The sequence below is a fragment of the Vigna unguiculata genome, chromosome 8 (genome assembly GCF_004118075.2).
Source record: "Vigna unguiculata cultivar IT97K-499-35 chromosome 8, ASM411807v1, whole genome shotgun sequence".
NCBI classification, from domain to species: Eukaryota; Viridiplantae; Streptophyta; class Magnoliopsida; order Fabales; family Fabaceae; genus Vigna; species Vigna unguiculata.
This window is the reverse complement of record NC_040286.1, coordinates 35,759,716-35,902,720: the sequence shown is the minus strand read 5'-3', so window position 1 is coordinate 35,902,720 and position 143,005 is coordinate 35,759,716. Positions and strand designations below refer to the sequence as shown.

Genomic DNA, 143,005 nt, shown 5'->3' with positions numbered 1-143,005 from the left:
TGATTACCTACGAAGAAATTACCTGCCAATTAAAATTCTTAGAAAAAATAACAGAAAAAAGTCTTTTCTTGCAAACTTTTTTAACAAATTTACAAGAAAAATCTCATGTAATATGAGAATTTCTAGTATATATATATATATATATATATATATATATATATATATATATATATATATATATATAACACAAATTTATTACAGCTAATAAATAATATAGTATCTAATTAAGACATCTTTAATACTATATAAAAAATTGCACTCTATTTAATGCTAGCAAGTTTTTATTATATGAAAATTCAAAACAATAAATATATACATTAAATTTAACAAAAGTAATAAATGTAATTCTTAATGACAATGATAAAATTTATTATACAGATAATTAATAAATACAGTAATAATTAATAAAATGTAAAAAAACTATTTATTATATATTTATACAAACATTACATTAATAACATTAAATACTACATTAATGTCAACATGACATGTCCATGAAATCACTAACACATTTCACATTCTCATCTTAAAATAAACAATTCAGATTATTTGTTACTTTTCTTTCCTCTTGCTGAAACTTTGAGAGTGGTAACACTACGAGTCTTTGCATGGTGCTTCCACATGTTACACACACCTTTGCGATTCACCACCTTTTACATTTTGTCGCCATGTTAATCACAATATACCATTAACCCATTTAATGTCATCAATATGCATCGCATACACTGTTTTCTTCTACGCGCATCACTACGTCACCATCGCGTTGCAAATTCACTCTGCTATGTCTTTTTCTTGATGAAATCAAGAGATTCCATTGAAGACAAGAACCAGAAGAGGGAAAATGAGAGAAACATAAGCATAACAAAAAAAAAACAAACATTTTTTATGGGAGATTTCATGGCTTTGCCTGAACATAAATACATAGAATAGAGAGTTGCATACATGTTTGACATGATTAAGGAACAAAAAAACTACATCTTTTTATGCTAACACAGAAAAACCAGGTTAAAGGAGATAGAAAATGAATTACTGGACAAGAGAAGAAAAAGGAGAAAGAAAGAAAACATGGCTACCTCGTTTCTACCCCTTTTGACCAGTGAAAAACCAGGTTAAAGCACAGAAACGAAGTAATAACTGTTATTGCTTTTGTATTTACAGATACATATGAGAAATGGTCTGTAAAAGAAGACCAAATACGCATAATTAAGTTTCTAGATACAATTCTTGGATGCTTCTTGAATCAAGGCTTTGAAGCTGTCAGGATCATAAATGATTCTGAGCACACCATGCTGATGCTGATATCCGTACTCATCTGCAGATTTGTTGAGCAACTCAACAATGGTGGGATGCTGAATGAGTTTGATGGGTACCCATATCTTCTCCATCAGTTTTTCCTCTTTGCCCACAAGCACCGGAACATACCCTTTGCGAACTTCTTCCATTGTTCTCTGCTTTTCACTCTTCTGTTCACTCTCCCACATCTTGTATTTATACACGTTGATGCTGTTGATGCTGATACATGTGTTGCTGAAATTCAACTAAACAACAAATCCTTCTGGGTGCAATTGGCATCTTCTATGGCATGCTCCAGTCACAATTTAATGTTCATCAATAACAGATATAGAATGTACAAAAAGTAATAATTATCATCTGTTTTTTTTCTAGATTTTTATTATTTACAAATTAATTGCATTAAATATTTATTTACACTATTAAAAATATTTGATTCACTTTTTTAATGAAGTCTTTTTCTTCTGATCACCATTTTTCTATCTATAACCTTTGAATCGAAAACTTTTCTTTAGAGATAAGATTTGAATCTAAAATTATCTATAGAGATACTTGTCAAATTTCAACGGGTGTTTCATATCTAAAAAAACTAGCCTATGCATGTAATACTTGCATGTGCTTACAGATTAAAAATAATTTTAAATGTTATCATGTTCATCAAATGATACAATATTATTTTATTTTTATTCTTATTATAATAATATATGGTAAAGTTATATTTTTGTGATAGTGTGTGTTCATAAAAGTTTGTATTTTCTAGTCTAATTATAACTTTTCTTTCTGTTCTTATTTTCTATTTTCATTTGTCTTAAATTTTAAAATTTTTACACAAATATGAAAGGTGGTCAAACATATTTTTAAATTTAGTCTTAATATCTTTTTATTGTAGTGTTTCTGGAAATATTAAGCAATACAATTCTAATATAGTGTGAAACATACATATTGAGTTTAGAGTTTAGTGTTATATTCAAAAGTTTCTTTTTGTAATATATATATATATATATATATATATATATATATATATATATATATATATATATATATATATATATATATATATATATATATATATTAAAGTGTTTGAGTTCAATTATGTGCATAAACTTCTTAACCATCTAGTTTTTATATATATATTTGTAGTTCATACATTTTGGAATACCAAATGTTCCAACTCGTATACAAATATAAAAAATTTTCATGATTTATATCGTATACAATATAAAGATGATTAGTGTATTTATATACCAAAAAGTCCTAACCTATATTCATTCATCAAGACATGTAAATACAAACAACTCATATAGCAAAGTTAGGTTTTATTGTAGTATGACCAATGTAATGCATCATATCTTGACAGTCTATCACATATCTTTATGGATTTTCTATGTAAAGTTTCTTCACAAAATAATCGCATAATTATGTTTTACATCATGTTCTGTCAACGGGTGTCTGTGGATACATTTTAGCTCCCGTAGGTGTCTATGTATGCATTAGTCTACTAACATTCCTTGTTGGAGAATGTCCACCACAACCGATTATCAATTAATGTCTTTTAATTTGTATTTTCTTATAAGTTCATCGCACTGTGCAGCCACCAGTTTTTACCTCAAAGGAAAACACAAAATTGTAGCAATAAAGTTGTTGTGAGCAAAAGCTTTGACACTAATAGGTAGAGTGGAAATATAAAGTCATGCATGAATTATATCTAAGAATCTAATAATACTTTCATGCCATGCCTACAGTCACATTAATCTCATGTTCCCTTATAAAGTTTAGGCATGATAAAGGATTAAGACATCAATCAGAGTAAGTAAATTGTGCTTTTGCAAATTTAGTAGTTATCCATGCCCATATTTTTAGTTGTGCAATGGTGAACACTTATTTAATGTATAAGATTACTTGAAAAAATGTCAAACAAAAAAATTTTTTCGGAACATTATTTAAAGCAACATGTTGCAGATTATCCTTTATATTGAACAACAACAAACTTACAGATTATTCTCCATTCCCTCCATTTTGAAGGTATATTGACTCTAATACAAACTTATAAATATATGACCTCAAATTTATATTCATTCTTAATGAAAAACAAAAATGTGTGTATATTTATAAGGTGCAAAATAACTAGTAAATTATGTGCGCCTAAATAGGATACCAAGAAAAATTAGAACGCTTGAGAGGTATACAAATCATAACCAATTACAATAAAATTTAATGAAATTTATTTAATTATATTCTACAGAACTTAAATCCTAAATTCTAAAAATCTCATCAAAAACTTTACATACTCTTCTCTTTCAACTAGACATCACATTTTTTTGCGGCTTGCAAGTGAAAAATCAACTAATAAAATAATATAATTATAACTCACTGATAGAAATATTTTATCTTAATTAGATTTTGTTTGGTTATGGAATGGAGGATGAAAATGGAGAATAGAATTAGTTGAGAACAGAAAAAACAAAATTGAATGTTTATAGTTATTTAAGAGAAGAAATAAGGAGAAAGTAGTTTGAAAGTGTTATATACCTTAATTTTTTTATAGGAAATAAATAAAAGAAAAAAATATATATTAATAGAAATAAATAGTATAGTGGATCCTACTATTTTTAAAACATTTTTTTTTCTTTATCTCAACTAACGGAACTGATGATATAGTATCATAGTATGCATGTCAATGTCTTGATTCAAATTGAAATATGAATAGCTTCATTTACTATGTTTTAACACCACAAATGCAGTGATACAACAATACTCATAATGTGTTATTGCAAGATTTTTGAAACTTAGAAAGGAATCTAAGGCATCAAATCACTGCAAAGCTAGCAATAAAAAGCAAAAGGAGAATTGAATTTACTATCTATAGAATCTTAAAAATATGATGTGGATTGTATGGCTATTCCCACAAACAAGTCTCGTTATAAATTTATATATAAGAAATGGTAGAGTGTTACCTTGATTCTATATAAAAATTTGTAATTAGTATCTAGATTAATTAAAACGTTTTTCGGTATATATAGCAAAAACAATTTATTATCAGTTTGGTAATCTTTTTCTAATTAAATATGAATCTACCAACTTATTTAACCTTTTTGTTTCACTAATTAAATTCAACATCAACATTTAAATAACTATTTTTTAATTGGGATAGGATCTAAAATAAGATAACATATTAAGGTTGAACTTTTATAGTTTACAAATCGACCTAGATTTTAACAAGATACAGATGAAAATTGAACTTGTAAAAATGGTGGTTTGATGCTCAAGTTAGTAGAATAATTTGAAAGCATTGTGCATGAAAATAATAGTGAAATCAAATAAGGTTCAAATGTCTTCTCCTTATGTCATATAAGATTTTTTTTCAGATATAAAATATTAAATAAGATGTTTTAGTTTATCCTACAAACTGTTACCAATGAATTATATTCACAACTAATCTATTATAGATGATTTATATGTCAAGTTAGTCATATGCATACAGCCAGAGTATAATAATATAAAATAATATTTATTAACAAGTCGAGAAACATAATGGTGCTAAAATTTTACCTTTATGTGAATACTTTCATCACTCAAATCAATAAAGAAAAAAATAAAAAGAATCTAAAAAACCATAAATACATAGGGGAAGTTTAAGTACTAAAGCATGAGCAAATTATAAACAGACACAGTGATGCATAGTTGATATAATATATTATGTTGTTTCATAAAATCAAAAATTCATTGTCGTCCAGCGGTTAAGATATCTGGCTTTTACCCAGGAGACCCGGGTTCGATTCCCGGCAACAGAAATTTTTGAAAATTTCTTATTTTTTCATACTGATTCACTTTTTCATCTACTTTCACTCTTTTTTTGCTGAATAAAATTTCTTCCCGATGCTGATTCACTTTTTCATCTACTTTCACAAATTTTCCATTTCATTTGCTAATCCTCAACCTCAAACTTCTCTTAGTTAATCATCTTCAATGTATTAGCTAAGAAAGGAAATTTGGGTGAAATTGAAAATAAAAATTACTTCCTCTGTCGCAAAGTATTAATCTTGATAAATGATGAAATAAATACAGTGTATCCATTAAGAAAGTAAAGTTATTTCAATAAAATTATATCAAAAAACATATTTATGTAATTCTTAATTTATGTGTATGAATATTAAATTGTAGATAAGTGAGACAGACAATTTGCAGTCATGCGAACCCCACATTTATTTGAAACAGTTAATTTATTAGCTTTTATGAGTAAATAGTAAGAAAAAAGTGTACCACTTTGAAGAGTTTTACATGTTATTGGTAATTATGAGTATGAGTGTTTCAGAAGGAGAAGGATCAGGATTTTGTTCTAGCTTCTAACAAAGTCTTCTCATATTCTTCAATGGATTTGAAAAGCTCAGAAAAGTTGCCTTTACCAAAACCTCCACACGCGCCCTTCTGGTACACCTTCCCTTCCTCATCCTCTACCATGCATCCAACCCTTTCAATTATCTCTATAAATATAGTTGGTCTGCCATTTTAACACAACAACCCATCAACATACAAATACTCTATTTTTTATTTACTAAGTTTCATTCCATGCTTATTTTCAGATTTCATCAGAGCAAAAGAAACGGTAACTAATGGACATGTTATGGCAGCACTAGCATAAAATAGGCACAGAGAATGAAAATAGAAAAAAGGAGAAAAAGAAGAACCTGTCCCCAACGGGCTTAGTGAAAATCTGAAGCAGAGTGCCCTGATCGTCTCTGTCAACAAGAATCCCAAGCTCCTCACACTGCTTAATCTGGTCAACGGTCAAGACGTCACCGGCACGCTTGTGAAGGTTGGCATAATAGGTTGGAGGAGGAGAAGGCATGAACTCAAACCCACCAACGAAACTTCGCTTTCTCATTTCCCTCAGAGTCCTGAAAATGTCGTTAGAAACAAGCGCAAGGTGCTGCACACCAGCACCTTCGTTATGTTCCAAATACGTTTCAATCTGGCTCCTCCTTTTTGTTCCGTAAACCGGTTCGTTCAGAGGCAGTAGTACCGTCTCCGAGTTGTTCGCCAGAACCACTGAGTTCAACCCGCTCTCGCTCGTTCCCACGTCCTCCGCGGTGAACTCCGCGAACTCGTGGAAACCGGTGAAGTTTTTCAGGTAGCTCACCGCCGGCGCCAGCTCCGGCACGTTCCCGACGGCGTGGTCGAGCCGCCGGATCCCGTAGTCCAGCCCTTGGAAAGCCGCCACCGAAGCCTCAAATCCCGGCAGGAACCACCGCGAGGGATCAGTGTCGGACGTGTGCGACGCGTCCTTGTAGCTGACGTAGCGAAGCACGACGTCCCCGTAGAGCCGTACCTCGGCGAAGCCGGTGCGGCCTCCGAGGAGCGCCGGCGAAGACACCGGCTCGGCGCCGTGCGCGACGCTGGCACGGAAAGCGGCTTCCGCGTCGGCGACTTCCAACGCGATGGCGCGCACGCCGAGGCCGTGCTTGGCGGCGAAGGAGAGGCAGGCGGCAGCATCGAAGGTTGGAATGGCGGCGGTGGCGGCGCCACCGGCAGAGATGGAGGGAGAGTAAGGAGCGGAAAATAGAAAAGAGAGGTCGCCGGAGCGGAGGAGGTAGGAGGCGTGGATTTGATTTCCGGTGGACAAGTCGGATTTTGCGACGATTGGCATTCCGAGTCCCCATGAGAAGCGGGAGGCAGCGTTGGTGGCGTCGGTGCACCAGAACTCGATGTGGTGGAAACGGTTCACCTGGAAGCGGTCCGATTTCGGGTTGGTTCGAACGAAGTTTTTGAAACCAACGAGCTTGAAATCTGATTGAAGCTGAGTTTGGTTACCCATGGTGTTCGAATTTGTTTGTGGTGTGATGGCCGCCGTTGTGGTGGTGCTATGTAAAGGATAAGGAAGTTGGGAGAGAGTGACGCGTGGCGGAAAGAGATGGGAAGGGGATGTGGAGTGTGATGCAGGTGCGGGGTGTAGTAGCAGGTTGTAACGACATAATATAGACATAGAGATTGCGTATGGTGGAGATAGGTGGATGAGGACGAAGAGATGAAGATGACGATGAGATGAAGATAGATACCTAAATTGAATCAACGTGGAAGGATCGTGCTGATGTAATGTACGGTCAAGATGGACGCTTAACGCTTCTTTTAGCCTAGTATATTTGATTTTCGTTCTAAACTTTTATTTCTACAGAAATAGAGATCACAGTTTATCAAGGACCAAGATTTTGCTTTGTTTTGACTGGAGGAACATTCTGTTGTAGAGGATCCTAAATTTTTAAATTATTTAAATTTTAAAAGTATGAAAAAGATAAAATTAAGAAAATAATATATATATATAATTATAAATATATAGTTATAAATAAAATAAATTTTGTTATTAAAAAATATTATAAGTAATATTATGTAAATAAATTTTTTATTACGAGTAATTATTTAAATTTTAAAAAAAATATTTATAAAATAATAAAAGAGTAAATATATTTTATTTATTTATAATAGATAATTATTTGAATTAAAAAGAAGTAGTCATTCAGATGATAAAATTAAAAAATAACTTTTTTGTTATGAATTTTTTTTAATATAAAAGTAATTATTAGAAAGATAGAATTAGAAAAATAAAAAAGAACATTAAATACGTATATATTTGTATATATAATAATTTATTTATTATAAATAATTATTTAAATTTCAAAAATAATTATTAGAAAAAATTAAAAAAATAAATGAGTAAACTAAAGAGAACCTCTGTAGATATATAGATTACGGAAAAATAGATGAGGAATCTAAAGAGAAACTCTTTAGATATATAGATTGCACCATTGTCTTAATTCGAAAAGAAATTACTCTGAAAATTTTAAATTTTTCTTTTCAAAATATTATTTCAAAATTTAGTGAAATTAGTGCATCATAGTTGATGCAGGTGCTGTCAGGAACGTTTATTGTGTGATTAATGACTTTTCCGTTGTTAATGAGAGTTGATATTAATATTAATAATTTATTCTGACATTTTAAACTTAATTATGTATCGTGACAGATAAAAATGAATTATGCACTTAATATCTCCGTAAACCTATATTAGATTAAAAAAGTCACTTTTTATTTCAAGTTGAGTGATCTTGTTTTGATCTCTTTTATTATATGACTTAAATTTATATTACATCTAGCATTACATTGAGTCTTCCAAAATAATATATATATATATATATAAAATGTACACAATATTATAGATAATTTTATTATTACCATTTCGAACATAATTTGCTCTTAGACCGGTGCATATCATAGTAACTCAAACATCACATATCTTGAAGATTTCATCATCACATGTATACATACATGCATATCATACATATATACCACATTTGAATGGCTCCATCACACCTTCATGCATATATCGTATATTTTAACATATATAATTAATCATATAAATTACACATTATGATAACTATTTACTGACCCTTGAGCAAATTTATCTCACTCAACTTGTATAATTAAGAAAAATTATTTTAATTTAAATGAGATAATCACAAAAATTAAAATGTGTTTTATTATATTTCCTCGTTTAAGCATTAAATCTACACTCAAATATTTTAAATATTAGAGTTCACAAAGAATACAGTGACATACATTCATTGAAAAATTTTCAACTAGTTCAACCATTATATTAAGCATACTTAAATTCAAAATATATATATATATATATATATATATATATATATATATATTTATTAAAGAAATCACATTAAGTTATGTAATAAAGATAACATGTCACTTTCCAATAAATTATTTATTTTAAATCGAGAAAGATAGATTTTCCACATCCCAAGTTAACTCAAAATCATTTTCATAGCTAATTAAAAAAAAAAAACTAAAATGAATTTTTTTATAAGTCAACTTTAATTTATACATAAACTAATTTATAAAAATTGTTTAATGGTAAGAATTTAGCTTAAGATCAACAAAGCAGGTAAGGTACGAACATTAGTTCATATGTATCCTATCCGTTGGATAAACATTCGTTTCATGTCTGTATGCATAGTTGTACATATATCTGTTATGCAGGTATCCATATATTTTTGTAATATTCACAAATATTCATGTGTACCACGCGAATATTTACAAATGAAAAATTTAGTATTAAACATTATATTTTAACTAAAAATTCAAATAAAAAAACATGCATAACATCTATAAATTTCAAACAGAGTGCAATTGACTCATTTAAATTAAATAAGGTTGAATGATAGTTTATAAAAGAATTAAGATTTTTTAAAATCAATTAAGAATAAAATAACGCATTCAAATCAATGCATTAATATTTTAATCATTTTAAAAAATAATTAATTTAAATTAAAGTATAACAGACATGAACATCCACGTATACGAATATTATGATACTCATATCCATCCCGTTAATATACGAATAAAAAAATTAAAAATATATATACATACACGTTACCCACAAATATTCATTTATAATATTTGTGTATATGAATTTTTTTTACATCCATGTAAGTTAATCGTAATCTATTAAAAGTATTACAAATTTAAGACTTAACGTGTTAGTTGGCTATTGGCAAACTTCGGATACAAAATGATAAAAAAAAAATAAAAAAAAAAGTTATGTTCATCATATTTACACCTCACAATGTACGTAAAAAATAAATAATAAATTAGCAAGGACAATTTAATGTACTTAATTTAGGCGAGAAAGTTAATATTACTTCGTTACCCACTAAGGAGGTAATAAATTATTAATTGCATGTAAATATAATATTTTATGTAATGTCCTTAATTTTGGTGAGAAAGTTGATATTACCGAACCACCCTCTCTTACTCAACTTGGTATTTATTCGGGATTTTTATATAAAAATTATCATTTTTATTTTAATTATGAAGTCCATAGTTATAGTTTTTAGACTATATTTGTTAAAAAAAATACTATAGCTATTTGAATTCATTTTATAATGTGTGTTTTTATAAAATTATTTAATTTATTAGTGTTAAAATCACAAACTGATTCAAAATTTCTAAAATCGCTAGGAAACCATTTTTTTATGAAATTATATATATATATATATATATATATGTATATATGTATATATATATATATATATGTATATATGTATATATATATATATATATATATATATGTATATATATATATATATGTATATATATATATATGTATATATATATATATATATATATATTCAGAATTACTTAACTCAATCTCCAACACATTTATAATTAGGCTGAGTTGAATTAGATTGATAAACAAACAAATTAAACGTAATTCAACCCAGTTAAATTAAAAAATGAAATTAAACTCTGCCCAACACAAAACATACGTACATTAACCAATAGTATGAATCATAGTAAAACACTATTTTTATTTCTCATATTTTTTGTCAACTGAGGAAAGTTTCATCTTTATTGGGTTTCTTTTTACCTTTTGATGGATGTGAGTTTTCATTCTCTTTTCTTTCATGATATTCTGGTCTTTGCTTCATTATCTTTTTTTTCTTTTTATCTTTCTCTCTTCTTCCATATAATAAAATATTTTCTTCAGTTTTTTTTTTCTCTTTCTTCTATTTTACATTTCCACTTTAGTGTATCAATGAAATTATTCTATAGAAGCAAAGTTTTTTATGAAAACTAAAAGAATTTCTTTTTATATTTTTTTATAACCTTAGTTCATAAAGCCACAAAAATACAGTTATATTGGCACATCAACACTCTTTTGATTCCATTAGCAACATAAAAAACCTTCGATAAAGAAAAATCTTGAAGCAACACATCGTTAAAAATGTTATAACTTTGTATTCAAAAGCAATTTTGTAATCTGACATAAATAATGCAGAATGAAAAATAAGAAAAATTGAAATGAATAAAAACTTCAACATAATGTTAGAAAAGGCAAGGACAATTAATAAAAAATTAAATATATTTTTAATCTTTGATTCGCAATTGAAATTATTGGTTTCAAATTATATAATTTGATTTAAGAAAAATAAAAAATAAATAAATACAGTATTCATAGTAACCTAATTGTATCAAATCAGATGTCAAACTACATCACCATTTAACAATTTAACAAGTAAAAAATATATCGACCAAAATAACTTAACAATTTAACAAGTAAAATAATAATATTTATTTATTTTAAAAAATTCAAGACCAAAATGTAAACCGGACAAATTTCAATTTTACGAACAATCGACCAAATTATATCAAAATCAATGATTCGAGATAACTGACAACATAATCATAACAAGAAAAGGTCACTATATGTTAGTTATTTAAATAATTAACAACACAATCATAACAAAAAAATGATCACATATACATGATGAGAAATATATCATATGAGAAAAATAAAATAAACTCACCCTTAAAAAAAATCATTAGAAAAAATAATTCAAATGTGAGTTAAAATTTCACATTAAATAAAAAAGACAATTAAATACCATATAAGATAAAAGACCCATAAATCTATTATCTTAAGATTTTAAATTAAAAATTATATCAAATATCCTATATATAGAACCACAATATCTTAATTACCATCAATATATATAAACTCATAAAAAATTTAGAGCCTAAAAACACACTAAGATAACCAACCCCTTTATGAAATATATAACCTCACTAGAAGTTTCGTAATTTTATATTATTATTGTCATGACATGAATTGTTACCATCATTTAGGAAAGTCATATGCTAGCAGAAACAGCCAATAAACAAATGGGTGTTATACGGCGTTTCTTGACTGTTACAAATTCCAACTTGATTTGCTATTAGTGTTAAAGTGAGTATTAAACTCTCCATTGGTGATGCTTAATAGACTGTACTCTGAAAAAAATATATATATATCTACATTGGTGATGTTAGACCAACTAGGATTTGATCAACAGATAAGATACGACCAGTAACATCTATCCTGAATGGTTTGTATGGTGGATCGGAATTCAAACGTGGGACCTTTTCAAGTCTCTTTTCAAAAAGTTATGCATATCTTTAGCTAGAACTGGCTTTGGAATTCAACGTAAACACTTTCGATATTTCGTATAATGTCATGAATCACCTCTGTAAAGGGAAGAGGAGACAAAACATCTCCAAGGTCTTGGTTATGGTTGTTTTCACCTTTAGCATCCAAAATTCTAATAGGAAACAAACTGACGACAGCTATAAACAACATTGAATGATCATTACAGAAGATTAGTGATCACTACCATATAATTTAATTTAATTAGCTTATATATAAAATTGGTTATCAAGAATAATCAAAACGCACATGAGGATCATCCTCATCCTGAGGATTGCCGATAGCTAAAATATTTTTGCGAAATGAAGCTGTAGCTTCCTCCCTTCTAATTTCCCCAGTTTGTCATATACCATGGCCTTAAGATAGAAAGCTTCAGCTGCCAGTTCATGAAACTGCAGGGAACAAGAAAATCATATCCTAATTCAAATGCAATCGAAATAGATTTGGATGTTGAGAAGCAACTCTCCACCATGTAGTGAAGATACATTCATTTACATGACCTCTCATTTACAGACAAGATTGGAAGTTCGCTTACCTCCAAAAGTTGAAGTTCTTCAAATGCTTGTTTCAATGAATCTATCACGACCTCATAATCTTCGAAGACTGAAAAATTCAAAATTAGTAAATTTAGTTAAAGCTCCAACATGAGGATAGAAAAGGGACCAACCCCTCCAAAAAAGCACTAAACTTTCCGGTAACAGACGAAAATGTGGGAACTATGAGAACAAAAAGTTCACAAACACAAACATATCCTACTAACAGGACTTAAGATCAACAACTTTAAGTTAGGAGAGCTTGAAATAACTTAAATAAACAAATATTAATTGTATACTTTAAAAGGCATAAACTAAAGCATCAGCTATTCAATGTGCCTAGTACACATATACACCAATTTGGGAATGTTCAGTTTCATAACGTGGTTGTTTGCAACCCAAATTGCTCAAAGCTGTGTTCTGAACTTAATACATGAAGAACTAAGAGAAACTGAGAACTGAAAGCGAAGAAAGTTTTCTGTTATTGATTTTCTTAAATCTCTCAATAGAGTTTAAGTATTTCTAGTACAGAGTGTAAAGAAGTTTCTGTAATAGAAAAGACAGCTAGGATAGCTAACTACAGCTGACATAACCAACAGAAGATGAAACAAAGGTTTTACCAGCTATGATTAGTTATTCTAGCTGCCAGCTATAGTCTGTATCCTAACAATCTTTCTATTAAAGGCAGTTATAGAGACGGCTTCAAATATTTCTGCTAGAGATTCAATCAAATTAGTAACAGAAAACTCTCTTTCGTTCCAGGTCTCATCTCAATCAACACTTCATAACTCTTTCTTAGTTCAACAGTGTAACTCATGAACTTGATTATCCGTAATTTGCACAATTCTGCTATGTCTGTCCTATATTCCTATACTAAACAGATCAATATATTTGAGGTTTGAATATTTTAAGAAGCTAGAGACAATAAAATTTTACATAATACTTGGGATTCAAATTCAAAATACATGCTATATATAAGTACAGCTTCATAAAACAAATCCCGAGCAGAATAAATTATTGAAGTAGGTAGAAGATTTCATTACCGTGAGATCAAATTTGGCCATTGCCAGATGATTGGAAGCATTGGAAGCCACTAACCGCTTTAACTTTAAACTTTCTCCTCTCTTTAAAGAACCTCACTTTAAACTTTCTCCTCTCTTTAAAGAACTTCTGGAGAGAACAAACAATTGTTGTTGAACAGAGAGTGGAACACTTATACTTGTAAAAGGTGAGTATGATGATCCCAGTGTCCCAGCTGTACTTGAGATACCATTTTCAAACAAGTTTGAAATAGCTGCTAAATTATATGCAAGACGGGAATCATTACTTTGCTGTATTTGAATTTGGAGTCATGTGAACCCGGCATTTGTTTGAAACAGTTTAATTTATTAGCTTTTATGAGTAAATAGTAAGAAAAAAGTGTACCACTTTGAAGAGTTTTACATGTTATTAGTAATTATGAGTTTGAGTTTACAGAAGGAGGAGAAGGAGAAGGATCAGGATGTTGTTCTAGCTTCTAACAAAGTCTTCTCATATTCTTCAATGGATTTGAAAAGCTCAGAAAAGTTGCCTTTACCAAAACCTCCACACGCGCCCTTCTGGTACACCTTCCCTTCCTCATCCTCCACCATGCATCCAACCCTTTCAATTATCTCTATAAATATAGTTGGTCTGCCATTTTAACACAACAACCCATCAACATACAAATACTCTATTTTTTATTTACTAAATTTCATTCCATGCTTATTTTCAGATTTCATCAGAGCAAAAGAAACGGTAACTAATGGACATCTTATGGCAGCACTAGCATAAAATAGGCACAGAGAATGAAAATAGAAAAAAGGAGAAAAAGAAGAACCTGTCCCCAACGGGCTTAGTGAAAATCTGAAGCAGAGTGCCCTGATCGTCTCTGTCAACAAGAATCCCAAGCTCCTCACACTGCTTAATCTGGTCAACGGTCAAGACGTCACCGGCACGCTTGTGAAGGTTGGCATAATAGGTTGGAGGAGGAGAAGGCATGAACTCAAACCCACCAACGAAACTTCGCTTTCTCATTTCCCTCAGAGTCCTGAAAATGTCGTTAGAAACAAGCGCAAGGTGCTGCACACCAGCACCTTCGTTATGTTCCAAATACGTTTCAATCTGGCTCCTCCTTTTTGTTCCGTAAACCGGTTCGTTCAGAGGCAGTAGTACCGTTTCCGAGTTGTTCGCCAGAACCACTGAGTTCAACCCGCTCTCGCTCGTTCCCACGTCCTCTGCGGTGAACTCCGCGAACTCGTGGAATCCGGTGAAGTTTTTCAGGTAACTCACTGCCGGCGCCAGCTCCGGCACGTTCCCGACGGCGTGGTCGAGCCGCCGGATCCCGTAGTCCAGCTCTCGGAAACCCGCCGCCGAAGCCTCAAATCCCGGTAGGAACCACCGCGAGGGATTAGTGTCGGACACGTGCGACGCGTCCTTGTAGCTGACGTAACGAAGCACGACGTCCCCGTAGAGCCGCACCTCAGCGAAGCCAGTGCGGCCTTCGAGGAGAGCCGGCGAAGACACCGGCTCGGCGCCGTGCGCGACGCTGGCACTGAAAGCGGCTTCCGCGTCGGCGACTTCCAACGCGATGGCGCGCACGCCGAGGCCGTGCTTGGCGGCGAAGGAGAGGCAGGCGGCAGCATCGAAGGTTGGAATGGCGGCGGTGGCGGCGGCACCGGTGGAGATGGAGGGAGAGTAAGGAGCGGAAAATAGGAAAGAGAGGTCGCCGGAGCGGAGGAGGTAGGAGGCATGGATTAGATTTCCGGTGGACAAGTCCGATTTTGCGACGATTGGCATTCCGAGTCCCCATGAGAAACGGGAGGCGGCGTTGATGGCGTCGGTGCACCAGAACTCAATGTGGTGGAAACGGTTCACCTGGAAGCGGTCCGATTTCGGGTTGGTTCGGACAAAGTTTTTGAAACCAACGAGCTTGAAATCTGATTGAAGTTCAGTTTGGTTACCCATGGTGGTCAAATTTGTTTGAGGTGTGATGGCTTGTGGTGGTGCTGTGTAGGGGATGAGGAAGTTGGGGGAGAGTGACGCGTGGCGGAATGGGGTTGGAGGAGGATGTGGAGAGTGATGCAGGTGCAGGGTGTAGTAGCATGTTGTAACAACATAACATAGTCATAGAGATTGTGTTTATGGCTGAGATAGGTGGATGAGGACGAAGCTAGGAAGATGAAGATGACATGAAGACAGATACCTTACTTGAATCAACGTGGAAGGATCGTAGGATCGTGCTGATGAAATGTACGGTTACGATGGAGACACGCTTCTTTTAGCCTAATATATTAGATGTTCTTCCAAGCTTTTATTTCTACAGAACTCACAGTTGATCAAGGACTGATGTCTTGCATTGTTTTGACTAGACGAACATTTGTCCTGTAGAGCATCCTAATTAAATTCTTCTATTTTTTAAAAATTTAATATTTAAATTTAAAAATGATAATTAAAACAGTTAAATTAAAAGAATAAAAGAACATGTATATATATATATATATAATAAGTTTTTTAATTATTAAAATAAAAAATATTATAAGTAAATTAAATAATTCAAGTAATTATTTAAATGAAAAAATTAATAAAATCATAAAACTAAAAAATCATTTATTTATTATAAATAATTATTTAAATTTAAAAAATAATAATTAAGATTGTAAAATTAAAAAAAAAACATTAAAAATTGTATATGGTTGGTTATATGTAGTTAGAAATTACACTGTCTAATTTAAAATTAAAATAATTTGACAAATTTATTTTTTATTTTCAAAATATTATTTTAAAATTTGGTGAAATTAATGCCTAATAATAGTTGATACAGATGCTGTTAGAGGTGATTCTTAGTGGTGACTTTAGATTTTGACTTTCCCAAACTTTTTAAATTTTATGTAGTATATATGAAAATTAAGTTAAATACTTCATATTAATAAATAATAAAACATATAAAATTAAACATAGACTAAGCAAATTTTTGTATGAAAACTAAAAGGATTTCTTTTTATATTTTTTTATAATGCCACATCAACACTTGTGATTCCATTAGCAACATTAAAAACATAATGAAAATATGTAAAACTTAAAATGAATAAAAACTTCAACATAATTTAAAAAAGGCAAGGGCAATTAAAAAATTTGAAAAAATGGTTTTTTTTTTCACAATTTTATATTATTATTGTGATGACATGAAACGTTACCATCATTTAGGAAAGTCAGTTGTTAGCAGAAATAGCCAATAAACAAATGGGTGTTATACGGCTTTTCTTGACTGATGGCAAATTCCTAACTTGATTTGCCAATTGTGTGAAAGTGAGTATAAAACTCTCTCCATTAGTTATGCCTTTACTTTGAAGAAAAAATATTTGTATTACTATGATTTGATCAACAGATAAGACACGAGCGTTAACATCTATGCTAAATGGTTTCTATGGTGGATGAGAATTCAAACGTGAAACTTTTTAAGTCTCTTTTGAAAAATCAAAAGTAAATTATGCATATCCTTAGCTAGAACTGGCTTTGGTATTCGATGTAAACACTTTCGAGATTTCGTATAATGTCACGCTACTGATTGTGCCTTAAAACACGAAACTTAAAATGGGTAGAGTGATCAAGTAAAACAATTTAAGAACTGAATTTACAAGTGTTAGTTCTCTAGGTTAGTGTAAGGTAATTGAAAGTTTTAAATCAGAGGGAAAAAATAAAGAAAATATTACTTTTTTACAAGGACAAATGATTTACTTCAATATAAACTAAAGTAACAACTAATTGTAATTGGTGTGTTCATTACACGAATCACCTCTGCAAAGGGAAGAGGAGACAAAACATCTCCAAGGTCGATGCCATACGTCTTGGTTATGGTTGTTTTCACCTTTAGCATCCAAGATTCTAATTGGATACAAAATGACTACAGCTATAAACAACATTGAATGATCATTACAGAAGATTAGTGATCACTATCGTATATAATTTAATTTAATTAGCTTATATATAAAATTGGGTATCAAGAAGAATCAAAACGCACAAGAGGATCATCCTCATCCTGAGGATTGCCGATAGCCAAAATATGTTTGCGAAATGAAGCTGCAGCTTCCTCCCTTTCTTCTAATTTCCCCAGTTTGTCATACACCATGGCCTTAAGATAGAAAGCTTCAGCTGCCAGTTCATGAAACTGCAGGGAACAAGAAAATCATATCCTAATTCAAATGCAATCGAAATAGATTTGGATGTTGAGAAGCAACTCTCCACCATGTAGTGAAGATACATTCATTTACATGACCTCTCATTTACAGACAAGATTGGAAGTTCGCTTACCTCCAAAAGTTGAAGTTCTTCAGATGCTTGTCTCAATGAATCTATCACGACCTCATAATCTTCGAAGACTGAAAAATTCAAAATTAGTAAATTTAGTTAAAGCTCCAACATGAGGATAGAAAAGGGACCAACCCCTCAAAAAAAGTATTAAACATTCTGGCAACAGACGAAAATTTGGGAATTATGAGAACAAAAAAATCACAAACATAAACATATCTTACATACAAAACCTTGTAAGAAAATGAAAAACCAGAATTTTCCAAACTTATACTTCCATAATTTTATTGCAGAGTATGCAACATATTAAATAGGTATTTTGAATTCAACACAAAGCAATCTGCGAAAACAACCTGAGATGATTTCAAAATGTGATACAAACCTTACGTCTCTTGATTCCAGATTCTCAAAAACAGCCCCACTGGAGTTTACTGTTTACACTTAACAGGCCAAAACAGAGTCACACTGATTCTCTAACTATATTATAAGTTCATCCTTTCTCCCTTAAATTTTAAATTTAAATTTGTAGATATCTTAAATACACATGATATCTTCTCAACAAGCATTCGATCATCATCTCCAAATTGCCAAAACTCTTCCTTACCCAACTTCCAATGACTCAGCCAGAGAAAGAACTTCAATGTTTGTCAGAACTCTCACATAAGTTAAACATGCTCAATCCATTTGACAAACTATGTTAAAAAGTTCTTGAACAATTTTGCCCATATTTGATTGCTATCATTTACAGAATCAGAAATTCGGCTATTATTGAAATACTTGCAAAAACGGCACATGTTTTACCTATATGTAGACAGCAAACGTGACAAGCATAGTCTAACATCAACAATCTATAGTTACATACCATTGAAGTTCGAATCACATAGATAGCATTTGGCTTCAACAATATAGGCACGTGAGCGGAGCTCCAAACCACCATGACCAAGAATCATTGGGAATGCTCCATGGATAAGGTTTAGAGCCCTTGTTGCATGACTTGATCCAAGAGAGAGCCAAAGCTCAGCAAGAGTGAGAGTAGCTGAGGCTTTTAGAAGATCCAAGTTAAATGAGAGGCAAAATGACAGGCTTGCTAAAGCATATGGAAGACCGAGAACTGCATTCCCTGATTTCTGGTAAATCAGACCACATCAATTCTGATTGATTTCCATATATCAAATATCTTCATTTTAATTTATTTCCTTAATTTTCAACAATATCATATCAGTAGTGCTTGATAGTTTATCCGGACTACAGGCACTAACACATCTGTCAGAAAATATGATAACATACCTTGTGAATCTCAGCAAGTAAAAGAAGAACTGAAGCATTCTCAACTTGAAGATTGTATTTGTAGCACATGCAGAAGAGAGAGTGTGCCACAACAGCTGCCTAAATATCATTGTATGAAAATTAAAAACAGTCTGTACAGAGTTAATAAAATTAACATGAAATATAAATTCACAACAAACTGTGAATAACGTGATTAATTTTATGTATTTGGTTGATTTTAGCAAATTCAATAATAGAAAAACCTCTCTGAATTGATTTGCCGCAAGTAATGTACGAGCATGGCGAAGGCTTGCTTCTGTTTTTAACTCCATATCTACACCAGTAACTCGTGATGCCAAAACACCAAGTTCATCACACAGTTTCTGGGCTAGCTTTAATTTTCCGCTACATGATGCCCAATAAGTTATTAACTGTGCAGAAATCTCAGAAGCTAATATTTAAAGATTCTCAATACAACAAATGAACCAGGCCACTTACCGATGTAAAGCATGTTCATGAAGCAGCTGCAACTTCAGCAGTAAGATTTGAGATTTTGAGACAGACAGAAACTTCTCTTCTGCTATTTTAAGGGCGGAAAAGGCCTCTACAGACAGACAAAGAAGGATGTCGGAAACAATAAGGATGAAAGGTAAGAGAAGGAGCTAAAATGGGTGATAGTGAACATTCTACATCTGATGAAGAAAGAAAAAGACAACTCTGTACTAACAAAAGGCAATTTGCACTGCAAATAATTTCCATTGAGTTGAATTTATCACATTTGTTTTTTCAAAAAAAAGAATTACACTAGCAACTTACAAACTATTAGCAAAAGAACAAAAACAAGATAATAAGACAAATGCAAATGTGTTTAACAATTACATACAATATTTAGAAAGAAAAAAAAATTTGGCGGAATTCCACTCAATTGTTTGCAACCAATCTAACCTTTGTATCCTTTAAATACAGCCAAATGTTGAATAAGCTTTACATATGCTAATGCTGCATCTGATGAGCTGGTGAAACCAACAAGGATAATTAAACAAAAAATTAACAAAATGGAGATTATACAGTTGTTTTTCATAATAAACAAAGGTGATACAAAATAGCAACTTGGAATTTAATCTCTTTAACATGTTCAGCTCAGAAGCTACCTTGATGCATCAGCAAAGCAAGTTGCATGTACTAGCACATTAATTCGAGACAGCGGTGAGCTAAGAACAATTGAAAACAAAAATCAGATTGTAAAATACATAGAACAAGCTTTCAATCTATTACAAAAAATAGTATTATATGTATGTGAAGCTAGACTTATATCTTTAATGATCCTAAGTGATGAAAATAGATTAAAAGAAAAACATATAAAAACTGTCAACACAAAGCAAGCATTCTGCTTTATTTTATTTATAACCGTAACTGCTACAATATAATCAGGACTTAAGGAATTTTGGTCGAGATGGAAATTAGTGCACCCATTTTGATTTATCTAGCTGAGCTTGAAAACTATAGTTCACCTCATTAAATCCCAGAATAAAAAGTATTGACTGATAATTTATTTCTGCCTGTTTGGTAAGAAAGACCTTGATAGCAACTACACCTTCACTTTTACTAATGACTAGCAATAACTATTTCTTTTTTCAGAATATAACATAGTATAGAGACTATGTTTGTATGTGCCTTGTCTCCCTCTCTCTCTCTCTGAGTATTTGTCTTCAATTAAAGTGGGTAACCTTCCAGTTTTGCTCTTTAGCTTTATATAATGGAAAAATAGTCATTTCTCAAGCTTAACATGAAGGACTAAGAAGAATGGCATAGTACCATTAAATTTTTTTCGTGGGTAGCGAGAAAGTAAATCATCAGGGTCTCTGACTTAGTAGAGTCAACCAAAGATTAATAGTCGCAAGAGAAGGGAGACTGCAAGGACAATATCTATCTTATCCAAAAATCCATTTAGTCAGACCATGATTGCTGTTAATTCTTTGCATTCATTACTACACCTGTACAGTTGTACTAACCCATACATAAATGCCCCATAAAAACCAGTTATCTCCTCTTTTCAGAGAATGTGATTGCGTGACATTTTTCCAATATTTGTATTAGTTCCTTTAATGTAGAAATTTATTGTTTTGAACCTTCTATGTCAACCCATGAATACTTAAATTTTTCCATTCAACCAATGTGACCCACTAATACTTGGTTAGGAATCCCACATAGCTAAAATAAGCTAATTGATGTGATACTTAAGACCTGAGGTCCTCCCACCTAATGGACTAATATTTCGGATTGGGTTCTCCTCTTGTGCTTAACTTCTAACAATTGGTGTTTTTATAGATTGTTGACCTACAAAAATGGCTACTTATAAACTGAAACAAGGTGCAAACTGAATACTAGTAGGTGAGTGAAGTTGTCAATAGAGTGAAGCCGCCTTAGATGTAAGCTCTTACACTTCATTTGGATGGTGTGAAAGAGAATGAGGGAGTGGAAAATAAAAGAAAAATGGAAAGACAATTAGAATGGGAAGTAAGGTTGTTTTGATGAGTTAGAAGAGAGTGGAGATTAAGATGGTTTTATTTGTTATTAGTAATTTTGTTTATTATTTTTTAACATAACTATAGAAAAAACTAAAATAAACATCCATATTGATTAGGGTGGTTCATAATCGATTAAGTGCCCCATAATTGACTATTTTTACTAAAAACACTTCAAAACACCATTATTTTAACAACATTATTGATAATCTTACATCTTCACCTACAAACCATAACTCAATGTGGTTTTCTCCACATTTCTCACAACCAAACCGGAGAAACAATATGCAATCGGATCCAGAAAACTTTCATCACAAATCACTCAAAATTAGCTCAAGCGAACCACCATCATCATCTCTAATCCTCTCAGTTCCATCCACATCTATAAGACAACAATGGAAGCAAACCAAGCATTAAAGGGGATGACAATGTTAGGATGAGTCCCAAATTGAGTAGGATGAGCTACTTAATTTGGTACTTAAGCCTTGAGTTTCTCCAACCTAATGAACTAGTCTTTTGAGTTGGACTCTCCTCTCTTTTGGTTAAGTCTTAACATAATCTTTCCCACCTTTCCCAACAATTGTTATGCCTAGTATAGCCAGTAAGTCTTCACCAATAACTCTTCTTATCTATCAAATGGAAGGAATAGTCTGTGGTGCCACATATCACTGACATTGAAGGCTTCACCATAATAGATAATTGATATATGGATTAAATGGAACCTTGATCATTTATATACTGTCAGTAGTCAATTTCCCCAAAAAAGATAGAACCATAATTAGTCCAACCTTAGTTTATATAAACATATCTGAACACAAATAGCAACTTTACCTGCCATATAACTCCCAGGCAGTTGCACGGAGTATATAAGATGAACCCAAAATTTGCAGAACAGATCCAGGAATTGAGGTTGGTTGTGCAATGAATTGGGAAACATTAGAGCTGCTGCCAGATCCAATCTCTTGACACAAAACCAAAGAACCCGTCGGCTTTTGTAAATTCCTAAGCCAAGCTGTACTAAAGGCACCGTCAATTGTCATTGCTGAACTCTCATAGCTAAAATCACTAATCAGCTGAGAGCTCAACCGAATTTCCTGCCATTCATATAACAAATAAACTAAGAATTTGATTATCATGTGCTACAACTGTCACCAACAAAAGAATAGTTACAAAGATTTTAACCTTGCAAACATTAACTGGGCAAGTACTGAGCTTCATGTTAGTTTTTGGACCAAATGATAGCAAAGGCCGCTGAACATGCTGCAATCAAGAAACTACATGATGTAAAAAAGTTGCAGTATTTCAGTACCCACTAACAGGGACTTAAGATCTACTTTAAGTTAGGAGAGTTTGAAATAGCTTAAATAAACAAATATTAATTGTATACTTTAAAAGGCATAAACTAAGGCACTAGTTATTTAATGTGCATAGTAACAACATCCAATACTAAAGTAAAAAAATGATGTGTAATAATGAAAAGACTGCCCTATCACACTTGAATACCACATTTATTTGCAACCCAAATTGCTCAAAGCTGTGTTCTGAACATAATACATGGAGAACTAAGAGAAACTGAGAACTAAAAGCAAAGAAAGTTTTCTGTTATTGATTTTCTTAAATCTCTCAATAGAGCTTAAGTATTTCTAGTAAAGAGTGTAAAGTAGTTTCTGTAATAGAAAAGACAGCTAGAATAACTAAATACAGCTGGCATAACCAACAACAGAAGCTGAAACACTGGTTTTGCCGGCTGTAATTAATTGTTCTAGTTGTAGTTAGTTATGTCCGCTATAGTTAGTTATAGAGTTATGTTCTATTAAAGGCAGTTACAGAGACTGCTTCAAATATTTCTGCTAGAGATTCAATAAAATTAGTAATAGAAAACTCTCTTTCGTTCCAATTATCAGTTTCTCAATTTTTTTTTTTACAAAACACAATAGCAATAGAAACAGCAACAGTGGCATGTTCTGAGACTAGAGAAAATAAAATGGGAAGTCCATACCAAAGACATGAATCAAATGACAGATTTAGGGACTCAATTCTTTAAGGGAGAGACAAATTTTCCCATCTCAACAAATGCCTTTTTGCTGGGTAGGGTGCAAATTGATGCTATAGTTTTAAGTGTATGTATCATGACCAAATTGTAAGCGAATTTCAATCTAAATAGCCAACGAAACAGATTCCAAAGGAAAGTCCAGTACAACATACAAAGCTGTATTACAATCTAATCTGAATAACATTTATATGGACTCAAAGTAAATCCTTCCTGAAAGCCTTCCTTAAGACTTTGAGTGCCATCCTAGCCTATACTTAATCTATCTCAATGAAGACTACAAGAATCTTTAGTTTCCTTCTCATAGATACATCACACCCTGCTGTAGACATAAAGCTTTTGAAGTTGACCTCTCTGGCATAAACTCAAACACTGACTCATCTCAATCAACACTTGATAACTCTTTCTTAGTTCAACAGTGTAACTCATGAACTTTATTGTCCATAATTTGCACAATTCTGCAGTGTCTCTCCTATATTCGTATACTAAACAGATAAATATATTTAAGGTTTGAATATTTTAAGAAGCTAAAGACACAATAAAATTTTACATTATGCTTGGGATTCAAATTCGAAATACATGCTATATGTAAGTACAGCTTCATAAAACAATCCCCGAGCAGAATAAATAATTGAATAAGGTAGAAATTTTCAATACCGTGAGATCAAATTTGGCCATTGCCAGATGATTGGAAGCCACTAACCGCTTTAACTTTAAACTTTCAGCTCTCTTTAAAGAACCTCTCAAGAGAACAAACAATTGTTGTTGAACAGAGAGTGAAACACCTATACTTGTAAAAGGTGAGTATGATGATCCCAGTGTCCCAGCTGTACTTGAGATACCATTTTCAAACAACAAGTTTGAAATAGCTGCTAAAGTATATGCAAGACAGGTATCATTACTTTGCTGCATAAATGAATGTTGTCAGTCTTCACATCACATGTATGACTAATATATCAGGAATAAATATTTAAGTTCAAATGGCAATATTTATCAAAAACATTTATTTTGCCATGTCCTACATGTAGCAGCATAGCATACATAGGCAACATTTGCTGTCCGCTTCGGTTTTACTTATAATTGGTGAATACAAATTGGGATTTTTATTGGATAAATAAAAGTTATTTGTATATGATTACCTGTTGAGAAACACGAACTGCCTCCGTCAAGACCTAAACATAACAACCAATATAAGGGTCGCACTAAAGAATAATGCATAGTAGAACAATTATAATGGCTTAAAAGCTATCTGAGTACAACAGAATACAAATAATAGAAGCCTTGAGGACTAGAAAAAGGTAGAAATCCAGCATTTATAAGATCAAAATACCCAAAAAATTACCTCTAATGCCATCTTTGGATGCCCAAAGTGAAACTGCATCATCCCCAAACATAATAAACCGATTTCATATCTTCCAAAGCCATTGCCAGCAACTGAAGGAACAAAATCAAATCCTTCAGTCCCTGCACTTTTGTCCAACAAATAAAAGATAAGTTCAGTTGCAAGGGATAACACTCCTCAATCCTTTCTATTGGCTAAAAAGACACTCAATACTTGGGGATATTTCTAAGAAAGTGGACTTCAAAGCTTAACTCAACATCACAAAACTGACTTGTAAGGTGAGGTTTATGCCAACTTATGTATACTATAATTTAGTCAATGCTGATAAAAAAAGCTATAATTTAGTCATATTTCTAGTTATTGTGGGATCACACCCCTCCAAGCCAAAGTGTGAACATCTCAAGCATATAAGATTAGATATTTTTGGGTGATCTAATAGCAGTTTGATAAAAAGTGACAAGATAGCCCAATAAACCTTGTTAGTATAGGTTGTCATAGTATCTTAAAAAATGAATTTCAAACCTAACTCAACCTCACAAAACCTAGTTATAAAATAAAATTTAGATTCACTTATATACTATAATTTAACGTTATATTTAATTGATGTGGATTCTCCAATAATATGTCCGAGGGACAAATATAGGTATAAATCTATAATTCATAACAGAAGACAAAAGTATTGATGAAGGACGTGAAAATGTTTACAATTGCATATGTTGAGATTCTAAATTTTGACAATCATCTATGTCAAGAAATTCAGGATTGGAAGTATTAATAAACCAAACACGTGGAAGAGCACCATTTAATAGCAAGTCAATTTACTTCCTTGGAAACAATTTACTTTTTAAATACATTTTGTATTGCTTCTTCAGTAACACACAAGTACAGAATAAAAATAGTAACAGGATAATGGTGCAAATGATTTTTTTGGGTGAGTCAATTGTAATTATTGAGGTCGCAATGAACATCCATTGATGGTGAACAAGAACAAATCAATGATACCAACTTCCCGCTTGCTTTATATCTAATTACTCAACAAATGAACCCAAACATAGATCAATGTTATCACAGAGATGAAATAAAGAAACAACTGTTCAATTACCTGTAATCAAAATAACAATGAAGATTCTCCAAAGCAGAAAGATAATCATCATGAGAAAGACCATTCAGGTAGCTCAAAAAGTGAACCTGGATTGATGTGAAACACAAAATCATGGCAAACTTAATGAAATAAATAGATAAGAAATAGAACTAAAGAAGCTAATAAAATTAACTTACCCGATGCAGTTCAGGTGCCAATTTTTGTAGCTGCTGTAGAATAGTCTCAAGTCCATTGTAAGATACAGCATTACCATTCCTGAATGGAATGAATACGACTTGAAAGTTAATACAAATGCTATGCATTGTAACAACAAGTTCTTTTGAAACTAGAAAATCAAGAAAGTTTTAGGATTACAAGTTATTTACTTTTCAATGGTATCAGCTTGCTCCTGTAAGTACCCTTGTACCTGCCAGTTTGTCCGCAGAAATACTGCACCACTCTGATCAACATCTCGCAGAATATTACTTGAAGAGTCCCCAAAAGAACTGACTACTCTAACTTTCTCAGTCTCTTTGGATACTGAATCAGCAGGCACATCAATATCTGTTCCACCATTATCTCATTGTATCAAACATTGTTTTCAAAAGCAAAAGCATAAGTAGAGAAGCTCAAAGAAGTGAAGAATAAAACAAAAAAGTGGAATTTGGTTATTTGGTAAATTCCTGGTCTATATTTGTCAAGTGCTTCCCAAACAACAGAATGCACTAAAGTAGCAGCCCAGTGAAGTTATTATACCGTCAACTAAACTCAGAAGAGTCTTGGGTGCATGAAGATGAAATGGAACAACTCCACTAGCCTCCTTTCTTGCTTCAATTTCCTCTGAAACCTTTTCATAGACAAAGTTCTCCAGGTCCATGTTCTCATATTCTGAATATGTCTCCAGATTACTACTACAATCATCTACACTGTGTTCTTCATAGGAAGGACAATTTGAGAGTTCTTCTTTACAATAGATCCCAAGGTTTGTCAAGAGATGGGATAGACCCTAGACATTGAAATTAGAGGTTATATAAGGTGGAGAAGTTCCATTCTAAAGAAGAAATGTGAAAATTACTCACATAAACTAAGCAATAAATATTTTCACTATAGACTCCAAATTGTGTTTAAATTAAAAAAAAAACAAAAAAAAAAACTTAATCAGAGTCAAAGTAGTATATTAAACTCCTAATAGATACTTGATCATCATGAAAACAAAAGATATCAGTGACGAGTCCCATTCTTTGAAGTTTAGTAATATCAATGTAAACTCATTCAAATGCAACATTTAGAAAGCAAAACTTTGTCGGAAGCACCAAGCATTACATGAAGCTTCAGAGAAAAACAACTTCACCTCCTCCCACTTTCCATTGACATGGATAGAGATCAATTCAAACAATCATCAAAATAAACCATGTTAAGAATGCTGGAAAACGTTATACCTCAAACGATAATAAGTTAAAAGCAAGTACACAACGCCGAAGAAATATCCCCAAGTTACTGTTCATGTCCAGAATAACCTGGTCATCTTCAACAGCACCTGAATCAGAACCCCCCAGTATTCCTGAACCACATTTTAATATCAGTAAATATGTAAAATTGGTCTAATGTAATAATAAAATTTGCTGCGACTTGCATGTCAAATAAAGAAGAAAAAAAAAAAGAAGCAAAAGCAGAGCAAACATATAGAAAATATGGTTAAGGGCTAACCATATTAAAGTTGATAAACTCACCTCTTATATCACTAAAAAAATTGAACAAATCATCCGGAGACGACAGGGACGAAAGTCTACTCATCAACTGATCAATAACCCAGGAAGCCTCCCAATTTTGACTCATCATTCTCAATTGATGGACTAGTTCATCCAATTTAGGCTCCAAGATATCATCACATGACTGCATTATCAACAACATTTTCAACACAGCAGAAGCATAAATAAAATCTTTAACCAGCATGAAGAAAATGTGTGATGCAAAACTGGATTAAAACAAAAATCAAAAGAATCAATTATATTGAAAAGGCCATTTTAATTCAAGCCATCAACAAGACAACAAGGTGCAAGATTAATTCTAAACGACACAGTAAGAAGTAAGCACAATTCTGTTTGGACAGGACATGTTTAGATAAACCTCTTTATTTATAAGCATTCATATGAGAAGAAAATATATATAAAAACAAATAAGTTTCTCCATAAACTTAGCTTAGATATAAGTTGAAAATCAAATTTTGAAAAAGCTAACATTAGTGAATTTCAACAAATTAATTTATGCATAAATTAGAAGTCAAATTTTGGAGAAGCTGGCATGAGATAACTTTAACACAAGATTTAACTAATCAGACCCTCATAAAGGACAGACAAGGCACAAAGTTAAGTATCAAAATTTAACATAAATAATCATCCCAGAGTGCGATAAACTCAGATTCAAATTATACTGGAAATGACAAAATTAATAGAAAAGCAAACTGTTTCAGCGGGAAGTAAAGAAAAAGGTGGTGGTGACCTTGGTGAGGGCCAACAAGAACATGCCCAGACGATTGTGCTGAGCAACAGAAGCGAAAGGGAAGGGAATCGATATCTGTGCGGGTGGAGCATAGATCTTAAGGAGTATGCAGAGAGATACTTTGTGCGGCGTAATTGCAAATGCACCCGGCTGTTTCAATACCCCACTCATTGATTATCTTCGCCTGCTTTCTGTTTGACAAAATGCTTAGCTGATTCTGCAACTTAACAACAGTGATGATGTTGTATTCACTTTTATGCATAATCAGTAAGTCAAGTGAAGGAGGAAGAAGCTGGGCATGATTGGATAGTGATCAGTATCAGTATGAAGGAAAGTGTGCGTAGATGCTTAGTCTAGGGTTCGGATTTTGTCTTCAGTAAAATTGAAAAGCGCCAACTTCAAAAAACTACACTGTATTTAAATTCCAAAGTAATATATGACATCCACATAACACAACAAATGATGCAATCAAATTTGGTGTCAAATTTATATCTCTTATGATTTTTTTATTTTTTATTAAAAGGCTTAGTAACTCAACCCTTAACCCTATATGTAAATTGATTAGCATAATATATTTATATATATATATATATATATATATATATATATATATAAAAGCTTTACACACAAAAATTATCATTTTGAAAAAAATGCACGGTAACACACAAAATTATTAATAATTGTCCAATTTTTTTTACCGAAAAGGCCTTTGACCATATTTAAGTCTTCTTTTATTGTTTTGTAATTACTACAAATAATATTTAGACGTATAAATAACAAATGTCTTCAATAAATAATATTTCAATAATATTACAAAACTGTTTTAAGTATTATTTGTGTTAAAGTAAGCAATATCACTGATTAGCAATATTGAAATCTCTTTAACTTTTCAAATACTTCTTTAAAAATATATTTTAATACTAAGTTTTACACACAGAATGAGAACCAAAATTTACAAAATAAACCTTTATGAAAAATGTGCTTCAAATTACGAATTTTATTAGTTTTTTTGTTGTTGTTTAAACTTACATGGAAGCTGGGATACCTGGGTTAGATATCCTATAGTTATATTTTATTGAATTAAATATCTTTTTTATTTATTTCAAAATTAAAATTAGTTTCTCTTTAAATTTTTAGATCAATGTAATCATTCATTTCTATAAATATTATAAATATATGGATTTAATTTTTTTAACTTAATTTTATTAATTTATTTGACGTTTCAAACATTCAAAATAACTTATTGCCCTTTTCTGTACCGTCGTTCTTCTTAACGGGACACGCTTATCTAGAACCCTTACCTGGGACTCTTGCCATACCGCTTGTCAGGTTTTATAGATGGGGTTTCACTGGGGAGAACAACACTCTCAACCCAAAACCTTAAGGCAATGGGTTTATGGGTCTTTATTCTTATATAGTGCTTTACTTTCTCATTTCTGGTCAATGTGGGACTTAGACTCACACTTGGATTCCTAACATGCTCGCCATCGGGTCATCGCTGTCACGACACTGGCGCTGGTGATTGTCTCCATTAACACGAGTTCCTCTTTTTCTCTTTGATCTCTTTTCGCCCACACATCCTCACCACGGATGGCTTCTTCGTTCGCAACCAGAGATGTTGCCAACATCGGTGGAGCCCCTATGCCTCCAATTTAATTCAGTTTTTGTTGTTGTGGGTTATGGATGATTATGCCTCCAATTTAATTCAGTTTTTGTTGTTGTTGTGGGTTATGGATGATAATGCAGGACGAGTTTTACTAGTGATTATGAGTGAGAATGGACTATGTTGTAAGTGTAGTTGTCTTTGAGAGAGGAGGTGAGTGAATGTTGATTTTAGGATGAGTGTTTGATGGTGGTGAACCAAATGTAGGTGCTGAATGGAGGAATTAGTGAGAAGAGAGAATAAATGAGTGCTTTACCTATGTTCCCGTGGTTTGGACAAAAATCTTGTCATTTTTTTTTACGTATTTACTAACAACAAAAATTGTCAATAATAAGAATTTTAAATCAGTGGCAAATTTTATCGACAAAAAAATTTGTCGATAATTGAAATCTATGTTACCAACACACAAAGATAAATCTATCGGTAGTATACATTTCAAAATCAATTGGTAAATCTATCAGTGATTTCATTTTTTCGACAAATTTATTTCTATCGATAAAATTTTGTCGATAATTTCAATAATTTTTGTAGTGATACCACAATTTTTATCTTTCAACAATATAAGACAATAAATTTACAATGAAATTAGTTTCTTTTATTTTATAGACTTTGTCAAACATTATTCTTTTCTCCTAAATAACTTCACACGTAAAATTATTATATCTACACAAAAAAAATGACAAATGACGATCAAAACAAATATTTATGATCTCCACCAAAAGGAGTTTCATCAATAATAAATGGATACAACATGCAATAAAAAAAAAGTTTGCATGCGAGAGAAAACAAATTATTTTGTAAAAAAATAATAAATTATGAAACTCACCTAATACAGAAATTGATAATAAAATTTGGTAGAGTTCTTCGGATAAATCACTCTAACAGTGTCAAATCTTAAAAACGCAAAAGTTAAATTAACAATTTTGGAGAAACAAAGAAGCAATTAGAGAGAAAAAAAATTACATGATTTTTTCTAAAAATTGTAGTTTCTCGTATGTTAAATTTGTATTAATTAAGTCAGGTATCAATGAAGGTTATATAGACATTGTGTTCTTAATTAAGTAGACAAAAATATTGTTTAATAATGATCTTATTGTTTAAGTCACCTAAATTAAAATATGAAATTTTTTATCTATCTGAAATATTTATAAACGTAAGGATATTAAATGGAATGAACTTACCCATATATTTGATTTTGAATTTTTATTAGAGATAAAATCTCTTAATAAGATCATATGTTACTGTTTAGTAAAACATGATTAATACAAATATTTCAAAATATCTCAATTGATATTATTTATTGACTTACCATGATTCAATTTGTATATAGTTATTTTTATTTTAATATTTATTTTCATTTATTATATATGTACAAATATTTTGTATTTACATTTTTATACATGAACAAAATACCATTAACTAAAATATGTAAATATAATGATAATGAATCTTATCACACTGGTATAAATCTTTTAAGGAAGTACATTTAATTTATTTTTGTAATCCTTCACCATGTTCATTTTAGTCAAATGGAGTGTAAGAACATGAAAGCAAATTTAGACATCACAAAGCAATATTCCTCTTCAACCTTTCATTATGTTTCTTTGCTTATTTTTAAAAAATTAAAATAGTTTGTGCGTCTACAAGCTTACCATAGGAAAAAAAATAAAATTAATTAATGCATGAATTATTACTAAATTTGACAAAACTTAGGTAACCCTGACGAAAGAGAGGAGAGGAAAATTCGGACAATTTTGTAATTAATAATTATAAAAAAATGATAAAATATTATAGAAAAATATTTTTTTAGTGCATGAACTTAGCCTACTTTCTTACAATTTTTTTAATGTTTCTTTCTCCTCTCTGAAAGATATATTGTTTTAAATTGAAAAGAAATGAGTTTTTTTTTTTTTTTTTATAGATAAATTAATATAAACTCTCAAGCTCGACAACAACGAAAAAATTCTATAAAGAATATACTAATTTTGTCGTAAACGTTAAATTTTAATTTCAGAATTTCTAAAGTAAAAAATTCCATGAAGAATATACTAATTCTTGTTATAAACGTTAAACTTTAATTTCATAATTTCTACGAAGTTGCATACTCAATGTTTCAATCTCACACTTTTTCTTTTTTGTTATCTGTGCACTTCATCATATGTTTTATTTTTCGTCCCATTAGTGTGTATTTAGGTATAATTTTTGAAAATTTGGTTGAAATAGTTACTTAGTTCTTATAATATTTGTCCTGGCCCTCTTTGTTTGAAGTCACTATATTTATTTATGTTTTTTTATTCTTTAAATTTTTTTTGTTATAAATTACGAGAAAATCAGTAAACACAAAAATATCAGCACAAGACAAAGAGAAAAAAAAATTAAAAACAAAAATAAACACTCACAAAATGAAAAAAGTTATTTTGGGTTAACTATCTTATTGATAAAAAATTATGTGTATATATATATATATATATTATTGTAACTATTGTCATAAATCTAATTAATATATTTTATTTTAAAATTAATTAAGTACAAAAAAAATGTCAAGAAAGTGCACAACTGCAAGTCAGTGTGGCTAAGAACCTACCGGTCTTTCCCATTAATATATAGTTTAATTTTCAAAAATTAAAATCTCAATCAATATTCTAAAAACACTCAAAACGCAAATCTGGGGAACACCACCCAAAACCCTTGCGTTTGAGTTTCTTCCAACTCTTGATCTACGCTCATGGCTTCTCCGGTAACTCATGAATCGCCACCTTCTCTTTTCTATTTCTCATTGTGTTCGTGTTTCTCTGTTGCGTTTAATAACTCTGAGCTGAATTGCAATGACACAGCGAGCTGCAGAAACCACAGAGAATAGTTTGGAGAAGATCAAGCGTCAACTTGCATCCGCTTCCGGTAGAAACTTGTTGCAGGGACCACTTCTCAAGAGATCTGAAACCGTAATTCATGCACTTCCTTTATCTCAATACCTATTTATCATTTCTCGCTCCAATTTCACTTTATTTTCGCCTCTACTCTTCTCTTTTCCTGATTCCAATTGTTATTTCTTTCGCGCTGTTCTGATCATCTTGCAATTCCAATGCGTTCTGTTTTCTTGTTTGCTTTGTAATCGTTTAGATAGCAATTTTGTTTTTGTGACCATCTTTGTAGCCTTAATTGTGAAAACCGCTTTTGTGTTCACAGCTGAGAAAATGGAACGAGCGTTGGGTGATCTTGGACCCGACAACGGGGAAAATGGAATACAAGTATGTCTATGCATACTGGTTTCTCTTAATGCGAGAAAATGAAAATCACTTTGATTACTGAAGTTCTGTATTGTTTTGGATGTTTCCCCTGTTTTAGGATAAGACGAAACGAACCTTCTGTGAAAGGAACGATTATATTTGATGCCAATAGCACGATCACCGTATCTCCTGTGAATTTCCAGTAAGAACAGTGTTTTTAACATGTAGTTTCCAGATATGACATAAGTTTTGTTGGGTGGATTTTTTATACGCGATATGGTTGTTTATTTACTTCTGCATGTTACAGGGGGCTTCCAAAGTATGACGGTTGCTGCTTTTGTATCCTTTTTGTCATTTTTATGGCTTTTAGTGCTTCCAGTGAATTTGATAGCTGCTAACAGATTAATGAAAATCACTCTGCCTGGTACCTTAATTGCCTTCTTTAGATATTGGGACACCACAGAAAAAAGATTACTTCCTCTGTGCCGAAACTCCTGGTGCAGCTAGAGCATGGGTATCAACTTTACAGTAAGTTTTGCAATCCGACACTTTTTTTCTACCTTTGCTTATAAGTTATAATCAATGGAATATAACGTTAGCCTTTTTTTTATGTTATTTTGTATTGTTGAATGTATTAGTATGTATGTTATTTTATTTTTTGTATTTCAAAGCATGAGATTGTAAGATGTATAACTTATAAGAGGTGTGTAGCTTGCAAACAAATTACTGCACGCTTGAACCTAAATGTTCTAATACAACTGTGTAGTGGTTTACCATTAATTTGTTACTTGCAAAACTTTGTTTACTTCTGTCATTTTTAAAATTCATGTAATAATGCAGTCCTTCACAATTTTCTAAATCTTTTGAACAGTGTATTTTTATGTTCGTGGAAATATACATTTGCTTCGAAAGGGAGACCTGCCGAATACTAATGCCATGTCATAGTTCAGCTTTTATATCTGTGTTCCTCTTATTATTATTAATTATAATTATAGTTCTTAGTTTTAACTGTTTCCTCATCTGACGTTAGTGCAACTCAGTTGGTTTTAAAAGCCCATAAAGAAGCTGTGAATTCCTTAAGTGGGAATGGTTCTACAAAGTTAGGAACTGTTGCAACGGTTGTTGCTGCAGCCAATTCAACAGCCTTGGAATGCTCAAAAGAAATAGAAGCAGCAATGCAGATTTCATTGCGAAATGCTCTGGGAATGATGAATAATAGGACCACTGATGGTCCTATGGATGATTTAACAATCATGAAGGTATAATCTCGTTCTGGTTTATTCTGTCTTTCTGTGTTCAAATGTATAGTTCAGCATTCATGATGATGCAGCAGAGTTGTACTCTTGATATACCTTGATTTCAATCTCATCCACTATTGTGCCTCATCCACTATTGTGTAATTTCTTCTGAAAACCTGGCTCCAGTTGCACGTTCTCCCTCTTTGCTATTTCCTATTTTTTTTTGGTCACTGCAATTAATTCCAGATGTGACATCTTTGTACTTTCATGTTTCGTCCCCTTATTTTGTTTGATAAAAAGTATATTTAATTGCCCAAATTGCTCCCTGCATCTTGAAATCACCTCTAAGCTTCATTACTGATTGGAGATTTAAGAGAGGAATGATGCAAGTTAATTAATAACAAAAAACTTTAATGAGAAAAGCGAGCGGATGGAATCTCATTCTACATGATAGCAGCTAGGGTCTTACCCGTAAATCTCATTGCTATTATGAAAATTGAATTCCTAAAAAATGTAATATTGCTATTATGGAAACTTAAGTCCTAAAATTGAACCTTTTCTCCATATAGGTAACTCTCAATTTTGGTATTGTCCTGAAGGAAAAGTCTTCTCGACCTGTTCCCAATGTGAAATTGTTCTTGATTCAATCCCTTCTGCGATGTATTGTGAATGTACAGGAATAAAATTTCGGTCTGTTAGGTTAGAAATATATTTGCTTGGAAAAATAATGAGAAGACCACAAAAAATTTGTATTGACAATTAGACTAGTTATTTAGGGAAAGGGGATTGGTTATATAAATAATAGCTGGATGCAAGGGTAGAGTAGAGGGATCATTCTGAGTTGTTAGCATTTGTGAACGAGACATTGGGTTTTTTCTGTAAATAGGTGAAACTGAAACCCTTGGTAGGGGAATTCCTTTATCAATAACTAGTCTGTTCACTTCTTTCCTTCATCCATTCTATCTAAGTATCCATTGGCTCGCTCATTCATGGTTCCTAACACACCCACTGTGACAGCAAAACATTAAATGATTTTTTTTCTTGAAACTTTTGTTTTTTGGGAAGGAGTGTCATGTACAATGATCAAAAGTTAATTAAACCTTCATAAAGTAGCTAAAACTCTGGGGAAAAAAATGTTTTAGTACAACTCTTGGAAGGTGAAACGAAGTAATATAAAAAAGTACCTTTTTACCGAACCTTACCAAACCTTACCCAAATGCACCCTTAACTAGATGGTTTCTGGGTATAACCTTTTATAAAGAAAATTTATGAATTATGATTGTTTTATGATTTCAATTATTTGTCATACTTCTGTTATAATGCATTCAACAATGATTGTGCAAGATACACAATATGGTTGAAATGGGATTTTGATAAAGCTTCTTTTTATGCCATCCTCATGTATTAAACAGTAGTAACATGTCTTTCTTTTGTTGCAATATTGTTTTAAGATGGTTAAATTCCTCATTTAATTTGGGAGTTAGGGGAAGTATCCCATTTTTTATTACGGTTTTCTTGGCTAAATGACATTTGCAAACTCTTATTATTTTTTCACTTGCTTAGCAAAGAGGTAAAAGAAATGAAAGGATAAACTAACTTGGGGAATCTTTGTTTCTCTCATAGTATTATCAATTATTGGGGGGAGGAGTTGTAGTGGCCAAGATTTTGAAGAGGAAATGAGGACGGTGGATATAAATAGAAAAAGGATTTTTATTTTTTTTTAATTTGACAAGGACTGTTTGTATGTGGGTATTTGTTGTCTCTTGCGCCTTTATGGTTCTTTGTTGTTTTGGAGTTTTTGTTCTGAAGGTGCTACTCCACTCTACAGGAAACACTAAGAGTGAAGGATGAGGAGCTACAGAATTTGTCTAGAGACCTTCGGGCACGTGATTCAACTATTAAAGATATAGCAGATAAACTATCTGAGACTGCTGAAGCTGCTGAGGCTGCAGCTTCTGCTGCCTATACGATGGATGAGCATCGGAGAATTGCTTGTGCAGAAATTGAGCGTTTGAGTAAAGATTCTGAGAAGCAGCAAGAGTTGTTTACGCAGAAGGTATGCCAATTTGCTAGTTTAAGGCTGATTCTCGGTAAACTGCCTTGGACAATTAACCCTTATCTAATGCTATGTATATTACTTGCAATAGAGTTGTCTTGAATGTTCGTCTCATCTTTTTATTATTACTTTTTGAAGCTAAAAGAGTCTGAAGAAAAGGTGACGATCCTAAGCAAAGAAAAAGAACAATTAATCAGGCAGAGAGATGCTGCTATTCAGGAAGCAAATATGTGGCGCACCGAGTTGGCAAAAGCTAGAGAACATGATGTTATCTTGGAAGCAGCTGTAGTAAGAGCAGAAGAAAAAGTTAGGGTTGCAGAAGCAAATGCTGAAGCTAGGATAAGGGAGGCTGTTCAGAGAGAATCTGCAGCAACAAAAGAAAAGGAAGAGCTTCTAGCTTATGTGAATGTACTAAAAGCCCAACTTCAAAGGTAATCTTATTTGCTTTTGCCCTTAAATTCCATTTTCTTAAATTAGATTTGCTGACTACCTGACAAACGGAAAGTGTTTTGCCTTGGTGACTGGTTGATGGGTTTGAATAAAAAACCACTCTGTTTGACCCTCCTCCGTATCTTCACATAGCCAAGAGTGGCATATGTTAGTTTTTCTTTTCCTCTTTTCCCACCTAAACATAAAGATAGAGAAAGATACCTTGCGAAACTGCGAAAGAGAAGGAAACATTTGATGATTTGCTTGTATTTTATGGGTTGAATATGCGAATCAGTTATGAAATGTGACGCGTCATAAAACCAATGTTGGCTTAACAGATAGTTTTCTTTTCAACAGGCAACACATTGATACAACGCAAGTTTTTGAGAAGACAGAGTCATGCTCAGATACAAAGCATGTTGACCCCACAGAAGAGAATGTGGATAAAGCGTGCCTGAGTGTTTCTAGAGCTATGCCCGCCCCTGCAGAGAACGTGGTTCACATGGCAACAGATCAGGTGAACATTCAGCCGGTTGGAGACAATGAATGGAGTGATATTCAAGCAACGGAGGCAAGGATAGCTGACGTAAGGGAAGTAGCACCTGAAACTGATGGAAGCAGCTTGGATATTCCTGTTGTTAGCCAGCCAGGTACCAATCATCACCATGAACAAGGAGCTAACTCTTTCCATCAACCCTGATGTTATTCACAGGTATACAACATAGAGGAAATTTCAATTTAGGCAATGTAATTATACCATTTTGTTGGATGAGCATGTAAACCTTATTGTTTTCTTTTATCATTGCCTAATCAAACTGTGTGACATATGACCACCTGCCCGGAAAGTGAATACCTTTTTTATGATGTAAATGCAATGTAATACAACACGAAACTGACCGGTAAATCTTCTGTGATGTGTAAACATTTGATCAACAAATAGAGCCTTTTTTTTTCATCCACAATGAATAGAACACCTTAAACAAACGATTACAATCACTAAAACATTCTCGTCCATTGAGAAATTGGCTTAATTGTTGTACCAAGACCATAAATGCAATTTGAAGTAGGATTTGAGAGCGTGACGGAAGCAAGCTTTATGCTTTTATTCATCCTTTGCTTTGAAATATGTGATGCACTGTTATGAAATCAATGCTCCAGTAATGGAAAGAAAAATTTCGTGTAAAGCAAATATAACTACCAGAGCCAACACAATTAATGTTGTCTTGTTTGTAAACTAAATCAAAGGGACTCAAATCGGTCTACCGTTTTTTCAAATTAAAATACAAAAATAAATCTTGCTCTACAGCAAATGGCTGGTTATTATATAACCTAAAATAATTGTTAATAATTACGTTAAATACTGGACCTTCGGATATATAAAATAATGATTAATAATCTCGTTAAATGTTTGGAAAGAAAACAGAGAATTTTAGCGTATATAAACCAAACCAATGAACATTAAAGAGAAAGGGTAACAGATAAGATTGTTTTTTAGTATAGCACCTTCGAATTGACCTAAGTAAGCCCAAATGTTAACCTGGCCTAGTAGGAGGACGTGAGGTATACACAGAAGTCATGTTGAAGCAGTTACTTGGAAAATAAATACAAGAAAAACAGTCAATTCAATATATAGACATCTAGTGAGATATTTTTTCCCCACCTATACTGCACCATAAGTTACTTTTGGACTTGGATCATCTTTGAACAATTAGATTTTGGTTGTGGTAGAACACAGGTCAATTTCATTTTTCTACCCCACCCTAACTCACATTTTATGGTAAGTTTGGTTTTGGGGAAAGAAATAGAAATAATACAAAATAGAAAATAAGTTGAGAAAAGATAAGAAAAAAAAATCAAATCAAATATTTAATTAGTTGGTAAAGTAAAATGCAACTTTTTTAAAATTGTGTAATTTCATTAATTTGATAAAACATAAAATTATATGTTTTAAATCAATTACCCTGCTCTTCTATTTCAATAAAACTAGCAAATAATTTACTCTCTCCTTTTCTCTCTGTCAAACCGTCCTTACAATTTTACGCCTTTTTTTAGTATAATGTTTTAGGATAAATATTCTGAATGAAAGAATTTCTTACCAAAGTTTTTATTAATAAAAATATGAATTCAATATTAATTCTCACAATTATAAGTTTACTTTCTCATAAAAACTACTCTCAAATTTTAAGAAAGTCATATTCATAAAATTCATAGTAAATAACATTTTTATTGATAAATTTTGTAGAAACTTTTCTTTAACGTTGCTTATTTGTGTTAAGGAAGTATTGACCTGAATTGATGGGACTGCTAAACCGTTCACAACTTCACATCACTTCCCATTTCCAGTCCGAATATGTCGGAGCCTTGTTGAAGGGTGGGAAGTTGAGTTTTGGAACAGTACACATTTGAATCAAACTTGGATATTTTATTTATTTATCTTTGAATTTAGTAAACAAAAAGACGAAATATGATGGAAATTAGTATAACTTATCGTACCCGATTTCAATAATTTTTTTTCTTGATTTTTATTTCTAGAGAGATCTATGTCCTTAATCTTTAAAATTTAGGATAATTCAGTTTTAATCCCTCAAAAGTTTCAAAAAATATTATAGTTTTTAAATTTGGAAAATCAAAGTTTTATGATTAAATAGGTTTATAGATAACTTAAGTACTGTAGTTTCCAGTTTGGTTAAAAAAATTTAAGTTAATTTCACTTAAACTTTTATTTTAATTAAGTCTCAATTTAAAAAAAAAAATTCAATTATATTATTCACGCTAGTATCTTAAAAATCAAGTTTGAGACATTTTACTTGTCAATTTATTTTCTTATTATTTTGCTATCTTTTTCGCAATTTTTTTGTTTGTTTTCTATATGTAAGATATAATGATGTGACACATATTAGTATTATATATATATATATATATATATATATATATATATATATATATATATTTGATTAAATTGAGTTTTAATTTTAAAAAAAAATTAAGTAATGTTGTTTTTTTTAATCGGAGCAAATTTATGGTTTGTTATATTATATTTATATAAAATGAACTTTTATATTAAATATTTTTGAATTATATTTAAACCAATTTTAACTATATTATTCGATTCCATTTAAACTAATTAGTTTAATTTTAATCTTATAAAAAATATGAATTAATAATATACTAGTTTTAAATATTTAATTTTTTTAAAATGAAACTAAAATTTATTTAATAAATATAATAATATTTATATGATAAATAAAAAAATAATATTAAACTAAAAATAAATAAAATATAGAATAAATAATTGTCTGACTTAAAAATATTAAAATATAAAATGAAAATAATGCTTATATGAATAATAAATTTGGTTGGAGAAAAATAATAGTGTTCATGAAAAGAGTTAGGTCGAAGATCTCTCACGTCACAAGATTTACCACATGAGAAACAACAAAATAAAAATTGTCAATTTTTTTTAAACTATGAATTAACTAACAATCATATTTGTGTCTGCAAGTATTCGAGGATAAAATTGTGACGGATTGTTGATTCTAGCAAGTAGCGAGTATTTTAATACATACGGATCTAATACGAGTATTATATTATCTGTATTCGTAAATATCACTACCTGCAAAAAATTAAAACTAAAATTTATATATATTTTATTTTAAAAATTTATAAGACTTCCGTGAATATTTTTTAAATGAATATTTGATGAATAATTAGTGACTTTTTTTATTAAGGGTTGGGTTATTGATAGACACTGTCCTATCTAATTCAACATATTTTCATTAATAGCGATATTGATGTCATTTTAATAAACTAAAAAAACATTTAACTGAGTCAATTTTTTAAATATTAAAACTCAATTGAAACTAAAATATAATAAGAATCAAATTTAAACTTTCCGAGCAAGTACGAGACTAAAGAATAATTTGAGACTATAAAGTAATTAAGACGGTTATATTTATAGACTAAAGCAGTTTTGAAGAAAACCTTTTAGTATTTTTTTTTTCTTTTAAAAACCGTATTTTTTCTTTAAAAATTTGAGATGTGAAAATGAAATTTTTGATTTTAAAAATAAAAACTGAATATGTTTCAAATTTAAAGAAATAAAATTAAACTCTTCTTTTCAATTAATTCCAGATAAATTAAATTTTTAATTCGGGAAAAAGTAAAAAATATCTGTTCCTTTCTATCAGGTTGAATGAAACTTTTATTTATTTTTGGATGGAATATTTAAAAGATAACAGGACAAACAAATAAAATGGTCCCCGAATAAAGGTATAGATAAAAATAAAATAAAGGTAGCAATAGATAACCAAAGAAAAAGCTAATATATATTGTGTCAAACTAAGTTGTCACGAAAAAAAAGAATAGAGTGAGAGGTATATATATAAGAAATATGTATATATGTCACTATGTTATAAGTGGTTTAAGCATGGAAATGAAAATGGTATCAAAATGTATTAAACTCTTTACAGTGATGAGAAAGGCTGGATGGATCAACAGCAAACTGAACCACAGAAGTGAGATCATCCCAATTGTCATGAGGCAATTCCAGATTCTGATGATGGTTCCAAAAACTGGAGTAAGAAAAGGTTGTGGGAGGCTGTTGTTCAACATGTCCAAAAACTGGTTTCATCATCATTTGGTTTTGCTGAAGGAGCAGTGATGATGGTGAGTTTGTGAAAGTCAAGCATGGCTTGCTGGTGTCAGATTCTAAACTGCATGTTTTGGAACTTGAAGACTTCGTGATTGGTGCTGTGTTTGAGTCTTTCAAATTTGGTGTGTACCGCTTGTAAGATGGGACTCGTTTGAATATTCGACATAGCGTCCACACTTCCTGCCAAACCAAACACAACCACACATTAAATCCCTCAATAACATGTTCAAAATATATATAATTTGATATAAAATTGATGATTTCACATTAATTAAAAATATGATAAAAATTTATAAATAGATGAGTGTAAAAAGTCTAATTTTTAAAAAATAAAAATTAATAAAGAAAAAAAAAATAGTCCATGTGTCTTAATCTATAAGTAATTAGTTCTTCCTTTTGGGTCCAAGAAAGGTGCTTGAGACTTTAGAAAAAGAATAGAGATACAATTGTTTGTTTGTGATCTTCTTGAATATGAACATGTTTCGAATCCGAATCTCAGAAACTTGTGGTGGTTTGACTATGTTATCTCACAATTGTCTTTTTCCTACGGTTCTAGATGGTTTATTAATTTAACATTTTATCAAACTTCTTTTCATTACCACATAAACAAGAAACATGAGACGCATTCTTCTAAGATCAGAACATATTATATTGACTTTTACACCACTTTCCTTCCTTTATTCCACTTTATTTCAAATTAATTCTAGTTTTACATGATTAATGCTTTATTAAATAATTCTTTTGAACTATCTTCATATGTTAGGAATACAGGAGTGAATAATTAAAGAGATAAACAATGATCTCAGAAAAAAGGTATACAATATTTTTCATATAATTTAAAGTATTTCTTAATCTATTATGAAAACCTTAGCGATATCACGGTGTAAAATGGGACGGTAATATCGATTTTCTCAAAAAGTTTTAGTTTGACTAATGTGCTCACATTTCAATAAAATATTATATATTTTCTTTCTAATTTGTTCTCAGATTAGCACTATTCTATCTGTCATAGTCAAAAAATAATGCATTTATGGAAAGTATCAGATTATTTTAATAAAACTAATATTCCTAAAATAGTATATTTGCCTATTTTTTTAATTTGTATTAAAATATAATATAATTAAAATAAACTACACTAATTAAATTTCATCCTTTTTTTTCCCACTATTACCAAGATATCTAAATACATGCAATGCAAAAAAAAAAAGTGAGAATTGAATGTTTCTAAAACAATGAACAAATTGTGATTATGGTGTGATGAAGACAGTAAAATATTTGTAAGAGTGACATAGCATAATTGACTTACAGCTTCTTGAATGTCATTAGGTTGTGTGTTAGTGGTGGATTTTCCATTGGGTGGAAGACGAAACTCATGCATCATCCAATCAGTTTTGGTGCCTTTTCCAGCACTTCCACGGTAATACACCAATGATTTCTTCAACCCAATGCATTCATGAGGTTCTTTAACACAGTATATTGGTTTATCAATCCCTGTGGCTTTCCAAAACCCAGAACCTGTTACTCTGTTAGGCCTTATACTGTTTCTGTACTTTCTCCCTCTTATGCAGAAGAAGTACCACTCCTTCTCCCCCACAGAACTTGCTTCTTCATACACCAATCACCACCACCACACAAAAACACAACTTCAGATTAGAAACCACCAACAATTAGTCAAACACAATAACCATATCAAATCATAAAATCATATTATCAAACACCTTGCAAGCACTGTAATTATGCAGAACTGTAACCAAACTCATGAAATTCATCTGCTGCATCAGATGCAAAAAACAGTTTTTCACTTCAGTAATGAATACCATGTATGATATTGGATAAATGAAGAGGAGGGTGAACTTACTTGGAAGATCCCATGGATCATATTTGTAGATGTCAATCTGTTTGATGAGTTCAATTCTGAGAGGCTTCTTCTCCACCTTTCGCCTCAGATAAAACCCCACAAGCTCTTCGTCTGTCGGATGGAATCTGAACCCTGGAAGCACAACTTCATCTTCTTTCTTCTCATCTTCATCGGAGTTATGTAACTTGGCCACATCCATTGTTGATCTCTGTAACACTTCAAACTTGGGAACCTTCTTCCTTCTTAATCTTTTGCCTATGTTCCTCCTTTTCGTGTACTTATATTAATTTCTGTCACCTCGGTGTGTAAATTGAATATTAGCTTCTGCAGTCAAGTCAAATATTTCCATTAGACAGTGTGTGGATGTCATCAAAATAAAATTGAAGCTTACAAGTTTTTTAACACAGCACACATGCTAATTTTGTAAATAAAATAATATTTTCAAACTAAAGATATTTTTAATATCTAATCTCTTTATAAAATTATTAGAATTTTTTCACTATAATTGTAAAATAACATTTCTTTCACGAATACTGCATTATTCCCTCAGAAAAAAAAAATTACACTATTTTTTAATATTAATATTATGGTGCTTGATTTAGTCCCACATCGAATTTACTTGTTACTAATATAACCTAACTTGCATTGTTCTTTAGATCTACTTTGTTAATTCCAATAATATCAGAAATCAAATCAATGCATAGGAAATGAATGCGTTGTCATACTATATAGAATTCAGACTATTTCACATCACTTCTTTTACTGGATCTTATGGAGCCTGTTGATGCAGAATAAAATCGAGTCTGATCATAGAAAAGATTCTCTTCTATTTTGGTATATAAAATATTTGATGTAAAACTTATACACAGAAACAAAACATTTTATAAGGTAGTGGTGGATGTATACATACACATTCTACAACAAAGACCTATTAAGTTATTTTTGAAAGAAAAATGTTGAATATTTTCACAATAAAATCCAATAACTATTCGCTAATGAATGATACAATAAATCAAATAAATAACAAATTTTACTGTAATAGGTTTTGTATAATTATAAAATCATGAAATTAATTTTAAAACTAAAATAAGATACGTATTCATTTATATATTATAAGATGATTTTTATATCTAAACCACCCCAACTATCATCTCTCCTAAATCCAACCATGCGTCATCAATTTGTTTAAGCTTTGAAAAATCGGGTTCTTTAACATTTTTTTTATCATAAGGTTTTTAATTAAAAATGATATCATAATTATTTTTGTATGATTTTGTAGCATTAAGTTAATGGTGTGCAATTTGAGCGAAGGTCAATGAATGTTAGCTTGAAGGGCAGCAAGAGAGTAAAGTCTATGAGAGTGGGCACAACTTTGACTATGATATATGCATAACAGGTACTTGCAATTAAACAACGGAAAAGGTCAAACCAGATTTCAAAGTCATTATTTGTCTCTACAGAATTTTCGAAAGCTAACTTTAACAATTAGATTATTGGTGCTTGGAATTATCATCCACCAACGTCAATTTCCACTTCTATTTTCTAAATATCTTCCAAAATCTTGTTACTTCTTCCTTTTCAAAACACATTTTCTCCTTTTTTTTGTCATCAATAATACATACGTGACAATACATGAGATCACTCCCAGAGAATCGAAGACTATAGTTATTCTTTTTTGTTTTTTTGTTTTCTTTTAAGCCTCTGATTTAGGTATATACTTTTTTTTATCAATAATATAATATTTTATATTAACTCAAAACCCCCCATAATTCAATCAACCAACAAATTTTAATAACAAATTAATTAAACATACCCTAATTTATGTCACATCTTTATATATAAATTAACTCACGGTTTGTGACTCAAAAAAAAAAATCATATATTCTCATAGGTTCTATGGTGACTGATATATCCAAAGTTATCAGAGAGATCAAATTGATTTGCAAGTTGCAAACAATTGAAAGAAAGGTACCACTTTGTGTGTTTTTGTCCTTGAAAGTACAACCTACCCCAATGGAGAAAAAAAAGAAGAAGCATCTGAAAGTGACAAAGAAGATTAGTAGTAGATAGATTTTGTGTTCTAAAACATTTGGAATCAAAGATTTCACAATTGTGGATGCTTCTCAAACAAACAATTAACTAGTCCTATGATGTTTCAAGATATAAAATACTTGACGTGAACGATATATTAATAAGTAAAACAAATAAAAACGGACTAAGATAACCTAATTCTATTTTTGATAATACAAATTAAAACAAAATATAAGTTATCTTATTTAAATATGTGGATTACTGGGTTAAAATCTCCGTACACAAATAAAAATAAAAATGATTAAAGAAAAGTACGGCACAATTTTCGTATCAAAATAAACAAAAGAATTAAATTTTTAGACTAATCTAAATAAAACACTACTGGGCATGGGCCACCAGCCCACTTAAAGCCCAATTTTTAGTAGGCAAAAGTACGATGATGGGTTAATAATATTATTTTCACGCGCTTATGACAACAGTGAAGCTTACTTGTGTCCGAAGGAGGATTTTTATAAAATTTTTAATTTTATATAAGAACTAAATTATGAATTAATTTCATTATTTGATTATATATAATGCACGAGACTGACTCGTGGTCAATTCTTCAAAGAAATTTCTTAACTTTGTAATATTATCTATCACGTGACCACGTCAATAGTTTATATTGTAAAATATTTTTTAAAAAGAAACTTTTAAATAATGAATTGAAAATTCAAATTTCCATTTCTCGTGTTTCTTTTTTTCCTTATTTATTTGAATAAGGAAATTTCAATATCTAATTTGATGATTTCACAACAATTGAAAATAGAAGCGGTCAGATTATTACGCGGTCTCGTCTCGTGTTCTTAGAACAAAGAGGAATCCAAACTAAAATTTATTTATTTTTAAATATATTGTATCTAATTTTTTATTAAAAAAATATTGATATAATGATAATAATGTAAAAAAAATGCCATTAAAAGTCACCTCAATCAAATATTTTTAATGCTGGTCATTAATATAATTTTTTATTATTTATTATTTTTAGTTTATAGTTTTAATACACTTTGAAATGTATAAAAAGTAAATTTTAGATCATTAAGTTTTGGTTTCTATTAGAAGGTACTTTAAATTTCACTTAATTTCAAAAAATAAGACTTTAAATTAGAATTTTGATATTATATTAAGAAATAAATTTTAAATTTTTTTTAATTTCACAAAATTAGTTTGTAAGATAAAATTTGTACAATTTATATATTTTGAAATGATCTTTCGATATAAAAACTTTACAATATCGATTTTTGAATTTTTATACAAAAATAAATTATTATAATTCTGAAGTTGGAATCTCTAACAATTTTTGTTCATATTTTTTTAATATGATACTACAGCAAGATAAAAAATATTTCTTTTTAAATTAAAATATAGTCAAATTAAGACATTTGATAGTAGTACTTTCTTTAGACTCAAATATAATAAAAAAAGATTAATATTTAGTTTAGATTTTGATTCAACTTTTAAAAAATAAGGGTTAAGTATGTTTTTAGTCTTTGAATTTTGACCAAAAACTGGAATTCATTTTTGGTCGAAATTTTGATAAATTTTGGTCTCTAAACTTTAAGAATGAATGAATATAATCTTTTTAACCTAATTTTGTTAACTTTTTTTTAGGTTTCGAACGCATTTCTCAGTAAATATTAAGTCATGAATGTGTTAAACGGCGTAAACAACTCCAATATTAACATGAAACATATTCCACATGTTGAAAAAAGTCAACGTAATTGGATTAAAAAGAATTATATTTATTCATTTTTTAAGTTTAAGAACCAAAATTTATCAAAGTTTCGACCAGGGAAGAATTTTAATTTTTAACCAAAGTTCATGGATTAAAAACATACTTAACCCAAAAAATAAAACAAAATGATTAATACATCAATGTGAGTGGGCAGATATGATCTTTCTAATCAATCAAAACCATATTTGGTTCCTAAATTAGGTAGTTAAGTAGGAAACCATAATGTGTCAAGTTGCAAGTTATAGTTGATCCTTATCTTAATGGACCAAAATTTTGAAATACTTTTAGGTCTTAGGAATCACAGTTTTTGCTATAATAACTGCGAAAATTACTGCAAATATTCAACTTTTTTCTCCTAATTCAGTGCTAAATTTGGTAAATTATACCAATATCATGCGTATTTGCCTACCCATGAGACTTTTTCACCAGATTATACATGCACTCTCATGGTTTAAGAAAATTTCACTTCAAATCCCCTTTTTAATCTTATACTTGTTGGTCATACATAAATATTTTACAAATAATCAAAGAAAAATAATTATATTGGAGAACAAGAGTAAAGTCAATTAAAATATAAATTTCAATTCTAACTCAATTTTAAAAAATTAACTTAGTGAAGTTTATGTTTATTTATAACATATTAAAAATGAATTTTAAAATTAATTAAAATTATATATTAGTGATGATACCAGAGAAATGACACGACAAATCAAACAAATAACAAATCGTAAGATGATAAGTTCTAATAATTTCAGTATCATCTTAAAAAGTTAATTTTCAATCTAATTCAACTTATAAAATCAATCTATAAAATGATATTTACACACTAAATTCATCTTTATCTTTAGTCCAACAATATTACATATGAAAAAAATTGTGAAAATTTACAATAAATATCTAAGTAATACTTTTAATATATATTTATGTTTAACAAACATACATATTTTACCTGCTTTGTAGATCAAAAATATTTTGAATTTTAATAAAAGTTTTACATGCTGTGTCAAAGCAAAAATGTTTTAATAAGGTGTCAAGTGGGTATCTTAATTTCAACGGTCTCCATTGATTTTGATTGTGCAAGTTAAGCCCATTTTCTTGACAGATTTTTCTCTCCCTTTCCAGCTATTTGTTTGTTTAGAAAACCGTTCAAACCCATTAAATCAAGATAACAATCCTTTAATAATTAATTATGTATTTTTTGTTTTTAAATAAAATTATCAATGTGTTATATATAGTGAGTGTTTATTGGATAAAAATATTTAACATTATTGCCTCACAGCCACCTTTTGTGTTCATATGGTTTCCACGCAAAATAGGACAGTTTAGGATTCGTTTATATTTGAGTTCACACGTGTTTGACACTAATTATTAATTAGCTAAAAGTTAATAATAAATAAAAATCTAATTACATTTAAATCAAATCTTAATATCAGATAATTATAAATTGTTAAGAATTATAAGTTGTATTAATTTTTCATTCTTTTTCTCCTATTGGTATTGGTCGGTACCATACTCATTAAAAATACAATATAATAATATAATAATATTTTGATAATTAAATTTTAATAATTTTATCTTATAATCTGATGTATTAATATTTAAGTAATTTTTTAATATAATAAATAAAAAAAATAAAACTACGCTGAAATTGTAGATTGTAATAAGAGAAAGTCATACAAAATGTAATTTTAAGAAATCATTTTTCACATGAAAAATACCAACCTTATACCACTAAACAATTAGAAGATGATTATAAGCAAACTATGTATACAAGATTTTCAAAATATTTGAACGCAACCAGGTGAAACTAATTCTGCAAAGCTGAAGTCCTTGCATAAATCATACATACTACTGCATAAAACAAAATGCAACACAAAAACTTCATATATATACCCAAAGAGATGTATCATTATCCACCTTCCTGCCTTCTCTTGAAATCCGCAGATCAAGAACATCACTTTAACAGAAACAAATAACATGTCCGAAAAATAGTTTACACACACAGAATACAATTTAACAGACATCATTCTACACCTGCTATAAAACAAATGTTCTAGGAAATGTTTTGATTATTAGTAGCCTCATCAGTGACACTTTCATGAGCTTGTGTGTGGGTGCAGAGAGCAAGTAAAATGGCCCGTGCTTCAAGGACTCCATCCCTGAGTCCATTCAAGAACATTGCAGTCATTACATCTTCAAACTCCTCTGAATTCTGGAGCCTCTCAACCACACCATTGAATACCCTCTCTATTTCTTTCACTCTTTCTTTCAAAACAACACTATCATTTTCGTACTTTGCCACACCATAAACCCTGTCTACTCTCTTCCCAACCAACGCATCATATTGGATGTGGAATTTCTGAATCAGTTCATCATATCGATTTTTGGAACAGCTGGGTGCGTTCTGAGCAGCATTTTCACGTAGTGCAAGTCCGTTGCGCAGAACTTGGTGGCTCTCCTTCAACTTCCACAGGGTTTTAGTTTTGAGCTCGGATTCCGAAGAACTCTGCTGCTTCATCATCATCATGTATATTTGCATGAGAGGGTCGTGAGAGGGAGGAAGTGTCACTGTAGTCCAATCCAAATGAGGAATCCTCATTTTTTCTTGTAAGGGTGTTTTAAAATCTCCTTTAATCCCTTTCCTATTTGCTACAGTACTCAGTGTTGCCCCCACGTCCAAATCAGGAAATCTCCGATTTGCTTCCAAGAGTCCAGCTTGAACTCCAGTGAAGTATGTCCTATTTTCAGCTGTCGGTATTAGCTCCATCCCTTCAGCTGTCCATAACATCCTAGGACCCTTCTCCAAGGTTGCGGTAAAGATTTCAACAATATCCAGAGAAGGAAATCTATTCCGTGCCTCAAAAAGTCCATCTCTTATTCCTTCATATAATATTTCAATCGCTGTTCCTTTCAGATCATGAAGCTCATTTTCGTTCTCAAGGGGACAAGTGAATAGGAGATCTTCCATGTTGCTTCCTTCTTCATACACAAAAGCACCCCAACCACTTATCGTCAAGCTCCAAGTGGCATCACACGCAACCTCAACCAGATTCCACTCATTCCCCAGAAGTCCATCAAGGCCAAACCACTCCTCCTCACTGCACAAAACTCGTAAATCACACACCAACATGTGTTCTGCTTCAATTCTAAAGTGCTGATACCCTTTCCGAGGAACATATCGACCGTTGATAAGTAAACGGAGATCAACAAGTTGACGGAAACCATATTCCCTTTCACTTGGATTTTGGAAGTGGAAGATCATGGCTACAACAATGTTAGGGAACTTCCCACGAACCCAGAAATGAGGAATACTTTCCACTCCCACGAAGTTAAACCATTTTGGAATTTCAGTTGTAAATGGCATCACCATTTCTATTCCACCAACCCCTTTCTTCACCTATCACATTATTGTAACAGTTTCAATTCTCACTTCTAATAAATCTTATCCATTTATAACTATGACTAAACATAGTATAAATACAAGTTATTTTAAGAAAAATGTAAAGGTACATATCAAAGATGCTGGAAGTTCATATTCAATATTTATAATTTTAAACCATTATAAACAAATATTTTACATTCTAAAGATATAAGTTGTATGTTATTACAGTATGTAAGTTGTATTTTATGTATAAAAATTTAACAAATAGATCTCTTTTTAAAGGTTTAAAATTAAAAATGTTAGTAAATATTTAAAAATGCATGTTTTAAAACCAAAGAAAAAAAAGTATGAAAAAATAATAATATTTGAAAACTGACCATACATATTTATGTTAGAAAATGTGAAAATATTATTTTCTTAGAATAAAGGTACAAGATGTAACTTATTAAGCAGTGAAGTCATGATACCTGACACCATAGCATGTCTGATGTTTCTTCTGTTAACTTGAAACAAGATCTTGCATTTACTTTCTGAACAGTCGACGACAACTCTGAAATTTCTTCAAGATGCAAACAGTCATGAACATCAAGAATTCTCAAGCTGGTGGGTTCAGGAACTTTATTAAGCTTCTTACATCCATTCAAATCGAGACTTGCCCTGTCACCACATTCCTTGATGCATGAAGGAATAGATACAAAATTGTTTTCTGAAGCAATCAATTCTTCTAATTTTGGCAACATGAATAAGCTGCTTGGTAGATATTTAAGTTTCCTGTTATTCGATATGTCTAAGGAAACAAGCTCAGTAAGTTTACTAACGGATTCTGGAAGCTCTTGAATACCCGTATTTGTCATATAAATCTTCAATGGCTTTGTCATTTCTTTCGTTATCTCTGGGAAGTGACCAAGGCTTTCACAAAAGTTAAGGTTAAAGATCTCTAGAGATGGCAGAAACATTCTGGACATGAAATTTTGAAGTTTTCTGCATTCTGAAAGATTTAAGTGCGCAAGCCTTTTTAGAACTCCAACAGATTCATGGACTGCAATTAGGTTTCTACAATGATCAAGTCTCATTTCTCTTAGATTCTGAAGTTCGGACACATCAGGTATTTCAGTTATACATTGGTTATACGAAAAGTCCATATTGGTCAAGCATGGAAATTTCTGCCAAAAAGAAAAGTCAATATTAATAAAAATGATCATTCGCAGCTTCTTCAGTTATTAACTTATTAATGTGAATAAATAATATGGAAGTTTTTGTCCAATGAAAAATTGAAACGTAAAAAAATAGTAAATCATGGTGTAGAATTGTACCTTGAATGGCTCTTGGAATGTTAGACGACTTCTAGGTAAATTGAAGACAACGATTTTCTTTGGATGAAATTTTGGTGGGAAAGACTTTGAAGGATAGTTCTCCCAGTGAAGCAGTCTTAGATGATTTGGTAAATGTTGAAGTTCAGATGAAAAGGATGTGTTTCGGACGATAAGAATTCTGAGCCATTTCATCTTCTCAAACTCAGTACCACTCCAATTTACCTTTTCTTCCTGAGGGGGATCAAGCATAATCCCTTGAATCTTGTCACTTCCCTTTAACACAAGTACAAAGAAGCAACATCAACTCCATATATTATCATTAACATAAAAACTATAATGTATAAATTGAAAAACAAATAGAATAAAAGAGAAGATGATTACAGAATCTTCGTTTAGTATTTCAAGAACATCTTCAAAATCCCATACTCTGCTACGTTCACCAGGATTATTTGGTGCTTCCTGCCTAACAATCTCTCTACCCATATCTTGTATTAGATCATGCATCTTCAGGAAGCCATTCTCGATAGTTATGAGAGATTTATTAACAAGCTCTTCCATTTTGTGAGCTGAACGAAATTCCTCAAGTATCTTGTTCACGTATTCCTTTCTCTCCCCTTTAAAGAAGCAAGCTATGTCCAAGAAAACTTGTTTGGCATCATTATCCAATCTATCGTAGCTTATTTTAAGCACATCTTGAATCTTTTTATTTGGAGGAGTTTTCTCATATTCTTCCAATGCATCTCCCCAAGCTTCTAAACTTGCTCCATGAATAGCTAAATCAGAGCCTATCACTTTTAAAGCCAGTGGAAGTCCTTTGGCGTAATCTACCGCTCTCACGGACACATCTTGAAAACCTGGTTTAGGATATCCTTGTCCGAATGCATTCCAACAAAAGAGCTTCAAAGAATGTTGTTCATCGAGTTCTTTCATTTCATAAATATTTTTAACATGGTGAGCAATTAGCACATCCTTTTCCCTTGTCGTTATAACGATCCTACTACCAGGACCAAACCAATCACACCATCCTGCCAGCTTTTCTAACTCCTTTTTATCATCAACGTCGTCAAGAACCAAAAGAACTTTCTTTCGGCGAAGCTTTTGTTTTATTTGATATATTCCTTTACTGCTACTTCCCAACTTAGTTTCTGACTCCTCTAACATCTCAGATAAAAGTGTCTTCTGTAGATCTTCCATGCCATTGATTGTGTTTGATTTTTCTCTAACACCAGCAAGAAAACTTGCAGCATCAAAGTGTTGAACAATGTTGTCATACAAAGCTTTGGCAAGTTCCGTTTTTCCAATTCCACCAAGTCCATATATGCCCAACATTCTTACAGTGTTGTCATCAGGCTTCATGTCCAAAAGTGACATAACCTCTTCTATGTTGGACTCAAGTCCAAGAGGGTTCTGACCCGTATATAAAGGTTTAGGACCTATATACTTGTGGATGTCCCCAACAATTTCTTTAATAAAATTGTTTTCACACCTGTAGGACTAGAAATTATTAATTATTTGTTTGACATCAGGATTTCATTTTTATTATATTGTACTATATAACAAGCATTGTGATTATTGTATACTCGAAAACAATAAGCATTAATAAATAATCAGTAGCACAGAATAATAATGATTACACGTTATGAATATACACAAAATTTACTATGAAAAAGTTAGTCAAATTTCGTTGAAAACAAAAAATTCGATAAATAAAGATAAATAAAGAGAAGTATCTAAATATAATATCAAATTCAAACAAAATATTGATTGTTTTTTCACTTTGGATTTGTTTAATAGTTTTTTAATCTTTAATTATTATTATTTTTTTAAATGTTCATAATTATAATCTCATGACTAAAAATTAACACACCACACCCAAAGAATCTAAAATTTAAATTCATAGTCAGCCATTTAACATTTTATATACATACATTATTATAATTAGGATATAGCAATAATATATGAAAAATACTACGCCTCATAAAAATAATATTAACATCCAAAAAGCACACTACCCGAGTCATTTCTTGTTTTTGTGAGAAGTAAATTCCCACATAATTAGTTAAACTTGAGTATAACATTTGTTTAGTCAAACACACTAAAATTACTAATTCCTACTTGAGTATAATATTTTTTTAATAAAACAGTGTGACGGTAGACCAAGGTAAGGATGGAACATTAAAAGGAGTGAACACGACATTTGACATTTGAAGGTAATAAAGATCGAAAAGACTAACGTAGTGTTCGCTTGATGGGTTCACACTGTTCAAATAAATTTGGAAGTGTAGATTCTAGTCGACCAACATGTTCCTTTATTACAATTTGAATTAAAATCAGAAAGCGGATTTGGGGATGGATGGTTTAATCCATCCACTCAAAAGTATGGTGATACTCATATAATTGTTTTAAGATTACGAAATTGTTCCTCCTTGTCTCGTTTTTCATGTAACTTTCTGCTTCAAACTGCCATACCGTGAGTGTGTGTGAACTGAATTCATTGGTGACTAGTGACTGGTGAGTGCAGCGAAGCATCGGGAACGAAGATGAAGGAAGTGTTTGGGTGTGGTGGGAAGGAAGATGATGGAAGTGGTGGGTTGTGGTGGCGGACGAAGATGAAGGAGGTGGTGGGCTGTGGTGGGGATGAAGCTCGCCTAGTGGATAGGGTATGCATACCGATTAGCTAATCGATGCGGTGCATTGTATGTGTGTGTGTATGGCACCGATTACGTAATCGATGCCTTTACAAAGAAGAGTTTGACACCGGTTACGTAACCGGTGTCGTGTGTGTTGTTTTCTTTTTAATTTTTTTTACTTTATTTGTACAACTTTTGTTTAAAATTTAATTGTATAACTTTTTTTTTTAAATTTAATTGTATAATTTTTTTTATATTTATAAAAATTTAAATTTTTTTATTTTAAAATTTCATATAATTTAATATATTTTTTAATTCGTATTAATTATTTATAATTATTTTTATAACATCAAATTACAAAACCATTCTCTTTTTTCATCAAGGGTATTTTGGTAATTTTCTAATTTTATCTATTTTTACAATTTATTTTATCTATCACATCAATTAAATCTTTCACTAACTTTCATAAAACTTATCTTCAAATTCACTCACTTTACCCTCTAAATTCACTAAAAAACACACACAAATTCATCTACCCAAATCAATACAAATTCATCTTCACACTCTCCTCCATATTCACCCTCAAAGAACACACACTACACTAAGGTTTTTGGGTGGATGTATTATTCATAAGGAATGATAAGAGATAATTAAGAGGTGAGTAGCGTGTTCTTTTGGAGGTCATACAAGGTTATGAGGGGACATGATTAGAGGGATTGAGTGAAAATGCAATCTCACCATCCATAGTGAAATTAGAGGGTGATATAGTTGGATTTACCAAATTACCCTTCATTATTTAATTTTTGTTACATATGATTTTGCGGTTAAAATCATTACACATGATTGTAATTCATTTTCTTAATTTAATTCTATGTTAACGATAATAATAATTTATTATGGTTATAATAAAAAATTATTACTTCTAAAATTATTATTAAAAAGAAAAAAAATTCCATGTAAATTAATTATTTTTCACCTTATATATTTAATTTATTTTTATACAAAATATATTGTATAATTCATTTTTAATAATTTTTTTATATTTTCAATCATTCAATAAAATTTATAAATAATTTTAAATTATTTATATATAATTTTAAATTATTTATATATAATTTTAAATTATTTATATATAATTTTATATTACCTATAATAATAGGGACATTTGGGTTATCTAACTTTTTTTCTATTAATTTTTTTTAATATATAGATCAGTCAATTCAGTCATAAATTTTTGCAAAATTCACTTTCTAATTCATTCTAGAATTACCTTTGAGTCACTAAAAAAAACAAGACCAACTTTTCCTAAAACAACACCAACTTTCCCTTCTAATCCTCAGGATCTCTTCTTCTCTTACTCTCTCTAATATTTCTCTCAAAAGAATACAACCTACGTAATTTCGGAGAGTTGACATTTACATATATGTTAATTTAAGATTACTAGTGATTTTTCAAGTTAAAATAGAAAGATTATATAATGAGATTAGTTTTTGGTTTTATTTATTTATTTTTTGAAACTCTGGGATGGTAATTACATAGATGAAAGGAATTGTTGTTGTACATACCCGGTGGTAATAATATGCTTCCATGGCAAGTTAACTGCTTCAGACAAAGCAGATCTCCAATCCTGCATTATTTGCGACTCTTTTCCAAACTTATTTTCACGTGCCTTCATGTGTTTTCCGAAGCTATTTCTCTCTTGCACTATATCTGATGGATCTACATGGTAGAACACTGGCAAAACAACTTGCTTCTGCTTCTTCTCCCTCAGTTCCATGATCCTAACAAGTTCATCCAGACACCATGTGGAAGATGCATAGTTCTCAGAAAACACAACGATGAAAACCCTAGATTCTTCGATGGCCTTTTTCAGAGCAGGTGAAAGACTTTCCCCTATCGCCATATCCCTGTCATCATTGAAACTCTTCATTCCCTTCATACCCAACTCTCTACGGAGATGCCCTACAAAATTGCTTCTAGTATCTTCGCCTCTGAAACTAATGAACACATCGTACCTGAAACCGACACACTCTTCTTCCTCACAGTGTTTTGCCATGCTACAGTTCAATAAAGATGCTCAACTGCTTGCTTTCTTCAATTCAGTGTGTTGTGATTAAATACAGTGTCTTCACGCGCATACACGACCTACCTAAGCTTCGTGGAAGGTGCTCTCCTCCATGTTCATTCATTACACTGCTCACATGTCACATCTCGTACGTATTCTTTACTTTTTTTGCTGAAGTCGTGCACGTTTACTTTCAAGTTACTACGATTTAGATAAATTTAAAAATATTACTAACATTAGGTAAGTGGTATACAGTCAAGACGATCTTACTAACTGAAATCGTAAAGTATACGAATTTGAAAAAAAATAGTCTTCATGTTCAGAATAAATGACTCAATTTTTTTTTTGTCAAAATTTAAAGTCGTGTAATGGAGAAGAAATTTTGATTGAGATATATAAAATTGAATTAGTTAGAAATGAAAACGACTTTCAATTATTTTTCCGAATCGAAAACACGACGTTAGTAAATTAAAATCAACATGACTTTAGATTTTTAATTTTTTATAAAAATAAAATTGGTTAATTACATTTACGGATTCATTGAAAACATTAGAGTAAAATTGTACTGGAAGTGTGGGAAGAGGGAAAGTTTCTTTGACCATTGAATTGTCAGAAAATGGGACATTGAGACTCATCATAAACAATATGGAATTTGGAATTAGTCATTCATCAAAACTTGTAATTAATTTAGTCATTTATATTTAAAAATGCATGAATTTAGTTCTTTTAACCAAATTTTATTAAATTTATTCGACGTTTAAGACGTATTTCATAATAATATTTGAATTGTTTACACCGTTTAACACATTTTTGCTTTAATTGATATAAAGATGAAGAACTAAATTGATATAAAGTTTCGAGGAAGGATTAATTCCAAAATTCAATGAAACTTGAGAGACAAAAAAATATTTAACCTTTTTTTAAGGGATTTAGAGGTAATTATAATTAAATTTAGAGGAAATTTTTGTAAAAATTTGTGAGAAATTTGATTGAGGTGATAAATTAAAAAATATATTTTAATAAATTATTAATGAAATTACTATTTTGCCCTTATTTTAATATGTAGTATAAATTGATATTTGTATAAATAAATTTATTTTCATAATTTTTTTAAAAAACTCCAAATAAAAAAATACTACGTTTGAAAGAGAGAAATATATATATATGGTAAATTATGTTTTGACAAAATTTTCTTAACAAATTTTTGATAAAGTACACGTAATAATATTTTAATAGATGAAATAAAGGTTTGATATAACTTGAAAAGAGAAAAAAAATATTTAATATGTATTAAAAAGCAAATTTTGTCAAATTTTATTAAAAAAAGTTTGTTAAAGAATCATAATCTATATATATATATATATATATATATATAGTTAAATACGACAACATTATTAAGTATTCTCTCAAATATCCATATATTAGAGATGAGCAACGGATAGGTTGAACCGGATTCGGGTGCAATATATCCGATTCGACATAATCCATTTTTTATATTTTAAAATTCATTATGACCCATTAAAATGTCGAGTAAGTATGAATACGGGTTCGGACCGCAAGAACAACAAATTTACATCTCCTCCAGAACAGAAAGCATTTTTAGAAGCCTAAAATTGATTCTCAATAATATAGTAGAGAACTTTTTATGATTAGATGGTCATATTAGTGAAAAGAAAAAAGAAAAAACTAAAAAATACCATAGTTACACTACATTTGAAAAAAAATGACACCAACAAGATAATAAAGGTGATTGCTTTTGGTGGGTGCATGAAGCTGTGGTGGCTCATAGTTTCTAGCAATGACTGTTTCACCAGTGCAGTAAGGGCTTTCTGCCCCGGTTAATTTCCGCATTCTGCCTCGGGTCTGGAACCGAGGCATATTGGGGCGAAGCCAAAAAGTTTACCTTTTGGCCTCGGTTATCACCCGAAGCCATAGACCCAGTTTTATGCCTCGGGTCAGTTAGGACCGAGGCCATAGGTAATAAATTGTTTTTTTTAATTCACCCTTTTGCTCGCTCATGGCTACTGCAGACTGCATTCAAACCAAAACACAAACTGCATTCACCCCGCGTGCTTGATCATCCTGCATTCAAACCAAAACACAAACTGCAGGAGAGTAGAACAACCCAAGATCACTCCATCTCCGCGACTTTCTCTCCCTCCATCTCCGCCGGTGCCGTTGGAGGTCTCCGCGACTTTCTCTCCCTCCATCTCCGCGGGTGCCGCCATTCCAACCTGCGATGCTGCCGCCTGCCTCTCCTTCGCCGCCAAACTCGGCCTCGGCGTGTGCGCCATCGCGTTGGAAGTCGCCGACGCGGAAGGATTCGCGGCGGCGGGGCTCGGGCGCCGGTGACAGCGTGTGGAAGATTGTGGGGGAGGCTCGTGCTCGCAGAGAGAGAGAGAGAGAGGCGCTGGTGGTGCGGGGCCATAGTTGGGGCCATCGGAGGCGTCGACGAGGGAGGATTCGCGGCGGCGGGGCTCGGGCGCCGGTGACAGCGTGTGGAAGATTGTGGGGGAGGCTCGTGCTCGCAGAGAGAGAGAGAGGCGCTGGTGGTGCGGGGCGGAAGAATGGTTTGTGAATTTTGAACCCTAAATAAAGGGTATGGCTTCGGTTGTTAGAGGAATCGAAGCCATTGACCCTCTTTTGGCACCGGGTCTCCTTGGACCGAGGCCTATACCCCTGACTTCCAGCAACTTTTTGGCTTCAGGTCCTACTGGACCGAGGCCTATATCCCTCTTTGGCACCGGTTTTGAGCGAACCGAGGCCTATACCCCTCTTTGGCTTCGGGTATTTGGAGAACCGAGGCCTAAAACTTGACTCTAATAACAAAAATGCCACCGCGCCATTATATGCTTCGGTTTCTGGTCAACCGAGGCATATAAGGCGAGGTAAAATGAGAATTCTGCACTAGTGTTTATTAGATCTGCACTCGCGGTGGCTAGTGGTGAATGTTGTTTTGTGTTTACGTTGTTGTTCATGGTGGATCTGCTCCAGTAAAGTCGCGCTTGTTGTTTGGGTTGTACGGTGGAGCTCCAGTGAACACCCGTAGCTTACACGATGGTTATGTTTCGTTGCGCGTCTCGGTGATCGTCGGAGTGGTTGCACAGTTTGCTAATGGTGGTGTAAAGAGATGGCAGCGGGAAACAAAATAGTCGAAGAGGAAATAGTCACAGAGAAAGCCGTTAAAAAGAGATAACTTAAGGTTTTTTGGTCTGATAAAAGACAAAAAGGTCACAACAAAAACCTAAACTTCAAATTTTATTTCTTTTATGGATCGAGTCGAATATTCACGAATTTTTAAATTAAAATTCATATCTAATTGTTTAAACCCACATTAACCCGTTTGTTTTTATTTAATTAACTCGTATTCATTTAACCCGATCCGCAAATATAATTTTTCAATCATAGATGATTTCCGATGGGTGGTTGAGTTTTTTTCTCACCCGTAACTAGGGGTGAGCAAAAAAGCTTAACCCGTCCAAAACCATCTTATCCGATTGAAAAGTTGTGCTTGCGGGTCGGGTTAAATGAATACGGGTTAGTTAGATAAAAATTTACAGGTTAATATGGTTGTAAACGGTCGGGTACAAATTTTAATTTAAAAACCTGTGGATATCCGACCCGATCCGTAAAAGAACATAAAGTCTAAAATTTAGGTTTTGCCGTCACCCTTTTGTCTTCTATCAGATTAAAAAATTCTAGATTCTCTCTCCAGCGATTTCCTCTGGGACTGTTTCTCTTCCACTACTTCGTCTCCCGCTGCCATCTCCCTGCAGCACCACGAGCAACTCTACAACTGCTGTGACGGTCACCAGGACGCACGACGAACCATAACCATCGCGTCAGCTACAGGTGTTCACTGGAGCTCCACTGAAGTAAATCCACCATGAACAGCAACGTAAACACAAAATGACATTCACCGTGAGTCACCGCAGCTTCATGCACCCACCAAAAGCAATCACTTTTATAATCTTGTTTGTGTCATTTGTAGCGTAACTATGGTATTCTTTGGTTTTTTCTTTTTCTTTGTGATTAATCTGAACCTGATCATAAAAAGTTCTCAACTTTATTACTGGGAATCAATTTTAGTCCTCTCAGAGTGTTTTCTGTTTTGAAGTATATGTAGATTTGCTGTTCTTGTTGTCCGATTATGCTGGGAGTTTCAAGTTTCATTTTATTTTTTTCTTCTGGATGTTTCATGGTTTCTTGTAATCATTTTTTGAAAATAATTATTCTGTTTTTGCTAGATAAATTTCATCTCTTTAATTTTAGAACCCGAATGAACCCACCCGAACAAACCCGTATTCATACTTAACCGACATTTTAATCGGTCGAAATGGATTTTAAAATATGAAAAATGGATTATGTCGGATCGGATAGGTTGGACCCGAATCCGATCCTTTAATTTTAGAACCCGAATGAACCCACCTGAACGAACCTGTATTCATACTTAACCGACATTTTAATCAGTCGAAATGGATTTTAAAATATAAAAAATAGATTATGTCGGATCGGACAGGTTGGACCTGAATCCGATCCTTTAATTTTAGAACCCGAATGAACCCACCCGAACAAACCCGTATTCATACTTAACCGACATTTTAATCGGTCGAAATGAATTTTAAAATATGAAAAATGGATTATGTCGGATCAGACAGGTTGAACTTGAATCCGATCTTTTAATTTTAGAACCCATCCAAACAAACACGTATTCATACTTAACCGATATTTTAATCAATCAAAATAAATTTTAAAATATGAAAAATAAATTATGTCGGATCGTAACATCTTCTCACTCACTCTCTCTTGTAAGTAGTTTCCCCAAAGACACCATTAAGATGTGACATGTGAACAACGCGTTCAAAAATATTTCAGGAATCCATCATTATTTTATATACATGGTCGTACGAGATGTGACATGTGAGCAGTGTCATAAATGGACATGTACGATAGCATCTTCTAGCGTGTATATGCGCGTGAAGACACTGTATTTAATCACAACACACTGAATTGAAGAAAGCAAGCAGTTGAGCATCTTTATTGAACTGTAGAATGGGAAAACATTGTGAGGAAGAAGAGTGTGTTGGTTTCAGCTACGATGTGTTCATTAGTTTTATAGGTAAAGATACTGGGCACAATTTTATAGGGCATCTCCGTAGAGAGTTGGGTAGGAAGGGAGTGGAAACTTTCAAAGACGACGACAGTGATCTGAGGATTGGGGAAGGTGTTTCAGCTGGTCGGTCGGAGGCCATTGAAGAATCTAGGGTTTTCATCGTTGTGTTTTCTGAGAACTATGCATCTTCCACATGGTGTCTGGATGAACTTGTTAGCATCATGGAACAAACCGACATGAGCAGGAAGCAAGTTGTTTTCCCAGTGTTTTACCATGTAGATCCCTCTGATATACGGAAAGAGAAAAATAGCTTCGGAAAACACATGAAGTCACACCAAAATAAGTTTGGAAAAGAGAAAATGAAGGCTTGGAGGTCTGCTTTGTCTGAAGCAGTTAACTTTCCAGGGAAGCATATTACCACCGGGTATGTACATCAACAATTTTTTTTTGTTTTATTTTTCTTTTTCAAGATGACAATAGGGACACTAAATATGAAACATTTGTGTTTGAAATTATTATCAGTAGGATCAGTTACATCGCATCAATTGTGAATACTAAAAGTATATTTCATTTAGTCAATATTAAATTACATAAATTTTAGAACAAAAATCATCGGCATCGGTTAGCTCACATTAAATTACTTTAATTAAAAATTAACTTAAAAATGAGTAATACCAGAGTTAAGTTCGATGATAATCCATGAATCACGTTCATAATCTTAGAGTCTATATGTGATGCCAATTCAGGTTATTACCTAATTAGGCTTGGCTTTTATTTATCAGTATCGTGTCGATGCTAAATGTCTATTTTGTTGTAAACTTATAATTAATAGCAAGTGGGGTAAAAATATGTTTACAATCTTTTATCTTAAAATATCTCAAAATTATTAGTAATTCTGCTAAGGAAGTAACATCCTTATTGATGACGGATCTTTAAAAAATAATTTTCTTATAAATGGTTAGATTTAATTATTAGTATAATACTTTAAATACTTTAAAAGAAGATATGAAGAAGTATAATTTAATTTGATTTCATCATCACGTGTAATTTTTTTTTATCACTTCTACAAAACGAATTTATTATTTAACTTTTCATCGATATGCTTTTTTAAAATATATTAAAAAATAATTTATCATAATCTAATAAAATATTGAGAGAGATAAATATTAGGAGAAAAATATATTCTAATCAAGTCACAATTAAAAATCGGTTATAAAAAAACACAATACATTATTTTTTTCTTCTATATAATCATAAAAAATAAGTATACAAAAAACTCATGAGATAAAAATAATTTTAATAACTATTAAACTAATATTTTATTATCAGATAAGACAAGAGAAAGTTACATTTTTTTTCTTCGAAAAATAAGGAAACAAATGAGAAATGAGAACAAACATAATAAGTATGTATCTAACTTGATTTTTTTTAAAGAAAAAAACAAATGATAGTGAGAGAAGAATATAATTTTGTCAAAAATTAAAAAAACAATGACAGAAAAAAATAAAAATTATTTTAATAAATATTTAGTTTAATTACTCTTTTAGTTATTGTTTTCAAAAAATATAAATTGGTTTTCAATTTTTTTTAGTTTCTTAGTTTCATTTTAGTCTTAATTTTTTAGTTATATTTTGGTATTTTTTTAGGGTTTAGGATTTTATTATATTAGATTTTATGTTTTATTATTTATTAACATTAAATATTATATTTTAACAAAAAAACAAATAGACACAATTTAATTATCATTAATTTTTAAAATATATTATTTATAATTTTAAAATTTTTAAGATTTTAAAAATTTTAAAAATAGATATATAATTTTGAAAAAAAATCAAAAATATTTGTGGGCCTAGGCCGTCCCTCCCTGCTTATGATGCTCCGTCTCTGATCCTTATCTTTTATATGTTTCTGAATTTTCATTTCTAAAATCTTATTCATATTAAACTTCCTAACCAATTATGACTCCAATTCGTATATTTGAATTTTATTAGGAACTAAAGCTAACAGACATTAATATATCGTCCGCGTATAAGAGTAACATATTTTCTTGAAAGAAAATACAATTGATAAGGAAACTCAAAAGAAAAAAAATATTTTTACTCCACTAATTTTTTTTTCTCTTGCACCAAAATAAACAAAAAGGTAAATTTTGTGTGTTTTATTAAAAAAAATATAATATTCAACCTTAACATGTTTTTTATCATCATGTGTCTTTTTTATGTACTATTCTACATTATAATTATAATAATGTATATAAAATGTTAAATGGTTACTATGAGTTCAAATTTTAGATTCTTTGGTCTTTTAATTGATTTTTTTAGTCATGAAATAATAATTAGGAACATTGTAGAAATTAATTTAAAAGATTAAAAAAAACAACCTTTGAATTTGATATTATATTTTCGTATTTTTTTCTTAAAAACTACAGAATTTTTGTTGTGAATTTTGTGTATTAAGTCTAATCATTATTCTATTGTGCTACTAGTTATTAATATGAATGCTTATCAGGTAGTAATAATCACAGTGCTTATTATTTAGTATAATAATAAAAAGGAAATCATGATATCAACGAATTAATACATTGTACTCCTATAGGTATGAAAACGATATTATCCAAGAAATTGTTGAGAAGGTTCGTAAAAATATAGCTCCTAAACCTTTATGTACCGGTGACAAAGCTGTTGGACTTGAGCGGTGCATAGAAGAGGTTATCTCCCTTCTGGACATGAAAGATAACACTGTAAGGATGTTGGGCATATATGGACTCGGGGGAATTGGAAAAACGGAACTTGCAAAAGCTTTGTACGACAAAATTGTGCAGCACTTTGATGCTGCAAGTTTTCTTGCTGATGTTAGAGAAAAATCAAACAGAATCAATGGCATGGAAGATCTACAAAAGGCACTTTTATCTGAGATGTTAGAGGAGTTGGAAACTGAACTGGGAAGTGCATATAAAGGTATATACGAAATAAAACGAAAGCTTCACCAGAAGAAAGTTCTTTTGGTTCTTGACGACGTTGATGATAAAGAGGAGTTAGAAAAGTTGGCAGGAGGGTGTGATTGGTTTGGTCCAGGTAGTAGGATCATTATAACGACAAGGGGAAAAGATGTGCTAATTGCTCACCATGTTGAAAATATTTATGAAATGAAGGGCCTTGATGCACAACATTCTTTAGAGCTCTTCTGTTTGAATGCCTTCGGACAAAGTTGTCCTAAAACAGGTTTTCACGGTGTGTCTGCGCATGCTGTAGATTATGCCAAAGGTCTTCCATTGGCTTTGAAAGTGATTGGCTCTGATTTAGCTATTCTTCATGAAAGTTTAGATGCTTGGAAAGATGCATTGGAAGAATATAAGAAGACTCCTCCAAATACGATTCAAGATGTGCTCAAAATAAGCTATGATAGATTGCATGATTATGCCAAACAAGTTTTCTTGGACATAGCTTGCTTCTTTAAAGGGGAGATAATGGAATATGTGAACAACATACTTAAGGAATTTCGTTCAACATCCAATATGAAAATACTTGTTAATAAATCTCTCATAACTATCGAGAATGGATGCCTGAAGATGCATGATCTAATACAAGATATGGGTAGAGAGATTGTTAGGAATGAAGCACCAAATTATCCTGGTGAACGTAGCAGAGTATGGGATTATGAAGATGTTCTTGAAATTCTAAACGAAGATTATGTAATCATCTACTCTTTTACTCTATTTCTTTTCAATTTATACATTATAGTTTTTATGTTAATGAGAATATATGGAGTTCATGTTGCTTCTTTCTGCTTGTGTTAAAGGGAAGTGACAAGATTCAAGGGATTGTGCTTGATCCCCCTCAGGAAGAAAAGGTAAATTGGAGTGGTACTGAGTTTGAGAAGATGAAATGGCTCAGAATTCTTATCGTCCGAAACACATCCTTTTCATCTGAACTTCAACATTTACCAAATCATCTAAGACTGCTTCACTGGGAGAACTATCCTTCAAAGTCTTTCCCACCAAAATTTCATCCAAAGAAAATCGTTGTCTTCAATTTACCTAGAAGTTGTCTAACATTCCAAGAACCATTCAAGGTACAATTCTACATCATATTTTCCTATTTCTTACGTTTCACTTTTTCATTGAACAAAATCTTCCATATTTACTCACATTAATAAGTTAACAACTCAACATGCTGCAAATGATTGTTTTTATTGACCTTTTCTATTTGGCAGAAATTTCCGTGCTTGACCAATATGGACTTTTCATATAACCAACGTCTCATTGAAATACCTGATGTGTCCGAACTTGAGAATCTAAGAGAACTGAGACTTGATCATTGTAGAAACCTAATTGCGGTCCATGAATCTGTTGGATTTCTGAAAAGGCTTGCTCATTTAAGTGTTTATGGATGCACAAAACTTCAAAATTTCGTGTCCAAAATGTTTCTACCGTCTTTAAAAGTGTTTGACATTAATTTATGTGAAAGCCTTGGTTACTTCCCAGAGATAATGCAAGAAATGACTAAGCCATTGAAGATTTCTATGATAAATACGGGCATTCAAGTGCTTCCAGAATCCATCGGTAAACTTATTGGGCTTGTTTCCATAGACATATCGAATAACAGGAAACTTAAATACCTACCAACCAGCTTATTCATGTTGCCAAATGTTGATTCCTTCAAAATCGAATCATGTTCCAAACTCGGAGAATCCTTCAGAAGTTTGGTGCAACACCCTTCAGAAGCCAATGTTCGTCCAAAATTACGATCACTGAATTTCGAAAATGGAAACTTGTCTGATGAAGATCTTCTTGCAATTCTTTGCTACTTTCCAAAATTAGAAGAATTGATTGTTGCAGAAAACAATTTTGTATTCATCCCTTCATGCATCAAGGAATGTGGTGACTTGACTAGTCTCGATTTGCATGGATGTAAAAAGCTGAAAAAAATTCCTGAACTCACCGGCTTGAGAATTCTTGATGTTCATCATTGTTTCTACCTTGAAGAAATTTCAGAGTTGCCATCTACTGTTCAGAAAGTAGATGCAAGATTTTGTTTCAAGTTAACAAAAGAGACATCAGACATGCTATGGTGTCAGGTATCAAGACTTTACTGCTTAAGTTAAATCTTGTACATTTTATTTTACGAAAATAATATTTACACATTTTCTAAAATAATATCTGTGGTCAGTTGTAAAACATTATTATATTTTCATACCTTTTTCTTTAGTTTTAAAATATGCGACTTTAGATCTTTTACGTGTTAATATTTTTAATTTGAAACCTTTAAAAAGAGATCTATTTGTTCAAACTTTTATGCGTCAAATACAACACACACATTAGTAAAATATTTTTTTTATAATGGGTTAAAATTAAAATATTAAATACAAACTTTATAATTGCATATTTCTTGCAAATTGCTGCATTTTTTTTAAAATAACTTATATCTAAACTATGTTGAGTCATACGCATAAATGGATAAGATTTATTAAAATGCATATAGAAGTGAGAATTGAAACTGTTACAATAATATGATAGGTGAAGAAAGCTGAAGGAGGAATAGAAATGGTGATGCCGTTTATAAGTGTGATTCCAGAATGGTTTAACTATGTGGGAGTGGAAAGGATTCCTCGTTTCTGGGTCCGTGGCAAGTTCCCTAAGATTGTTCTAGCCATGATCTTCCACTTCGAAATTGAGAGTCAAAGGGACGAATTTGTTCGCGGTCGCCATGTTGATCTGCGTTTACTAATCAACGGTCGATATGCTCCTGGGAAAGGGTACCACAACTATGAAATTGAAGCAGAACACATCTTAATCTGTGATCTAGGAGTTTTTCTGAGTGAGAAAGAGTGGTTAGGGCTTGATGTGGAGAATGAGTGGAATCTTGTGCAGGTTGAGTACGAAGCCAGTTCGTCCTTGATGATAAGTGGTTGGGGAGCGTTTGTGTATGAAGAAAAAGAAGGAAGCAACATGGAAGATATCTTCTTCATTTGTCCCAATCCCATGAATTCAGAAAAGATACCAGCGGCAACAATTCCTGAGAAAGATCCTATGGAGAAGTATAAAAAGATGATTCGACAGCTAGGACTGGTCGATTTATTTCAGAAGACGTTGACGGAATGGCAGGAGAACAGAGAAAGAGGAGGGGATAGGAGCCATGATGATTGCATGCGTATTCAATTGGGACAACTAAAGAAGATATCGGAGGATGCTGAGGATGCATTGAATTCAAAAGGGTCAGCTTTAGAAGATCCAAACTCCTACCTGAGGTGGCTTCTAGATACGTTAGAAAATGATGATGGAAAGCCTAAAGAGATTATCAAAGGTGATTTGGCGTTGATAACACTAGAGAAACCATTGACATGGAAGAAGAAGGACAATGTAGGAGAAGCTTCATGCTCTGGCCATCGGGGAAGTAATGAGGAGGAAGAAGGGTACGATCCTGTGGTAGAAGACCCAACTATCCCTTTTTATACTCACGTAATGAGAAAACGAAAAGTAAATGATTCGGTAGAGGAAGATCTGCCGGAGGACATAGTGGTGGAATTATTCTTAGAAGGAATGAGGGATGGACTTGTTGAGGCACAGATTAAATTTCCATCTCTAGATATTGCTGAAACCAGTAACGCTGTGATGGAGAAGGGTGGTAATGTAAGATGGGCACCTGAAGGAGAAGCGCAAATATCGGTTCAAAGTAGGATATACATGAGTGGAATTTACTCTGGACTCTTAGAAGCAAAGCTGAGGTTTCCTGATTTGGACATGTGGGCAACAATAAATACTGTGGCAAAAAGGAAAGGGATGGAAGGAATTTTTGTATCAGCCTCTCAAGCAAACCTAGGGTTTCCACATTTGGATTGGAGTACAGTGACACTTCCTCCTTCTCAGGACCCTCTGATGCAAACATTCATGAGGATGAAGCAACAAAGTAATTTTGAAGCCGAGGTGATGAGTAAACTCTTGTGGAAGTTGAAGGAGGAACACCAAGCTCTGCGCAACAAACTTGCAGAACTTGATGAGGGAAATGAAAATGGTGGTGGGAAAATTGGATATGATGAGTTTGTTGAGATGAGACAAGACAACCTTGATGGTGTGGCAAAGTATGAGGAGGTTAGTGTTGTATTGAGAGGAAGAGGTGAAGAAATAGAGAGGTTGTACGATGATGGTGTTGAAGGGTTGAAGAGATCAGAGGAGTTTGAAGATTTGATGGGTGCAATGTACTTGAATGGACTGAGGGCAGGACTCCTGGAAGCTCATGCTCTCTTACGTAATCTCCTTGCTGGACACAGAAACTGAGCAATGTCTCACTGCAGAGGCTGCTGATAATAACAACATTGGCTACAATATTTATTTAAGAGCACGTGTAAAATGATGTCGTTCGATGGATTGTAGTCTTTGTGCGTGAACTTTTTTTTGCTAATAATGTGTGGTCACCAATGTAATTTGCTTTCTTTGCTGTTTTTCATATGCAAACAAACTTGCTTGGAAATTTGTTTTTTGGGAGTGAATGGTTCAGTTTTCCTTTGTCAGTTGCTCAGACTGTTTTATAAAGATGTGTGCCGATTTAATTCAAATAATCAAATTATACCAACATGTGTACAGTTATTTTTTATTTTTATGAATTAACTTAGAAAATAAACCCATGTTACTTGTTTTTTTTTTATATATAAAGATGTGTGCTGCGGAAATTACAGTAGTAGCATGTAATTATGAAAAGTGCTATCAGAACTTTATCTCTTATCTTTCTTAATTTTTAAATGAAAAGTGATATTTTGACAAAATTTTATTTAACAAATTTTGATAAATAATTTCTTTTGGTAAAAAATATTCTAAAATTTTATTACTTTATTCTTATAACTTTCATAAAAAAATAAAAAATTATTCTATTTAATAATTTTGTCAACAAAATTATTTTTGTTTATAAATTATCATAATAGAGTCTGTGCTAAATATACATATGATTCTGATGCTCTCCCAATAAAGTTTCACTTCCTCACTTTCAATAACTTTCCTGCATTGTAATTCTCCTTCACGTTTCTCACAATATTACAACCAAGCCAACACAAACAACATACTTTTGCTACTACTTTCTTCATTACTCAATTCACGTTTTTCTGCATATAAAATATAAGATTAGAATTGGTTTTAAAATAATGAAGAATTTCCTTTCTAATTTTATACTAACTCTAACCCTAATTTTTTAACCAAGTTTAACCCTATTTTAAGTTTATATTTTAATTTCATTAAAATTTTTTACAATCTAGTTTTTTTTATATAAATTAAAAGTTTTAACTAATATTTATTAAGAAAATATTTTCATTGTAATTTAGAACAAATATCATTTATCAATAAACATAAATACTGTTTAAACATTGGAGGACTTTTGTAGTGACAAAAGGGCATGGTCCCCAATTTGTTTTATACTTATATAATTTAATATACAATTTTAAATATTTTTTTTAAATTTAAAATTTTTAATATATTTTATATATAGTTGTTATTTAAATTTTTTTTATACATCTATATCTATGTACATCTATATCTATGTACAGAGGAAAAGTCTTCTTTCTTTTATCAGCATTTATTTTTTTATTTTATCTTTTAAATACTTTTTTAAATTAAAATAATTATTTTATTAATATTATCTATTTGTTTAATTTAATATTTTTCTAATTTGTCGATTTTTTTAAACTTGATTATTATAAATGAAAATTAAATATAGTAAAATTATAAAAATTATTTATATTTAATTTTATAATTGTAATAATAATAATAATAATTTTATTATCACAACAAAAGTAAATATAATTTTTTACTAGTTTATATAAAATTTTTGGGATTATTCTTTTGGTCTTTATTTTCATTTAAAACTATTAAGTTGATCCTTCATTTTTTTAGTCTCGATTTTTTAAAAGAATAATGCAATTTGGTCATTTTTTGTTAAATTTCATGAATCGGGTCAAGTTTTTTTCATCAAAATTGAAGTTGTGAATAAAGATGGTTTACTTGTTAGTGTAATTGACATAATCTTAGTGTCAATTTTAATGAAAAATTCTTGTTCTGCTTCGAAAAATTTAATAAGAATGACTAAATTGCATTGATTTTTACAAAATCAGGACAAATTTGAAATTAAAAAGAAAAAAAACTAAAAGACCAACTTTTGACACTTTTAGACAGAAAATTGACAAAAAAAGTAATTCAACTCAAATTTTGATACCCAAACATATTAGTTGAAGATCCACTAGTGTATTTAAACATATTATGATTTTCTAATTTAAAAAATAAGGCGGTAAAATATAATTTTCATTTGAGTAAAGTTAAAATAAACTAAATTCTATTAAAAAATATCTTACCAAATGTAAACAAAGTGGTTCTATTTAAAATGCTTTATAAAATACATTAAATCAATTTACTCAACTATAACAATAAGAAAAGCATATGTTCAAACCAAGTTGACTTTTACACCGACAATGATACTGACTTAACAGTCACATTGAAACTGTCACTTGGCACAATGTTGACTTGTAGGAATGACAATGGGTCGGATTGACTATGGATATTTCTTACTCGCAACTCAACCTACAACAAAAAAATCTACCCGTTACCCGTCCGTTTACCTGTTGGGTATTCATTAAAAGAATATCCAAGGGTTTTCGTATATAACCACAAATATTGAAAAAATAAAATTGTAATTTTTTAAAATAAAATTTAAATAAAATTACAAAAATATATGAAATAAAATAAAAATTAAATTAAATATAAATTTTATTTTATTTTTATTTTTTTGCGGGTTATGGATAATAAGATATCGCACCTGACCTGTTAACATTGTGTCGTATCATGTTATTGTCTGTTTGTTTTCAATTTAATCCCCTTATTTATAATTTTGATACAATTTGCTCCTCTATTTTTTTTTTAAATGAAACAATTTGGTCCATCTCTACTTTGAAACCAAATTAGTAATTAAACTTAATTACAACTTATATAAACATGTTAAAATATATTTTAAACATTTATATATCAAATTATTCCACCTAAGTATTCAAATTATTTTTTTTACATTTTTACATAAAAAAATCCCTATAAACTTATAATATATTGTAAATATTAAAAATGTAAATATAGAGTGACACTTGTAATTTTTAGATGTTCAATGTGACAAATATTTTTAATGTGACAAATGTCACCTTATCTTTACATTTTTTAATATTTTTAAAATATTATGTTTAAATAGGAATTAATTTTATGTAAGAATGTAAAAATAAAATAATTTGAATATTTAGATGGAGTGATTTGATATATAATTTTTTTTAAAAAATTTAACATGTATATATAAGTTTTAATTAGTTTTAATTACTAATTTAGTATCAAATTTGAGAGGAATCAAATTGGATCAAAATTATAAATAAGAGGACAAAATTGGAAACAAACACCGTCAAGTGATAATAACATGACACGTGACACTGTAGAGATACAGCACACTAAATTAAACAAATGAAAAATTAATTGTTTTTACAAAAATTAAATAAAATTAAAGAACCAAATTAGGTATTAATTCTTTCTACTTCAGCAAATTATATACTAATACTACATGATTAACAAAAATAGATATATTTTTCCATTCTCCAATTGGTCACTAGTACCCCATACCACTAAACAGTTAAAAGATGATTATTTAAGGAAAGAATACACAATAGGAAAAGTACTAACCTTATACCACTAAACAATTAAAAGATGATTATTTAAGCAAACTATGTATTTGAACGCAACCAGGTGAAACTAATTCTGCAAAGCTGAAGTCCTTGCATAAATCATACATACTACTGCATAAAACAAAATGCAACACAAAAACTTCATATATATACCCAAAGAGATGTATCATTATCCACCTTCCTGCCTTCTCTTGAAATCCGCAGATCAAGAACATCACTTTAACAGAAACAAATAACATGTCCGAAAAATAGTTTACACACACAGAATACAATTTAACAGACATCATTCTACACCTGCTATAAAACAAATGTTCTAGGAAATGTTTTGATTATTAGTAGCCTCATCAGTGACACGTTCATGAGCTTGTGTGTGGGTGCAGAGAGCAAGTAAGATGGCCCGTGCTTCAAGGACTCCATCCCTGAGTCCATTCAAGAACATTGCAGTCATTACATCTTCAAACTCCTCTGAATTCTGGAGCCTCTCAACCACACCATTGAATACCCTCTCTATTTCTCTCACTCTTTCTTTCAAAACAACACTATCCTTCTCGTACTTTGCCACACCATAAACCCTGTCTACCCTCTTCCCAACAAACGCATCATATTGGATGTGGAATTTCTGAATCAGTTCATCATATCGATTTTTGGAACAGCTGGGTGCGTTCTGAGCAGCATTTTCACGTAGTGCAAGTCCGTTGCGCAGAACTTGGTGGCTCTCCTTCAACTTCCACAGGGTTTTAGTTTTGAGCTCGGATTCCGAAGAACTCTGCTGCTTCATCATCATCATGTATATTTGCATGAGAGGGTCGTGAGAGGGAGGAAGTGTCACTGTAGTCCAATCCAAATGAGGAATCCTCATTTTTTCTTGTAAGGGTGTTTTAAAATCTCCTTTAATCCCTTTCCTATTTGCTACAGTACTCAGTGTTGCCCCCACGTCCAAATCAGGAAATCTCCGATTTGCTTCCAAGAGTGCACCGTAAAGTCCAGTAAAATAAGTCCTATTTTCAGCTGAGGGTATTCCCTCCATTCCTTCAGCTGTCCATTCAATCCTACCATTCTTCTTCATCACAGCGCCAAAGACTTCAGCAATATCCAGAGAAGGAAACATCTTCCATGCCTCAACAATTCCATCCTTTATTCCTTCAAACAACAACTCCCACGCTACTCCTTCCGGAACAGGAACGTAGTTTTCGTCCTCCTCCACACTTCCCTTAACCACACAGGTTGAATCTCCGTTCACAATCAGGTTATTGGGACAAGCGAATAGGATATCTTCCATGCTTCTTCCTTCTTTTTCTTCATACACAAACGCTCCCCAACCACTTATCATCAACGACGAAGTCGCATCATACGCAACCTGCACCAGATTCCACTCATGCTCCATCACCGCATCGCCAACCCACTCCTTCTCACTGCACAAAGCTCCTACGTCACACACCAAGATGTGTTCCTCCTCAATCTGAAAGTTCTGGTACCCTTTTCGAGGAGCATATCGACCGTTGATCAGTAAACGCAGATCAACAAGCCCACGCCCACCAAATATGTACCTTTCTCTCTCGTTTTTGAAGTGGAAGATCATGGCTACCACAATGTTAGGGAACTTGCCTCGAACCCAGAAACGAGGAATCCTTTCCACTCCCACATAGTTAAACCATTCTGGAATCTCACTTATAAACGGCATCACCATTTCTATTCCTCCTTCAGCTTTCTTCACCTATAATATTATTGTAACAGTTTCAATTCTCAATTCTATATGCATTTTATAACACTAAAAATAGTTTAAATACAAATTATTCTAAGCAAAATCTAATATTAGGTAATTTAAAACCAAAGTATAAAAAAATATGAAAAAATAATAATATTTTAAAACTGGCCACAAATATTTATTTTAGAAAATGAGTAAATATTATTTTCCCTAAATAAAGGTAAAATATGTAACTTAAGCAGTAAAGTCATGATACCTGAGACCATAGCATGTCTGATGTTTCTCTTGTTAAGTTGAAACAAAATCTTGCGTCTACTTTCTGAACAGTAGACGGCAACTCTGAAATTTCTTCAAGGTATATACAATCATGAACATCTAGAATTCTCAAGCCAGTGAGTTCAGGAATTTTCTTAAGCTTTTTACATCCATTCAAATCGAGACTTGTCAAGTCACCACATTCCTTGATGCATGAAGGGATACATACAAAATTGTTCTCTGAAACAATCAATTCTTCTAATTTTCGAAAATGGCAAAGAATTGCTAGAAGATCTTCATCAGACAAGTTACCATTTTCCAGATTCAGTATTCGTAATTTTGGATGAACATTAGCTTTTGATGGGTGTTGCACCAAACTTCTGAAGGATTCTCCAAGTTTGGAACATGCTTTGATTATGAATGAATCAACATTTGGCAACATGAATAAGCTGCTTGGTAGATATTTAAGTTCCCTGTTATTCGATATGTCTAAGGAAACAAGCCCGGTAAGTTTACTAACGGATTCTGGAAGCTCTTGAATACCCGTATTTGTCATATAAATCTTCAATGGCTTAGTCATTTCTTTCATTATCTCTGGAAAGTGACCAAGGCTTTCACAAAAGTTAAGGTTAAAGATCTCTAGAGATGGTAGAAACATTCTGGACATAAAATTTTGAAGTTTTCTGCATTCTGAAAGATTTAAGTGCGCAAGCCTTTTCAGAACTCCAACAGATTCATGGACTGCAATTAGGTTTCTACAATGATCAAGTCTCATTTCTCTTAGATTCTGAAGTTCGGACACATCAGGTATTTCAGTGATACATTGGTTATACGAAAAGTCCATATTGGTCAAGCATGGAAATTTCTGCCAAAAAGAAAAAGTCAATAAAAGTGATCATTTGCTGCACGTAGAGTAAAAATTGAAAGTAAAAAATAAGAAAATATGATGTAGACTGTACCTTGAATGGGTCTTGGAATGTTAGACAACTTCTAGGCAAATTGAAAACAACGATTTTCTTTGGATGAAATTTTGGTGGGAAAGACTTTGAAGGATAGTTCTCCCAGTCAAGCAGTTTCAAATGATTCGGTAAATGTTGAAGTTCAGATGAAAAGGATGTGTTTCGAACGATGAGAATTCTGAGCCATTTCATCTTCTCAAACTCAGTACCACTCCAATTTACCTTTTCTTCCTGAGGGGGATCAAGCATAATCCCTTGAATCTTTTCACTTCCCTTTAACACAAGTACAAGAAGCAACATCAACTCCATATATTCTCATTAACATAAAAACTATAATGTATAAATTGAAAAGAAATAGAGTAAAAGAGTAGATGATTACATAATCTTCGTTCAGTATTTCAAGAACATCTTCATAATCCCATATTCTGCTACGTTCACCAGGATTATTTGGTGCTTCCTGCCTAACAATCTCTCTACCCATATCTTGTATTAGATCATGCATCTTCAGGCATCCATTCTCGATAGTTATGAGAGATTTATTAACAAGCTCTTTCATTTTGTGAGCTGAACGAAATTCCTCAAGTATCTTGTTCACGTATTCCACTCTCTCCCCTTTAAAGAAGCAAGCTATGTCCAAGAAAACTTGTTTGGCATCGTTATCCAATCTATCGTAGCTTATTTTAAGCACATCTTGAATCTTTTTATTTGGAGGAGTCTTCTCATATTCTTCCAATGCATCTTCCCAAGCTTCTAAACTTGCTCCATAAAGAGTAGCTAAATCAGAGCCGATCACTTTTAAAGCCAGTGGAAGACCTTTGGCGTAATCTACAGCTCTCACAGACACATCTTGAAAACCTGGTTTAGGATATCCTTGTCCGAATGCATTCCAACAAAAGAGCTTCAAAGAATGTTGTTCATCGAGTTCTTTCATTTCATAAATATTTTCAACATGGTGAGCAATTAGCACATCCTTTTCCCTTGTCGTTATAACGATCCTACTACCAGGACCAAACCAATCACACCCTCCTGCCAGCTTTTCTAACTCCTTTTTATCATCAACGTCGTCAAGAACCAAAAGAACTTTCTTTCGGCGAAGCTTTTGTTTTATTTGATATATTCCTTTACTGCTACTTCCCAACTTAGTTTCTGACTCCTCTAACATCTCAGATAAAAGTGTCTTCTGTAGATCTTCCATGCCATTGATTGTGTTTGATTTTTCTCTGACACCGGCAAGAAAACTTGCAGCATCAAAGTGTTGTACAATGTTGTCATACAAAGCTTTGGCAAGTTCCGTCTTTCCAATTCCACCGAGTCCATATATGCCCAACATTCTTACAGTGTTGTCATCAGGATTCATGTCCAAAAGTGACATAACCTCTTCGATGTGGGGCTCAAGTCCGACAGGGTTCTGACCGGTATATAAAGGTTTAGGAGCTATATTCTTATAGACCTCCCCAACAATTTCTTCAATAAAACTGTTTTCACACCTATAGGAGTAGAATGTATTAATTATTTGTTTGATATCAGGATTTCATTTTTATTATTGTACTAAGTAACAGGCATTGTGATTATTGTACTAGATAATATAAGCATATAGATATTAATAATCACTAGCACAAAAAAAAAAAATCATTACACGTTATGAATACACGAAATTTACTAATGAAAAATAGAGAAATTTTGTTGAAAAAAACAATCGATAATTTATAAAGAGAAATACCTAAATATAATTTAAAATGTATTTTCTTTTGAATTATTTTTTGTATAATGTTCGGAATTATAATTTCATGACTAAAAATCCATTCAAACACCGAAATCATCTAAAATTTGAATTCACAGTTAACCATTTAATATATAAAACGATAAAAACAATATTATCATCCCATAAGGTAACCCAAGTCATTGTTGTGTTTTGAGAAGTAAATTTCAACATAAGTTGAACTTAGGTGCAATATTTTTTCAATAATTCCTAGATAACCGGGACTTGAGTGTAATATTTTTTATTAAAACACCCTAAACTTACCTTTTTTTTCTTTATTATATGGTGCATGAGAATAAAAAATAAGGGAGGAAAAATATTATTTTCTTTCAAAGTTTCCTTACCGATTGTAATTTTTTATTTTAAAAAAAAGTAAATTATATATCTTATTCTTATATGTGGATGACATTATTAATAAAGCTTAAATATAAGAATTAAAGGGATAATTGGTTAGAAAATTTAATACGAATGACTTGAATCTAATAAACAAAATTTTAGAAATAAAAATTCAGAGAGATAGAAGATATAAAGATGCTTTACTTTTTACTTTCTTAGATGAATTAGTTACTAAAAGTTTTGTAGTGTCTTCACATGGAAACAGTGTTTGATACGGAGTAAAAGTCAACACTACTTAGTCAATAAAGTCGGATTTGTGGGGCACATGCTACAGTTCTAAAAGTGTGGACCCTAATTGATTAGCGTTGCTGTTTGAAAGTTGACTCTAAGTACTATGGTGGACTAAATCCTCGGTTATTCACCATTAATTAATCAAAGAAATGTAGTGTCTTTTTTAATTTAGCATTGTCTTAATGAAATCTACTTTTAATATTAATTTAATTTGTATTTATTATCGTAATTACATGGATGAAATGGATCAGAGTCTAGATTTTTTATTAATTTTTTTTTACTGTCGTCCACTGAATATTAAAAATATACTAAATTAATATTTTAAATATTCTTTTAATATATTTTAAAATGTCAAAATTAATATATCATCAAAATACGAACAACACAAAAAACACAACAAAAAATTCAAATTGAAGGAATTGTTGTTGTACATACCCGGTGGTGATATGCTTCGATGGCAAATTAAGTACTTGAGACAAAGCAGACCTCCAAGCCTTCATTTCCTCTTTTCCAAACCTATTTTCGTGTTTCGTCATGTGTTTTCCGAAGCTATTTCTCTCTTGCACTATATCTGATGGATCTACATGGTAGAACACTGGCAAAACAACTTGCTTCTGCTTCTTCTCCTTCAGTTCCATGATCCTAACAAGTTCATCCAGACACCATGTGGAAGATGCATAGTTCTCAGAAAACACAACAATGAAAACCCTAGATTCTTCAATGGCCTTTTTCAGAGCAGGTGAAAGACTTTCCCCTATCGCCATATCCCTGTCATCATTGAAACTCTTAATTCCCTTCCTACCCAACTCTTTTCGGAGATGCCCTACAAAATTGCTTCTGGTATCTGCGCCTCTGAAACTAATGAACACATCGTACCTGAAACCGACACACCCCATACTAGACTAAGGATGCTCAATCAGTGTGTTGTTGTGATTAAATATACAGTGTCTTACCCCAGTGATGGATAGGTTAAGTTAAGAAGCATGGGTACGTAATTCACGCGGAGGGATAGAATATTTTAGAACATGTTTGTCGAGTTTCCCTAGTTTTTGTTTTTTCCCAAGGACCAACTCGTGAACCCCTACTCACTCACTACTGTTCTAGGTCAAGATAATCATACCATTATATATATATATAAATAAGAAAATTAATAGAAGGAATATGTTAATGTGAGACCTTATCTTTTACCTGGGACCTTCTGCATCATTAGTACCCCATTTGTGATTCAATTTGGGTCTCTGTGCAGCGCACATCTGGAGTTAAATTAATTCTATGCTATGGTGCATTCATTTCTGCACTATTCCCGTCACCTTAATTGCATGCGGGGTCCCCACACGTTCTTTCATATTTATATAATCCTTTTCTTAAGCTTAAATTTAGTATATTCTTTAGGCTGGGGCGCAATAATCTGCGTATGTCGGCAATCTCATTTTTTTTTTTACCTAATTCCTATTGTAATTGTACACTGTATTGTTAATTATGTATGGGTATGGTCGCTGTACCATTTTAAAATAATGATATAATTTTCTCTATTTTTATATGTTAAAAAGTATTTAAATGTATTATAATATAACATCATCAGTTAATTATAATATAATATTTATGTGTCTTTTACTAAAGATAATATTTTAATACAAAGATATATATAGTTTAATCGAGGGATGAAACATTTTTTGAAACTAGTTTGAAAAAAAAACCATATTTAGATAAGTTAAACTAATGCTGAATTAAATATATTTCTTAATATTTATTTTTCTCGGTGTCACAATTTGACCGATGCATGAGAGTAATTAAGAAATAAATAGAAGAAAAAAAATTATAATGGATGAAAGAGATACAATATGGTTGGAGATGGATATGAATGAGAAAATAATGACAAATTTGTGAACGAAGGAGATGAGAAGAAGAGTGGATATATGTATAAAAGAAGAAAATGATGTGTCGGTGAAAAAAATGAGTGTGAATAAATGAAAAGATTATGAGTAAAGAATACGCGTGTAAATGAAAGAAATGAATGCGAAAATATTTGTTTGTGAGTGCAAAAAGATTTATATAGAAGTGAAAGAAGAAAATTGCGATTGACCAAATTTATTCTTTTTAAATCTAGACATTTAGATTAAAAATTATTTAGATTTTATATTTGTTGTCATGAAAACACAAATATTCATAACATATAAATTAGCACTACAAAGTAGTGACAGATGTTAAAATTTTATTTTGAAAAGACCAATATAATATATTTAAATTTTATATATTTAATTATTGTCATTAATATAATAAAAGTTTATATAAGTTAATATTTAAATCTTCTTAATTATATGTTTCTTTTTAAAATAATAATAGGTTTGAAGTTGTATTTATTTATTTTAAATAAAAATTTTTAATTTAATTTTTTTATTACAATATATCAAGACTCTTAGTTTCTTTGTTCTCGTGGTGTCTTTATTCCCTTAAAAAAAAAATATGCAACACAACAATTGGGTTTTGACACCCAATAATTACTACAATAAAACTTAATTTTGAAAAAGGTTTATTAATAGAGGTTACATTAACCCCTGATAAGATAAACACGTATAGGAGGTTTACCAAACCCTTTGATAAGTCTTAATGGTTATTTAATAAATATTTAATGAACCGCAATAAATTTTCACGTTCCACCTCATTTTTCTATTTTCTCCCTTTTCTATTTTTCATTTATTCACTTTCCCTCTCTGGTGCAAGCCAAACCTAACATCTTCATATCTTTATCTCTTAATCACAGAAAACAATCACTACAAAAAAAATCCTAAATTAGAAATCTATTTCAAAAATTCAAAATAGTTAGTCATTATAGTGACCAATTTAGATACCAATTTAAAAAGTTAAAAATTATCAGATACTAAATAGTCACTATTATAAAGAAAAATTTATAATTGATTTTGGTAACCACTAATTAATTAGAGACTAATTTAGAAACTAATTGATTATGGTAGCCAAAACTTAAGTAGCTAATGTTAAAGACCAATTATAATTTTTGTATTCATAAGAGTAAAGGGTTTCTCTAAGTCTATTTTTGTAGTGAATTTTGCTCTTCGCATCTCTCAATCATAACTTTCGATTGGTAAAGGATTTTCATAAGTCTCTTATTTGTGTAACTCTTAGGGTGATGTTTAGTGATGTTTGTTTTTAGTTGCATTTTGTTCCCATATTTGTTGTGCATTTCTGTCACGGTTTTGTCTTAAAAGTGTCTCGAAAAGTGGATTGAGGAGGAGTATTTAACTGCACTTGACTTTGACTCCTAAGCGATGTGAAACTTATTGGATGTACCGAAACATGTTACTTTGGAGCTCAGTACTTGTGGTGTTTTGTGTCATAGGTGAGCATGAGTTTAATTCAGAAATCACCAAACTTAAATCGTCGTTAGAAAACACGATTTCACTTCAACAACAATTACATTAAAGTCGTCACCTAAGTGCGTTAATTTCTGAATTTTGAAGAAGTCGTCTTAACCTCAATGACTTCGTGTAACGTTCCATTTAATTATTAAGCGAAATTAAAAGACACGTCACACAAAATAATAATGTAGAGTAGTCCTAGGGTCCTTAACACAACCCCTACAAACTGGGCACACCACGATACCAACAAAAACCAGATAAAAGTCTAACAAAATGAGAGTAGAATAGTAAGACATAGAGCAATACATGGGCCGTAGCCCTAAACAAAACCCATGAAGAAACTTGCCATCAATTAAATTGATGATCATCGCAAGAAAGAAGAGCCACATACAAGACAATCATACAACAAACAGGGTAAGCTAGAGCCAACAACATTTTCATTATACAGTCAAATATACTTTCACTGTCCAATATCCATACAACAACCAAGCATGTTATGACTTTTCAATCAATACACTACGACTCGACTCATCCAGATACGTATAACCTGGTCGGATTCAACGAATGCTTGCACTTGTGGTGGATACCTCTGCTCACCCCCTAGCTACTCACCCCCGAGCTATGTATTACAAATGTTACGATGGATCAATTTTCCATCACCACAAGGTTAGCCCTTAATGAATTTCAGGCCTCCTGCTACTCTCACCACAGGAGTCAGTCCGCTCTAGGTGAGACTAACTGATTCCTTAAAGTGTCAGGATGCAACCTTATCTTGAATCCTTACCTAGTTATACAGATGGGGCACCACCATGGACACCCACTAATAGGGGCCATGGAATTACGTCTCGACCACTGAAGCACGACCCTAAGAATCTCACCTAGAGATCCCAAGGAATTACGCACTGACACGGACCAAACTTTCTTAATCAATCAAACAGATTCAGCATGCATACACACGGATATAAACATATACATCATATACAGTTGCTCATAATTCACCTCTTTCGTATTCCCAACCAAGCCATACCAACTCATTATTCTTGAACTCGGAATATGGAACTCTGTCTCATAACATTACCATGCCACATTGATACCAACTCTTTCATGTCTCATGTCGAACTCATACCAAACTCATCATTTCAATCTCATATATCATCTCATACAATTATCATGCTCACATCATTTTAAAACTCACAATCACAACTCATACACCATCTCATTCATAAAGGTCATTCAGTTCATAAACTTAAAGGTAACACCCATACAAGCACATTATCAACATTTGAGATCAAGAAAAACTCCAAGGCCAGCCACCCTCTCGCCTAGCTTCTTGCTCAGGCAGTAGGGTCTCGCCCAGGCGAGAAGGATCCTCGCTCAGGCGAGCTTCCCTCGCCTAGGCGAGAGCTCGACTTCCAGTGTAGTGGCCTTGCACGCGTTCTCGCTCAGGCGAGACCCTCCTCGCCTAAGCGAGACGTTCGCTCGCTCAAAAAGATAGCGGGTCGCCTGGGCGACCATTCGTGGAAAAGGCTTAGGCGAGCCTCTGTTAATCTCGCCTAGGCGAGGCCAGCTCGCTTGGGCAAGTTTATTAGTGCTCGCCACTGTTTTCACCTGCAGCAGACTCGAAAACATACTCCGAACAACAATCCCACCATAGCAAACATTCATAACAACAGACAAACTCAAACAATCATAAACAACATAGAATAACAGACTCGTACCAAACAAACAGGAGGGTTCTAGCTTCCCTTACCTGGAAAACAAGCTAGCAACTGGATCCTTGGGTACCAACAGCGAACGTAACAGCTCCGAGAGTGGATTAGTGAGCTGGAAACAATGGAACTAGATTAAAAACGAGCTCCCTCGACTGACTCTAGTTGGAACCACGAGTAAGGAACTAAAGTACAGGTTAGAACATACTTAAGTGAAGTGGAGGTCCAGTTGGAGTTCACTTGGAGGGGTTGACGACTAACCCTAGCAGAGCTCTGAAATGAAAAGGGTGGCAGTGTTTAGGTTCAGCTTGGAATGTGAGGCTGAAAGGGAACCCTAACAGCTTTAGGGCCTTTGCACCCTATGGGTCAGCCCTTAGGCCCAATAGATTAAGGTCAGTCCTTAAACATTAGGACAGAAAAGAGAAAACATATTTTAATGGGCCTTACACTTCTATACCATACTTCTATACCATATTTTTTTGTAAGTTGTATATTTCTTGTATGACTTTGATTAAGCCTAATTAATTAAGTTTATATCGCCTTGAACCTTACGATTTCAACATTTTTATTGTTGCACGACTTGAGCTCTAAAGGACAGAAGTTGTCCATCCAGATGACGACTTGTTTAAAACAAAGTCATGTCTGTCTAGTAAGGACTTAGCCCTCTTCGTAGATTTTTTAGAACGAGGCCCGTAATTTTGGAATGTAATTGACTCCGTAAAAAAACCCACCTTTTAAACATTTAATTGGTGATCACACATCATTAGCAAAGAAAGAACATTTAAAAAAAAAAAAAAAAAAAAGAAGAAAGTTCACGCACAAAGAGTACAATCCAAAGAAACGACATCATGTTACATATGCTCTTAAATAAATATTGTAGCGAATGTTTTTATTATCAGCAGCCTCTGCAGTGAGACGTTGCTCAGTTTCTGTGTCTAGCAAGTAGATTAAGTAACAGAGCATGTGCTTCTAGAAGTCCTGCCCTCAGTCCATTCAAGTATATTGCACCCATCAAATCTTCAAACTCCTCTGATCTCTTCAACCCTTCAACACCATCTTCGTACAACCTCTCTATTTCTTCACCTCTTCCTCTCAAAACAACACTAACCTCCTTATACTTTGCCACACCATCAAGGTTGTCTTCTCTCTTCTCAACAAACTCATCATATCCAATTTTCCCACCACCATTTTCATTTCCATCATCAAGTTCTGCAAGTTTGTTGCGCAGAGCTTGGTGTTCCTCCTTCAACTTCCACAAGAGTTTACTCATCACCTCGGCTTCAAAATTACTTTGTTGCTTCATCCTCATGAATGTTTGCATCAGAGGGTCCTGAGAAGGAGAAAATGTCACTGTACTCCAATCCAAATGTGGAAACCCTAGGTTTGCTTGAGAGGCTGATACAAAAATTCCTTCCATCCCTTTCCTTTTAGCCACAGTATTTATCGTTGCCCACATGTCCAAATCAGGAAACCTCTGCATTGCTTCTGAGAGTCCAGAGTAAATTCCAATGGTGTATATCCTACTTTGAACCGACATTTGCGCTTCTACTTCAGGTGGCCATCTTACATTACAACCCTTCTCCATCACAGCGTTACTGGTTTCAGCAATATCTAGACATGGAAATTTATTCTGTGCCTCAACAAGTCCATCCCTCATTCCTTCTAAGAATAATTCCACCACTATGTCCTCCGGCAGATCTTCCTCTACTGAATCATTTCCTCTTCGTTTTCTCATTACGCGAGTATAAAAAGGCATACTTGGGGCTTCCACCACAGGATCGTACCCTTCTTCCTCCTCCATTCTACACTGATGCCTTGAGCAAGAAGCATGTCCTACATTATCCTTCTTCTTCCCTGTCGGTGAATTCTTTTGTACTATCAACGCCAATTCACCTTTGATAATCTCCTTAGGCTCTCCATCATCATTTTCTGACGTATCTAGAAGCCACCTAAGGTAGGAGTTTGGATCTTCTAAAGCTGACCCTTTTGAATTCAACGCATCCTCAGCATCCTCTGATATCTTCTTTATTTGTCCCAATGCCCTACGCATGCAATCATCATGGCTCCTGTCCCCTCCTCTTTCTCTGTTCTCCTGCCATTCCGTCAACGTCTTCTTAAATAACTGGTCCAGACGTAGCTCTCGTATCCTCTTTTTATACTTCTCCATAGGATCTTTCTCAGGAATTGTTGCCGCTGCTATCTTGTCTGAATACATGGGATTGGGACAAGTGAAGAGGATATCTTCCATGTTGCTTCCTTCTTTTTCTTCATACACAAACGCTCCCCAACCACTTATCATCAAGGACGAACTGGCTTCGTACTCAACCTGCACAAGATTCCACTCATTCTCAACATCAAGCCCTAACCACTCCTTCTCACTCAGAAAAACTCCTAGATCACAGATTAAGATGTGTTCTGCTTCAATTTCATAGCTGCGGTACCCTTTCCCAGGAGCATATCGACCGTTGATTAGTATACGCAGATCAACAAGGCGATGGCGAACCAACTTTTCCCTATCACTCTCATTTTCGAAGTGGAAGATCATGGCTAGAACAATGTTCGGAAACTTGCCACGAACCCAGAAATGAGGAATCCTTTCGACCCCAACAAAGTTAAACCATTCTGGAATCTCAGTTATAAATGGCATCACCATTTCTATTCCACCAGCCCTTTTCTTCACCTGTCATATTATTGAACAGTTTCAATTCTCACTTCTATATGCATTTTATATACAACTATCACTGCAAATAGTTTAAATACAAGCTATTCTAAATACAAAGACGTTGGAAGTTGTAAGAGAGGACAAGGGTAATTAATATCTAAGTATATATAAAGTTCGTATTTAATAATATTTGTAATTTTAAACCATTCTAAACAAAATCTTACAATTATAAAAATGCAAGTTGTATTTTACAATGTATAAGTTGCATTTTACTTATAAAAATGTAGACAAATAGATCTCTTTTAAAAGGTTTAAAATTAAAAATATTAGTACGTAAAATATCTAAAATCACATATTTTAAAACTAAAGAAAAAGGTATGAAAAAATAATAATGTTTTAAAAGTGACCACAAATATTATTTTAGAAAATGTGTAAATATTATTTTCCTAAAATAAAATGTACAAGATTTAACATAATATAAGTCATGATACCTGACACCATAGCATATCTGATGTCTCTCTTGTTAACTTAAAACAAAATCTTGCATCTACTTTCTGAACGGTAGACGGCAACTCTGAAATTTCTTCAAGGTAGAAACAATGATGAACATCAAGAATTCTCAAGCCGGTGAGTTCAGGAATTTTTTTAAGCTTTTTACATCCATGCAAATCGAGACTAGTCAAGTCACCACATTCCTTGATGCATGAAGGGATGAATACAAAATTGTTCTCTGCAACAATCAATTCTTCTAATTTTGGAAAGTAGCAAAGAATTGCAAGAAGATCTTCATCAGACAAGTTTCCATTTTCGAAATTCAGTGATCGTAATTTTGGACGAACATTGGCTTCTGAAGGGTGTTGCACCAAACTTCTGAAGGATTCTCCGAGTTTGGAACATGATTCGATTTTGAAGGAATCAACATTTGGCAACATGAATAAGCTGGTTGGTAGGTATTTAAGTTTCCTGTTATTCGATATGTCTATGGAAACAAGCCCAATAAGTTTACCGATGGATTCTGGAAGCACTTGAATGCCCGTATTTATCATAGAAATCTTCAATGGCTTAGTCATTTCTTGCATTATCTCTGGGAAGTAACCAAGGCTTTCACATAAATTAATGTCAAACACTTTTAAAGATGGTAGAAACATTTTAGACACGAAATTTTGAAGTTCTGTGCATGCATAAACACTTAAATGAGCAAGCCTTTTCAGAAATCCAACAGATTCATGGACCGCAATTAGGTTTCTACAATGATCAAGTCTCAGTTCTCTTAGATTCTCAAGTTCGGACACATCAGGTATTTCAATGAGACGTTGGTTATATGAAAAGTCCATATTAGTCAAGCACGGAAATTTCTGCCAAATAGAAAAGGTCAATAAAAATATCATTTGCAGCACGTTGAGTTAGTAACTTATTAATGTGAGTAAATATGGAAGATTTTGTTCAATGAAAAAGTGAAACGTAAGAAATGGGAAAAATATGATGTAGAATTGTACCTTGAATGGTTCTTGGAATGTTAGACGACTTCTAGGCAAATTGAAGACAACGATTTTCTTTGGATGAAATTTTGGTGGGAAAGACTTTGAAGGATAGTTCTCCCAGTGAAGCAGTCTTAGATGATTTGGTAAATGTTGAAGTTCAGATGAAAAGGATGTGTTTCGAACGATGAGAATTCTGAGCCATTTCATCTTCTCAAACTCGGTACCACTCCAATTTACCTTTTCTTCCTGAGGGGGATCAAGCACAATCCCTTGAATCTTGTCACTTCCCTTTATCACAAGTACAAAGAAGCAACATCAACTTCATATATTCTAATTAATATAAAAACTATAATGTTTAAATTGAAAAGAAATAGAGTAAAAGAGTAGATGATTACATAATCTTCGTTTAGTATTTCAAGAACATCTTCATAATCCCATACTCTGCTACGTTCACCAGGATTATTTGGTGCTTCATTCCTGACAATCTCTCTACCCATTTCCTGTATTAGATCATGCATCTTCAGGCAACCCTTATCGACAGCTACGAGAGATTTATTAGCAAGTAGTTTTATTTTGGATGCTGAACCAAATTCGTCAAGTATCTTGTTCACGTATTCTACTCTCTCCCCTTTAAAGAAACAAGCTATGTCCAAGAAAACTTGTTTGGCATCATTATCCAATCTATCGTAGCTTATTTTGAGCACATCTTGAATATCTTTCTTTGGAGGAGTGTTCTCATATTCTTCCAATGCATCTTCCCAAGCTTCTAAACTTTCTTCATGAAGAGTAGCTAAGTCAGAGCCTATCACTTTTAAAGCCAGTGGAAGACCTTTGGCGTAATGCACAGCACGCACGGACACATCTTGAAAACCTGGTTTAGGACAACCTTGTCCGAATGCATTCCAACAAAAGAGCTCTAAAGAATGTTGTTCATCAAGTTCTTTCATTTCATAAATATTTCCAACATGGTGAGCAATTAGCACATCTTTTTCCCTTGTCGTTATAATGATCCTACTTCCAGGACCAAACCAATCACACCCTCCTGCCAGCTTTTCTAACTCCTCTTTATCATCAACGTCGTCAAGAACTAAAAGAACTTTCTTTTGGTGAAGCTTTCGTTTTATTTCGTATATTCCTTTCTCGGTGCTTCCCAACTTAGTTTCCAACTCCTCTAACATCTCAGATAAAAGTGTCTTCTGTAGATCTTCCATGCCATTGATTGTGTTTGATTTTTCTCCGACACCGCCAAGAAAACTTGCAGCATCAAAGTGTTGAACAATGTTGTCATACAAAGCTTTGGCAAGTTCCGTTTTTCCAATCCCACCAAATCCATATATGCCCAACATTCTTACAGTTTTATCCTTAGGCTTCATGTCCAAAAGTGACATAACCTCTTCTATGTGGGGCTCAAGTCCAACAAGATTTTCACCGGTAGATAAAGGTTTAGGAGCTATACTTTTACGAACCTTCTTCACAATTTTTTCAATAAATTTGTTTTCGTACCTAATAGGAGCAAAAATGCATTAATTATTTGCTTGATATCAGGATTTCTTTTGTTAAATAATAAGCATTGTATTTATTGTAGTAGATAATAGGCAGATAACAAATAGCACAAAACAATAACGATTACACGTTATGAATACACAAAATTTCCTAGCGTTAAAATAGAAACATTATATATTACAGAATCGGCCTTTTTTGTATTTGTGGTAGATTTTAAGTCGAATTTGTAAAAAATGTCATTCTAATCTTTTTTTTGCAAAACAGATCAAGTGGAGGACAACATTAACCATTTCTTCTTTTTTTTTTTCAAAAAACAAAATCATCATATAAAAATTCGATTTTTATTTATATGAACAATGAAGTCGTCATAGATGACTATTCATTTTTAGGTTTTTTTTATTGAAACAAGTGGTAAAAATAAATTGGAATAAAAATAAAAATAAACATTAATCTACTATTAACAAAATTTTGTAAAAAAAAATTAAAACTCCAAGGTTAAAGAAATTGAAAAGTGAGAAATTTGAAATACAAATAAAAATTTGCAAGGTTAACAAAAAAATTAAAAAATAAGACATTATATAAGATTACAACTTTGTTTTTTAAAAAAAATAAAAGAAACTGATTGGATGGAGGACGACTTAGTATTTAATGTCATCTTTCGTAATAACGACTTAATCCAATTTTACAATTAAATTTTCAAATGATCCTATTTTACAAATTTATGGTCAAAAGTATCTCAAAATAAAAAAAGCGTAAAAAATCAAAGTAGATTTTTTTTTTCTTTTCCGAAATTTAGGATGAAATAGAAATAAGATCGAATGGAATTGTTGTAGTACATACCCGGTAGTAGTAATATGCTTCCCCGAATAGTTAACTGCTTTAGACAAAGCAGAACTCCAAGCCTTGATTCTCTGCGACTCTTTTCCAAACTTATCTTCATGTGTCTTCATGTGTTCTCGGAAGCTATTTTTGCCGTGCCGTATATCCGAGGGATTTACATGGTAGAACACTGGGAAAAAAAGTTGCTTCGTGTTCATGTTGTCGATGCGTTCCATGATTCTAACAAGTTCGTCAAGACACCATGTGGAAGACGCATAGTTCTCAGAAAACACAACGATGAAAACCCTAGATTCTTCGATGGCCTCCTCACACAGAGCATGTGAAGGACCTTCCCCTGTACTCACATCGCTCTCATCAACGAAACTGTTTATTCCCTTCCTACCCAACTCTTTTCGGAGATGCCCTATGAAACTGTTCCCAGTATCTTCACGTCTAAAACTGATGAACACATCGTAGCTGAAACCAACACACTCTTCTTCCTCACAGTGTTTTCCCATTCTACAAACAAACCAAAACTAGACTAAGCTGAATGCTTTGTTGAGTTCAGTGTGTTGTGTTGTGATTAAATAACAGTGTTTACCCCATTGATCTATAAATTAAGGAACATGGGTGCATAATTCCCGTGGTGGGATAGGAATATTTTACAACATGTTCGCGAGTTTCCCGAGTTTCTTTGGTTTTTTCCTAAGGACCAACTCGTGAACCCCTCTACTCACTACTGTTGTTCTTCGGTCAAAATAATGATAGCATTGTATAGATAAGAAAATTAATAGAAGGAACCCACCTTGTGTCACAGTACTATTGGTGGGTCTGTGTCGCACAATCTCATTGTTTTTTTAACCTATACGAGTTCAAATTATAATTGTACACCGTTTTGTTAATTATATTCGAGTATGGTGGCACTCACCATCACCTTTTTCTAGAATCAATTATTTTAATATAATTGTATAGTTTATATTATTTATACTATAAGATTCAACGTAAATTATTTTCTTTTATGTCGGTGAATAAAGGATCTGCCGTAAATTTCGCTTTCACTAAAATTATCAACGTAATTTCTTCTCGTGGATTATTTTATTATTAACTAATTATTTATGTTACTATTTTATTATTACAGTACCAACCGTTAGATTTTGTTGATAAATCTGTCTGTCACAGTAAATTTTTAGTCCAATCAAGAGAAGGTGGCGGTAATGGTATGTTTCATAGAAAACTAAAATAATCGTAAATTAAAATTCAAAAGTATGTTATACTCAGTCAAACCTCATCAACACTCAAGTGTCTTAGAATAAACAATTCACCATGATAAAATACTGACAAAAATTATTCCGAGAACTCATAAATATGTGTAAACAATTCACAAAAATATGAGTTTTACCTATTTTATAGTGTTTTGTTTATGATATTTATGTATGTATGCATGTATTACTCTTAATATGCTACTACCAAGAACATGATCATTCTTTCTTGAGACTACCATTGATAAAAATTGAGATTGTTGATGAACATCCAATTCATCCATTTGTTACAAAATCTTAATCTTAATCTACCAACATATATAATATTCAGTCATTATATAGGTTTATACTTGTCTCCTCCTTCTGAATTTCTCCATTTTCGGATGAGTGTTATAATACAATAATTGTATTAATAGGTATATCACATATATATATAATATTGAAAAATAATTTAGAAAATATAATAACAGCATTTAAAATAAAAATTTAATCGAATTTCTATTATTCAAATGTAAAACTATAGATCCTATAATTCAGGACATAATTACATCCTATCATTTAAGGATAATACACTTTAATTATAATATATTAAATATGATCTATTAAATATACAATGATAAAAGTATGATTTGTTGTGACATTTTATTAAAACAAATTAAATATTATTAACATCCTATTAGAATTGAATTAGATATACTTAATTTTCTACGATTAAATATATTTTTGATCCATTAACTTTTATAGTTCATTTCGAAACTTTAGACTAATTTAGTCTTTCATCTTTCGAAATACATGAATTTAGTCCTTTTAATCAAATTTTGTTAGGTTTATTTAATATTTTTTACGCATATCAGTATTGTATTTGAGTTATTTATATTGTTTGAAACATTTTTTCTTTAATGTTAAGTCAAATGTGATTATGAAACGCGATTGAAATGTCATATAAATTTAACAAAATTTAACTAAAAAAATTAAATTCACATATTTTGAAAGATGAAGGACTAAATTGGTCAAAAGTTTCGAAATGGACTAATTCCAAAATTTACTGAAAGTTAAGACAAAAACATATTTAACCCAATTTTCTAATATAGTTTTATTTTGTTTTAATAATGTTGTACATACTAATATATTTACATTATTGTTTTTATTATGATTTCTTGTCTAACATTTATAATAAATTTTAATTTTAGTAAGACAGAAATAAAATTTAGAGGTAAAAAACTATCTGAATAACTTTGAGGACAAAACACTTATAGGAGCTTAAGATCTTTATTTAAACCAAAGATTAGAGCAAACGTACTAAATATTTTTTAATACTTACTGCATTATTTTGGAATTATGTATTGTTCTAAATTTTTGTAATATATATTTAGTTGTTCTGAAACTATATCAATCGTATATTTATTTTATTGTTACTTTTACTTCAAATTTTGTGATAATGTTTATATTAACCTATTTTATTAGTTTGAAACTAGCTAATACGTAATGCCTTTACAACAAGAACTCATAGCCATGTGTCACCTTGAAAAATATACTTTGACATGTATTTTTAACCGGTGGATATATATTTTTGTACCATTTCATTTAATAATTTTTAAGTTACTAACCAAAACATTATATCATAATCGAGTAAAATAGATATTTAGAATAGTCCATATAAAATGTTAATATAATCATCCAAAATAATTATATACGTCAATTATTTATTTTGATAATTAAAACATTAAATTAAAATTGAATAAAAAAATTAATATATTATTATCATTTCATATTATACATGTGTTTATCTTTATTTTTGTAAATTGTAACTTTGAACTTTTGGTGCTTTACTATGCCTTTGGTGTTTTTCTAGGCCCTGAACCAAAAGTCTGCAACAAAGAAACAAGAGTGATATTGATAGGAGATATTTTATAGGATAAAGATATTTTAATTTATTTTTTCAATTCACTTTTAATTTATTATTTTAATTATTATTAGATTATCGTATCAAATCAATCAAAATAAATAATTGATTATAATAATGAATTAAAATGAATAAAAAAAATAGTTATATGTTAGTTTATAACATTTAATCATGTAAATCGAAAAAAATAATATATAAATAATGTCAATCATTTATTATTTTGTTAATTTTACACCAACCTCAGACGATGTGAAGAAAAAAAAAAACTTGTATGATTAGATTAAGTGGTATTTTACGTACCAATAGGAATATTAATTGCAGGGTGCAAAAGAGAACATAGTGTTGTCCTTTTATTTTACGAAGTTGTTTATTTTGGCAACATATTTGGTGGCTTCTTAAATATTTTCTATGGAGAAGTTGTTTTATGCATGACAATGGTAGTTTACCAATTCATGATTACCACCATCACTTCCTCTCTCCCATAATAATGCTTTTTCAAGCTTTTATGTTTTGTACCAATTATGGATAATAATCTATCTTATATGTTTGATATAGAAAGTTTTCAAAATTTATCAGTAAAAATATCAATTATGCTTAAGAAAATCATTTTCCTTATTGAATTTCAGACAACACTTATTGTCAAGTAAGACTTTTGGGTATACATTGCAGACTTGATTCATAGTTATGCAAAAGTACATTTATTGATGAGAAGCATGTTAAAAGATGAAGACACTAAATGCAGAGTCTATGAAACTCCATTGAAGAACTAGATGGGAGGTTGGTAGAGTTCGATAACCTTCTTCCACGATGGTCTGCTACTTATATCATCCCACCAACCACTCACATGCTTTCTCTCTTTGATCAAATACCCTTTCTTCATCTTGTTCACAATATAATCTGTGAATGGAAGGTGACTTACATCAGCAACACTGAAGAAATCACCACCCAGATACTTGCTCTGTGACAGTCTCTGCTCATAAATATCCAACACCTTCACCAGCTTTGCTTCACTCTCTTCAGCCACCTTTGGATCTGGAGTGATGCCAAGTAATGGACCAAACAGAACATGCACACACAAATCATACGCTGGTGGATGAAAGTTATGTGCTTCAACTTCAAGCCACTGTTCCACAACACCTCTCTCTTCTGCTGTCCTCCCCAACAACTCAACCCCTTGAGATCTGTATTTGTCTGCATAATACCTCATTATAGCACGCGATTCTGCACAAGCAGATGAAAAACCAGACAACTTTTAAGGTTACGAGAATAAACAATAATACTGCAGAAACAAAATATGAAGAGAGAAAAAGGAGAAGTTTTGGAGCTGAAAGTGTAACCGTATAAGGTGTAGTCTCCATCTTGGATGACAGGAACAACTCCAAAGGGCTGCAAATATGATGAACAAAGAACATGAATGAGAAGATGAAGAAAGAATGAATCTTGAAGAAAGAATGAATCTTGAACCTGCAATTTCAGAAAGTCGGGATTTTTTTGCTCCCCCTTGGTGAGATCAACAGGGATAACCTCAAATTCGAGTTCCTTCTCGATGAGACAAACCAGAACCCGTTTGGTGGAAGCACAGTGGGGACCGTACACCTTCACCACCATTCTTTGATTCTCTCCTCAGAAATACCCTTCTTCAACAAACAACACTGAAGCAAAATCACCGAACATAATTTTTTCTTCCTTACCAACACTTCTTATAGTGAGTGAAGTGACAGACCCAGACACTAGTAACAACTTTGGATTCGTTCGTCACGCTTCTCTGCGCGTGAAATCTAGCGCGTGTTTTCGCATTTTGGTTGTAAAGGGATTTGGAATGGCTTTAAAAATAAATATATAATTGATTATGTAAAATACATTATTGTTTATATAATAATATCTGCTCTATACTTCTTTTATAAATTATTTATGCGAAAATATTTTTTAAACTTCTTTTGTTTCTAACTTTTCCTGATTTTTCTTGGTCTTGAAGACGCTCTTGGTCAATAAAAGTGTGCACCAAAGAAACAAAGAAGTGATGGTGATGGCAGGATCTCACGTGGACACTACGTTTGGAGAAAACAGGAGATAATTTATAATATTTTTTTATGTAATTTAAAATGAAAGAATTGTTGTGCATGTCCAACACTTGGCAATGGAAGAATAAAAGTATTTCATAAAAGAAGAATCACTTGTTAATTTTAATTTTCACATTATACATTATTTATTTTGGAAAAAAGACATGGATGTAGCACAAAAATTGTTTTATTTAGTTTAGTTGTTCGAGAAATATCATGATGTTGTCCTTTTCCATTTTGAGGTTGCCTTCCGTCTTGGTCTTTTGCAAGTAGTTTGGCAAATCCATGATTACCGCCATGACATGACCAGAGGAGATGTTTAGTGACAGAATCGTGTATGGAAGATGGAAGAAGCAAGAAGCATGAGAGTGAAAATGGAGATGAAAAATTAGAAGAAAAGAATAGATGTGAGCAATTCTGAAAATGAAGATGGAAGATTAGAGGAAAAATATGTTTTTTAAAAAAAAATTAAATATATTTTTCTTTTTCAAAAAGTCAAATTTGAAATTAGTTTCTTTTCAAAAATTTTGATTAATTTAGTTATTTATTTTAAAAAATACGTAAATTTAATATTTTAATTAAATTTTGTTAAGTTTATTTGATATTTTAAATGTAGTTCATAATAATATTTAAATTTTTTAAATCGTTTGACACATTTTCACTTCAATGTTAATTTAAATATTATCATAAAATGCGTTTAAAATGTCAATTAAACTTCACAAAATTTAGTAAGAAAGACTAAATCCACGCATTTTAAAAATAAATGACTAAATTGATATAAAATTTTAAAGAGAAATTAATTTTAAAATTCAAACTTAGAGATAAAAAACATATTTAACCTTAAAAAAATTATTTTATTTGAAAAAATTAAAAATTAACATATAAATAACACGAGTAAATAATTTGTGTGTCCTGATGAAACGTGCTTTGTCAATGCATGTGGATATAACATGAAAAATTTGGAAGGATAAAACAAATAATAGAAAGTTAATTAAAAAATTGAAATCTTATGTGATTTAGACATCTCTTTATCAAAATCCAACACTACAGTCTTATGTTTTGACATTGGTCAAAGAAATCATTTATCCAAATATTGTTGTATTATTTATTATTTTACTCATAAAAAATGTATTTTTTAATAAAATCATATGTTTAACTTGATTGATGTATAATATATGAATATATAATGATAATTATATTTTTCATTGGAAGTTTACTCACATGTGAATTAAATAAACTCTTGATCATAGATCCGGCTTTTAAGGATCGATCCTCTTTCTTAAGATATCAAAAATATTTTTATTTTATCTTATTTATGAATTGAAAAGTAGTATTAAATATTTCTTCCATTTAATCTTTAGTTCATTTACTTATATGTATCTATTATAAGTTAAGAAACAAAAAATATCAAATCAATGAATTATAATTACTATTTATTAAAATTTAAAGAATTTATTTTACTTTTTAGTTTCTAATAAAAACATTAAACTAAGTTATATAAAACATATAGTTAGTACATATTAACTTAAATAAATTTCAATTCATATGATATTAAGGAGTTTTTATTTTTGTCATTTTCTTTATTTTTTATTTTTTCCCTTCAAATACTTTTTATCCAAACATAACCCCTGGGTATACGTAGTTACATATATTAAAATATTTTTTACCTTAAAACAATTATTAGGGACATATAAAGTCTGATTACATGTTCTACAATTGAAAATTCAGCCTCAAACTATTACACAAACAAAGAGTAGGCCTCATAAATTTATTTAATTTCAAACAAAATTTGTTCTGTGTTAATTTTTTATTTGAATTTGAATTTTAACTCTGATTTATATATTTTTAAATTATTTGTTTGATTAAAATTATTTTTAAAAATGATTTTATAACATAATTTTCAGAATATATTGACGTAAAAAATTATTCGTAAATTATTTTTTAAAAATTTATTTTACAAAACATTTTTTTAATTTATTCGTAAGATAATATTAATTTATGAAAAAATAGTCTTTTATAGTGTTTTAAAGGAGTCATTAGACGAAAGAGAGTCCTGTGGCCTTTGTGTTGTGAATGTCTTTCCGTGTAGAAATTTGTTTCTCTATTTGGATGAGTTTCTAAAGGCATGTGGTTATAAATTATAACAGATATTAAATTTAAGATTTAATTTATACAAAAATCATTTTTTTTTTAATTCTCGATCTTAAAAGTATTCAAAATAAAATCTGTACTTATTTATAAAAGTTTTCTCGTGTATTCTTTCTAACTTTTTATTTTAAATTTATATATATATATATATATATATATATATATATATATTTTATTTATTTATTTAATTCATAAAAATATCTTTATTTAAATTGTTCTTATTTTTTATTACAAAAATAATTAAAATAATTAAAAATTTAAATACAAGTTTAAATCTCACATTAAATAAAAATAAAAAAATTAAACACTGTATAATTTTATCAAATAACCACTTTGTTAAGAAAAAACATAGTTTTTAATTTATTATATGTTTGCTATAGTTTTTGAATAAGAAAAATAAGAAATAGAAGAAATATTTAAAAAAATTGATTATAATTGCAAATTGTTTAAGACAACTTCTCATAAAATTAATTTTCTTTTAAAGTTATCTTTTTTTATTGTATACAAAAAAGAATTAAGTTCCGTTTTCCACAAAATCTTTAAAATATATAATCATTGAACGTTTTTATTAGATGAGACAACTAATTTTAATTAAAATTAAATCTTTCAACAATCTAGATCGAGAAAGGTGTTTTCTTTATGCACGTATCTACTTTATATGAAGGAAAAAATCCCTTAATAGGAACAAGAGTGTATCTATCTCTGGCAATATCATGGATTTTAGGAGAATTGTTTTTACTGAATTAAAACTAATGCAAGTACAATATTATCTAAATGGAGAAGTATTATTGTAGTTTATTTTAATATTTAATATTCACGGACGCGATAACATTTGTTAATGGATTGATAAATAAGAAATGCATTGTGGAAATATTGAAAGGTTACTGGGAACTGAGAACATTTAATTGGGAAGCTGTCGTGCGTGTTAGTTACTCTTCGATAACATAATAACAATTTTTTTTCATTCTTCTATTTACCTTCTACCATTTAATACTTGTAAATTTCTCTATTATCCATTGTATTTGTGCAGTAGATATTCTGAACTAAATTCTAGAGTTATATTATAACAATGTTACTCATTACTTGAATTGGTATGATAAATATGCCGAATTATAGATACAAACCCAACTTGAACCAAGAATTTGATCAAGGAAATCAAATCTCCTTCTGAATCAAAATTCAATATATAATATGTCCATAAATATAAAGTGCTAAAAACTACAATAGTCTTTGTAGTTGAAATGTTAGTCCAAAAAAAAAAAAAACTAGTAACTCAATCTGAAATTAGGTGATGACTGATGCACCACCACGATTTGTGAAAGAAATTAGAAAGGGCAAAAATAGGATGGCTGCTCAAAGACTTGACAATTGCTCTTTCGATCTTTCAACTTATGTTTTAAAAATATATGGGGGAATGAGACTATTGTCGCAGACTGAGATACGGTAATGCAAAATTTTTATAATAAACATACTGAATGATGCTTATTAGTAATTAGTTTCCAGAATATTGAATTACTTCCCGCATAAGAAGAGACTACAATGAGATGAGATGGACATTTACAGTTACCAAAATGACACCACATAAAACATCATTTTTGGCTATAGCTGCTGAGACGATGCACTATCATTTTCTTCAATGTCATCAAATTCCACCGGTTTCCCACGTACAAGCTTCCTGTAAATCAAATAACAAATTAGAAGGACATTTACAAATACGTATTTAAAGAATTAACGAGTAAAAGATAACATAATACTGCTATTTCAAAATAAAAACAGCAAATTCCCAATCAAAATGGAACAAATAATTGATTAAAACACAGTGGATTAGTGGCAACAAGGCATGCCCAAACATCCTTCAACCATTAGAAATGTGTTAAACTCGAGTGGAATTTCGATGGTCAACAAAAATAAACCATTACTAAGGATTCCACCTAACATGCCCTTAATGAAATTGTGACTCTTGTCATGCGGTTCACAGAAATTTTATGAGTTCAAAGATTTTCCCTTCTTTTGGTCCTTTAATCCTTGTTAACAGGTAAACAGAATACAATCAATTGTTAAGTTGATATACCTTTTAGATATAAAATTCTCAGACAGTGCCTTATCCAGCCTCTCTTCAAACGGGGTTGCGTGCCATTTTACTTTCTGGTCCTGTGGACAATCAGTCAAAGAGCATTAGATGGATATACAGATCTAAAAACCAAATAATGATTGCAAGACATACCTCCTTGTACTTAGTTGTTGAATTCGGGATGCCATTGCCATACCAATGATTGACAGAGGACAAAATTGATTTCTCCTCATTGTCATATCCATTTGAAATTTTCTTCAACCCTTGTTCTGGGGTAGGAGTTCCATTTTGAGATTGGTCAACCAAATTACTCAGATCACTTGAATCTTCTTTGGGACTAAAATCCCCAGCCTCTAGTATGTTGCATCGGAAGACATTATCACCTGAATTGTTAGTTGGATAGACAAACTGGGACCGAACCCGAGCCTTACCAGTACGTAACTCTTCTAATGATGTAGGATACACAGTTCCTGGTGTTTGCATCTCATCGAATAACTTCAACGGGGTAGGATAAGGAGATTGTTTATTTGCACTTCGATTGTTCGGTGATTTGTTTTCTTTCATATGCCAATCGTTTGATGAGCTTCCATAGGATGCCAAGTCAGTTTCTCTTTCAAAACGAACAGACTTGTTCTTTCTCTGAGTATTTGAGGGTAGCAGAGGTGAAACTAAAGCTGCATTCCTTTCAGAACTATCTTCCCTATGAGGGTTCCCTGCACAACTTTTTTCTATATAGTCAACAGAGTCATTTTGAGTATCTTGTGCTTTGGAGATGCAACTGCAAGAGAAATGAAACTAACATATGATCAGGTTCTAGTTCTCCCTCCTGTGTAATTGTCAGTGGACAAAATTCCAAGTTCCAACCAAAACATCCCGACAATTATTAATTATTTAAAATCCAAAATATAAAAGGAAGAGTGAAGGAACCATTTGAAGGACATTTCTCATAAAAACACAACAGACTGCCTGATTTTTTATTAGTTACTAATGCAGTTTCTCTATCAAGAGCTCGAACAGTTAAGAATGTATATAAAGCTGATTACAATAAAAATTGAGTACAAAGCTTCACCTTCTATGCAAATTGACTCAAGTATCACTTTCAAATTCATTATTATTCAATATCAGTATTAACAAAAAAAATCCAAAGTCACCAATAACCTGTTTGATGTGTGCTCAGATGAATCCATGCTATTTCCCCACTCACGGCAAAGTTTTATGGGAGTTGGTGGATCAAATGGTTGGACATCTGGCTTCAGTTTCTCCAAAGACGTGTTGGGAAGCCAAGAACGAAATCTTGAGGGGTCAGAATCTTGATCAGGAGATGGTGATGTTTTCAATTTCTCAGATGCTTTACGAATTTCAATAGGTGTTCCTGCTATGGTTCCACAAGCTTTAAGAAACTTAGCCTGTAGAAAGAGTTTAAGTAATGAGACAATCAAAATTCAATTGACAAAAGCAGAAATGTAAGAAGAACAAAATAATAAACAAGTTGTAAAAGAGAATTGGAAGTATTTGAAGTTTGATATACCCCATGGTTCCCATATACAGTTTAGGGATTAGGTACAAAAAATGTATAACATAAATACACAGCAGATGATAGAAAGGGTGATGGATGACTAACTTTTAACAAGCCAAATTGAATAAAAACTAATGGTCCAAACAGTGCTTCTTTTCCAATTGTTTCCAGCCCTTTTACAAAACAGGTTCATTAAATCACCTGTTCTTCACATTTTGTTTGTATACTACATTCAAGATGGTTCTTAAAATTTACATTTCACATCTGCGCCAGAACAACTCAAAAACCTAAACCATGTCACAGTTTGCTGATTCATTTCACCCAGCTTGAAGCGAATTCACAAGATAAAATATGAATCTTATTTTACTCGATGCCATAACTTGTTCAAACAAAAATTGTAACAATCAAACACAACCTGACAAAAATCATTACGAAAACAATTTCAGCTGCAGTAATAGTGAAATACCAATAACAATATTAATAACACAACGAAAATACCTCGTCCTTAAGCCCCTGCAATTCTCCCTGAAACCCCACCCCATCGATCCGAACAGAATCATCTCTCTCTTCTAAAAAGTTAGAGCACAGAATCAGTGAGAACAATAAAAGACAAAAAAGAAAACGTAAAAGCAGAAAGAAAGAAACGAAAAACACCTTCAGTTAATAAAGAAGTCGAGTTATTCCGAGATATCACAACACCCTGGTGCACAGACAGAAGAATTCTAAGTATTACAAGCACACAAACAAAAAGTAATTAAAATAATACGTGAAAAGAAGAAAGACAAATGCGAAATGTGAAATTTTACGTTGGAACGATTGGTGGTTGAAATCAATTGTGGTGTGTGCGTACGGGGAGTGTCTCTGATCCGGAAGCAGGCGAAGAAGCAACCCATTACTTTGGTGAAGGATCGGAAGAAGAAACGGATCATGAACCAGAATACGCTCCTCAGCATGTCATGGAAATTCAGAAACCCTAACTTCGAATTCAGTTCAAAATCGAAACGGAGTGTGAGAAAGGGCGTGAACTGTGAGCGCTTGCGCAGGTCTCGAATTTGAATTTTGAAGTGCCTCACAAGCGAGGGAAATTTAATTAATTAATTAATTAATAAGAAAAAATTGTTAACTTAAGAATCATTTTGAAGAATTCTTTTTATAACTGTTCGTTCTTTTGTTATACTCTTATATTAGACCGTTTTATCATTTACTAGATATTATTTATTATGTAACAAATACCGTTTTTATAATTGTTTTTAATTTCTACTCTTGTAATATAAAAGCATTAATTATATAGATTTATTGTTTTATGATATTTTAAATCGGATAACTATGGAATCTCTTAGTTGTTTCTGCTATTAAATAAATTTTATTTGTTTCTCTTTCTTGGTTGACCTTTGAAACCAGAAGATCTGTCTCGTCCAACTCTTTGTGAAGATCATGCTCAGGAATTTTTTTTTATTTTTTTATTTGGGAAGGTATTTTCTGTATTTGGAAATATTTTTCAGAATACCTATTAAAACTAAGAAAGTATAGAAATTTTTATTATATTTGTAATAAAGGATAATTTGGGGAATAAAATTTATGATTGCAGGAAGAAAAAGAGAGGTGCAAGAAGAAGCACTCAAGTTTTATGTCTCGCTTCAATGCACAAGCCCAGCCCAAATTTTCCTTTAATTGTATACTATGTCAACCTTTCAAAACTTATACTCAGCAAAATAAATTGATTTCTTTTTTATGAAAGTTGAGATAATTAAGGATAATAAATAATTCCATACTAATGAATATTATTCACAATCTGTCCTCATGTTGAAAACCTCTCCATTAATACGATATATATATATATATATATATATATATATATATATATATATATATATGTTTTATGAGGTTTAAATTAGTTATTTTTATCGTTTTATATCAGAAGATTATTAATTTCAAATTTTTATGGTTTTCTACTTACATTTTTTATTTTTAACTTTATTTCCTCTCTTAAGTCGAGTATTTCTCCTTTAAGCATATATGTTATTTAGTGTTATATTTGGAGAAAATTTTCTAAATCTTTTAGTTTTATATACTAAGAAAATTTCTAGACTTTTTTATTCAATGTTTATGTTAGAAACCAATTCTCAACCTTTTTAGTGTATATATACTTTGTTATTACAAAGTTAGATCCATCTTATAAAATTATTAGGTATTGAAATTTTGGTAATTTAAACATTGTGGTTTTAGGTTTTTTTATCTTCAATTTTTTTTCCTTATTCTTCTCAAATATTAGTTTTTGTTGGATCACCACAATGATACTCTGACTCAAGTTAATAATCGAACTACAAGATTTGATATTGTATATACGGTCTTGTTTAGAAAGTAAACTCATCTTTCACTTTGGAATGTTCAATTATTTATACTATTTTTAATGATCTTTCATCATCGATATAAATGATTAAGAGAGACCCCATGTATCTTCTAATTGGTTCATGATGTCGCTTTATATGTAATGTTGCTAATTGTATGGCTTAGCAATAATTTTGAGTGTCAACTAATTTAGTACGAGACTTTCAAAAAATAGTTGAATTGAAAAGGGTTATCAAGCTTTCATTATGTGTCGTTTGAGACAAGCTCGCCTAAAATGTTAAGGTGAACGAAAATGAGCTCAACCTAAAGTTTTGTCAAGACAATAATAATATGTACCGAAACTATCTCAAACACAAGTTCAATGACAATGCAATATACATGGATGTCAAAAAAATTTGTATCCGCAGCGGATAAAATCCGTAACGGATATAAAAAATAAATATTGTAAATGGATATCCGTGGGTAACGAGTACGGGTATTTTTAATACCCCGCATGTTAACAGGGCGGGTATGGTATCATAGTATCCGTACTCGTGGATATTGATATCCGCTATACTCTAATTTAAATTAAAAAAATAAATAAAAGAACATGATTAAAATATTAACATATTGATTTTGAATGAGTTATTTTTTTTATCAATTAATTCTTAAAAAAAATTATTTCTTTATAAACTGTCATTCAACACTATTTAAATAAGTTATTTGAACTTTGTTTAAAAGTTATCAATGTTATTAATTGTATTTTATTTGAATTTATGATTAAAATATGTTATTAAATTTTTATTTTATTTTTTTTGTAAATACCTGCGGATAACCGTGGATATTAAAAAATTATGCGGATATCCACGTAATAGATACCCGACGAATATAGGTACCGATATGAATCGAATATTTATCTAACGAATAGGGTACGTGAGAGCTACTACCCATACCATAGCTGTTCTGGTAACATCCCTGATAATACATGCTTTAAATATCTTTTTCTACATTAGGACTTTGAATCTATCCTAGTTCAATGGTGCAGTGTTAATTTCTATCAAAATTTTAGGGTCCTAATTCCTAAGGGTATATTGCATGTGAAAATGGGAAATATGATGGAAGAAACTTGTTTCTTTCTAAGTGATTTTACATATTTGAGGGGATGGATGGTGTTTTTACAAATTTAGTTTTGCTTTTTCTTTTTTTCTGTCCATATTTTGTAGAAGTTATTATGTGTGGATGCAAGCCTACATTATTATTATAACAATAATAATAATAATAATAATAATAATAATAATAATAATAATTACTCCTATTCATTCTTTTTGTCTAAAACTTAATAATCTATATTTTATTTTCTTTTAAATCAATTTTAACTAATTAGATTTAATTTTATGTTAATTTTATACATAAAAGTGAAATTATAATCTTAAATTTTAATTTATTAAAACATGTTTATTACATTATTCACAAACAGTCACAAAAATTTACTTTCAAATCTCTTCATTTTCATTTCTAAATTTTTTAAAAGAAATAACATTTTTTTTTCTCTATTTTCTCAAATCCATTTATTCAACTTCTCTCAAATCCATCATTTGAAGTGAATAAAGTTGATCTTTTTATTTTTGGAAACGAATTTGCGATGACAGAAAATCTACCTATCCAAATCAAACTTAAAAAAAAAAAAAAGAAGATAAAACTAAAAACACATAAAGAAAATACACTAAAAAATGACCTTATTATCAAGGACAAACAACAACAATAAAAATTGAACCTATAAAATTAGACTTTATATCTTAATACATCGTTCTACAAATAACTAAATATGATATATCTACTTTTTTATCTGTCAGAATTTGTTTAGTAAAACCTAATTTGGTGCAGTTAATTTTACGAGGTTTTTTCTTTTGTCAGAAATTGGACATAAATTCTGTATTACATACGAACTGTTTTCAGAATATGAACATTAGACGCCAAATAACATACGATTACGTTTGAAACATTATTAATACTGTTTTTTGTGACCAAGTTCTTGTATTATTGTTGCTGGAGGATGATAACAGTTTATTTGGCTGTGAATGGTTATCGTGGTCTTCTGTTGATCGCATAGCAAGGTACCTAGTTGCCCACATGGCCACATACATCCACCATCATCAATTTCCAAACAAAATGACAATTAAGCTTCTTTCCAGATTCCAAAAGTGCATGAAAGCATATCCTTCACTTACTGTCACACCAACCCTTCATTATCTTAAACTACGCTAAACTCCATACCTCATAAATGCTTCAAAATACTTTCATATTATAACTCAGAAAAAAAAAAAAAATAAACCATTAACAAAACGTATACCAAACCTTCTCCCAGAACACTCTACCTACTTACGTGAGATGCCCGAAAAAAATAAACCTTCAAATTGCCGACTTGGGATTTGATTTTCCATATGATGCAATAAACATCGTGATTTAGTTAAGCATCGTACTCTTTTAATTATTAGAAATTGGACTCATGTTAACGATAATGTAACATACATTTTCGTAGTTTTGAGAGTGAAAAGGTAATGAGTTTATGAGTCTTTATCTTTATATTTTATATAGTGCTCCTTGAATTCCTAACAATTTATCTTTTAAGGGTGAGTCCCTTCAACCACATTCATACACTCTCCCTCCAACGGAAGCATTCCTAATCACGAGTACTATTTTTCTGCCTTTTCTGTACTGTCGTTCTTCTTAACCGAGCATGTCTGAACCGGTTTTAACCATCAGCTCTGATACCACTTGTTAAGTCTATAGAAGGGGTTTCACTGGAGAGGTACAACACCAATGAGACCTGAGCCCAACCACATAAGGCATTGACACCACTCTCAACCCAAAACCTTAAGACAATGGGGTTTATGGATCTTTATCTTTATATAGTGCTTCACTTTTTCTACTCAATGTGAAACTTAGACTGACACTTGAATTTCTAAAGCAAAATACTTGTTAAACCCATTTTAACACTTAAATCACTGATTTAAACTTGTTATATATTAATCTAACAATAATCACCTTTTATTATATATATATATATATATATATATATATATATATATATATATATATATATATATATATATATATATATATATATATATATATATATATATATATATACCTCATTCATCAAGAAAGACACATAATAATTTTTTTAATTAAAGTTGTAATGAATAGGTAATTATCCAAATTTGTCATATTCCTCCGCAGAATCTTTCACGCATCTGAATTGGCATCAAGGTTGTGGTACGTAGGAAAAGTAGCATCATTGTTTTATTGATGCTCTTAGTGCATTATTTTATAATTTTTTGGATAAGTATATGTCTAATTTTTGTTAGAAAATATTAATTATTTTAATAGAATCGTTTTGTATAAGAACGAAGTGCACTTTACGTGTTTCGAAACTTGTCATAATGTTTATACATATATGTGAGGCCTCTAATCACACTACTTCACGTGTAATAATAAACAACGGAAAGGGAAAAAAATGTTAGGACTTGCTTCTTTGCATAAGTTTATAGTAATAGCTGATTAATTTTCTTAATCAGATACTAACCAATTATTTAAAATAAGTAACCCGTGTTAATTTGGTATACTTTGTCTTCAAGATACTTATGCGCAGACAAATATATATATTCGGTGGGTTAAAGATTGAATAAACTATAATGTTATCTTTATTGCTGATTATCATACAGAAAGTTTTTTTATTCTCAAACACAACAATAGTTTAAGGCAACCGTGAGTTAAATTCAAATAGAAATAAAATTTTTAAATATATGAAATTTTGTCTTTTTCTAACATTTAAGTTTTGATGATAAGGAAGTTAATTACGAAATATATGGTATTTAATGTGCAATAAGTATAAGTAATAATCAAAGGATACATGTACTTATAATAGATAGCCTCCTCAAAGGAATAAACTAGGTGATAATAGACATCATTACTAAAAAAACTCATTAATTTAGTTTTAATTTTTTTTTAAATACTTATAAATTTTGTTATAAAAAAAATTACAGGAAATTATTGTCAATTTTTTTACATAATATTTTATATAAAACACTTTTCACAACAAAATTTATAAAAAATATTTACAAATTTTATAATTTTATAAAAAATAATTACTCACAAAAAAATTATCTGTCAATTAAAATTTATAAAAATATAAAAAAAATCTTTTCTTATATTTTTTTAATAAATTTACAAAAAAAATAAACTCATGTAATATGAGATTTTTCAGTAATACATCCTAAAACTATAAGCTAAAACTTATATAAGAAAAACTCTAATATGCAAGAAATAAAAGAAAGTTCCAAGAGATATTATTAATCTTTCACGTGTATATTTGAAAAACTGCTAACATCTTTGATTTATCGGGAATTTAGTTTTGCATAAAGTAAAAATGAAAAATTTGAGGAATATATAAAAAAAAAAAAACATAAACATTAAACATTAATGTATTGTTTGTAGGTGATGTCAAGGCTTTTATTTAAGTAACACGTATTTCACAAATGATAAATCTATCAATGTATCAACCAGAAAAATATAAAATTTTGTGATACCAATGAGTTTAACAAAATAATTATTTAAATTATTTTCATTGATTTAGATAAATTGATTGTTTTTATGTGTAAAAGTTGAATGTACGTATGAAAACGTATGAAGATGCAAAACTTTTTTCAAAAGTATCAAAAATCATAGTTGAGGGAAAGAGATGTGATAATTATGTCCTTTTGCTACCATAATTTACTAGAATTCCATATATGATATTTCTATTTACATCAATGAAAGAGCAAAATTTATTTTGATTTATTACTAAACCGAACTGCTATATATACTTGCAAGTATGTTGTTAACTACGACTTTGATATTATTTATTTCTGTATAATTTCACTTAAATATTTGTCAAGAAAAATATTTTAAAAACATCTTACCTGAACTCATAAACACAGCACCAACTTTTTGCGTCAATTTTATTATTAAATCGAAAATCTAAATACATGTTTAGCTTCAGATTCATTTTTCCAACATGAAAACGAAAATGATTAATTGAACTTAAATATAAATCGCATATTTATGTTTGTTCGGATTTAAAGTGAGAGATCAAATATGCACTAAGCAAATATCTGATGTATCTATCAAATCTTTTTAATTTTGAATTCATTGGATACCTTTTCACGAAAATAATTTATACAAAATAAAAATAGTTAAGTTACATATTTTATCATTAAACTATTATTATGAATTTATTAGTTATTTCTTTATATGCATGCTTCCTTGATTTTTTTAATTTAACATAGTTTAATAATGGGTGGTTGAGAATAATTAATACATACACATATTATCTTATAAAAATTCAGAGTTAAATGTGATATTAAATGACTTGATAATCATTAAAGTAATTTTACTTAATTTAAAAGATAAAATTACTTATAGTATATTGTACAATTATGTTTAATCTTTTATTTGATGTACACCAATAAAAATATTAAAAAAATAATAAAATAACTATATTTTAGTATAGTTAAAAATTAAAATATAATCAAACATAAAAATTAACAAAAATAGTGTTAAATATATAAAAAGTTAAAAATAAAATTAAATATGAATTAAATAATAAAATAGTTATATTTTAACGTTGTTAGAAATTTTAAAGAGATTTATTTATTTTTTTGTAAAAATTAAAATAGTATATTTCAAACGTTTCAAATCTTCACATCTCAAATTTTTACTTAGGAACTCATCCTTTGAGTGTCAAAAATGTTATTTTTTTCTTGGTTTTCAGAAGTGTTTTTGTCAAGTTCAGACTTTTTATTGTATTTTTTTTATTGTCGTCGAACATTAAATATATATTATTGGTACTTTAAAAATATTTTTAATATATTTTAAAATTTCAAAAATCAGTAATCATTTTGAAAACGCAGCATAAAAAAACTGTAAAAAAAATTTAACAGAGAATCTAAATTTATTTGTCTTTATAAAATTTATAATATAATTAATTAATAAAGTTAATTATTATGATATTAAATATAAAAGTGATGAATATACTTTAATCATTGTCAAAAAATACTTATCAACATCTCCTTCAATAATATGTCATTTCACAAAAGTGGATAATTTTTTTTTCTAACGTGTTATCATATATCATTACATATTTAACAGATCAATGAAAAATTAAATGATAAAATTCATAATACAACTATAATTAAATGATAAAAATATAATGCTTTAAAATTTTAATACAAAATGTGAATGAAGACATAATCCGAATGAATGTGTACAGAAAATTTGCACTCTGAATTTGGACAGAGTAATGCTCCCGAAAAGAATTTCAAACACGTTTGAGCCATCAAATTTATGAATACAACGCAAGCAAACCAAATCACAGGACCACACGTAAACACGAAATCCATGAAAACTCGGAATAAACAAGAAAAAAAATTGCATAGCAATGAGTGGTGAAAAAAATTTACAAAATAAACTAAAATATTATTTTCAACTCAAAACTTTCAAAACAATAAACTTTCATTTTTATGCTATAAAAAAAATACTTGGTAACCCTTTTGTTGGTTATTATTATAAAATACAAAAACAAAATAAAATTGTGGCTTAAAAGCAGAGAGACAGTGTTGGACTAAAAGACAAAGAAGATGATCTCAAGTTGATCACATTGAGGATTACAAGGCCACTGTCCATACATTTTGACATGTGTAGGCTATGGAATTCATTACATTCACAATCTCCTTTTCTATATATCCTTGGTCTGTTTCTGAAATTAGTTACAACCTCAGAAAAACAACAACCTCATACACAAACCAAACTGCATTGTTCTCAGAGGTTTCTTCATTTTCATCCTTCACTACTCTTGAAGCTGAAAGTAGTGAAAGGAAGAAACTTTCCCTGCTCTTGAGATGTCTGGTGTTCTTGTTTGGGTGAGTTGTGGACCCAAAGAGAACATCAACTCCTTGGTGGGCTTTGCAGGAAGGAGTAGCAGTGGTGAAAGAAACCAGAGAAGGTTTTCAGGACTGAGCTTTGCGAGTGGGGTTTCTGCTTTTTCCACTGCAGTGGCTGGTGACCCTTCAAGATCCTCAGAGGAGAGGGTCTATGATGTGGTGCTGAAGCAAGCAGCTCTAGTGAAAGAGAACAAAAGGGGTTCAAACATTGGTGTAGATTTTGAGAAAGAGGTTGGAGCTGATTTCACCAATGGGGATCTGTTGAATGTGGCTTATGATCGGTGTGGTGAAGTGTGTTCTGAGTATGCCAAGACATTTTACTTAGGTAGTACTTCTTCTGATGAATTTTAGTTCCCCTTTTCTTACATTACGTGGTTTAGAAATTAGAATCATTGTTTGTTCATTGACCTAACCAATTGTGTTAAAAAATGTAAACTTTTTAGGCACACAGTTGATGACTTCAGAGCGACGAAAAGCCATTTGGGCAATTTATGGTATCTCTCATATTACTTACTGCTAAATGCTACTTTCAGGTTCTTCTTCAGTGAGATTTGTTTTGGATTTGACTAATCATTGTCCATTGCAGTGTGGTGCAGAAGAACTGATGAACTTGTTGATGGACCAAACTCTTCACACATCACCCCTGGTGCCTTGGATAGATGGGAGCAACGATTAACCGATGTTTTTGAAGGTCGACCCTATGATATGTACGATGCTGCTCTCTCACATACTGTCTCAAAGTACCCAGTTGATATTCAGGTACTTACTTCACATGCCAAATCAAAGATTCAGCTTTACACCATTTTTGGACTAAACTTATTTTGTAGCTACTTTTTGTGTTATTCTTCAGTGAAAAATTGCTTTGTTTTGGTAATTTATGAGTACCCAGATGAAATGATATAGAGGAGTCATTGATTCTGACAAAACAGAATAGTGAAACTTATGTGCTGAACTGAAACTGATCCTAATGACATTGAATTGTGTCTTTGAAACAGCCCTTTAAGGACATGGTAGAAGGAATGAGGATGGACCTTAGGAAATCAAGATACGAAAACTTTGATGAACTGTACCTTTACTGCTACTATGTTGCTGGAACAGTAGGCCTTATGAGTGTGCCAGTAATGGGGATAGCACCAGACTCAAAGGCTTCAACAGAGTGCATTTATAATGCTGCATTGGCTCTAGGCATTGCAAATCAACTTACCAACATACTCAGAGATGTGGGAGAAGAGTAAGGTTCTTTGAACACTTCTATGCCAGACAATGTTTAAATACTATATGCACCAATAGTGTAGAAGTTTGTTGCACATGATGTTAGTGACAGATTAATGATTGACAATGGAAAAACTTTTGCACTGTTTATGTTAGACTCTAGTTTTAGTTGTTGATAGCATTGTCTAATTTGGTGTAGTTTTTGATGATTGCAGTGCGAGAAGAGGGAGAGTGTATCTGCCACAAGATGAATTGGCAAAAGCTGGACTTTCAGATGATGACATTTTCCGAGGTAAAGTTACAGAGAAATGGAGGAAATTCATGAAGGGACAGATAAAGAGGGCAAGGATGTTTTTTGATGAGGCTGAGAAAGGAGTTGCAGAACTAAACTCTGCTAGCAGGTGGCCAGTGTGGGCATCACTGTTGTTGTATAGGCAAATATTAGATTCTATTGAAGCCAATGACTATAATAACTTCACAAAAAGGGCTTATGTAGGAAAAGCCAAGAAGCTCTTGTCACTTCCTCTTGCCTATGGTCTTTCATTTCTAGGCCCTTAGAACTTAACCAAAATGGTTAAGACAAAATAAACTGTGATACCTAGTTAGAATTGTATACATCTGAAGTTCATTCAACAACAATGGCAATCCATTCATTTAATCAAATCCATATCATAAATATCAGATACCATTCTTCAAAGTTCTCATTGAAGTTATTTTTATATACATATGTTAAGATTTCAAGGTAAGTAAAATGACTCATAATCTCATTGATGAAGAGATTAAAGTATAGTTTCTTAATAGAAATCACAACTACTTTTCTCAGGAGATAATTTTACATTATTATATGCAATAAAACTTCTCAGAGAAGATAGTTTTAGAAAAAGTTAGTTACACCTTTTCTCTTTTTAATTCTGAAAAGGGTACTTTAGAATTTAAATTTTACATTTGAGATACTCTTTTTAGGATAAGAAGAGATGTTTCATGAAAGGTTTTTTGAGTGCTCGATCCACAATTCTATTATCGGACACACTTTTTTTTTTTGGGCTTTCTACCACCAATTAGGCTATGTTGGGCTTTCAACCAACAACTTTATGATGGCTTTTTCTTTGTGCAGTTTCGTAATTTTCAACTGTATATTAACAAAATGATGATTTTACATTTTGAAATATTTTTAGATTATTTGTTCCCCAAATCATTCAGAATAAGTTTTCTGAAATTTTCAAAACAGTAATCTTGGAACAGAATTTTTTAAATAGGATATTTAAAATAAAATTTCTAGAACAAACTTTCCCGAAATATATAATATTTTTGGACATAAATTTTTTGAAACAAACTTGTCAAAATTATTTTTTCAAAATAAGTTTTCAAATACTTTTCAAAACAAGCTTTATAAAACTAGTTTTTTTCCTTAATTTATAAAACTGTAATTTCAAAACATGATTTCCAAAATAATTTTTTTTAGAATAAAAATTTTGAAATAGAACTTCTGGAACAAGATTTTCAAACATTTTTTTCAGAATACGTGAAATACATCTCAAACCCAAAATTTCAAAAGCTTTTCAGAGTGTATATAATACGTGTTTCTTCTTTCACGTTGTTTCATATATATGTTTATTTTATTCTTTTATTAATATAGGAGTGCAGTTAACAATAATGAAGTATAACAAGAAAAAGTCCTTCATGATTCCTTTCAATAGCCCAATAGCAATATGAATAATAAAAGGACATTCCCTTTTACGAAAATAAATAAATAAAAGCCCTTCATTTTGGAAAAAAGTATTTTTTTTTTTATATTCTCGATCATTCTTTCTGAAAAAGTGTGACTCAATTTTTTTAAAGGACCATAATATAATAAAAATGGAGAAAGTGTTGGGCCTTTTGAAATTTAGATCCTTTGACCCAGATGATTAAAATAAGGGGAATTTTTTATAAAAAAAAAAATCTTGTGACATCCACTGTGAGCTTTGCTGGAATCCATTAATATATAATTAGTTTAAATGTCTCTAACATCAATCATAACATAATCTCTTCTCACGTGTTCTTCACAAGAAGAAGAAACAAAAATCTAATTGGACATGTAACATTAGATTTCTCTTTTCATGGTATATCATTGTAAAATTAATTATTTTCTAAGAAAAATCCATTACTCTGTTTTTATATGCTTTTAGTAAATAAAATTGTAAGAGTCTTCTCTCCATACCTAAATACAAGACAAGTATTTTAATTCATATCAATAAAAAAATATTAATTTAATTACTAACATTAAATTTTTTTGTAATTTTTGTATTTTATTTTTCAAAATAGTAAAATTTTAGTTCATAAAATTAAACTATTCAATTTTCACAAGAAAGAGAAAATTCACAATATCTACAATTTGTGAAATAAAGTAATTAAATATGTTTTGGTGAAAATGATTAAGAAATTCTTATAAAAAAAAAAAGAAATACAAAGTTTCAAAATAGTAATCTTACAACTAAAAAGGTAATCAACAAAAAATGACATCAAACAGTTTTGTATATAAGTTTTAAAATAATTATTTCTATTTATACATTCAGTCAAATCTAGGATGTTGAATAAGGTATCAATGTAAGATATTTTACAAGTAGTTTTGGTTCTTGGAAAAGGATAAAAAATATACTACAAGCCAATATAGTTCTTCCTTTGTTCTTCATTTGGTCCAACAAGTGTAAGAAACAAAAATGAAGCTAGAAAAAATGTGCTTGTTCCTTTAGCAAAACCCTCTAATTTAACACAACATCTTATTTACTGAATATTCCACAGCTTCTTCTGATACTTGGAAGTTGCAGCACAACTCTAGCAGAAGATGGAGTTCATTTTTTCCTCACTCTGTGGTTAAGACCTTCCCTCCGAGTTGAAGATGATGAAGAAGACACTGAAGATGAAAAAGCTGTGTGGTTATTTTCAGCCATGTCTTTGTGAAATGCTTTCTGCACATCATCTTTAAGTTCCATGAACCGTGCTTTCTTCATTCTCTGTTCTTCTTCACTACCCTTCTCTAGGAAGAACACATCTGGCATATCATCTTCCAGAAACTTATCAAGCACGTCTGAACAATGGGGAAAGAATCGCCTACCATTCTCAACTGTACAAAATTCATTCAACTTTATCATAAGAACAAAAGAAAAAGGCATTCTGCAGAAAAGTTATTTGTCATAAATACTACAAGGTATGAACTGATAAAGTGTAACACTGAGTTAAGTTTAAAGTCCACTTCTTAACGTATCGGTATCAGGTTTCAACCAAGGTCATGCAAGCTTGATTTGGTGTTGATATAACAAGTTTTGTTCATATTCCACTATCATGCATAATCATTATAGGATGTAATTTCAAAGTTGTCTAAGGGCATACCTGTTTTCATAAGGGCATGCAGTCTTAACTGAAGTTTTCTGGTTCGAGCAGAGGGAGATTCATTTAGATCAACTTCTTTTAGATTTCCATTTGTGCCTTTCAAAGCTGATTCGTTTGCGTACAGTGATGATGAATCTGCCTCAGCATTCTCAATGGCTACCCTAGCCTCAGCAGGAAACAACAACCGAGCAAATGTAACTGCAACATATGGAACATGTTACTTTCATGATCACATGGTTCTAAATCGAAAAGCATCATGAAAATACTGTTTCACTGTGATTCTGATGCATGCATAAACCTAAAGTACAATGACAACTTTTGATTATTATTATTAAAAGTCTTATATCAACCAGAGATAATCAATTAGAAATAAGATCATTTTACAGTATATAAACGAGTACAAACTTGATCTTACAGACTAATTTTGTAAGATTGAGTTAAGCTTAAAGTTCACTTCTTAACATAAAAGTCATGGATTATAGTCTATCAGACTGAACAAAGTTTGTTGTTCGTTGAGTTGATTGTTTTACCCTTTCAAACTTCCAACTCAGACCCAATATTCATGAAAACAGAGTGACCTAGACAAGTGAAAGCAATACCTCTATCTTCAAGGTAATCCAGTCTCATGTGCAAATCATCAGCTGTTAACTGTGATGATACAGACATAGTCACAGTCATAGAACTTCTTCTCATCTCCCTCTCCAAGACATCAACACAGAGCCTGTCCTTGTTAGATTCCTTACACTGCACTGTCTTCTCATGATAATCCTTGCGTCTTGTCAACCTCTGACAAATCGAAAGAGCAGTTTGACCATCTGGAGTGGTATCAGTTGCACATGCCCCTTTATTCAGCAGTGCCACCAAAATGGATGGATCCTTTCGCCTTGCAGCCACATGAAGAACCGTGTATCCTCGGGAATTTCTCCGAAGAATATCAGCCATACCTAGACCAAGAACTTCTTGAATAACCTTGGAATCACTGTAGGCACAGGCATAGTGCAGGGCATATGCATCATCTAGGGTGACCCTAGACTCATTCAGAAGAAGCTTCAGTAGCTCAACATCATCAGAGTCCAATGCTTTATGGATTCTCCTTATACTCTTCTCACTCACAGGCTCCACTTCCATTGCATCAGCTGCGGATTCTGGCTGAGATGAGAGACGGCACGATTTGATTTCAGTCACAACTTCATGAGGGAGCTCTTTTTCCAAACATATGATGTCAAAATCAGACCTTGCAACTCTGTGAATGCACCGAGAGAGAAGCTGGTCTATTTGGCAGTTGAAAGCAGCCAGAAGAATTGGAATCACATCCTCCACAAGAGCCTTCTCAACAAAGTTTAGGAGATGCCGCTGCATCAGTTAAGACACATTCACATCATATAGCAGGAATCAAAAGTATGCATGTGTGTTTTCATGCAGACTAGGAGTAAATCTGTTTCAGAACATGTTTGCTACAAAAATAGATAAAATGTTGAACAATTCCTAAAGATAAGCATGTAAATTTGGAAACAGTTTCCAAAACCTGCAAAAACTATAATGTTTATATGCTGTTCGTCTTAGCCAATAGGTGAACTTTGGGAGTAGTATTATAGAGTCCAGATTCTCAACTGATTTTTCTAGTCATGTCCTCTACTGAAGAGGAGGATAAGCATAGAAAAATGCAGTAGAGAATCCAACTCTTGGTATTAACAGGGTCTTTTTGAGTTTTTCAGCCGAGAATGATTAGTGAAAGTGCTTCAAATTTGTCACATTTCAACACTTCTGTGAAAATATTAGCAATGAAAAGGAAAAAGAACTAGAAATGAGGAAATACACAGCCTAAAACACAACATACCTGAAAAAGTAAAACCAGCTCCTTCATCTGAAAAGTTGCAGAAGCATACATGAGCTCCAAGGCATAATTGATAGCAGGGCGACATGCATCATGGATACATGTTTCATCAACACATGTTGTTACTTCTGTTGGTGAAGCTTTTAACCTTCCAGTGTACAAATAATACAAGAAAACTTGGAAAGCTTCATATCCAACGGTGCCATAAGGCACCAATTCCGACATGAGATACCTTGGTTTTCCTTCCTTCCCTGATCCACCCGTTCCTTTCTTAAAAAGCTCATGGAAAAAAGGACTACGCGAGGCCAATACACAGCGATGAACACCCACACACATGTCTTCAACGAGAATCTCAGCATCACTGTAATCATACTCAGCATCAATCAGTAACTTCTCAAGGCTTCCACTGAGCTTACTCAGAGTCAAAATTTCAATATTTGCCCCATGCTCATTGCTGGTAGAGGAAGACACGTTGTGATTACTAGAACCATGTGAGAGATGAGATGATACAAAACTCAAGGATGACGATGAATCATTTGAGTTATCCATGACCCCAAACACCATAGGTTCCAATTGAGTCAAACAACTGGTTGACTTAATTTAGAACCGGAAGAAGAAACCAAACCCCTTCAAGTACCCATCTCAATCGAAAAGCTACCCAACAAATTATACAGCTAAACAAACCAAGCTCTTATAAGCAAAGTTACCAAAGTCACTTGCAAGTCAAGCAACAAAACTCAGATTCCTGGAAAGCATAAATTTTTCATCTGGGGAAGACCCATCAAATAAAGTTTGTACTTTTATCAGTTAACTTGTACGGAAAGAGAAACCCAGAGGCAAGGAAGGATAAAACATTACAGAGTGTGACCCTTAGAGTTAAGAGTGAAGATGAACTCAACAACAGCAGCTTGAGAGAATGAACCAGAATCAAAAAGCTTGAGCAAGAGAGAGTTGGAAGAGGCTTGAAAACGCTGCAAAGAAGAAAAGAAACAAAAAGTGAAGAACATGGCTAGTTTGACATGAAGAATAGTGAAGGGTCTGAAAAAGTCCCTTGAAGCTAAGAAGGGAAGACTTGGGAAGGGAAAGAAAAAGTGAACAAATGAAGAAAAAGTTGACCAATGAATGGAAAGAGAAGATAGGGAAAATAACAGAGAGAGAGATGATGCTCGGTAACCGAGAATCCCTGTTTTCCTCAAAGGGAAACAAAACTGGAACTACCGCGTTGGTTTGTTCTGTCTTTCTTTTTTTTTTCTTTTTCTTATTCTCTCTCAATTTTTCTTCTTTTCCTAATGCAATAAATAAATATTACCGAGTATTGTCACAGTGTTTTATCAAAATGCATATGTAAAACATGTGATTTGAAAAGGAAAAAGTGGTTAGGGAGTTTATTTAAGCACAGCAGTGAAAGACTTTTCCTCTTGATGTTAATCTCTCACAGCCTCTGTTCCTTCTACAAACGACATGATGATTTAGATTTCATAACTGTTTTAGTTCATAGGATATTAAATTAGATTATAATTGAAAAGGAAAATACTAATCAGACTTTCCCTGAACAATTAAGGGGAAAAAAATCATCTTAAAAAGTGTATATATGTTTTGTCATAATTAAATTTATTCTCTCTGATAATATAAAAAATATGATAGTTGTATGTTCCACCAGTTTCAGTTATAATGTACAAACCAAAGGATTAGGAAGAACATTAACAGCATTTATCTTTCTTTTTCGCTTTTCTGTGATTGATGCTCTTTCTCTGTGCGTGTATATATATATATATTCGGACGGAGTGTGAAATTATAGAAACAAAATTACAGATACAATAGAATATTTTAATATTGGATTGGCAAAAATAAGAAGGAAAGTGTTATAAGAAAAGGCAAGTAGAATTTGAGTTACTTATGACAAAGTGGTGAAGGCTTTTTATAATTAAAATTTATTTTTTGTCTTGTAGTGTGATTCTTAAACTTTCAAAAGTAGTTTGACGTATTCTTTTTATGTTAAATTTTGATATTTTAGACTACAATTGAGTTGTTACTGACACGTTTTAATTAAGTATTAATTTGAACTTTTATTTAAAAAATATATATTAACACGGTCGATTAGAACTATTATATTTATTTATTTTAAAGTTTAAAAATTAAAATATATCAAATTTATAATATAAACAAATTTTAATTTTACTTTCAATTTTTATCAAAAAAACATATTGAACTTTTTTATTATTATTATTATTATCACTTGGAACAGTGGTCCAACGTAAATATTTGTCCTTTAGTGGTGCACCATGTTAAAAATGAACGTGTTAAATAGCAATTTCAAAGAGAATGTTGATTTGTGATTGTCCAATGAAGAAGGAGCACATCGAATTCTGTGCAGATAGAATCGTTTGAATTTGGGTGTATCAGATTCTACTGCTTTCAGTTTTCACATTATCTTTTTTTATTATAATATTTAACCATTTCTTATCTTACGACATTTAGACACGTGTCAGACATATATGCTTTTGACCAGATCCAACGTTAGATCTTAAATTATAGATAGTTGGAAGTAACTATGATGTTACTTTCTTAACAACCATAAATCATCATTTGAAATTAATATCATTTTCCTAAAAGAGTTCATTTTAATGTGGTTACTATAAGCAATTTTATTTTTTTATAACTCTACTAAATAAGTACATATATCAGCACTTTCTTTACACAGCACAATGTCGTATCACATTCAATTTTCAATACTGAAAATTCTTTATAAATTTCTTAATTTATTTGGTACTGTTATCATCACGACTTTCTTCACCTAAGAGACTTTATTTTGATCATAGTATTGAACACTATATTTGTAAATTGTTGGAATCAAGTGTGAGATGAATTTTTTTTTATGACTAAAAATAGACAAGAAAAGCGATATATGAGAAAAAAAACTTTAAAGCCTTTTATTTTAATTTTTTTATTAAAAGTAGTGTTTTCAATATAAGTTTTCTCATAACTTATAATTTCAGGGACTATTATATTATTTTTTACTTAAAAATAAAATAAAAAATGTTAAATCATATACTCAAAATGATACATATCATCTAGGAGTATACATATAACCTTTTTTTTTCTTGTTATTTAGATTTTGTATATTTGTAAAAAGAAAATTCCATAAACAATATAAGAAGTGGATTCAAATTAGATTTTCAAAGATATTGTACCTTGAATATTCAAATTAGATGTTTTATATTTCAGAATACTCAATCAGGTATATAAAAAAAATTTGGAATATGTGTTTTGAAAAATATTTTCGGATCCCAAAATACATTATGAAATATATGTTTTGGAATTCCTTTTATATTTTGATCATTCTGTAGGATATTTTTGAATTTAAGAGATCCTCTAGAACGGTCAATGCATAATATAAACAAAAATGATAAACGGGTATTCCAAAATTAATTTTCGGATATGAAAATAATTTTCGAAACAAACTTTTTTTCGTATTTCAAAAAATATTTTTTTCAGTTTGAGATTTGAAAATACCTCCCATAACAGTTATTTTAGAATATAAAACCAAACTCAGAACAAGCATTATGAAAGTTATTTTCTGGATCCAAAAATAGTTTCCGAAATACCTTTTAAAATACGGAATTTTTTTTGACATTTTGAATCTAAAAATACCTTTTAAAATATCTAATATTGAATATAAAATTGAAAGTGTATCAACTGTGACTCTTTCGTCGCCTTCTGCTCATGCTAAAGGAAAGTTGCTACAAAATAGAGTTAAATATATTTTTAATATTTTAAGTTTGAATGAAATTTAAAATTAGTATCTTTTCAAAAATTTTGACCAATTTAATCATTTATTTTTAAAAAATATGTGAATTTAATTTTTTTAATCAAATTTTGTTAAGTTTCTGATGTTTGAAGCATATTTCATGATAATATTTAAATTATTTATTATTAAAATATTTGAATTATTTTAATATTAATTCAAATATTATCGAGTGTCGGGTATGATAGAAGTGTGACGATGCTGGTGGGAAAGGGATTGGAGAAGGGGGTGCAAGGGAGGAAAAATTAGGTTCACTTTACTATTAACTTAAGGATTGAGCAGATATTTTATTAATTACGGGGTGCAGAAAGAAAATAAAAGTAGGGTGCAAGAAGTAGCGGCCTCTCTTATTTGGTCCTTAGGTGAGAAGAAGTAAAGGATGCGAGGCCCGTTTATGTAAATTGTAATGGCCTCAATTCTGGATAGAAATAAGAGATAAACTTAACCCAAATGATTAAAATAGTTTTACTTTTATTATTCTTTAATAAAAACATTTAACTATTACAACATATTTTATTTTCTCTTTTATTTTTACATAACCAAATAAGAGATTTTTTTTATCAAATAACATACACTTAATCAAACAAATAAATACAACAAAGAATGTATATATAAATATATATATTTGTGTGCAAACTAGTTATTACAATAATTTACAATGCTCTATCCTACAGTACGTATTGAGAAGATATTACTGTGAGAATGATATTAGAAAGCCACGTGGCTAGATCTCAAGTGGCGTAGCAGCATGAGTGAAGATAAACTCCAACGCAGTGGCGCAGATCTCTTCGAAAGGGACATTTGCGGTTGTATCCACGACGAGCCTCGCCACGTCCCCCACGTCATACTCCGTGCACCCTGCGTATCCTTCCAGAAGCTTCTCCAGCTCCTCCCACGTCGCCGGCTTGTGTCCGCCCGCGCCACCGCCGCGCGCCTCCAGTCTCCGGCGCCACTCGCTTTGGTCGGCGGGGCGGCACTCGATGATGAGGAGGCGGGCGGAGAGGGCGTTGGCAAGGCGGCGGAGGCGGTCGAGGTGCGCGCGGCGGGAGAGCGGAGAGTCGAGGAGGACGCTGAGGCCGAGGCGGAGCTGCGTGGAGGCAATCTGACAGATGACGTCGTATGAGAGGTCGTTGAGGAGTGAGGCGGGTGAGGTTAGCAGCAACGGTTGGGTACAGTCTTTGACGTCATCTTTGTCTAACACAGGAATTCCGAGCGATGAGGCTATGGATTCCGCTAACGTGCTTTTCCCGCTTCCTGGGTGCCCTTTCATCGCTATAATCACTTTCGACTTCAACTTTCCCATTTTCTTCTTCCAAACCACACTTCTTCAATTCAGTGCTCATCCTTTTATTTTCACCTTCGCTTTTTTGCAGGTAACTCTCCCAATTTAATATCCACAAATGGCAACAATAATATTGGTGTTTTTTGAGATATTTATTTGTTATATTCATAATAAGTCATTCATCATTCTCATGAAAAGTCATCAATTATATAGTTTTGAGTAATATTTACTCATTCAACTAACGTTAGTTGTTTCAACACATTTTTTATTCTTCTATAGAGTTCATTTATCTAATTTATCAATTGTCAATAACTATGATTTACTTGCTTAGTATTTTTGTCTCACTTAGAGCTGCCCAGAACGTAATGGGTGGAAGTGTCCATTTAATTCATTACTAAACTTTAATTCGCTTTCAAATAAGGTGTTTATTGGTAAAAAAAAAATTAAATGGTTGGATTGAAAAATTGTATGTCTTTCTTTTATTTAAAATGGATTAGAGTTAAGAGTAAAGTAGGTTTAACCATATATAGACACGTCAAAGTGAGCCAACCCGGCTCATACGGGTTGGCTCATCACGAGCCGGGTTCAAAATGAGTGAACCCAACCCGGCTCACTTTCTGGTGAGCCAGAAATTTTGTAACCCGGCTCAACCCACCACGGGTTGGTGGGTTAAGTGGGTTGGCTCACTAATCCACCTAAAAAAATTATTATTTTTTTTTATTATTCAAATATTTAAATAAATTTTTAAGTAACCCATGAGATGACAATCATAGTAAAATTAAGAACCAATATTTTGATCACGCTCATCACCAATATATGAAGAATTATTTCCAAGAAAGTATCCATTAGTCTAAGAAAGCATGACTAATATTACAAATTTTCTGTCATGCTATTCAACAAAATATAAATAAAAAAAATTATACATTTTTTTCATGCTAATTTAGAAAAAATTGTTTATAAGACGGTTACTTGAGTAATTTACTATAAAGATTATAGTTAAAGATTAAAGTATCAACATATATATAACTTGACAATCAAATTAATTAAACATTCAAATAATTCAAATATAATTAAGCAACATTTTAGCATTTAAAAATATGAAATTGTGAACAAATATAATTGGAGTAGTAAATAATTAAAAAATTAAAAGAAAATTTAAAAAAAAAATTGTAAAAAAATGTTGGTGGGTTAAGTGGGCCAACCCACCTTCAACCCGGCTCGAACCCATTTAACCCGTGGGTTAAGTGAGCCGGGTTGAGTTCAACCCACTTTTGAAAAAGTTGAATTTTTCTTAACCCAACCCGGCTCGAACCCGTGGTGAGCCGGGTTGGCTCACGGGTTGAAACCCATTTTGACATCTCTAACCATATATACTATAAAATTTTAATTAAATTTTAAATATTTTTAATTTAATAGGTATGTTTGGGTCTAAACTAACTTGTCCTGATTGGTCAGTTTAATTCAATTTGAATTTGGGTCAATTCAACATTACACAACATGGATCCAAACTTAATAATTCTATTTCGTTTTGAATTAACATGATATAATTTGAACTTCATTCGGATCGACTTGATGTAAGTCTAATTTGACTTAAATTCAATCAATTTAACTTAACTTTATATAATGTGGGATTCGACTATACTCGATTAAATGTGAGCTCAATTAGATTTAACCAAAGGTTAGTCTGACTCAACTTAATCCAAGGTGGGTGTCAAATCAGTTTAGAAGTGTGAGCAAAAATCAACTTTTTAGGATTCGATCAATTTTTTCTTTAATCTAATCAATTTAAAATTTATTTTATTAAAAATTTAATTCATTTAAAATCTATTTTATCAAATCTAGATTTCAATCTAATATATGTTTTGTAAATTTTTTGGATTGGATATCTATTCTTTGAATCCATATTTTCAAATATTTGAAAAATCTAAATATCCAATCCAAAGGCTGAAGATCGAAATGGGTTAGCCCAGACTGAAAGTCAAGACGACTCAATCCAAATTGAAGGTTAAGACGGGCCAGTCCAAACCGAAAGTCAAGATGAGTCAACCTAGACGCAAGGTCAAACTAGGTCGCTTTGGCTGAAGGTCGAGCCGGGTCAGCCTGAGCTAAAGGTCAAGACGGACTAACCCTAACGAAGGTCGAGATGGTCAGGGTCAGGCAAAAGATCGAGATAGGCCGACCTTGTTCAAAGGTCGAAATGGGCGGAAGGTCGAAACGGATCAACCCAAACGCAAGGTCAAACCAAGTCGATCTGGGTTGAAGGTCAAGACGGACCGACCAAGGTTGAAGGTTGAGATGAGCTTATCTGAGCCGAAGGTTGATACTAACCTATGCAGGCTGAAGATCGAGAAGGTCAGTCCAAGTTGAAGGTCAACCGAGTTGACCCTACTCAAAATTTAGTTGAATTATGCCAAGATGGCGCAACCGAATTCGGTGGAGTCGACCTCGATTGAAAGGTCAATAATAGCTAACATGGGCATGAGATCAAGATGAGTTAGATTAGATCGAAGGTCAAGATGGGTTGACTTGGATCGAAAGGTGAGACAGGTTGGCCTTTATCAAGGGTCAAGATTGGTTGGCCAGAGTCACGGGTCAAGATGGGCGAGTCAAACCCGAGGGTTGAGACTGGTTGGACCAAGTCGAGGATTGAGACGGGTTCGGTCGGGTCGACAACACAAGTTTTAGAAAATTCAATTTTATTTTCTTTTATAAAAAATAAATTTTGACTTTTGGTGTTTGAACTTGATCCAAATATTTAGATTTGGTTTAAAAAAAATTCAAACTAGTTATGCAAAGAACAAATGATTTGGATCCAATATCTGGTCAAATTAATTGGATATAAAATGGATTTGGATTGGATCTTTAAAAATCCAATCCATGCCCACCCCTAAATTTAGTATGATGTGAGCCTAACTATGTTTGGTCTAACAACGCGACCTGACTCAACTTTGTCTAACATGAACATAACTCTAATAAGTTTATCATGGGCCTAACTTATCTAGCCTTGAGGTTGCCTTGATTGGACTCAGCTCGAGGTGGGCGTGACTCGATTTTGCTTAAAATGGGTTTGACCTTACTTAGTCCAAGATGGGTCCAATCTAACTTTACACGAGGTGTGCCCTACTTAACTTAGTCCAATATGAGTTCGACTTAACTTAGCTAAAAAAAGGCCTAACTCAACTCAACCCGAGATAGGTCTGACTTACTTGAATCAATGTAGACCCAAGCTTAAATTGACTTAATTTAACAAGAAACCGACTTTACTTACTCTGATAACCCAACTCGACTTGGTCTTATATAGGTCAACTTGACTTGATAAAGCTCAAATGGACTCGATCCAACTCGGTCTAAGGTGCATTCAACTCGCTTTGGTCTGAGGTGCACCCAACATGACTCGACCAAACATAGGTCCAACTTGTCTCTTTCCAATGTGGACTCAATTAAATTCAACATAGTGTAGACCCTATTAACCTTGACCTGTGTTGGACTTAAGTCAAACTATGTACTTGACTTGAATTTGACCCAATTTTATTTATCTTGATTTTAAATTGATTCATAGAGACCGATCCATGATTAGCCATTACCATAAATTTGTTGTTAGCATTTTAGTTATGAATATTTTGTTTGGTATTTTTTATCTTATGAATTTTTTGATCGTAACTCATAGGTTAAGAATCAAATCCTACAGACTGAATTAAGTTCACAAGTCTAACTATGTGAAAGACGTGTTTCATAAAATTGCTTCTTTAATTTTAGATTAATAAAATAAATCACGCCATGTATAAATAATTTTGTTTTTTAAATAGTCTTTAATAAAATAAATATTATGGAAGAATGTAATATTTGTTGAGATATTTTTTGGGATGAAAACTTAATTAAATATAAATATGTATAATTAGTTGACATTATGTTTTAAAATTGTGTTGATTCATTCTTCTCTCACGTCCCGTCACATTATACGTACATTTGATCATGTTAATGCTAAAATATTGGTCTTACGCAATCTATCAATCTATTTATTAATTATTAAGCTTAAACTAAAAAAAAAAAAACTATGCTTTTACAGGTGCAATTCTATATATGTAAAAAATTATATGATTTCTATTTAATAGTCATTAAAAATGATTAGTTGCTATCACTTCATTCTAGTTTCTTGTAGTATTAAACAGACATATTACTTGAAAAAATATACTTTCCGAATAAAAAAAAGGTTATTATAACTTAATAGTTAATACCAGAAGTTGCATAACATGTAGAAACAGAAACATATAATAACTATGATGGATGCTAAACTCTGTGTAATTTAACTAGTACCTAATTTTAGGTAAATATTTAATTGTATACATCCGTATATAGTTTGAAAACACGTTTAAGTTTATATAATGCAGTTTTATTTTTTTTTTGTGCTACTACCCAATATTTTATCAGATTCCATATATAATTTTTTAAATTTTTTGTTGGTATAAGTCAGCCAGCTAATAAAATGTGTTGTTTAATTTCTTGTACGGGAAGTATTCATATCTGAATTCATAAAATATGTCATTAATTTCAATGTTAGCAGTAACATATTTGAAAACATTAATTTATGGCACACAGTATATAATATAGAATGAAGAGACTTTAGAATAAACTTTATTCATGAAAACTTAGTGTGCACAAAATAAATAAATAAAATAAAATGAATGCGACCACTGTTCCTTGATTCACAATATAAGACAATAAAATAGCACACACTTTGTTTAAGCGCACCGTATTGTGTAAGCATGGAACGATGAAACAACTTTTGTCCCTTCACAACCCTACTTTTCTTCCAACATCATCAACAACAGATTCCTCATTTTCCGCAACCTTTTATGAGTTTTCTGCACTCAACACACAATATATTCTCATGTCGTTACCAATGCAGAAACACAACTCACGTTTTCCTGATTAGTCTCACTCACACATATCTCACTTAAGTTAAAAAACATTTTAGTACCAAAATTAAATAATAAATGAATTTTAAATGGGAATATTTTCCAAAATTCTTTTCAATAACCATTATTAAATATTATCAACATTTTTATTTATTGAAGCGATTTGAACCCAACACAATAAATGAGATTTATTATAAAACTATAAGAACAAGAGAAGAAGCATACGCAGGTAATAACTGAAGTGATTGATGAAAGGGATTGAAAACTGAGTAGTTACCAGTCAAAACTATTGTTGTGTTTTATTTTTTATTTTTGTTAATTATTTCTTATAGAAAAAAAGAAAAAAATGAGAAGTGTATAAAAGACGCGGGTGCCAACCCAACCATAATATTTCTTCCTATCTCTGCCATCTTCTTCCTCGGCCTCACCTCTTCCAATCGCAATCTAATCCAATCCAAATCCGATTCAACATGTTAGGGTTTTCGGTGTTCCAGATTTTTCCTTCCATTTCTCCAATCACCACTGCACACGCAACGTGATTCCACCACCTTCGCCACTCTCACCTCTACAAAACGCACGCACCAACCAACCGATCGCATTTCTCCCCTACGCCCAATTCACGCCCGTTCCCCCTTCTTCGGTACCTTACTTCCTTCCCTCCTCTCTCCAATGCTGCTAAAGCTTAAACGATTCGGTTATTGTTATCGTTGTTTTTTTAAAGTTTTTTCAAAAGGTTTTACTATGGAGTTTTATGTAATGTTTTTTTTTTTTTTCTTTTTTCTTGCGTCGTTGAACTTACAGTAGCTGGTGCTTTCAAATCTCACTTGATTGATCAAGTGGCCTACAATTGATATGAACCGTTGGGTGCTGTTTTTTTATGTGAAATTAGAACCCTATATGGATTTCGTTTTTTTGAAATTCAATTATGGGATGATTTAAGACTTTTCGCTTTTTTCTTGTTTGTCAGTGTCTTCTGTCAGCTCTGCATTGATTTTAGAAGTTACTGACATTCAGAGAATTGTAACTTATTTGATTTTCTTGCGAATGATATTTATAGTGGTAACTGGTTAGGCTTGGTATTAATGAATAAACAGTTTATTACTGTTGTTTAGGTTGAAGAGTGTTTATACCTGATATGTCATTTTTCTCCCACCCTCCCCGGATGGATGATTTATTTCCTGTAAATATTAATAATTGAACTTCACGCATGTTGGTTTGGTTGGTGGATCTGCGATAATGTTGTTGGTTGTTATTTACATTGCTGGATAGAAACATTTGGAAATTGGAACTGACATTTTGGTCTTTCGGATGAAATTTGGGTATGTACATGGGATATGATATGAAGCATTTCTTGCCTTCTTGATTGATTTCAGAGGTTTTGGATGGAGTAAAAGAAGAGTGTTGTGGCCATGTGTTTTATATGCAAACAACTTTCTTGCTGTCCGATTCTGAACGTTGGATTTGCTTACCTTGTTAGAGTTGATTTGGTATAAGATTGCTTTCACCGAGAGATATCAGCACACTTTTATTTAATTTTGGATGTGGACTATCCTTTTCTGCAAGGAGGAAGCCCATTCCTCCTATTTCTTCTTTCCTAATGTGATTATATTCTAGCTTTTGTCCATATGAAAGTTTTGATTAGTTATCCCTTTGGCACACGATATATAAATACTTAATTTGTTAAGTCTCTTTCCCTCAATTTGTGACTTATGTGATAGTTATCCTTAACTCTCTAGTCATTTTCACAGGCAAAACAAATTAGGATTCATCATTGGCTTTTAAATTTTGTAACATCTTGTCTTCAAACTTGTATTTGTCCATAAAACAGGGTATAGGAGTAAAGGCAGAAAGCTCATAAGATCTTCAAGAGATTTCCCATTCAAGGAGTAGTGTTGCAATGTTGGCTTCTAATGAAATGATGAAATTCAAATCTTATCAGAACCGGGCTAATTTGTTTGTGAAGGAATATTTGTTAGCAGACCCTCTGATTCCATATACTTCTATTATCGGTGGTATTTTTGCTTGCAAGATGGTATGGTGTAATAAATTATATACGCATTCTATTTTCTAAAGTATTTCACTTGACTTGAGCTTTTATGGTTACTTATTTATCTATTTTTCATTTCTCTTTAAATTTTCCCTGTTTTTCCAGTTCTATGATCTGACTCAGCTTTTTAGCACTGTTCACTTTAAGAGCTATTCCAGTCTCACTAGAATCCAACGTGTTGAGTGGAATAATCGGTGAGTGGATATTTCCATTTCATGGAATGTTCTTATTTAGTTTAGGAGGAAGATAATATGTTTACGATTTTTTTCCTATTATCTGTGCAGTTCTATATCAACGATTCATGCTATTTTCGTAACAACTATGTCATTGTACTTCGTGTTTTGCTCCAATCTATATTCTGACGACCAGTTTTCTGAACTCGTTACATTTCGAAGCTCTTCATGGTCTACATTTGCTCTGGGGGTAAGAATGATGTAGACCCTTACCAATTTTGTTTGCCTTTACTTTTCCTCTTTGCAATTTATATCTGCCCGTCATCATTATCTATGATAAACAATCACTTATAATTGTCTGACTTCACTGTTGAGGGCATGTCAACAAATCTAGTTCACCTAATCAATTGGATGAAGGAATGGATTATGGAGTTGAATTGCATGCCAACTAGGGTTACATGTTATGTCATCTTGTTTAGTGACCTAATGTCATTTTCTGATAACATGAATGGCATGATGTAGTGGTAGTGGAGTTCCAAAAGAAGTATGAGATAATATACTTTAGGTGAGTCTGAATCCCTAGACATACTGTAAGTTAAGTCTGAATCACTAGACATACTGGAAGTTAAATTTGGAGGACACCCATGTGTTGTTGTTACGAAATCAAGACAGACAAGAGGAATAGGCTGCCAGGGTAAAGAAAAATACTATTTTAAGTAAATTGTTGATGAGTAAGTATATATGCCTTCTGCTTCTGCTGCATGTAAGGTGCTGCTTGATTTTCATAATTAATTTTTCTGCTAAATAAAGAAAAGAAAGATCATCCCATATATTTTTAGTATACATATCTTCTGCCAATTCCCTTTTAGTAATGCTTTCTATATGTTGCTAGTAACAATTTACATCAAATCTGGACTTTTTATTGGATTTATTTTCCCGATACATCCAATGGTAAAACAGAAAATTATGTTTATAGATCATATTATGATCTGCAAGACATTTTTATTTATATCTGGTTATGAAATTTGCGTTTTTGTTTTAATTTTATTGTAACAGGTTTCTGTTGGTTACTTCATCGCTGACCTTGGGATGATATTTTGGTTTTTTCCTTCTCTTGGTGGATATGAGTATGTAAGGATCATATCCTTTGACTTGCATGATTTAAACCAACTTATTCCTCTGAACTCTATTCAATTTTAAGATATTCCACTTGATAGGAACCCATCTGAAGATGATTATGGCAGGAGTTTGGTTTCCTTCCTTTTTCACCTTCTTTGGTTGTGGGTCTGGATTAACGTTACTTTATACTGACATTGATTCAGGTGATTCATCATTTGCTTTCTTTAGTAGCAGTAGCCTATTCAATGTTGAGTGGAGAGGGTCAGCTATACACATACATGGTCCTGATCTCTGAGACAACAACTCCTGGGATAAATTTGAGATGGTAATCTACCACTTAAATGTTGCAGTATATATGTCATGTAATTGATTTAATTATGCACATATTGTATTTGTGAAGGTATCTTGATGCAGCTGGAATGAAGAAGTCGAAAGCTTATATCATCAATGGAGTTGTAATATTCATTGCTTGGATGGTGGGTCAAGTCATTACAGCTTGAAATATATTTACGTCACTTTTTTTGTGTATTTGTGGAGTCATTCTGAATTGCCTGTCAGGTTGAGTACATATAATCTCATCCTGGCATCTTGGACATACTTGCTGAGATGGTCTTTGTGCAGGTTGCCAGAATACTTTTGTTCGTATACATGTTTTACCATGTCTACTTGCACTTCGATCAGGTAATGACTACTGACGTATTGAATTTCAGAAATTTTCTGGTATTTGTGCTGCTTTGCAATCAGATCTTAATATTGAATTTTTGGTCTTTTAAGATGACTAATAATGTTTTGGTGCCCTACAATATCACTTTCTGAATATGTATGCGTGTGTGTTTAATTGGGAGGGTGAGGTGAGTTTCTGGGTGCAAGGATCAGCATTTAGTGTGGTAGTCTCTCTCAGTTTACACTAGCACGTATATACCATTACCTCCATAAGATGGAATTTGTAGAACTTGTTCCAGCAAATTTACAGTTTGACTCCTTGTTTGGCAAGCCAATTTTTGTGGCTGTAGATCCATCATGCGAACAACTTAGTCATGAATGTTCTTCCCATTAGATAGTTGGAAATTCACCTACACGAGATAGGGATTAGAGAGTGGTTTGTTGTGAGATGAGGCTGAATCATGACTCTTGCATTTACATGCACCGTTAGGGGTGGGCAAAATGAACTTTGCCGAACTGAACCGTTAAAGATTGCACTGAACCGAAAAGTAGACCGGTCACAACCTTCGGTCTAGACCTGTCCGTCTCAACCCATCACAATCTTTGGTCCAGACAGGTCTGTCTTGATTCTCGGTTTGGGACGGTCTGTCTCGATCTCTGGCCTATGTGCCTATATTCTAATATGTGTTTCATCAACAAAATAGTTTTTAGTTAATGAGCACTGAACTAACTGCAATTTGAGAGATTCAGTTTCTAAAACTAAACTACAAAATGATGATTCAGTTCAGTATTTTTAGTATAATATGGTAGAGTTAGTTGACAGTTCAGTTTGGTTAATTATGTACACCCCTTTGCATATTCAAGAGGAATGGATAATCTTTTCATTTTTTTTTGTAATAAATGTTATAGTCTTGCTTGCATGGGAATCAAAAAAATTTTCCTTCAAATTTCTGGTCAAGCAAAGTCTACTTATAAAGCTTAGGATCTGACGTCATACAATTATTCAAAACAGGTTGAGCAGATGCAGTCGTTTGGACAAGTGTTAGTTATTATTGTGCCGCTGGTGCTATCAATTATGAACTTGGTTTGGTTTTCAAAAATTATCAAAGGATTGAAGAAGACTTTGGCGAAGAGACAGTGAAAGTTTGTGCTTAGTGATATTTTAGGAAAATGAATACAGGTCAATGATGTGTAGTGACAGATGTAAGAGAACAGAAACAGTTGAAAGTGTTTGGGTCCCCTGAGATTCGAACTTGTATAAATATGTTCATTCTGCCTTTTTTCTCCCATTCATGTACATTTATTGGTTTAATTTTAATTATATTGTTAAATGTATTTCGTTCCATTAATTTGGGAGGTAGAGAGCATGTGGTGTTTATAACTTCTCTCATCTCGGTCAATCTTCATGTAAATTTTATTAATTCTTTCGTGTTATGTAAACAGGTACTTGGATGACATTTTTATAATTTTTAAAGAAGAAAATAAAATAATCTTTTAATAAGTTAAAATTAATTTGTGTAAATTAATTTATAAAACTTTTCCCGTGTGAACTATTTTTTACATTTTGTTTCATGTTAATTTCTTCATAATCATAATTAGGATTTATACGCATTAAGAATTTGTTTTTGGTGAATTCCTGATTTCATGAAATGTTTCCTCACAAATGAATTTTTATTTTATGGAATGGATTTCAAAATTTATGTACTTATTGATCGCAATCTGCGTGTTGCAACTCCTAGAAAAGAACTATGAATAAGAAATGAGTGAACACTGATTAAGTAATATGATCTTGGTGTTAAAGAACAAAGATGCATAAAGTATTTGAACTTATTAAACTCTAAAGCTTGATTGATGTAAGTGAAGAAGAAAGTTGCATGATGAATCAGACTGTTAGATTTTTTTTCGCTAATTAATAATCATGGTTTAGATTAGTGTACCGTCATTACTATAATTATTATACAGAAGAAGAAGAAAGATAAACTTTTTTTTATTAAGGCTAACAAGACTAACTAACTTATAATAAAGAATACAATAATCAACTAAGTATGTGCCTAAATTGTTAACAGTAATTAACTAGTGTTTGCATCTGTATAATGAAGTAAATAAAATTAGAATTGACATATTCAGATTGCTAGGTCTAAGTTAATATAAGTATTTCCAAAGGAAGATGTAGAAGTAGAATCAATAGAATGATTAGCAGGTGCAGTTGATGAGGAAAAATGCATCATGTCTTTCTTATTCTCACTTTTCATCATCGAAATTAGAGGTGTGCTGAAGGACAATAATAGATTTGGAACATTTTCTTCTTCATTTGAAACATCATCGTCTCCAACCAACCATGAACTTGACTCAGGTTCCTGCAAGGTTCCACTATATATTTTTACAAATATATAAAATATAAGAATGATATTCATTTAATCAACGTCTCTTCTTTTCTTTTCATGAAAAAAATTGATTTAATAATAAAACCACTAATAACAGAAGGCTAACGAAAAGTGATTATGGCGCTGGAATGTTTAAAATCAAACTTTTAATACCGATCGATAAATAAAAATGCTTGCAGAAGAAGAACCTGTTGGATTACTTAATTGTGAAGACAAGAACATAGGTTTTCGAAACATTACATGATGTTTTTTTTTTTTTTTCTTTTCTTCATATAATTAAAAGTCGCAAAATATTAGGGAGATGGAAAGTGATATAATACCTGGTTTAGATCATAATCAGTTTCTTCATTGCTTTGTGAAAGCCCCTTTTTGTTGTCTAAGAGAGGAAGTTCCCCCTTCATAATTATTCTGTGCTTTCATATTTTTGCAAAAAGATATGAAAATGGTATTAAATTCATAATATGATTAAAGATTAAATCAACTTTTTCATAAAATTCATTTTTTAAAAGATCAATAAACTATATATATATATATATATATATATATATATATATATATATTATTGACTTAGTTGTAATCTTTTCCCCAGAAGTATAAGATTGCTATTTATGTTTTATAAGTAGTTAATGTGACATTTAAATTTAAATGTGTTTCCTTGTGTGTAAAAAAAATTCATGATTTAACATTAAATGTATGATCCAATAATATTCAAAATGACATGTATTTACTTTTTTTAATTGACGATAAAGAATTAATAACATTTGAAATATCATATATGTTTATGAATTTTTAATTCATTTGCTAGATTTTTATTATATATAGGTAGATTTTTTTGTTTATGGTTTAAGACACTCTACAATCTCTTATTTCTCAATGTTAAGAGGATCGAGAAATTATTAAGTAATTCAATTATGGTTTCGATCAATATTCAATTTTTTTTTTAATTTAGGGAACAAATTTAATAATACTCAATTACATAATATGTAAAAGATATGATTGAATGGCCCGATAATTTCTCTAAAAAGATAAAATTTATATTTCTAGATGTTTACTAGTGATCCCTCCTAATATTTAAGATTGGATATAAATTAACATGATATATATAAATTATATCTACAAGGTAGTTGACAAGAAGAAATTAAACTTGTCTTAATTTTGAAATGAAAAATTCAACATACTCATAGCTAATCAAAGACATTATTAATAAGAAAAAATGTTTTGAAAATGAGTTATGGATGCGTTTACCTTTGGGTTGGACAAATGGAACATACTTTGAAATCGTTTTCATTTCCTTCCACAATCTCATCTGCACAATTCTTGGCATAGCCTTTAATGTTTCTGTACATCTAACAAAACCCAGAAAACTTCATCATCATCAATTATAGTAATTCAAATATACATGGCATATATATCAGACTATTAAATTTAATATGTTATTAATTCATAGTTAAGAAAATAATAAGCATGACCAGATTTTCAAAGTTTAACGTACTGATATTTTTTTTTTCCAGAAAATACTAATATTTTTAAAATTTTTAACATCAATTCTAGCTTAAGTATGGAGAACATAATACTATAGCCAAGAAAATATTACACCATAAAGTGACTCTAAACTCTCATAATTCGTTTGAAAACAAGTAGTAGCAAAATTTATCACATTGTACACAAATTGTTGTGCTTTGTTTAAATCTTTCATCATTTTCACATAACATAACGAGTTTAAAAATTGCACTAACAGTCTTCACTGTAAAAAGATGGATACTGAAAATTTGAGTTATCTATACATAAAGGGGAATTTCTGATAAACTCAAGTTATTTATGAACAGCTACACTGTGCAGTGCCTTATGAAGTTTTCCATCAAATATGGTCATTATTTGAAAGAAGGCCCTGTATGCTTTCTGATTTTGTTTTTGTGCAATAATTGAACTAACTTTCAAACTATTTGGTCTAAGCTATTTATTGAGCCATTTAATGTAAAAGGAAAAGAGATGACAGAGATGTGTGATGACCTAATTAATTGAGGACTAGAAAAAAAAACCCTAGAACAATATATCATATCAGGAATTAATGTTTTTCATAGATATCTCTTCACGTTCCACAAACTATTCTGCTTTTCAGTTAACAAACATACATACATAATATATATGTATATATGTATATGTATATGTATATGTATATGTATGTATATACAGATACCTGAAGATGGCTTTTGATGTGAGCGATCCTCAGTCCTCTCACACGCATCTGCTGCAGAATTCTCTTTGGAGTTGCTTCTGCAAAACCATGCTGCTTCTGTTATTTCTATTTGCAGTTTAATTGAGCATATTTCAATTTGAAGATAGTTTCTTTTTTATTTATTTTCATATGTTTCACTGTAACGAACTTATATATATTTTGATACATAAAATTTTCTGATAAATAACATATATTTCTGTCACAAACTATCTTCTCCAAGTATGAGAAAATAATATCAGAAGAAAAAGCAAAATGAAACTATCAGACATGCAGAAAAGTGAGTCAACAAAGCACAAAAGTTAAGGGGTGAAGGAAGGTTCCAAGGTTGGATCAGAAGAAATAAAAATAAACAAAAAAGTTTGATGAAACGGTGATTTTTGTATCCCAATAATCTCATGCTTTTTCATCAACAGGTTTTGGAAGCCCTAAACATAAACCCTAATGAAGGAAATTGAACTTAACTGTGTTTTCCACCAAGACTTTGAATAGCTTGAACAAAGTGTTGATGAAGTTCAGGAGTCCAACGAAGGCGTGGAAGTTCAGATTTGTTGTATTGCCTCACACTTCTCTCACAATTTTTCATTTTTCTGTGTTTCGGGCTTTTGAATATATGAGATAATTATAAATAAGAATGCTGCAACATTTCAATATGAATGCTGCAGGTAGAAACCTCCAAAAGTCTATGCCCAATGACTTTTCATGAAATTTAATTAAATGAATTCTTAAAACCTATATAACAATATTTGCACTCAAATTCTTTTTGTCTGATTTTCAAATAAAATTTTGTCGTTTTTGCATCACTCCATTCATTTCAAATTGACAAAAACCAGAGAATTCATGAAACGTGTTTTAAGAAGATGATATTTGTTAGATTCCACCACCCTTTCACATTCCTATTTAACTCACTACTAAATATTCCTCAAAGCATTCATTGAAGAATTAACAAGTGGGTTTTTTTTTAATAGAAAATATTAAATATAATGTACTAACAATCTAATGAATTGTCAAGTAGTAAAAAAAAATATTGACTTTATTTTGTAATATAATTACTTTAAAATTTTACCTAAAATAGTATTTATTAAATATAAACTAAAAATGTATTAACTCTATGTTATTTTTAATTAAATTTATTCGTTCCATATTTTTAGTATCAACAAAATATGCGTTAATACGTTTCTTTACATGGTATACATAAATGAAATGCATTTATTGTTCGAAATAGAAACATTTACCGACACCACTTGTCCCTTTCACGTTTTCTTTATTAGTTTTTTCAAAACACGACTTGAAAAAAAATCCAATTATGTAGAAAAATAAAATTAAGCATATGAATATCTTATGATCTAAATATCCACATATATAACATATTAGTTAAGACATTTTGCAATCAATATAAGCAAAATAAATTATTTGTTCATTAACTAATAATATATAATAGTTAAGTTTATCTAATATTCTTGTTTTCATATATAATGAAGAAGTAATTTTTAAATCTTCCTCAAATTATAATATATATATATATATATATATATATATTCTATTTTGAAATGATTTTAGTTTATAAATTTTATTTAAATTAGGAAATACCTCTAACATTGTTGAATTACTTGTTAATTAATTCTAATTTTTTTTGCTTAACTCAATATTAATTCCTAATTTTAAATGTGAGTTGCTATTTTTTTTTTCATCTAAATTGATGATTTTGTGTAGGGGTTAAAGGCTATATATGTACAGAAAAAGAAAAAAAACCCTAGATGCTATCATGTTCTCTGTTTCTGTATTTTTATCGTTTACCGAAAGAATAATGAAGTATTATTAAGTATCTCATTTATGAAAATATAAATTTTAAAAATACTTGACTAACAATAAAAAAATAAAATAAAATATAAACATATAGTTTTAAAGTTTGGAACATAAAATATAATTAAACAATTTTATTTTAATAATGACATACAAATATTTTATTATAGTTAATGTTTAGTTATTTCAGTATCTAAAATTTGACAATATATGTGATATATACCGTGTGACATTAATTATATTAAATTTTTTTTTGTTTTACTTTTTTTTTTATGTTTGTTGAATCCTCTTTTCTAACAAACAGACTTCAAATAAAATAAAGAAAGGTACATCATTTTATTCCCAAATGGAAAATGTGATGTTCGTGTAGGATATTTACAATGTTTTTTCTATATATTGTCTCCATCAAAATTAATAATTAAAATGGATATATATAAAAAAATCTCAAAAATTCCTTTTCCATTCATTTTGCTTTCTACTTTCAACACGTGCCAAACAAAAATCTAAAAAAACAGCTAATAATTCGATATATTATCGTGTTGAAGAAATGAAAATCATCACAAACTTTTCACGTCAATAATGAATAGGTCGTGCATGTGTTCAGACAAATAAAGCATATGACTGCTATTCACTTCCAAGTTAGTCGCAGTCAAGTTTTTATCAAAATACAATTACATGTAAAGCAAATTGTATATTCTTTATTCACTATTTCACGTTAACAGTAGGCAGGCAAGTCTGCTCGTCCGAGCGGACCGGTATGTTTAGGTCGTTAGTCCGTTTAGATCTTCAGTTTGAGTAATCTGTTTGTGTCATCGGTATGTTCAGCTCGTAAGACTGGATTGGTCCGTTTAGGTTGTCGGTTTATATTGGTTTGTTTAGATTATCGATTTGGACTGATCGGTTTGGTCGTCGACTTAGGTTGGTTTGTCCAGGTCATCGAGCTGGACTATCCGTCTGGATCATATGTCTGATCAGCCCATTCAGGTCATTGGTCTAGCTTTGAGTTGTCGGACCGAGTGGACATATTTAAGTTGTTTGTTCGAACCAATTTGTCCGGGTTGTCACGTTCGGTCGTGGGTCTTATTTGTCCCGTCTCCACCTTTTGACCCGACTTATGATCTTTGGTCATGATCGATCCAAGATGGCTTGATCCGAGACTGGAATAATTTTTTTTATGTATAATAGTTACTATAGTCTATTAATATAATGTAAATGATTTTTTAAATAGATTTTTTTTTTTTGAAGAAGAGAAAGTATAAATAAATTATAGTTGTTAATAGAGGAAGAAAAAGATGTGTTGAATTGTCCATGAGGCAATGAATTTGATGTCAATTATTGACGGTGCCTACTTTTGGGCCCATCTATTGCCCTTTCATATGCCGTGTTTAACACCACTATTCCCTCTAAATTCAAACATCATGGAAAGAGAATCTTAAAACTTTTAAATTCCCAACTTTTTTTAAAAACTTACGTTAATTAAACCATTCCATGTGGAACTAGGTTCCACTTAATCTCAGTCCGCCATGTTTTAAATTTCATACCTATTAAAGATACGATTATATTAGAGTATATAAAAAACTATGAATGTTATTTTATAAGTTAATCTTGCATAATAAAATTAAAAAAAAATTATGTTTATTATTATTATCGTTATAATGATTATTAATTTTATCGTGTTATTTTTTATCAAGTTATTGTTTCCAAATTATATATACATATTCAATTTTATATTTGAAATGTTTGACAATAACAGAACCTTATGATTTTATTAAGAATAACTCTTTTTCTGTATTTAATTTTATGTACTCCTTGCGTGTATCTTTTATAAACGGATTGATTACACTAATTGCATAACTAATATTTAGTTTGTGTATGATAAATTAACATTTTTTGTTTATCAATATTTGATATGGGATTTTTATTTACAAAAAATATGATTTTGTTCAATATAAATAATATAAATATATTATAAATTCAATATTAACTAGAAATACAATAAAGTTATATTATATTTAGAAACTTGAAGCACGTTATGTAAATTTCCATGGTAGCCTTTGATTAATGAAAAGGTAATAATCGGAGTTGAAAGATTCCATGCACGTAAATCGAGAAAAGAATGCATGCAAGAAAGAGTAAGCTTTAATTTCTTCATTCCCATCACTTGCGTTGAATATAATGTTTGGGAATATTATCGATTTATGGTTTTGTATGAATTTGTTAAACTACTATGTTGATAATTGATGCGTGTAATGTACCATCACAACCTTTTTTTTCCTTTGCAACTTAGTCAAATGGAATTTTAGTTCTTAAATTTCAAAAACTATTACTGAATTTTGTGTTTCCGCGTATGCATTTTGTTGGTCCCTACATGGGCTACAACCAAACCATTTTTCAACTTCTACATTATGGTATATGGATCTAACTCATCTACTCAACAATACATTTTAGAGAATAAAATAACTAATTTTTATCGTTGAAATCATGTATGCTTAGAAATATTAACGGTTGATTTTCATCAACAAATAAGATTATTCATTTTATCAATTAATGAAATAATTATGTGAAGCAAAAAGTTGAAGGTTGGATCCGGTTTTGTCTTTTTGAATTCTAGTTTTGTAAAAGAAGAAAATACAAGTAAGAAAGAAGATTGTCCTAAAACTATCAGCTAAGATAAAGATCTTTCTGTATAGAATAATGATACTATAACTCTCATTTTTTGACTCTCTGACGTTTACTGTAACTTATTGATTAATATACTACTATTTTTTCCTTTGAAAGAATCAATAAGTCATACTAAACCACGTCAAGGAGTAAAGAATGAGAGTAAAAAAGTGGGAGGCATAGTATAATTTTCCTGATTAATATATTATAAATGCAAATATATAATGTTTTTATGGTTGTTTCATTAATATTCAATTATATTATTAACTTATTGACACACAAGAAAATTTGAAATTATTTATGGATTTTATCCATTAGTAATGACAAAAATTCATTAATAATTTGAGTTTATTGATAATAAAAAATTCACTAGTAAAGTAGTAGTTGATAAATTTTAGGGTTAAATATGTTTTTTATCCTTTAACTTTTAGTGAAAATTGAAATTAATCCCTTTTGAAAATCTTGAACCAATTTAGTTATTTATCAACATTGAAGTGAATTTATGTCAAATAGTATAAACCAACTACAGTACTAAAATTAAATGTGTTTGAAACGTTAAATAAACTTACTTTCTTTTGTAAAGTGATGTTTTAATTTACTTATATACTATCAAATTATTTTATCTTTAATCGATCTGAAATCTCATAATAATATTCCTGATAACATTCAGGAAGATATTTATACGATGTCTTCCGAGTTAATTGTCCAAAAGCATGGTATGTAAACATTGTAAAGACTTTTGGGTTCCACTAATTTTACTTTGCCTATTTTTAATTTACCTTGTGGACTAGAAATGTGCATCGTTATTCATCTAGTTGAATATCCGAAGCTTGCACGCATCAACTTGGGTTCAATAATAAATTATATATTCTTTCTATTTTGACAAATTATAATGTAAGAAAAGAAGAATATATATTCACTAGATGACAAGAAAAAATAATTAATTTTGTGGGAATGTTTAGTTAGTATGAGAAATAGGTATAAGATGTAAAGAGAAATAATGGGTGATAGTGAATTAATAAAGTGTTTGACATTTATGAAGGCATGCACTGAATCATTGCATATTGCAGATAATATTTCTACCATCCATCACTTTCAATCCAGCAAGCAATAAGCTACCTCAACTTTTAATTCAAGCTTTTTAATGCACTCTTCACGCTTATCTTAAACTATTTTTATTACATTTTACATTCAATATCTGTTATTTGATAGGGTTATTCTTTTTAAAGACGAATTTATATCCGTCGAAAATTATCCATCATAATATCCGTTTTCCTTATAGTGAAATATAGTTTATAGTTAATAAAAGTTAAGACATAATCAAGTTATAAATAATATATGTTATGAATTAGTGCATGGGATTACAGGGTAGTGTGTGGTTGCTTCTAATTTTTTTTAGAGTTACTTGTATATATATAATACTATAACAATGAGAATTAAATAACTATTATATTAATTATAATAAAAAATAAATAAATGTGAAATGTATATAAAAAGAAAATTGATATTTTTTTTCTTATATTTCTTTTCTCAAGTGTTAAGTTCATTCTTTTTTTAATGGTAAAATATAAGTTCATGATTTTTTTTTTCATTTCTCATCTCTGTTTCATTCATTTCTAACGAAAACAAAGAAGTAAAAGAAAAAGTATTTTTTTTACTCATTTTATGTTGAAATATTACTTTCACAATAGGTAAACTTTTACTCTTTTTCGAGTAATTAAATTATTTTATATATACGAAAAGTGTCTTATATCTTTTAAGTTCTTGCAAAAACTATTTAATTGTTCTCAATTTTTATAATATTTTTGTATCGAAGTTCTGTTTATAAAGTAAAAAAATAATATTAATTGGTATATTTTTTTAATCATTTTTTCATTATGATTTATTTACTATAAGTTTTCTTTTTCGATAATTATGTTTCTTTTTTATTTTAATTTTAATTCAACTATTGATAAATTTAAGAATGTGAAGAAATAAAGAATACCATTTTAAAATATTTATGATGTTTTTATAATTATGCTTATATTAAATTATATAATTACTTTTTATTATATTAACGACGACGATAATATATGTATACATATGTTAAGTATATTAATTTGGTTATTAGCGAAGATGCTGAAACCAATGATTTCATGATACTCATTTTTGCTCACTTAAAATTGATGGACAACTAAGGCACATTTGTTGTAATTATTTGACTTGGTTAAGCATTTCTCACACCTATTCTAATCATAAAGTTCAATCCTCTTCAACAAAATCAAAATTCTCTAATAATTAGGTAGCTCCTTATGAATTACCTTTAATAAGATTGGTTTGGTTCAAATTATCATATTAAAAAAAATATTATATTTAAATTTTATTTTAAGATTAATTATGTTTTTTATCTTTAAATTATAATGCGATTTTGGTTTTTATTTTTATTTTAAATTTTAATTATGTTATGTTACCTTTATAAAATAGGTATGAAGATCATCCTTCTCATCCAATTTATTCATGACAAATGAGTGATGCTTACATATTAAAATACGTTAATAAGAGAGAAATTTATGAACTGCATCTAACATAATTTATTGTTTGTCATATAAAAGACAGTTAACATTGTTTGACGAAAATGATTGAATCATGTATTTCTTAAAAATTGAAACTTAACATAAGTAAAATTTGATCCAAGGACGAAAAATAAAATTGTGTTACACTTTAACAATAAAAAAATAGTTTATCTTTATTTTAATTATTAATATAACATTTAATTCTGTATTAATGTTTGGTAAAATGATTTTTTATATTTTAATAATTGATGATTTATAGTACGTAATTCTTATAATATATTTATTTTGGTACGTATAATAGTTTTAGTTATTTAGAAATATATTTTTCTCGTCTAATCTTTAAATACATATTTTAGAGATAAGATGGTAAAGGAGTTCCAAGGTATAAAGAAAATAATATTTCGGATTCATTTGATGATTAATCTTAATAATATCGTTTCAATCAATTCGATGTCAAAAAAAATATTAAATTCAATTATAAAAAAATTCACATAATATATCTTGGAAGAGATTTGATGGCGTTATATAAGATCATAATAAGTACACAAATATTGAAGTAAAATTGAAAAAAATAATTATTGGATCGAGAGAAAAATAAATCCAATAAATAAAATGATGATAATTAGTTTAGTTTAAATTTTAAATCGAAGTTAACTAATTCAAAATAATTCCCACAATCAACTGAACTTTCCGACCCGTACCCGGTTTATTTCCGGGTTGCTGCGGTTTTTAGCCTTTAACGTCTCCAAATTTTGGCATCCCGGTTTCTTTCTACACC

At 31.2% G+C, this 143,005-nt stretch overlaps 15 protein-coding genes across 16 annotated transcripts; 4 read left to right on the top strand and 11 right to left on the bottom strand.

The window, feature by feature from the left end:
* Window positions 1–5,468: 5,468 nt before the first annotated feature.
* On the bottom strand, window positions 5,469–7,317 carry LOC114193230 (4-hydroxyphenylpyruvate dioxygenase-like). Its single transcript, XM_028082951.1, has 2 exons — window positions 5,976–7,317; window positions 5,469–5,788 (listed from the first exon to the last, which is right to left on the bottom strand). The coding sequence occupies exons 1-2, from the start codon at window positions 7,268–7,270 to the stop codon at window positions 5,614–5,616; spliced, it is 1,470 nt and encodes a 489-aa protein (XP_027938752.1). The 5' UTR covers window positions 7,271–7,317; the 3' UTR covers window positions 5,469–5,613.
* Window positions 7,318–12,310: 4,993 nt separating this feature from the next.
* LOC114193231 (4-hydroxyphenylpyruvate dioxygenase-like) lies at window positions 12,311–16,045 on the bottom strand. Its single transcript, XM_028082952.1, has 4 exons — window positions 14,708–16,045; window positions 13,893–14,520; window positions 12,852–12,919; window positions 12,311–12,708 (listed from the first exon to the last, which is right to left on the bottom strand). The coding sequence occupies exons 1-2, from the start codon at window positions 15,832–15,834 to the stop codon at window positions 14,346–14,348; spliced, it is 1,302 nt and encodes a 433-aa protein (XP_027938753.1). The 5' UTR covers window positions 15,835–16,045; the 3' UTR covers window positions 12,311–12,708; window positions 12,852–12,919; window positions 13,893–14,345.
* A 1,534-nt stretch (window positions 16,046–17,579) lies between these two features.
* On the bottom strand, window positions 17,580–29,361 carry LOC114195301 (anaphase-promoting complex subunit 5). Of its 2 annotated transcripts, XM_028085719.1 has the most exons (20): window positions 28,938–29,361; window positions 28,169–28,331; window positions 27,878–27,999; window positions 27,195–27,444; window positions 26,825–27,002; window positions 26,636–26,714; window positions 26,460–26,545; window positions 25,358–25,484; window positions 25,155–25,187; window positions 24,673–24,921; window positions 23,148–23,225; window positions 22,797–23,059; window positions 20,592–20,651; window positions 20,386–20,453; window positions 19,939–20,044; window positions 19,704–19,845; window positions 19,462–19,560; window positions 19,037–19,301; window positions 18,178–18,245; window positions 17,580–18,034 (listed from the first exon to the last, which is right to left on the bottom strand). In XM_028085719.1, exons 1-20 carry the CDS (start codon window positions 29,106–29,108, stop codon window positions 17,867–17,869), a joined length of 2,775 nt encoding a protein of 924 aa, XP_027941520.1. In that variant the 5' UTR covers window positions 29,109–29,361; the 3' UTR covers window positions 17,580–17,866. The 2 variants fall into 2 exon arrangements, 1 of the variants encoding a protein (XP_027941520.1); XR_003606467.1 differs by lacking the exon at window positions 17,580–18,034 and having other exon boundaries at window positions 19,037–19,294; window positions 28,938–29,108.
* A 3,848-nt stretch (window positions 29,362–33,209) lies between these two features.
* Window positions 33,210–38,507, top strand: LOC114195473 (switch-associated protein 70). Its single transcript, XM_028085959.1, has 10 exons — window positions 33,210–33,337; window positions 33,435–33,542; window positions 33,787–33,848; window positions 33,946–34,029; window positions 34,135–34,166; window positions 34,274–34,355; window positions 34,858–35,086; window positions 36,894–37,121; window positions 37,260–37,552; window positions 37,908–38,507. Exons 1-10 carry the CDS (start codon window positions 33,326–33,328, stop codon window positions 38,248–38,250), a joined length of 1,473 nt encoding a protein of 490 aa, XP_027941760.1. The 5' UTR covers window positions 33,210–33,325; the 3' UTR covers window positions 38,251–38,507.
* Window positions 38,508–41,849: 3,342 nt separating this feature from the next.
* On the bottom strand, window positions 41,850–44,386 carry LOC114193843 (transcription factor JUNGBRUNNEN 1). Its single transcript, XM_028083790.1, has 3 exons — window positions 44,060–44,386; window positions 43,508–43,806; window positions 41,850–42,381 (listed from the first exon to the last, which is right to left on the bottom strand). The coding sequence occupies exons 1-3, from the start codon at window positions 44,256–44,258 to the stop codon at window positions 41,995–41,997; spliced, it is 885 nt and encodes a 294-aa protein (XP_027939591.1). The 5' UTR covers window positions 44,259–44,386; the 3' UTR covers window positions 41,850–41,994.
* A 5,336-nt stretch (window positions 44,387–49,722) lies between these two features.
* Window positions 49,723–57,289, bottom strand: LOC114194589 (TMV resistance protein N-like). Its single transcript, XM_028084920.1, has 5 exons — window positions 56,755–57,289; window positions 52,941–54,045; window positions 52,560–52,832; window positions 51,714–52,409; window positions 49,723–51,261 (listed from the first exon to the last, which is right to left on the bottom strand). Exons 1-5 carry the CDS (start codon window positions 57,243–57,245, stop codon window positions 49,918–49,920), a joined length of 3,909 nt encoding a protein of 1,302 aa, XP_027940721.1. The 5' UTR covers window positions 57,246–57,289; the 3' UTR covers window positions 49,723–49,917.
* A 4,964-nt stretch (window positions 57,290–62,253) lies between these two features.
* On the top strand, window positions 62,254–69,873 carry LOC114194626 (TMV resistance protein N-like). Its single transcript, XM_028084971.1, has 5 exons — window positions 62,254–62,791; window positions 64,963–66,058; window positions 66,166–66,438; window positions 66,580–67,443; window positions 67,883–69,873. Exons 1-5 carry the CDS (start codon window positions 62,307–62,309, stop codon window positions 69,638–69,640), a joined length of 4,476 nt encoding a protein of 1,491 aa, XP_027940772.1. The 5' UTR covers window positions 62,254–62,306; the 3' UTR covers window positions 69,641–69,873.
* A 3,301-nt stretch (window positions 69,874–73,174) lies between these two features.
* Window positions 73,175–79,445, bottom strand: LOC114193910 (TMV resistance protein N-like). The gene is made up of 5 exons (XM_028083897.1): window positions 78,797–79,445; window positions 76,355–77,462; window positions 75,976–76,248; window positions 75,018–75,881; window positions 73,175–74,770 (listed from the first exon to the last, which is right to left on the bottom strand). Exons 1-5 carry the CDS (start codon window positions 79,255–79,257, stop codon window positions 73,370–73,372), a joined length of 4,107 nt encoding a protein of 1,368 aa, XP_027939698.1. The 5' UTR covers window positions 79,258–79,445; the 3' UTR covers window positions 73,175–73,369.
* A 4,717-nt stretch (window positions 79,446–84,162) lies between these two features.
* Window positions 84,163–90,669, bottom strand: LOC114193909 (TMV resistance protein N-like). Its single transcript, XM_028083896.1, has 5 exons — window positions 89,931–90,669; window positions 87,983–89,090; window positions 87,603–87,875; window positions 86,598–87,461; window positions 84,163–86,124 (listed from the first exon to the last, which is right to left on the bottom strand). The coding sequence occupies exons 1-5, from the start codon at window positions 90,425–90,427 to the stop codon at window positions 84,367–84,369; spliced, it is 4,500 nt and encodes a 1,499-aa protein (XP_027939697.1). The 5' UTR covers window positions 90,428–90,669; the 3' UTR covers window positions 84,163–84,366.
* A 2,996-nt stretch (window positions 90,670–93,665) lies between these two features.
* Window positions 93,666–94,850, bottom strand: LOC114193101 (glutathione S-transferase F9-like). The gene is made up of 3 exons (XM_028082800.1): window positions 94,536–94,850; window positions 94,409–94,457; window positions 93,666–94,292 (listed from the first exon to the last, which is right to left on the bottom strand). Exons 1-3 carry the CDS (start codon window positions 94,677–94,679, stop codon window positions 93,838–93,840), a joined length of 648 nt encoding a protein of 215 aa, XP_027938601.1. The 5' UTR covers window positions 94,680–94,850; the 3' UTR covers window positions 93,666–93,837.
* Window positions 94,851–98,532: 3,682 nt separating this feature from the next.
* Window positions 98,533–101,941, bottom strand: LOC114193913 (protein JASON-like). The gene is made up of 7 exons (XM_028083899.1): window positions 101,673–101,941; window positions 101,521–101,566; window positions 101,365–101,435; window positions 100,509–100,756; window positions 99,504–100,128; window positions 99,351–99,430; window positions 98,533–98,954 (listed from the first exon to the last, which is right to left on the bottom strand). The coding sequence occupies exons 1-7, from the start codon at window positions 101,817–101,819 to the stop codon at window positions 98,879–98,881; spliced, it is 1,293 nt and encodes a 430-aa protein (XP_027939700.1). The 5' UTR covers window positions 101,820–101,941; the 3' UTR covers window positions 98,533–98,878.
* Window positions 101,942–109,983: 8,042 nt separating this feature from the next.
* Window positions 109,984–112,067, top strand: LOC114193518 (phytoene synthase 2, chloroplastic-like). Its single transcript, XM_028083348.1, has 5 exons — window positions 109,984–110,499; window positions 110,618–110,668; window positions 110,761–110,933; window positions 111,170–111,405; window positions 111,602–112,067. The coding sequence occupies exons 1-5, from the start codon at window positions 110,133–110,135 to the stop codon at window positions 111,942–111,944; spliced, it is 1,170 nt and encodes a 389-aa protein (XP_027939149.1). The 5' UTR covers window positions 109,984–110,132; the 3' UTR covers window positions 111,945–112,067.
* Window positions 112,068–113,936: 1,869 nt separating this feature from the next.
* Window positions 113,937–117,807, bottom strand: LOC114194390 (regulatory protein NPR3-like). The gene is made up of 4 exons (XM_028084575.1): window positions 116,593–117,807; window positions 115,355–116,108; window positions 114,756–114,953; window positions 113,937–114,489 (listed from the first exon to the last, which is right to left on the bottom strand). The coding sequence occupies exons 1-4, from the start codon at window positions 117,151–117,153 to the stop codon at window positions 114,218–114,220; spliced, it is 1,785 nt and encodes a 594-aa protein (XP_027940376.1). The 5' UTR covers window positions 117,154–117,807; the 3' UTR covers window positions 113,937–114,217.
* A 9,157-nt stretch (window positions 117,808–126,964) lies between these two features.
* On the top strand, window positions 126,965–131,925 carry LOC114193298 (transmembrane protein 56). The gene is made up of 9 exons (XM_028083031.1): window positions 126,965–127,232; window positions 128,421–128,624; window positions 128,745–128,833; window positions 128,924–129,062; window positions 129,869–129,943; window positions 130,135–130,256; window positions 130,332–130,407; window positions 130,553–130,612; window positions 131,607–131,925. Exons 2-9 carry the CDS (start codon window positions 128,490–128,492, stop codon window positions 131,733–131,735), a joined length of 825 nt encoding a protein of 274 aa, XP_027938832.1. The 5' UTR covers window positions 126,965–127,232; window positions 128,421–128,489; the 3' UTR covers window positions 131,736–131,925.
* Window positions 131,926–132,649: 724 nt separating this feature from the next.
* LOC114193110 lies at window positions 132,650–135,790 on the bottom strand. Its single transcript, XM_028082811.1, has 5 exons — window positions 135,677–135,790; window positions 135,176–135,252; window positions 134,224–134,324; window positions 133,299–133,386; window positions 132,650–132,951 (listed from the first exon to the last, which is right to left on the bottom strand). Exons 2-5 carry the CDS (start codon window positions 135,221–135,223, stop codon window positions 132,718–132,720), a joined length of 471 nt encoding a protein of 156 aa, XP_027938612.1. The 5' UTR covers window positions 135,224–135,252; window positions 135,677–135,790; the 3' UTR covers window positions 132,650–132,717.
* Window positions 135,791–143,005: the final 7,215 nt, after the last annotated feature.

What these genes read in the sequence shown, in the direction of transcription:
- LOC114194626 (XM_028084971.1), top strand. Translation starts at nt 62,307, where the DNA reads ATGGGAAAACATTGTGAGGAAGAAGAGTGTGTTGGTTTCAGCTACGAT. An exon ending in GGGAAGCATATTACCACCGG is followed by an intron (nt 62,792 to 64,962) that starts GTATGTACATCA and finishes GTACTCCTATAG; the next exon opens with GTATGAAAACGATATTATCC. An exon ending in AAATTCTAAACGAAGATTAT is followed by an intron (nt 66,059 to 66,165) that starts GTAATCATCTAC and finishes CTTGTGTTAAAG; the next exon opens with GGAAGTGACAAGATTCAAGG.
- LOC114193298 (XM_028083031.1), top strand. Translation starts at nt 128,490, where the DNA reads ATGTTGGCTTCTAATGAAATGATGAAATTCAAATCTTATCAGAACCGG. An exon ending in CCTGGGATAAATTTGAGATG is followed by an intron (nt 130,257 to 130,331) that starts GTAATCTACCAC and finishes GTATTTGTGAAG; the next exon opens with GTATCTTGATGCAGCTGGAA. An exon ending in TAATATTCATTGCTTGGATG is followed by an intron (nt 130,408 to 130,552) that starts GTGGGTCAAGTC and finishes GTCTTTGTGCAG; the next exon opens with GTTGCCAGAATACTTTTGTT.
- LOC114195473 (XM_028085959.1), top strand. An exon ending in ATGATTTAACAATCATGAAG is followed by an intron (nt 35,087 to 36,893) that starts GTATAATCTCGT and finishes TCCACTCTACAG; the next exon opens with GAAACACTAAGAGTGAAGGA. An exon ending in CTAAAAGCCCAACTTCAAAG is followed by an intron (nt 37,553 to 37,907) that starts GTAATCTTATTT and finishes TCTTTTCAACAG; the next exon opens with GCAACACATTGATACAACGC.
- LOC114193110 (XM_028082811.1), bottom strand. Translation starts at nt 135,223, where the DNA reads ATGCGTGTGAGAGGACTGAGGATCGCTCACATCAAAAGCCATCTTCAG. An exon ending in ACATCAAAAGCCATCTTCAG is followed by an intron (nt 134,325 to 135,175) that starts GTATCTGTATAT and finishes GGGTTTTGTTAG; the next exon opens with ATGTACAGAAACATTAAAGG. An exon ending in TCCATTTGTCCAACCCAAAG is followed by an intron (nt 133,387 to 134,223) that starts GTAAACGCATCC and finishes ATGAAAGCACAG; the next exon opens with AATAATTATGAAGGGGGAAC.
- LOC114193518 (XM_028083348.1), top strand. Translation starts at nt 110,133, where the DNA reads ATGTCTGGTGTTCTTGTTTGGGTGAGTTGTGGACCCAAAGAGAACATC. An exon ending in TGCCAAGACATTTTACTTAG is followed by an intron (nt 110,500 to 110,617) that starts GTAGTACTTCTT and finishes TAAACTTTTTAG; the next exon opens with GCACACAGTTGATGACTTCA. An exon ending in AGCCATTTGGGCAATTTATG is followed by an intron (nt 110,669 to 110,760) that starts GTATCTCTCATA and finishes TGTCCATTGCAG; the next exon opens with TGTGGTGCAGAAGAACTGAT.
- LOC114195301 (XM_028085719.1), bottom strand. Translation starts at nt 29,108, where the DNA reads ATGAGTGGGGTATTGAAACAGCCGGGTGCATTTGCAATTACGCCGCAC. An exon ending in TGCTTTGCTGATGCATCAAG is followed by an intron (nt 20,454 to 20,591) that starts GTAGCTTCTGAG and finishes TGGTTTCACCAG; the next exon opens with CTCATCAGATGCAGCATTAG. An exon ending in ATGTGATTCGAACTTCAATG is followed by an intron (nt 18,246 to 19,036) that starts GTATGTAACTAT and finishes TGAATTTTTCAG; the next exon opens with TCTTCGAAGATTATGAGGTC.
- LOC114194589 (XM_028084920.1), bottom strand. Translation starts at nt 57,245, where the DNA reads ATGGCAAAACACTGTGAGGAAGAAGAGTGTGTCGGTTTCAGGTACGAT. An exon ending in AAGCATATTATTACCACCGG is followed by an intron (nt 54,046 to 56,754) that starts GTATGTACAACA and finishes CTAGTCCTACAG; the next exon opens with GTGTGAAAACAATTTTATTA. An exon ending in AAATACTAAACGAAGATTCT is followed by an intron (nt 52,833 to 52,940) that starts GTAATCATCTTC and finishes CTTGTGTTAAAG; the next exon opens with GGAAGTGACAAGATTCAAGG.
- LOC114193909 (XM_028083896.1), bottom strand. Translation starts at nt 90,427, where the DNA reads ATGGGAAAACACTGTGAGGAAGAAGAGTGTGTTGGTTTCAGCTACGAT. An exon ending in CATTCCAAGAACCATTCAAG is followed by an intron (nt 87,462 to 87,602) that starts GTACAATTCTAC and finishes TCTATTTGGCAG; the next exon opens with AAATTTCCGTGCTTGACTAA. An exon ending in CAGATATGCTATGGTGTCAG is followed by an intron (nt 86,125 to 86,597) that starts GTATCATGACTT and finishes ATAATATGACAG; the next exon opens with GTGAAGAAAAGGGCTGGTGG.
- LOC114193913 (XM_028083899.1), bottom strand. Translation starts at nt 101,819, where the DNA reads ATGCTGAGGAGCGTATTCTGGTTCATGATCCGTTTCTTCTTCCGATCC. An exon ending in TGCAGGGGCTTAAGGACGAG is followed by an intron (nt 100,757 to 101,364) that starts GTATTTTCGTTG and finishes CTCTTTCTACAG; the next exon opens with GCTAAGTTTCTTAAAGCTTG. An exon ending in GAGAATTTTATATCTAAAAG is followed by an intron (nt 98,955 to 99,350) that starts GTATATCAACTT and finishes TTTGATTTACAG; the next exon opens with GAAGCTTGTACGTGGGAAAC.
- LOC114193230 (XM_028082951.1), bottom strand. Translation starts at nt 7,270, where the DNA reads ATGTCTATATTATGTCGTTACAACCTGCTACTACACCCCGCACCTGCA. An exon ending in ACTAAGCCCGTTGGGGACAG is followed by an intron (nt 5,789 to 5,975) that starts GTTCTTCTTTTT and finishes TTAAAATGGCAG; the next exon opens with ACCAACTATATTTATAGAGA.
- LOC114193910 (XM_028083897.1), bottom strand. Translation starts at nt 79,257, where the DNA reads ATGGGGTGTGTCGGTTTCAGGTACGATGTGTTCATTAGTTTCAGAGGC. An exon ending in AAATACTGAACGAAGATTAT is followed by an intron (nt 76,249 to 76,354) that starts GTAATCATCTAC and finishes CTTGTGTTAAAG; the next exon opens with GGAAGTGAAAAGATTCAAGG. An exon ending in CAGACATGCTATGGTCTCAG is followed by an intron (nt 74,771 to 75,017) that starts GTATCATGACTT and finishes ATAATATTATAG; the next exon opens with GTGAAGAAAGCTGAAGGAGG.
- LOC114193231 (XM_028082952.1), bottom strand. Translation starts at nt 15,834, where the DNA reads ATGGGTAACCAAACTGAACTTCAATCAGATTTCAAGCTCGTTGGTTTC. An exon ending in ACTAAGCCCGTTGGGGACAG is followed by an intron (nt 14,521 to 14,707) that starts GTTCTTCTTTTT and finishes TTAAAATGGCAG; the next exon opens with ACCAACTATATTTATAGAGA.
- LOC114193843 (XM_028083790.1), bottom strand. Translation starts at nt 44,258, where the DNA reads ATGGATGTGGCCAAGTTACATAACTCCGATGAAGATGAGAAGAAAGAA. An exon ending in TGATCCATGGGATCTTCCAA is followed by an intron (nt 43,807 to 44,059) that starts GTAAGTTCACCC and finishes TGGTGTATGAAG; the next exon opens with AAGCAAGTTCTGTGGGGGAG. An exon ending in CTAATGACATTCAAGAAGCT is followed by an intron (nt 42,382 to 43,507) that starts GTAAGTCAATTA and finishes TTGGTTTGGCAG; the next exon opens with GAAGTGTGGACGCTATGTCG.
- LOC114194390 (XM_028084575.1), bottom strand. Translation starts at nt 117,153, where the DNA reads ATGGTGTTTGGGGTCATGGATAACTCAAATGATTCATCGTCATCCTTG. An exon ending in AGCTGGTTTTACTTTTTCAG is followed by an intron (nt 116,109 to 116,592) that starts GTATGTTGTGTT and finishes TAACTGATGCAG; the next exon opens with CGGCATCTCCTAAACTTTGT. An exon ending in GCATGCCCTTATGAAAACAG is followed by an intron (nt 114,490 to 114,755) that starts GTATGCCCTTAG and finishes AATTTTGTACAG; the next exon opens with TTGAGAATGGTAGGCGATTC.
- LOC114193101 (XM_028082800.1), bottom strand. Translation starts at nt 94,679, where the DNA reads ATGGTGGTGAAGGTGTACGGTCCCCACTGTGCTTCCACCAAACGGGTT. An exon ending in CCGACTTTCTGAAATTGCAG is followed by an intron (nt 94,458 to 94,535) that starts GTTCAAGATTCA and finishes TCATATTTGCAG; the next exon opens with CCCTTTGGAGTTGTTCCTGT. An exon ending in TGGAGACTACACCTTATACG is followed by an intron (nt 94,293 to 94,408) that starts GTTACACTTTCA and finishes CTGCTTGTGCAG; the next exon opens with AATCGCGTGCTATAATGAGG.